Genomic DNA, 144,179 nt, shown 5'->3' with positions numbered 1-144,179 from the left:
ATTTACTTTTTATTGATAAAAAAACCAATTAGCAATAAATCTCAACTCCTAATTTATCTTCTAAAATGATTAATTAAAAAAAATATTTGTCAACAATTTTTTTTTAGTTATGAGTCTATAGTATATGGTGTCAACTTTAGTAATTGACACTTTAACCATTATTAAAATTAAATTTTATCAATCAATATTGATTATATATATCATTTAGATATTTAAAGATATATGATATAATAATTACTTACTTATATTTTAATAATACATTATAGGTTAAAATAGAATAAAGTGGTAATTAGGGGCCACAATATATCGGATTTAGTGGATCAAACTAGGTAGTTTTAATTTCCTAGTGGGACCTGATTTATTTAGCTAACCTCAACAATTCAGAAGCTAGGAATGAGTTGGTACGTTGACTTATGTTATTAAAGTTAAAAAGTTTATTAGGTTTTTATACCAAGTTCGTACTATAATTTTTTTAAAAGTTTGTATGTTTTAAAAAAATTGAAATATATATTTTGTGATTACTATATGTTTATTTTATAACTCAAATAATGCTAGATTCTTCATCTTGACCAAGAGATTTGTTAACTAGGTTTCAAGAAGTAACTTCAGCTCAAATATTACAAATTTTTCATTTCCTAAAAAGGTTATCTCTAAGTCTCAAAGAACTTATTTATATAAATAAAAGATCTAAAATAGAAATAACTAAGAAAATTATTAAAAAAAAACAATTTTAGAGACAAAATATTTTTAGTTTCTATATATTGACTAAATTAAATACTATTTTAGAGACTAAAAAATTATTGGTGTCTAAATTAGTTTTTATTATTGATAAATAGTTTTTAAATTGCTATCTAATTAACTACCAAAGTTTTAACTTTCAATTATTTAGATTCTAAAGTTGGTAGTTAATTAGATATTAATTTTTAGAAACTATTTATCAATAATAGAAACTAATTTAAATACCAATAATATTTTTAGTCCCTAAAATAATATTTAATCTAGTAAATATAGCAACTAATTATTTTTTATCTCCAAAAATTTGTTTTATTTAATGATTTTCTTGTAATATAATCTAGTATAATCAATTATTTAAAAACCATTTTAACTTATTAAACCAAAACATGTCTTATCTTGAAAAGTCGTTACAATGGGTTTATTAACGTTTCAAATGGTTAAAATCACTTGAAGTACTTATGGATGCAAAAGACATCGAAAGTGAGATTTGATGAGCAAGGGAGGGAGGAACGGAGGTTTCTGCTAGCCGAACAAAATAGAAATTTTCTCAAGCAAGAAACTGTATTACAACAGAAAGCTCATCCAGCAGTAAAATGGAGGAGGGCTAAGAACGGGTTAAATTGGGGTTTTGAGAATGATCAGTGGCGCGATGACAAGGAGATGATTAAGGATAAGGACAAAGACTTTTTTAAGTAAAGATTTGAAAATGTTGATGAGATTCTTGTTAGATTGGGTAATTTTAGCTTCAATTCAATATCTGGTGAAGATAATTGTATGTTGGTAGGAGCCTTTTCTGAAGAGAAAGTTAAATTAGTTGTTTGGAGTTGTGATAGTTTGAAGAGTCTTGACCCTTACGGGTTTTTAAATGAGGATATTCTCTCAGTAGTGAACGAGTTTGCGAACAGTAGCAGATGGCCCAGGGGTTAAAACACGTCATTCATTTGTTTGGTTCCTAAGGTCGATAATCTCCATCAGTTAGGTGACTTTAGACTTATATCGTTGGTTGGTTGTCTATATAAAATTGTGTCGAATATTCTGTCTTTAAGGCTGAAAAAGGTGATAAGTAAAGTCATAATAAACCTTAGACAAACAGCTTTCTTGAAGGAAGAGGGTTGTTGGACAGTGTTCTTGTGGCTAACAAGGTCTTAGAGGAGATAAAAAGGAAGAAGAAAAGTTGTGTTTTCTTCAAAGTTGACTATGAGAAGACCTATGATTCTGTTAGTTGGAAGTTTATCTTCTATATGCTTGAAATGTTAGGTTTTTGTGATAAATGGATTAATTGGATAAAATCATGGTTGGATTCTTCTTCTGTTTTGGTGTTAGTTAATGGGAGCCCAACTAAGGAGTTCCACCGGAAGAGGGGTCTTCGTCAAGGTGACCTTTTAGCAGCCTTCTTGTTCCTCATTGCGACAGAAGGTCTAACAGGTGTGTTAAGGAAAGTTGTCGAGTGGAATTTGGTTGACAATTAGGAGATTGGGGTTAAGAAGGTAAACGTTAATATGCTTCAATTTGCAAATGACACTTTGTTCTTTTGTGAAGCTAATACTAAAAGTGTATTTACAATAAAGGTAATTTTGAATTGCTTTGAGCTAGTCTCTTACCTTAAGGTCAACTTTTTGAAGAGCAGGATTGGTGGGTGAGAGTTGATCAGTTAGTGATCATGCGTTCTACTGCAATTCTCAACTATGAAGTGATGAAAAATCCTTTTAAGTATTTGGGGAAGCTTGTGTGTGTGTTGGGGGGGGGGGGGCGTCATAAGAGAGGTGCATTTTGGGTTGGAGTGGTTGATAGAATTAAAAACAAACTGGGTAGGTGAAAAGGTAGATTTTTGTCGGTGGCAGGGAGGATTTGTTTAATTAAGTATGTTCTCTCGTCTATACCGTTGCTCTAAGTTTCTCTATATAAAATGTTTCTCGTCTATACCATTGGCCCCTGATTGAAAGTCTAAAACGACTATTTTTTAGGCTATATAATCAGTGTTTAAATCTAAAAAATGAGAGAGATAAAATTTACAAAAGAGATTAAAAGTTTTTCAAGATTGCTTAAGGCTTTGCATTGGTTAAGAGTGGAATAGGATGTGCTATATTCATTTTGTATCAGGTGAGATCCTTCATGTTCATACTTGTGTTTCAATTCATATTTGTAAAATTGTAAGATACTGGTTTTTTACCGTCAGAGGGTGTTCTGACTTGTAGTTTTTGTGTTTCAAAGAGGGTGAGTGTTCTTGAAGAGTTTAAGATCACCTCTTTGATATTTGTGTTGTGTAATCTGTGGTTGATTACTTAGTGAAATACCCAGGAGTTTCTGGAGACTAGATGTAGCTCAGGTTGAAAGTGAACCAGTATAAACATTACGTGTGAATCTCTCTATCCCTCATTGCTTTAAAACTGTTTTATATGTGTTTTTGCAAAGTGCTGATAAAAATTATTATGAATATTAAGAAAATTATTAAATATTATTACTATTATTAAATATTAGTAATATTATTAAATATTATTAGAATTATTAAATATTATTAATATTATTAAATATTATTAGTATTATTAAATATTATAAATAGTGTTAATATTGTAAATAATATTAATATTATAAATATATTAATGATATTAATATTTTTATTAATATTGTTTATTTATTATTACTAATATTATTAATTTTATTCATATTATTAATATCATTAATTTTATTAATGTTACAAATACTATTAATATTATTATTCATATTATTAATATAATATTAATTATATTATTATATTATTATTATTAATTTTATAATATTAATAATATGTATACCTATTAGTTAGGATTATTATTATTATTTATGAATATTAGTTATGATTTTATAATTGTTCAAATTATAATAATATTTTTAATATTATGTATATAATTATTATGATAATAGTTGGTAGGTAATAGATATTTGTCGGTAATAATTGGTAAGTAATAGAGATTCGTAGGTAAATGTTGGTAGTGAATAGGTAATAGAGATCTATGGATAATAGTTGATAAGTAATAAATATTCGTGAGTAATAGTTGGTAGGTAATAGAGATCCGTGGATAATAGTTGTAAAATAATGTTGAATTTACTTACGAATTTTGATATGTGGATAATATTCATAAATAATGTTGTCCGTAGGTAATGCTGAGTTTATTTACGAAATCAGTTACGTGGATAAAAATTCATAGACAATACTAATTTTTTTTTTAATGTCATTTTCACTTTTCTAAAAGAATGATGTTAAATAGGCTTAAATATTTTATTCCAAGTCCTCACTTTAGAAGTAATTAATATGAGTCCAGAAAATTCTCTAAAGAAAACATGTAAACAGTAATTATTTCTTGAATAAATCAATTCAGACAGCATCTGCTTGCTGATTTTGTTAGCTTAGGAATATTAATATAGAATTATAACCAAACTTGATCTGATCTGATCTTGTGTCCAGGGAGAATTCCAAACGAACAAAACAGATTTTGTTTTAGTCATTCATGTACACTCTCCTAGAAGAAACTTAGTACTAAACTATGAGTTAGTTGATGAATTAAGCCCCCACCACAACCTTATTGAGACCTCACTTTCTTGATCCCAAAGCATGTTTCCTTTTTACTATCCTCAATTATCTCCCACCACTATGCTTCATATCACAACAAATACTAGGTACCCCACCTAATCTTTTTAGGCATTCCATTTCCCAGACATTTTGGGATGTTAGTTTTTCTAGAAAAAACAACCCACCTCAACAACTTTCCCAATTAACCTTTTTCAAACTATTTTTTATTTTATAAAATTTATATATATTAAACAAATGTTTGGCCAAGTTGTTTACTTGATAGGTCACTTCTATTCTTTTGGACAGGTTGTCAACCTAGACAAATCTAAAGGAGAGAGAGCCCTTATGTTGTTTTTGGGGAAACTTGTCGAAATAAAGGAATTTAAATGTTGATTTTCCTTTTTCTATTTTTGATCAAAATTTATGTTAATTCTGTTTTAGAGGGTGTTCGGTACCATTTTTTTTTTCGTGTTCGAATCATGATTCTAAGAATAATAAACCTTAAAAATTATCAATATTTTTCTATTAAAAAAAATTAAATAAATAAAAGTATTTGAGACATTCTTTAACCTTTCATTCTTAAACGTTAATAAATTTTGACTGGTTAAATAAAATTTCACGGTCACGAAATTATTTTTTCAGGAAACGTGATTGTGCACAATTCTAAAGAAACATGATTTCTGAAAATACTATTATTTTTTCAAAAAATCAAATAGAAGAAACATTTTTTCAAACCTTAAATCTTCTCGACATCAACACTATGTAGCACAGATACGGATACGGACACTGACACGACACGAATACAGACATTGACATGACACGAATACGGATACGGAGATACGTATAATCTCTAAAATGTAGGACACGGGGACACAGATCTATATATTATATAATTTTGAATTATATAAATTGAAAATAAATATTTATGTGCAAAAGTATGTTTCAGATTATTTTGGGAGCAGAAAGATATTTTTCATGACTGGTTCAAAAGAATTTGTTCCTTATTTTTATAATCATAATAAAAAATTACATAATAAATTTGAGTTTTTAGAAAATTATTGTATTTATACATTTTAAAATTGTGTTAGAACCGTGTTAGAATTTTCAAAAATCCAACAAATATTTTTTGAATTGAACACTTCACTGATAAGTGTCCTACGAGTATCGACATCGACAAGTATGTCCGACACGGATACGCCCATTTAAGATAAGTGTCCGAACCTCATAGCATCAACAACTTTCCTTCAATCAAATATTCACAATGAAGGTAGCGTTGTTTTTCCCTTTTCCAAGAAAATATAATCTCTCTTCGAAACTAGGTTAAATATATATTTTTTTATACTATAACACGAGATTTGTTTTCATTCTCGATTCAAACTTCAAACGATTTAAACATTTATAATATAAAAAGGTTTGAAATAAATTTCTTTTATATAAAATTAATTTAATTTAAGGGTTCTATTTCATTAACTTATTAGAAGTGATTATAGTAGATATTAACCATCAAAACAATAACAACAAATTTACATAAAAAAATTAATAATAATTTTACATATAAAATGATTTGTTTTAATTATTTTTATATTACAAGTTGAATAATCTAAAGTTTGAATATAGACAAAAATCAATTTTATTTTATAGTTAATAATTAAAAAATATATTAAATTATTAAAATAATAATATTAGTTGAGTTGATATTTAAAATCGAAACCACCAGTTCAAAACTGCTTCAAACCAAATCATCTATAATAAAGGAAAAGTTGATAAAGAATAAATTAATAAAAAAACACAAAAATAGAATACAATTCCAATGTAAGCAGTAGAAAAAGGTTTCCCATTCCACATAACCTGCTTTGAATCTGGAAGTTGATGTTGATGTAGTATACGTTGTGTTTATCTCCATTAAAAATCCTAATTTGGATAACTAGGGCAACATGTGAGGTGTAATTAATGCCTCTATTGCATCTTTTTGACTTCATTTTCCATTGGATCACTCGCACAAATGCTGGCTTTTATTTTCGGCAATGATTTCATTCTCATCTCAACTGTTTAATTTTGAAGCTAATTACAACTTTACATGTTTGACAATGGTGGAATAATCATATTTTAAGCCACACTTTTCTCAAATGATGAATGATTCACAAACCGTTGCCAAACAGCTTCTGACAGAGTTTATGATTCAACTTTTGTCCATTAGTCTTCACCTTATTTTATGCATTTGCCCTTTCTGTTTCATCATAGTAGCAGTGTCCTCACTCAACATTTTTATATCTACAGACAAATCATATCTTACTTCGCATGAGAATAATAGTATGAAAAATTCAGTAATCATGACTCCATAAATATTATTTGCAGTAAACATTTTTTTTTATCAGCAAATAAAGATGGAATAACATTAACCACTTAAAGGTGGTTCAACCCTTATACATACCTATATAAGACCTAATTTCTGTGGTCTCTCAAACCATCAAAAAGAGAGTCAAAAATAATCTACCACTATAAATCTCCTACCATCTCAAAACAAACCCATTACAATACATAACATTACAAAATTGCAAGAAGTGAACGAAAGGATCAATGGAAGTGGCCGACGATACTCTTAACCACGCAGAACATTGACCCCAAACAAGCTAGACAATTCTACAATTAAAGAGTAAATGACTAGTAGATTCCTCCTTCAACCTGAAAAAATAGCAAACTAAACCGTCAGTCGTCATCCGTCGCCCTGCAGTAAACATTTTTAACCATTTTTAAAATTCATTTTATTACTCATTTGAACTGGTAAAAATGTTTCTTTGACCTTCTTCATCTCTCTTATTATATCTGTGTGGTTTTTGTTATTAGAAGCTTCTTGATTGCATCCTTTTCTTGTTGACTTGTGAGTACAAATGTTCGGGCGGCTACAAAAATCATAACCTCAATTTTCATAGTTTTCCACGAATTGACAATTAAATAATTTCATAATTCTGAACTTTTAATTTAAAAATTAATTTTCTCTTTTATTACATTTTTTTTTATCAGCAATAAATCTCTTTTATTACATTATTCGTCATGTTTACTTTTCTTTTCTTTCATCTTCTTCTTCTTCTTTTATGATATATTTTTCTTCTTTTTCTTACTCCCAATCACGCTTTCCGTGTATTCAAAGTGTATAGTATTTTAGGAGATTAAAAAAAAATATTTAATTAGCTAATATGTATATGAAGAATGTAATTAATATTTTTAATTTCACAAAAAATAATGTGTTGCTTTTAGTGTATTTTTTTAATCAGTTAGTCATTCACTCGTAATAACAGTCCTATAGAATTTTTAACGCAGAATAATTTTTTTGAAACGATATCTAATTTGGAACAAATTAGTTTTTCTAAAATATCATATGACGGGAGCGATGGTAGACACTAAAAAATATCGACTCCTTTTTATTTTATCCAAAGTAATTAATAGTAAATGAGTTATTAATTAGTAGGTTATGATTATATTTTTTTCTCTAAAACATTTTTACCCTTTTTTTTGTCTCTCAATATACAAAATAAACATCATTATTTAACCAAAAATTTCTGTAAGAACAAATGATTTAGTAGTAATTAGACATCATTAACTAGTTTGTTTGAACTCATAAAAAACTATTTTTGTAGTCATATATCGACGTAAGGGTTACGAGTATGAATGATATCTATATAGCTGGCTCAACTTGCTTAATTCCTGAACTACTTCTGATTCATAATTCATAATTCATAAAATTTCCTTAACTATTTTTCAACTATATAATTGAGTTTCGAACCTAACAAGGAATTTAGGGCACAAATTATTCGCTTATTTAAGCTTAAAATCTATTCGGATACAAACAGAAAAAACATGCACCTCAATATCTGTCATGAACAGACGTTTCGATCTGAATTATGTTATACAATAGGATACTGCTATAATTCTTTTATTGCTTAATTAAGTTTTATACTGCTTACTTTAAAAATTATTGTTATCCTATTATTATTTTAGTTAGTTAATATTATATTTTATATTAAAAAAAACACAAAAAATAAACTGTTCTTAGTGATGAGTATAGTTAAAAATAAAAGAAAATTAGGGTAGCAAAAGAAATTAAAGTTTATTAAATATGCAACATATAAAAAGTTGATTCAAGAGTTGCATTCGGCATAAAATTGTATCTAAAAAATACTATAATGTCAAGTCTGTTTGTGAGTGTGATCTGCAGATTTTTGAAAGAGAGTGATCCTATCATCAGAGAGCCTTGTCTTGTATGCAGCATTCTTGTATTCCCGCCATGTCAACTCTCTGTACAAATTCTCTTCTTCCCTTGACACCAGTGAAGGTAAAGGACCAATCTTTTCGTCCAAACATGGCCCTCCAAAATATATCATTGACAACCTTGACAAGCTTGAGTCAGCCAACACCCTGTGCTTAACACTCCTAAACCTCCCATTTGTCATAACCTGAAATTTGCATATTCAAACATTTACTACAACATTTCCTTACAAAATTTACATATATAGTAAAACTAACTACATATACTACCAACTAAACGCATATTTACTGATTTACTGTATAATTTTTTTTTTTCAATTTCTATCACAAATTATAATCTATACATTTATATATAATATTCTTCATACATACATTTTTTATAGAATAATAATAATAATATATAAAAATGATAAGAATGGGATAATTTAGTGATGTTATTTGTTCCACGTTTGGTTTTGTTTTGTTGTCTTGAATCCTATAGCCTTTTTGTGTTTTGATCTTGAGTTAAAAAAGAAGAAAAGGAAAAAGGGTTTTGGTTTGAAGATGTACCTGCAAGAGGTCACCAACATTGACAAAAAAGGAGGAAGGGTCAGGGGGGATTGAAACCCAAGTCCCATCTGGGAGACAGATTTGCAGTCCTGATGTGTTGTTGGATCTGAGGACAGATAATATCTGTGGGTCTGTGTGCTCTCCAAACCCAATCAAATTTCGTCCACTCAGTGCACCTTCCTCTTTCAGCTCTGGACATGCTGGGTACCTATTCACCCTCAAGCATGAATCGCTTCTCTCCTCTCTTATCATTCTGCTAAACACATTCCTTTCTCCCATCCCCAACCCCTCACCCATTTCTTCCAACACTTCACAGCACATCTTCTTCACTGCCCCTATGTATTCCTCCACACACAACCTGTTCAATAACCGTCAAAACCTACTTATCTTCATCTCCATCACATCATAATAAACATTTTTATCAGAAAATACAATAAATGCAGATGCGATTAAGGTGGTCAACTTGTACAGAGAGTGCAGCCAAAATTGCTGTGGTGAACGCGTTTTGAAACGTTGACATATAATTAAAGAGAGAACAAAAAAACAGAAACCAGGGGACTCTGTTCTAAAAAGTTGATTGAGTTACCTGAAAACTTGCGGGTTTTGGTGAAAAAGCTGAAGAGTTTTGGGGGAGACGATGTCAGGGTTGGTGCTGAGGAGGAGATACTCGACCCAACCCAGGTCACCGTTTGTGCCAATTCTCTTGCTGCCATAGCCGAAAGGGTCGGGAGGACCGGCCTTGTCTTTGTGTGACTGGCTTTGCATGAAGAACTTGAGCGCTTCATTCTCCAAACGCGTTATCACCTCCAAGGGAATGCCATGGTTGACCACCTTGAAGAGACCAATCTCTTGGCAGGCCTTCACCATGATTGTTTTGGCATCAGGGCGTGAGAGATCAACCACGGGAACCTCCGTGAACATGGTGGGGGGATTGCATGTCTTGGCCAGAAACAACTCGTTCAGTGCAGATTGGTTAGAAAGAACAACCATGGTGGTCTTAGTAGTTGCCAATGCTAGCTATCAGCAAAAGGAACACACTAAGAAAAAAGTGAGAGAGAGAGTGAGAGAGGAATGATGTGAAGAGTGAGAATTGTGATGAGAATGGGAATGAGAATTGTAATGCATGAAGGGTGAAGAAAGGAGAGGCGTTACGAACTATAGAGACAGCCATCTGGCTCTCATTGTCTTCCTGGCATTTATACTATCGACCCACACATGTAAAATAATTGTCTTTTTTTTTTCTTTTCCTTTTCAAAATTAAAAACTCACGTCTCTTTTTAAAATTTGTATATTATATAAACAAGGAGACAATATTACTTACACTATTGAAGTTTAATGAAATTGTTTTAATCTTCTCCTTTTTAACGTTATTATCTTCTTTAATTTTTCTACAAAAAAAAAGACCCTTTTAATATATGTAATGAATTTTAAAAAAATACATATAAAATCAATTTAAATAAAATTACTAAAAGTGTGATTTTTTTTTGGTTTTTTCATCCATTAGGGGCAATTTCACATTCTAATTAAAAAATTAAAATTATCAAAATAGATAAATTTAACACGGTTAAAATCTGATTATACTTAAATTGTAGAAACTTGACACGATACTCACAACAAAAAACAATAACTAAAAAAAACTTAAGTGAGAGTATGGTATATTATACCGATTGGGCTATCTAACTGGTATAATATACACTTTCTAGAACAAAAACTAAAATTACTTTTAATATTTAACTGTTGGCAAAATATATTACATCGATTGGATAGACTAACTGGTGTAATACACATCTAACAAAAAAAGTTTTAAAAAAATATAAGTCTTAGACCAGTCTATTACACCGGTTGGGTCATCCAACCGGTGTAATATGTATCAAATATTTACAAAAATGTCACCGTGTTTTTTGTTTACATCGATTCTCGTTTGATCGATCTAGAAAGTGATTGTAGTATGCGTTTTCTGCACTAGTGTAAACATTCTAGTTGTAGTATTATAATTAGTTAATTAGTTATAAAAATGTATGCAAAACAACATTTATTTTCGTATCACTTCATCTTGAAAGTTATCTTTACTGTGATAACATCAACTTCCTGTTAATCGACAACCCATAATTGTATTAAAGTTTACTCAGTCTACTTGTCGAGTAAAATAAGTGAGACTTAAACAATTTCACCACCAATGACCTTTTCTCTAGACCATCATTAATACACTATAAAAAAACACATTTTCCAACATACTTTAATTATTAAAACTTTTTACTATTTATCCCTCCTTAAACTAGAGATTTAATGTACACGTTATACTAAAAATACGAGAATATTTGATATGGTAGAAGTCTTCCAAGAAAAGACACTACAAAAAAATCATTACATAAAAACTTATTTTAGAGATCAAAATAATTAGTTACTATATTAATTAAATTAGAGACTATTTTATAAACTAAAAAAATTATTGGTATTTAAAGTAATTTCTATTATTAATAAAAATGTATAAAATAGTTTCTAAATTGTTATCTAACTATTAGCAACCAAGGATTTAGTTACTAACTACTTTATATTTTAAATTAGTCTCTATTAGTCTTTTAGAGACTAATTTAAAATTTAAAATATTAGTAGCTAAAATCTTAATAGCTTTATCTTATCAACAATAAAGATTATATACATATGAACAACTTCAGAGGTGATTCAACCTTTATACATCGAAATAGGAAAAACCTCTAACACCTTCCAAACAGCTATTACAAATACTAAAAATACTAAACCTGACAAAAACAAATTCCATCACCAATCTAAATCAAGTTAAGACATACCAGAGGGTCGAGACACCAATCAGAGAAAGAAAAGCAAGTATTCTTTTCTTCTTTTTGCACTAGTTATTAGATATTTTCATTAATAGGAGAGTGTATATATGAATCATGCAATGACCTACAATGTAATATCGTTTTCACTTGCTTTTTTAATTGAAACTTTGGAAGGCCACTCCGTTTAACGTCTTCTCCTACTCCCTCTTTGATTTACGAATGCGGTTTTACCTTTAGCCGCATTCATAAATCCTTTTTTACCCTAAATTTTGAAGCGCGCCACACACAATTTCATACTTTCTTTCTCATCTTTGCCTTCGTCTCGCGTTCGCACCCTGAGTTCCTCTCCTTCTGCTGCATCTACATTCCATTTGTGTCAATGTAAGTTTCTTGAGCTCTCTTTCTTCCTCTTCATCTTCACAAATATATGCATAGATGTTTTCGTTTTTCTTATATATGTTTTTTTCCTTGCATTGGTGGTCTCGAAGTATTGTTTCGTTTTTTTCATTGTCTCCGTGCGTTCTTGTGGGCTTTTTGGTTTGCTCCATCGCTGTTTCCCTGTCTGTCGCCGCTTTTGCTGCTGCCACCGTTGTTGACGCTCCCGTGACTCTTCATCAATGTTACCTTCACACAAGATTGATTGACGATGTTTTAAAATTTTAAATTTTTTTTAATGATTTGGCATATACAAGTGCGACTAAAACAAATAGTCGCACTTGTAAATGGTATTTATAAATGCGGCTATATAGCCACATTTGTATTTCTTGATTTACAAGTGCGTGTTGATCAAATGCGGCTATAAAGCTGCATTTATAAATTCAAAATAACCACACTTGTTTTATGTTTTTGCCCCACTAAAAAATTAGATCTTTCTTATTTCTATAGAATTAAGGTCTCATATCATGAATAATAAGAAACGTTTTCTTAATAACTTCAAACATTGCAACTATTCAGAGTATAAAAAAAACACAATTTAAAAAAAGTTTACTCTCAGACTGGATTATAGTTGTCGAAGTGGCTATTTTTAATAAGTGTGTAAGTAAATACTTGTCTTTCTTTAAGGAAGCAATTGTGGTTTAAATAAATAAAAAATTGAATAATCCCATCTCGAAATACTTAGGTTATCGGTTTACTTTTGTGAACACTAAAGAAAACATTAAATAAAAAAAATTTAAAGATAAAAAATAATTAATCACTATATATATTAATTAATTAGATACTATTTTATAGACTAAAATAATAATTGGTATTTAAAGTAGTTTTTATTATCAATAAAATTTATAAATTAGTTTCAAAATCTGTATCTAAGCTACCAAAGTTTTAGCTACCAACTAATTTAGATTATAAAATTAGTTGTTAAAATCTTGGTAGCAATTAGATATCAATGTTGGTTTGAGCAGCCAATTACCTTACATGATTTTGCAGCTAAGTATATCTGAAATAAAACTTCTTAATAGTTGGTTCTTCATGTATTTATTAGTGGATGAAGGTTTTGGAGGAACTTTTTCATGATATTGGTTTTTGGAAAGAGTATGTAGTTTTCTTGAGTTTTGTAGGTTTGGTTGGAGGTCATCTTTGTTAGACCTTCTATTTGTTATGGGATTGGAGCACCCCTCAAGTTTTTCACATTAATTTATTTATTATTTTTTGATAAAAAAAATCAATTAGCTAATTAGATACTAATAGAAATTAGTTTATAAATTTTAAAACTACTTTAGATACCAAAATTTTTTTAATCTATAAATTAGTATCTAATTTAATCAATATAGTAACTAGGTATTTTTTGTCTCTAAAAATGGTTTCTATTTAATGATTTTTTAGTGATGTGTTTTTATAATTCGATTCTCTTGTAAAATAACACTTATTTTACTTTATTTTTAAAATACATATATCTTTTTGCCTCTTTGATAGGCAATCATGAAAAGGGGAAGTAGTGTTTTTATAATGTCTATTATATAATCGACGTAGCAGAATAATATATAAACCACTAACGTAAAAACAAGGTCCTCTTCTTGACAACTGCGTACATGTTCTACATCCATCAAGAAAGATAGTAGAATAGAGTGTTAAAGAAAGTAAAACATTAGATCGTAATTCATCTAATTGAATCTCCAGAAGGACAATTTATCATAAAGAAAAAAAATAGAATGATTCATTTTATATCGTTACAAAACTCTAAAAAGTAATGTCTCATAAAAAAAAGGTACACATATTGATGGAAAATGTGCATGACCAAATTCTTTTCTTGGATTTTGGAGAGGATTGGTGAAAGCTTCAATGGATGAGATGAATAAGGATGGTTCATATAAAACTATGGATTTCTTGAAGATGCATGATAGGTAGGGAGAGTGATTGGTTGGGTCATATCACTTGAGCTAGGTAAAGAAGAAGATTAAAATGTTTATCCTGAAGAGACAAGACAAGGGAGTGAGAAAAGCTAGCAACTTTGGCAGCAATTTCACTCATTCATTAATTTTAGAAAAATTAGAGTCAAGCACCTCAATTTATAGGAGAGAGGGTTGAACATTTTGGAGCCAAAATTTGAAAATTCAAAATAAAACTCTCCAATGAGAAGGTGTCATGTGGAGTGATGCTTTCCATGCTGAACTCACATCTTCCATGCTAAATCCTCTTCACTCCTACATTACAATAAAATCATGAAATAGAAACCAATTCTTAGAGACCAAAATAATTAGTTACAATAGGAACTAAAATATAGACCATTTTAGAAACTAACAAAAAAATTGGTTTCTAGATTAGTTTCTATTATTTTCTATTATTGTTAAATAGTTTCTAAATCGGTATCTAATTAGCAACTAAGGTTTTAATTACCAATTATTTAGTTTCTAAATTTGGTAGCAAAAACTTTGGTTGCTAATTAGATACCAATTTAGAAACTATTTAATAATAATAGAAAATAATATAAATTAATTTAGAAACCAAATTTCTTTTTAGTTTCTAAAACGGTCTCTAATTTAGTTTCTATTGTAACTAATTATTTTGGTTTCTACAAATTGGTTTCTATTTCGTGATTTTCTTGTAGTGCTAGGTTGCCATGTGGATGTCCATGTACTCCATGCCAAGGTAATTTTCGTCCTCCAATATACCCTAGATGTTTTAAGGTTATATTGGGCTCAAAGAAATCCAATTGTTACCCTAACTAGTCACTTTTAACCCTAACTAGACATATTTTACTATTGGCCCAAATACAAGCCCAAAAACCCATGCTACTTGGCCCAAATATTTGGTCCAATTTTTGTATGCTACTAGGTACAATACATGGCCCATGAAATCCTAAACAACTTTATACAATTTATTTAAGCTAAAGCTTGACCCAAAAATATTGTTGACTAGTTAGCAGAAACTCAGTCTTCTTGTGTTTTTTTGACCAAAACTCTAGTTTATGTTTTGATGAGTTGGAAGTATTCTTGGATATGTTTGTACATTCCTTTACCCTAGATTTTTCCTCTTGATTGGACCAACAAAAATAAACAAAAGTCCAATTAGACCCATATTTATAACTAAATCAATAAACAACATCTAGGTCTTCATCCTCCTTGTTATATGGTTATGTGTGGTTGGGAGCTCTCTCATCACATGTCCTTTTATTTATATATATATATATATATAGATTTTGTTTTAATTTTTAATATAATGTAGTTCTTCGAAAACTATTAAATTTTTATATTATGCTTTTAAACGAGGAATGGTAAGAAGAAGAAAGGAGCATACATAACCTTGTTGGATTTCCATCTGTGTCTTAATTCTTATTCCATTCTTGCTAAATTCATAATTAGTAACCAATTTTATATAACCTTGTATATTTTGTGCCTATAGGTTAATAAACCTTTATGTAGTATTTTTTAGGTTGTAGCAAGTGTAGTTTTGGTTAGTTGTTTTACGTAGGTACACATTTTTATGTAACTATTGTATTTGAGTTATTATTTGGTTTATAAATTAGGGATTTTGACATGTTAGTAAAACTGTTAGGAATAATATATATATATATATATATATATATATATATATATACTTGATGCAGTTTTTAAAGATAAAATTGTAAATAAATATTTGAAACTAATATTATCTCATATGCAAAAATATTATGTTAGCAAATTTGAGATGAAATATCCATGAAACATTACTTATGACTTGTCTTTTAACATGATTTTCGTTTAGATTATTGATAGAGCAAACCAACAATGTGAGAAGAAAAAAAACTAAAAAGAAAGTGATGCATATAGATAATGGTATGAGAAATAAAATATCAAATAATATTTTTATCATAAACCATTTAAATTTTACTAGACATCGTAGGCTGAATTATTTTTCAATAAATTAGTTAGGATTTAAAATTAATAATAATAATAATAATAATGATAATGGTAATGGTAATGATGGAAAAATATGTGTATATAATTATTAAATATGAAATAATATAATAAGCATAATAATATAAAAATTGTATCTAGAAAATATGCATAAATTAGTGGTACGCAATGTGTTTACTATTTTACATAACACAATCGATTCTAAATTTGTGTTGTCATAAAACAAATATTATACTGGAAGGGTTAAAAAAAGTAATATCCTGAGTATAAGTACAATAGATGAAATACTGATACCAGGAGGGTACAATAGAAGAAGAAAGTTATAAGTACAGAGAAAAATATCATGAGAACAAGCAAAGAAAGGACAATACCAAAATTAGCCAAACAGCAGCAAAACATACCAATTCAACCTTTTTGTACTCGTCAAAATGTTTTTTCTCTTCTTGTTCCAACCCATTTCTCACTTTATTAAAGAGTTAGATCTTTCATTTCTCTATATGATATTAACTAATATAATGTTTTATGTTATTGTAATGATATATAATAGCAAAAATACATGTTATGGCGAATATGTATGCTTTTTTTATGATTATATTTTATTTTAATAAATGAAAATTTAATATGTTGTATAATACTTCATAGTATTTAGTGTGTTATATTAATAATCAAAAATCAATATTAATGACAAATAAATAGTATTATTGTATAGAAATAAACTATAAGATCAAGTAGGTTAATTATCTTGTATTGACTTTTGAAGGTTAATAAGGTTGATGATAGTCTCTCACTAAGATCATGTATATATGTTAATTCTCTAGTATTTTGAAATTTATTTTTCACTTGATGTGAACTTCGTCAGTATTAAATAAAATCTACTTTTAATATTAATTTAATTTATATCAGTGTATTCTATTAACGGTTCTTTTTTAAAAAGATTAGTTTGTAGTAAGCACTTTAATTATTACCTTTTTCAACAAACAAACAAAAATAGTAAGCACTTTTATTATTATCTTCTTCAACAAACAAATAGACAGAGACTAAAACTCTATATTAACTTTTCACTTAATTTTTAATATTTTTTTTTACTTGTTCTTGTTCCTACATAGGTTTTCATGTGTTGTGAATTTCACTCACCATGAACTCATGTTTCCGCAAGCTTTAGAGTTTTTATTTTTATTTTTTATGAAGTTTTGAGTTTCCAAATATTTTTATGAATTTATCAAGATTCTTTCAATCTTTTAAAGTTCACATAAGTGTGAAGTTCATATAATTTTTTTTGTGGTACGACTTTTAGAGACAACGTGTATTTTTCTTGAAGAAACCATGTATTTGTGCAGATAACCAAAAGTAAAGATTATTAGATAACCAAAAAGTGATTATATGTACTTGTTTTGAGTAAAAAATATAATAAAAGTACTTGTAATCAAATTTTGACTATAAAACTTTTTGTTATTGACTTTGAAGAATAGACGTAATCCAAATTAAGACTAAACCAATATAAAACAACATGTGAACTACTCCTTTCAATTACATTGATTCTACCAATGTTAATCATTACAAAACATTATTTGTGAAAAAAATTGTAAATTATTTTTGTGAAAAACAGGAAATAGTATAAGAAACACTACAAGAAAATCATGAAATAGAAACCAATTTTTAGAGACCAAAATAATTAGTTACAATAGGAACTAAAATAGAGACCATTTTAGAAACTAACAAAAAAATTGATTTCTAAATTAGTTTCTATTATTTTCTATTATTGTTAAATAATTTTTAAATTTTTTATCTAATTAGCAACTAAGGTTTTAACTACTAATTATTTAGTTTCTAAATTTGGTAGCAAAAACATTGGTTTCTAATTAGAAACCAATTTAGAAACTATTTAACAATAATAGAAAATAATATAAACTAATTTAGAAACCAAATTTCTTTTTAGTTTCTAAAATGGTCTCTAATTTAGTTACTATTGCAACTAATTATTTTGGTTTCTACAAATTGATTTCTATTTCATGATTTTCTTGTAGTGAAATAAGAGTCAACTTGTGTTTTTAAAAAATTGTAGTTTTTCGTTGGTATCATATGTGAAATTACTATCAAACCATACAATGATGAATACATCAACAATAATAAAAATAAATCTTGGCAATGTTAGTTTTTACTTTTCATTTCTTATTTAGTTAATTAAGCAAATAAATAACATGTAAAAAAAATTAGAAAAAAAGAAAAGATACTCAATATTTTTATATTGGTTAATTTGATCACATAAACTATATTTTGATCAACTAGTCAAGTTCTAGACATACTAACACTGGAAGTACACACAACTATTATTTTTCAGGCACTTTTAACTTAATTTACTTAATTTATTCAAGTATTATTTTTCAAGTCACTTTTGGTTCAAACAAGTATTCTTTCAACATGTCACTTTTAGCTTAACTCCATTCAAGTAATTTATTTATTTTTCAAATCACTTATAGCTCAAACAAGTATTCTTTCTCAAATCCACTTCTGATTCAATTAAGTATAATTTTGACAAGACACTACTAACTTTTACAAACACAAGGTTTGAATGATGAAAAGATCATGAGTTTAGCTCACTAAAGATTATAACCTCTTTTTGACTTATACAAGATTAGGCTTGCACTAATTCTCGTTTAAATGAACATAAACAATATTCTCTATAAAGTTTGATGCATAATATTTTATCATAATATACTCTCTCTTTTTTATCTCTCAAAACACTCTCTTTCTACTATTAAAATTATAGATTTTATTAACTTTTTTTCTTAAAAATAAAAATATATTTATAAACTTATATTTTAAATCTCTCAAAAAAAAATTAAAAATTATCTCAGAATCATCACATCAATCAAAACATATATCTATTCAAACACACTTAATTTCTTTATACTTTCATCTCAAATTCTTACACATTTTTTCCTCAAAGCATTTTTTCCTCAAATCTTTATAAGAGTAAAAATGGAGAGAGGGTTATAATATCTGAAAAAGAAAAAAAGGTAAAAAAACTATGCCGACAAAGTAATGAATAGGTTACATAAAGTTGCATGACCCCTTCTTCATGCTTGCTCCAAATTTTGAATTATTGGATTCACATTACTCTCAGTTTGTGATTGACGCACAACACCAAATAAATCACTCAGACATGATTTGATTATGTTTACAGACTGATAAGATGGTAAAAATTGTCTGCATTCAATAAAAGTTGTATAAAACCAAAAAGTAAAAAAAAAAAGATAGTAATAGAACCGGTTTTTTTATCATGGTTTTTTTTTTTATCAAAATGGGGTCGGTTAAAAAAAATTATAAATTTAGGCAAGTCATGCCAATTCGGCACGACTTCATATGTAGAAATTGTTCCAATTAGGCACGACTTCTGCCCTGTCATACTGAAGTCGTACCAACTTGACACGACTTCTGCTCCGTCATATTGAAGTGGTGCCAACTTGGCACGACTTCCGCCCTGTCATACAGAAGTCGTGCCAACTTGACACGACTTCTGCCCCGTCATATATATATATATATATATATATATATATATTAAATTTTATTATTTATATATTGGGTAGTAAGTTATGTAATGTTCAAAATTAATTTCTTTTCATCATTACGTGTTTTGTAAAATCATTACTTCCTAATATATAAACAATAAAAAATTATGATGTGGCAGAAGTCGTGCCAAGTTGGCACGACTTCAGTAGGACATGACAGAAGTCGTGCCTAATTGGGACGACTTCTACATATGAAGTCGTCCCAATTAGGCATGACTTGCCTAAATTTGTAATTTTTTTTATAGGAACCCCATTTCGATAAAAACCAAAAATAATAACCCATCATGATAAAAAAACCTAATAGAACCTCTATAATCAGTTTAATTTTGAAGTTTGAATTAAAAATTAAAAGCATCATTGAAGTGTTTATTACATTGTTTTAGAATTTTAATTTTTAACCATAAACTATATAATTTATTTATAGATATAATGTAAACTAAAACTATAAATATATCAATAATTATAAAAACTTACAATATATCTCTTCGTTTGATAATTTAACCGATTTTGCATATCCTTGTATTAATCCTTTACATTATTGAAGATTTTTCTATATAATTACAGTTGACAAAAGCATACGATAAAAAGTAGATAAAAAGTAAATGTATATTTATTGAAGGGTAATAATTATTATCTTTTGCAGAATAATTCATATTAGGTGGAAAACGTGTGATTGATTCCTTTGATCATGGTAGAGGAGAACCACCATGTGTTTCAAAGAAAATGTTCATCTTCAAAAAGCATGTGCAGTCGGTATGACAAGGATCTATCTAAAACCACTTGAAATCTTCTTTAGAAGTGCACATATTCCCTAAAGAGGACAATTACTAAAACCTTTTTTTTATTCCTTCGAACTCACTTTTTATTAGTTATTAATAAAATAAGTCTATTTAGCATTAAGTCCAATTTATCAGATTTCAGACTTGTTTCCGCCCTATTTGCTTGCTTTTGTGATGTGAATTCATATGCTAGCATGTGATATCTGTATGAACTAATTGAAGGAGATAAGAGAAGACAAAAGGTTATAACAACTGATTGAACGTAATTGCACAAAATTACAAAACTGATTTTATTCATTTTGATTCACTCAATCATATATATATATATAATAATTACAATTATTGAAAGCTATAAACTAGGAATACTAACCTGCCTATAAATTGACCATTAATGCAATATAACAATAAAATAATTTAAGAGTAATAAAATCTGAATTAATAACCAACAATATCTTAGACGTTAATACTCACTGCAACAACTTTCAATACTGTTTTCTGTGTTAAGAAGATTCCTTAACTTAGACTTTCTCTTTTCTCCTTTACCTTTTAACATAAAAAAGTTCATAAACTAAGTTCTATTTTACCAATCTTAACTTTAACGGAAAGAAATTTAGCTGAATTCAGGTTGGTCTTAGAGAGCATTCATTTGATAGTATTAATATTCATTCAAAAATATAATTTTTCCCTAAACACTCTTCCATACACATAAAACTTAAAATTAAATTTCAAATCACATAATTAAAAGACATAATGATTACACGCTATATTACAGCAAAACAGTAGTGCTGCATTTGTTTTTCCATTAAGTCCTTCGGTGTCAATCTAGGAAAGTGTGCAAACTTTAAAACAATGAAGCTAAGATAAGAAGTTGAAGTGACCGCATCTTCTTGTGTGGCTAGCTAATTGATCTGTGGTCCATTCCGAATTCTCGGTTTAATCATACCTTCGATAACAAATATAAAGTAATTAATTAATCATCATTCATCACTGAAATTAAAGGGAATCAATCTCAAAAGAAGGAGTTTTTGCAAGCCAGTGTGGGTAAGTTCAAAGAGAAAAGAACAATTGTAGAGTTAAATGACAAAGATATCTGACATTTTTTTTCTTCTCCTTTATTAATAATATTCAGATAATAGAACATAAGGTGGTACTCTTCGCACGTTTATCATCATTGGTCTATACCATGAATATAAAAGGATAATTAAGATTGAGAAGAGAAAAATGGTTTGTCATTTTTAGATAAAAAAAAGTGGAATCATTATTGGACAACAAAAGCTAGTACGAAGATGTTGTGTCTTTAGGGACGCAGAATGAAAGAAAGATGCAGTTGGCGTAGAAACAAAGTAAAGAGACATTTTAGCCAATAGTGTTTAATATTGTACATCAGACATACACAACATGGCAGGTACGTAATGTGTGTATATATATATATGTATATGTGTGTGGGACAGTGTTATATACGGCTTCTGATTAGGAACACAAGGTGTTGCTTGCTGCAGTTGGCATGCATATACACATAATCGTGGAAAAACGATGGACACAAATGGAAAGAAAAAGGAGATAAACTTGTATAAAGGAACTTCAAATCACAAGGAAATGAAGAAAAATAAAAAGATAAATGCAATTATATATCCTGTTATGGTTCTAAACAGCTGTTGTAATTGCAATCTCGGTGAGAACTATTGAGCTTTTTGCTGTGATGGTTTTACTATTTTGCAGAGATGGAATATAGTAATTTGTGTAATTGAAATTCAAACGTTGGTTATGGTTCAATTGTTGACCACAGTGTAAAATCATACATCTAATATATATAATAAAGAAAGTAAGAGAAAAGAGTAGTTCTTTGAGAGTGATGAATATAATATTAATGATCATGTAATAAATGGAAAGGCTAGTGCAGAAAGCTTTGGATTTGTAGGGTATGGGAAATTGGATTCCTTTCTTATTTTGGGGTGTGGTTTCATCTGACAGCTATTGTTCCTATTTTCAACCTTTAACACATTAATGGCAAACACTCCCGTATGCACCTTTATGTTACATCTTTCCCTTTTTCTGTGCCAAAAACAGAAAAAATATTAAAACTACAAAGAAACCCATTGTGGTCCCATTACAGTACTGCGTTACACGTTGACATGAAGAGGATGTTAATGTGATGATCATATATCAACCTGCATTATTGCGTTTCAACTGCACTTTCTAGGGCATTCACTATCAACTTTTGGAGAGGACCCAGAAACTATTGAAATTTATAGAAACTTATAAGATGAAAAAAAAACTATATTATAGAGAAAAGTATAAATTTAAACACAAATATATATTAAAAGCTTAAATATAATGTATAAATTTAATTTAACATTAATATAAAATAAAAAATTCAATAACAAAAAAATAAATGTTGTAGTTATCTTGATCAAGGTGATTAAGATTGACCTATGGAACAGTTTTACAAGTGCGTAAAGATCTTGTACGGTTCAAGATCTAGTAGTTGTATTTTGCCTTATAGAGTGCATGTAAAAACTTTAATTTAGTAGATTGAATTTATTAGTGTGATTAGACATCAACATGTAACCATCTTTGGAAGGTGACTCACTAAAAAAAATCATATTTATTGAGGGATTTTTATCTATAAATCTTGTAGTAAATTTAGTATTATCTACAAATACGGTTCTAAATTTGTAGATAAATTCAGTATTATCTAAAATATATTATCTATAAATATACATTCATAGGTAAATTTAGCATTACTTACAGATTAGTACTCACGGATCTGTATCCATAGATAAATTTTATATTATCCACAAATTTTACTCAGAAATCTATATTTGTAAGTAAATTTAATATTATTATTAACATAAATATTTTTATTAATAATATTAATATGTATATCTATATTATTATTATAATATTAATAATATTTACAATATTAAGAATATAAATACTTTAACAGTTATAATAATATGAATAATATTAATCATAATAATTATATGGGTAGAATTAATAATAATATTATAATATGATCAATTATAATTAATAATCATAACTAATATTCATAAATAATAATTGTAAATAATAATTATAAATAATAAGAAAATATAAAAAGAATAGTGAAAAAAAATAAAGAAAGATATGCAATATTAAATATTACTTTTGGATTTACCCACAGACGGGATTATAGATATTAGCAACAAACTTAAGTTGGTGGATATTACTTGCAGACTAAAGTTAGTAAATATTACATACGGACTAGAGTTAGTAAGTATTACCTACAAACTCAAGGTGGTGAATATTATCTACAAATTAGAGTTGGTAGATAAGCATATTAATATTAATATTATAAAATTAATAATATTAATAGTATGAATAATAATATTATTAATAATATTAATGGTATTAATAATATTAATGACATTAATTAATATTAATAATAATGTTAAAGCTTCTTTAGTCACTCCTAGATGTAGTTTTTTATAACATTAATAATAATTATGATAATATATATAATAATTGTAAATAATAATCAAAAATAAAAAATAATTAAAAAATTAAAAATAAAATATGTAGGTTTACTTATAAATTTATTCACGGTCAGAGGTTGCTGAGTAACTTACTATTTTTTTACCTACAAATTTTGGATGTTACTTACAAATTTATTCCGTAAATAAATCGAATTTTTCTTGTAATTTTTATATATCTTACCTATTTCAATACTTATTTATGTTAAATATAAAGAAATTGGTAATACATTTCAAAACCTTTATCCAAACTTTTACAATAAAATTTTAAATTTAGTTTCTATTTTTGTAAGAGTGATTAAAAGTTTTAAAAGTTCAATTTATTTCTTTAACTCAACCTATATAAAGCTTTGTACATTCATGTTAGTTAGAACATTTAATTGGTCAATAAAATTATTTGTAATTTGCATTGAAAAACTAGAGTCAGCTTAGGAGTGAACTAGTATTATACAAATAGTGTTTATTTTTATAATTTTTTTAGATAACTTCGCTTAATAAAGATCTATCGAAGGTTGAGGAAACGAGATGGGACACAGAGGAGGGACTCCTTTCTTCTTCTTCTCTAACTTTCCTTTTGATATCAAAGAAACAAATTTATGGAAAATTTTTCGAAGATGGGGAAGGGTGAGTGATGTTTTCATTTCAAGAAGATTGAATATAAAGAAACAAATGTTTGGTTTTGTTAGATTTCAGGGTGTGCAGAATGTCAGGACCTTGGAGAACCAACTGAACACAATATGGATTGGGAGTTGGAAAATGAAAGCTAACAGACCGAAATATATTAAGGCAGCTGAAACAAAGAAAGAATGGAATGCTAAGTTGAAAGAAAAGGCAACAGAAACAATGAAAGAAATCAAGCAAGAGTGGAAGGCAAAAGGTAGTCATTCGTATGCTAACACTGTCAAGTATGGAAACAAAAGCAGAGCACAATCCAATGACAGGGCAAGCTTGCACGCTATTCACTTTAGAGCAGAAGAATCTACCAGGGAATGGCTAAAGATGTGTTATATTGGGAGAGTATCGGACCTAAGTAAAGTCCTACGTTTGAACGAAAGATTCATCATGGGTGGTTTCAGTCACATAAAGGTTAAATACCTGGGTGGTTTTCATGTATTGTTGAAGGGGGAAAACGACACAAAAATCAAAGAAACCATAGAGGAGAATAAAGAGTGGCTCGAAGATTTATTTGACACAATCATACCATGGGATGAGCAATTTGTAGCGGTAGACAAATTGGTATGGGTGAGATGTAGGGGCCTACCATTGAAGTTATGGAATGCCGATTGCTTCAAACACGTAGCAGCGTTATTGGGAACTCTGGTTGAGGTGGATGAAGCAACAATAGCACTGGAAGAACTCGAATACGCAAGGTTCAAAATTAGAGTATCAGTGGGTTGTGAGGCAAAGTTAACAAGCTATATGAGAATCAATGAAGTTCTGTATCAGGTATCGGTGGAGGAAGAATGCAATGTCCCAGATTATAAGCTATGCCATTGTCAGTGGGACGACGAAACTGGAAGTGCCGATACAGAGGCAGAATCAATTGGGTCCCAAGCATCTGACCATTTGGGAAGGAGGGAGTTTGAGGAAAGCAAAGCTGAAGAGGAAGACTCGTCGGTAGAACCGCCTCCCATGGAACAAAGCCGCCGCAGATCGGAACCTATTTTTCCGTCAAGGTGTTGCGAGCCGCTTTTGGCAAGACCTACTGGACCTAACTCTGCACCTAGTCGACCTACAGCCAAGGGAAAGGAAGTGTTAGTGTCAGAACCCCCAACGGTTAAAACCAGGGTTGACGTGACAAACTGGTTTGGGCCTGCTGAATTGGGCCAAAGCGTGGTGCGTCAAAAAATTGATTCGAAGGAAGTAGGGAGGTGTGGAGATCAAAACCCTAAATTCATTGAAGGCCCATTGGCAGGTAGGGAGGAGTTTCTACGGAGCGGTGTGCTTGGAAGCCTGCCTATCACCGAAAGGAGCCACGTTCTGGGTGAAATAGAACAAGCAGGCCAGATTCAGACCACCATGGCACCATCTTTGAAGAACAGAAACGAAGAAAAAATCGAGACTCTCGTCAGATCACACAGAGAGGCAGCGGAGAGGAAAGGGGCGACATTATGTGCGTCGTTTTCGTCTGAACAAAGGGCTGGAACCTCCAATGCGATATCCACATCGTCGAAAGAGGTTGAAATCGCGGGGAAGCACGAAACAAAGACATCAATTTCGAGAGTGGAGGACTCTTTACTTCAGACAAGCGAAATGGAAGTTAAACTACATAGGCAACAAGTAGTTAACGCCGACGAGCACAAATACAAGCGGTGCAATATCAATTTGGGGTCGAATCCGGGCAGAATAAGAAATTCATTTCTACCGTTTGGCGAACAAAGGGAAAGAGGGGCTCAAACGCGTGCGGATGGTTTGCCCGTTCTAACAAAGGTAATCAACGAATCCTTATCAATTTGTTCCCTAGGTACATCTGAAAGAAGAGTCTTCTGGGTGGGTGAAACAAGCAAAAACAACACGCGGGAAGACCGAAAATATGTAAGGTCAGCCTTATCTCAAATTAGCAATTCTGTTTCTGATTTGGCCATTAATAACTGTAATAATTTATTCTGGTTAAAAAACGGTAGCCTAGAAACGATTAGATTATGGGAATTGGGTAAAAAGATAGGGGTGTCTTGTGGGGAAGAAGGTAATGTAATGTTAAATTTAGAGGAACTGGAAGTAAGGGATAGGTGTCTCAAATCTCGTAGGGAAGAAGGGGAACATCGGGGGTTCTAATGAGAATTTTAACTCTAAATGTGAGAGGGTTCGGGAACTCTGTGAAGTGGAGGTATGTTAAGGACTACATTAGAAAGGAAGATGTCAAAATGGTGTGTTTGCAAGAAGTAAGAATGGAAAGTTTTAGTTTAAATAAGTGTTGCCAACTATGGGGGGACAATGATATTGATTTTCTTTATAGCGAACCATCAAACGGGGCAGGGGGTATTCTAACGATATGGCACAAAAAGTTTTTAAAGTGTACTAGTCACATCATTGATAGATGGTTCATTGTGTTTATTGGTCTGTCTAAGGAGAAAAATATCCCTGTTATCATTGCAAATGTGTATTCTTCGTGTCTTATGCAAGTGAAAAGGAAAATGTGGGCAGATTTATTAGAGATCAGGCAAAGGGAACAATGTAATTCTTGGTGTGTTCTCGGAGACTTCAATTCGATAAGAAATGAAAGGGAACGAAGGGGGATAAATCGTCCTAGCGGTATTAACAGAGAAATGCAAGGTTTTAACAACTTCATTGATAGTATGGAGATGGTGGATTTACCATGTATTGGAAGAAAATTTACTTGGTACAGGCCCAACGGCAAAGCTAAGAGCAGGCTGGACAGATTTTTAACCACTTTCGATTGGTTACAACATTGGCCGGGAAGCAAGCAATATGTTTTAGATAGACAAATTTATGACCACTGTGCACTGGTGCTTAAATCAAACGTGGTAGATTGGGGGCCAAAACCTTTCAGGTTTCTAGACATCTGGCAGGAAGAGAAGGAGTTTGAAATTTTTGTCAAAAGTAAGTGGGAGAATTACTTGGTCTAGGGAAACGAAATCCTAGTGTTAAAGGAGAAATTGAAAATGCTAAAGAGCGACTTGAAAGGGTGGAACAAAGACGTCTTTGGGCATACTGATAAGATTAAACTAGACATCGTGAAGAAAATACAAGAGTTGGATATGAGAGATGATGAAGATGGTTTGGATGAGAACAAGATTATGGAAAGAAGAGATCTCTTAAGCCAGCTACAGGTTATAAATACGAGGAATGAGTCGTTATTACAACAAAAGTCAAGAGCATTGTGGATTAAGCAAGGGGATTCCAATTCCAAATTTTTTCATGCTTCGATCAAGTGGAGGAGAATGAGAAATGAGATAAAAGGAGTACTCTGTCAGAATTCAGGTAGCTGGGTGGAAGAACCTAATATGGTAAAGGAGATGGTCAAAGAGTTTTACAAGAATAAAATGACTGTCGTCGATGACATTGGAGTAAGGTTGGATAATGTGGAGTTCAAGAAGTTATCTGATCATGACAATAATTTCTTGACTGTACCTTTTGATGGCAAAGAAATAAAGGAAGCCATTTGGAATTGTGATAGCGATAAAAGTTCGGGCCCAGATGGTGTAACCTTCAGCTTTATTAAAAACAACTGGAATCTTCTTGAAAAGGACGTGGAGGGAGCAGTGAACTGCTTTTACAGAGAAGGGAAGATACCGAAGGGTTGTAATGCTTCTTTCTTAACGCTGATTCCAAAGACTGAGAACCCCCAATCTCTAGAGGAGTACAGACCCATTTCATTAGTCGGTTGTGTGTACAAGATCCTGACCAAATTGTTAGCTAACCAGTTTAAAAAAGTTATTGGGAAGGTGGTAGATGGGACACAATAAGCTTTTTTATCTAATAGAGGTTTATTAGACAGTGTCCTAGTGGTGAATGAGGTTATAGACGAGTTGAAAAGAAGAAAGAAGAGTGGGGTGGTAGTGAAACTTGATTTTGAGAAAGCATACGACTCGGTGAGTTGGGAGTTCTTATTCTACATGATGAGAAGACTAGGGTTCTGTGAAATATGGATTCAGTGGATTAGAGCTTGCCTAGAATCCGCTACTGTTTCGGTTTTAGTAAATGGTAGTCCGACTAAGGAATTCAAGCCTTCTAGAGGTTTTAGACAAGGGGATCTGATGGCACCGTTTCTGTTTTTGATCGTCGCACAAGGATTAGCGGGTCTAGTAAATGAAGCGACAAGGAAAAATCTGCTTTCGGGAATTAAAGTTGGGGGAAAGAAGGTGGATGTGAATTTACTCCAATTCGCTGACGACACCCTTTTCGTCTGCGAATCTAAGGTTCAGAATATCATATGCATTAAGGCAATCTTGAGATGTTTTGAATTAAGCTCTGGTCTTAGAGTCAATTACCATAAGAGCAAAATTGGTGCAATTGGGGTAGGTAGGTATGAGATGAATGTGTACTCGGAAATACTTCATTGCAATCTAATGAATATACCATTTACATATTTAGGCCTACCTATAGGAGGTAATCCATCTAGATATTCGTTTTGGGAGCCTGTGCTTTTAAAGGTTAGAAAGAAACTTTCAATGTGGAAGGGGAGGAACTTGTCTTTCGCAGGAAGAGTATGTCTTATAAAATCTGTCATCAGTGCCATACCACTATTCTTCCTGTCCTTTTTCAAAGCACCGATTGGAGTGTGTAAGGAGATAACGAAACTACAAAGAACTTTCTTGTGGGGTTGGGGAGCGGAAGGGAGGAAAATCGCTTGGACAAGTTGGGAAAACATTTGTAAGGCAAAAGAAGAGGGAGGTCTAGGTATTAGAAGCATTGAGTTGTTCAATAAGGCACTCCTGGCAAAATGGCTATGGAGATTGGGATCTCAAGAGTCTGGACTCTGGAGGGATGTTCTAGAATCAAAATATGGCCAGTGGGGAACGACGATATCATATGCACCAATAAGAAAGGGGTATACATCTAGATGGTGGAGTGATCTAGCCAAGGCTAGCCTTTCTGACCAAGGGGCCAATTAGTTCAATCAGAATTTGGGTTGGAAGGTAGGTTCAGGGGAGAAGATTAAATTTTGGGAGGACGAGTGGTTAACCAATGGTCAACTCAAAACAAGATATGAGAGGTTATATAATAACTCGAACCTCAAAGACAAGTATATTGGTAGCTGTGGAAGCTGGACTACGGAAGGGTGGGAATGGAACTCCAGTTGGAGAAGAGATTGGTTTGAATGGGAGAAAAGCATGGTTGAGGACTTCATGACAATTATATCTCAAGTGATACCACAACAAGAGGTTGAGGATACACGAATTTGGATCGATCCTCCGTCATATACATTGACGGTGAAATCAGCCTACAACAGGTTAGTAAAGCATAATACAGGGGGGGTTTTGAAGGTGTTCGAACTACTTTGGAATTTAAAGGTCATGCCATCAGCTAAGTTTTTTGTGTGGAGGGCACTATCAGATAGATTAGCAACAAAACAGAATTTGCAAAAAAAGGGTGTGTTATTGGGGGATATACAATGTGTGTTTTGTGGAAAAGAGGAAGAAACATGTTCACATATCCTTGTTTCTTGTGAAGAATCAATTAAAGTATGAAACATGTGCTATAGTTGGATGGGAGTAAGTTCGGTGAACTATAATGTATTGAATCATCACTTTGAACAATTTCCTGACATACATTCTAATCAAGAGGGCAATAGGTTATGGAAAAGTCTTTGGGTATTAGTTGTTTGGAGCATATGGAAGCACAGAAATAGTATTATCTTTAAACAAGCCAAGTTAGATGTGGAGGAAATTTTCACTTTGGCACAAGTACAATCATGGGTCTGGATGAAACACAAAGAAAGGAAAGCCACTTTTTCATTTTCCGATTGGATTTTATCCCCTATAACATGTATCAATATGATCAATAGATAATATCTTATTCTGTTATTATATCATGAATGTTGGTTGGCTGTTGCAACAATTTTAATTAAACTGCTTTAGACCTATGGGCTGGACCTGGTTTTGTATATCTATGTTTTGATGAGGTGGGGAAGGTGTCTTCTCTCTTTATTGCAGGAAAATAGGGAGGATATCAGATAAAAATCAGCAGATACCTATCAAGCAGTGGTAAATCAAGTGTGAATGCTTCCTATCATTGACAACTTTGTAAGTAGGGTCGGATGTTGCAGTAATTATAAGCAATTTGATTAATACCAATTGGGATGATTCTGTTTTTACCTATGTTACTGGGAAGGTATGGAAGGTGTTTGTCTTGGTGCAGGTAAATGGGAGGGCTGCAACTAACATTTTAAGATGGGGTGAGGTTCTGTAATGCTAGAATGTATATGTGACTTGGGGGTTAGCTTTATGCAGATGTATTGTTTTTAGGTTGTGTGGTTGCACATGATTTGTTAGTTTGTTGTTAGGTTTTTATAAGTAGTTGTAAGAAGGTAAGTTTTATTCTTTCTTATGCTATCTTTTTGTTTGTTTTTTTCCTTTTCCCATTTATAGTGAGTTTGTATAAGGGTTGGGACACCCCTAAAGTGTTCCCTTATTTTATTAGATTCTTTGCTGGAAAAAAAAAAGATAACTTCGCTTAATTGTCTAACTGGATTATTCATCTTCAAATCTTTAATATATTTTTAGCTCTCTTTAAATCTCCTCTATAAAGCTAACATTTTTTTCATCTGTATATGTGTATGCACATTAGAATTTCATAATATAAAAATATTAATAATCTACATGTGTTAGAATTTTATGTAATAAAAAACTATTAACAATTTATAACCTACTTGATTTGCATGAATTTTTTATTTTTTTATTTTTTTGCGTTATTCTAGTTTTGTTTTCTTCCATTAATATCTTAATTCAAATTAATTTCAATTATTAATAATTATTAAAAATATAATTAATTTCTTCAAGACCATCCTATGATAACTACTTTCATAGTTTCGTTAATAACATAATTAAAAAAAAATGTGGGTAGTTCTAGTCCAATTCATCCTCATTATGACATGGGCTTCATTCGTGACAGAAAATAGGCACATTCTCCCTGCACTTGATCAATTCAAACTGGCACTCGATCATATTTTTGAAAAGATAAAAGTGCCTTTAATGAATTTTAGATTAGGTCAAGTGATGAATGTGCATCCAATGCAATTACAGACCTGCACCCAACCCTCACTTCTTCACTCAACCCACAATCACAACTCATCTGCACCATCTTCCTCTAGGTTTTCGCAGGGAAGCATAGCGCAGCCCTTTCGTTCCGTTTGATTTCGGCGGCAGAGCATCAGCTGCAACGGCGAAGGAGTCCTTGAACGGAGAGGAAGCCCGGGGCAAACGTCGGAGAAGACAAGGTAAGTGACTTGAATATATTTTTGTTCGGAATTATACTTTGATTTACGGATAAATTTATGCATAATCATAGTTTGTGCCTTTCGGATATTTTTGTGCAGAAGTCAAATTTGACTTGCGGATATTTTTATCCGGTATATGTAATTTTTGTGCGGAAGTGATATTTGACTTGTGGATAAAAAACAACTACGGATATGGATATCCATAATTATAAAAAAAAACTACGGATATGGATATCCATAACTCAAAAAACAACTACGGATATTTAAATCCATAATACAAAACGAAATACTGGATAATTATATCCGTAATGCAGTGATATGGTGCATAAAATGTTACTAACTTACGGAAGCTTGCATCCATAAGGTTAAAATGAGACTTCCGGATTTTGGTATCCATCTCTACCTGAGCTCGAACAAAATGCCATAAAAAAGCGTAAATCTAATATTACCTCACAACAATGTCAAAGTGCAAACAACCCCCTCCACCACTATCGTAAATCCACCTCCAACGCAACTCAAAGAACCACCAAAGATGAAAATGAACTTTCTCCGCACCCTTCACAGCTTTTCAAAATAAACCTTCATAGCTTTTCAAACTAAAGAAAACAAGGACATAGTTGGATTTTGAAAATTTCGTCGGGTGCTGGAAGTAATTGCCTAGAAAATATCTGCATTTAATTTGGGCCTAAAATTTGGATTACATTTTATTAGGTTTGGCGATTTTTTCTTGCATTTTCATGTTTTCTTCCTGCACCTTCATAAAATACGTGAAATGATAACTTTGCTTTTTCTTCATTGATACCCGTCTTTTCTTTTTTTAGGATTCTAAAATTTAAATTTTAGAATTTGGAATATAAATTTTTTTTAAAATTTAGAGTTTGAAATGTATTTTCTAATTCAAAAATATCTTCTGAACTTTAAATTCCCAAATTTGAAAGGTTGAACTCAAAAAAACACATTCCAAACTATATTATGAATTTTAGAGTTTAAAAGGTGTACGATAATTATACAATTTAAAAATGAAAAGAAAACAATCCAGCAACTTTTTAGAATTAAAAGATTTATGGAGGTGTACGCATAAACTATGGAGTAAAGGAAGAAATTACTTAACTTTTACATCTTATGTCCAAAAAAAATTTACATTTTATTATAATGGTTTAACTTTGCTACTATGTGTAGTTAATGTATTTGCATATTAAAATAAATTACATTTTCATAATTTATTTTTTCGATCATGCTGAACTTTCTAGAAAAAAATATCAATATCTAAAATTACTGTTTTGCTACATGGTTATCACATTATATTAGTGGGTGCCCAGAAAAAGTCTAATTCAATTAAAAAAAATGTAAAAGGATTAAGTTGGGGTGAAAATTTTCCAAATGTTTAATGTTTGAAATTAATTATAATGACTACAAATAAAAGTGTCAAATTGATGAGATTATTATGATCTATCAAAAAGAAATCTGAAAGAATAAAAACAAAAATCAATTAACAAATGGCAATAAAAAACATTAAATAATGTTAGAATTAACTCTAAATGTTCCACAAATCATAGGATTTGTGTGAAACTTGATATGTTATTAAACTAATATGAACTATTACAGAAAATGAAATAGATTAAAGTATTAAATTGGAGGTAAAAAAAATTGTTTCTCACAGTGAACAAGTTCTGAGAAATTGTTGTTGCAGTGAAACAAAGATGAAATAAAGAAATGAATGATTGATTAAAATGTTTTGATGAATGCTTTTCTCCATTCCATTGCTTCCTTATTACCTCTTCTCCATTCCCCTTCTTCCTTGTCTTCCAACATTGTGTGTACAATGGCCTGCACATAATCCACATCACACTTAATCTTCACCAAATTCATGTCAAACAAAACTTGTTCTAACTCTTAACAAGTTAATTCATCTTCCAAACTTTTTTTGTGATTCAAATTGAAAAATTGAATTGAGATTGGAAGTGATTCATGACTAACCTTGTAAAGTATCAGTTGAGATATCCAGGGTTTAACCACTTTAATCTCAAAGGCATCAGATTCGTGAAGTTTCAATATTTCATCATACTTCTGAGATAGATAAAAAGAAATCTTTAACTAGAAGTTTGTATAAAATGTAACAGAGTGAAGATATATGTTAATTAGGGAAGAAATTAACTAACCTCTTTAGTGTTTAACTTCTTAGGCTTCTTACACTCTTTACCTTTCTTACACTCATTACAGTTCTTACAGTCAAATATGTCAGAATAAGTACGAAGCAGTTCGTCCATTTGCTCGCCAAGCACTGTTCGGGCTTCCTCCAACTTTTCCTACGCAATCAACTCAGATTCAAACTATTTTATCTTTGGACAATTTTTTTTTAAATATATACAATTTTACTGAGAATTGTAACATGTATAAAAATTTTGGATTGTATATGTTATTAACTTTAAGCCTAACTCAACCCCATAAAACCGGTCCGATAGCGGGTGGCACGATAGGTCCAACACAAACACTCGTTAAGATAGACTCGAAATGGCTCTGATACCATATTACAAAGTGGACTTTAAGCCTAACTCAACCCCATAAACCCATTTATATACAATGAATTATCATCATCTCTAGTCGAGGTGGGATCTCCAACACATGTGTCATTATTCTTTCTTTTTCAATATTTCGTTTTCTGTGCAAATATTTTATTTTGTATCATATAATATTAAAGTACTGTAAAATTGTACACTAAAATATAACATATATAACACAAATTAAAAATTATGGAACAGACAAATTATATATGAACTTTTTTAAAATTTATGCATAAATTAACTTTAATTAATAAAAATATTTTATTTTTAGTTTTTATTCTTTCTCTCTTAAAAAATTTTATGATAAAAATCGTTAGAAGTTATAACTACTATCTTTATTTATATTAAAAATATTTTTTACTTTTCTTAGCATACTTTTTACTTTTATTTCTCTCTATGTAAAATATTTAAAAAATAAGTAAATATAAAACTAACACTAAATATTTATAAATTGATAAATAAAAAAACTGTTGAGTGTAATTTTACTACAAAAAAAATAGTAAATATAAAACTAACACTAAATATTTATAAATTGATAAATAAAAAAATTGTTGAGTGTAATTTTACCACACAAAAAAATCACTATATCAATCATATTTTGAGACAAAAAATAATTAATAATAAATTAGATATTATTTTAGAAACTAAAAAATTATTAGTATTTATATGATTTTTATTATTAATAAAAAATTATAGAATAATTTATAAAGTGGTATTTAGAATAACTACCAAAATTTTATCTGTATTTTTATTTTAACTTAATCTTTACCGGACTAATAGATGACTAATTTAGAACATAGAGTATCTATGATATTGATAGTTGGTTAGATATCAATTTAGAAATTATTTTATAAATTTATATTAATAATAGAAACTATTTTAAATACTAATAATTTTTTTACTTTATAAAATAGTCTTTAATTTAATCAATATAATAACTAATAATTTTGATTTTTAAAATTAGTTTTTATTAGTTTTTATTATTAATTTTATTTTAGTGTTTATGAATGAAAAGGTGATTTTTCCTTATAGTATACTGTTTATTTAAATATAAAAAAAATAATTAATCTTTATAATAATAATTAAAAAATATAAGGTGTAAATTAGTTTTTCTTTAGTTCATACCTGAATTATGAAAACTTCTACCAAAGCCACTCCAAGGTTCTGTACTTCCTCTGGGTAATTATTCTTCTTGCACTTCTCGTATTGTTCTTTCAGTGTTTTCAGTGCTTTACCTCCGTTATCAGATTTGCTTTGACCAATAGCAATCGACTGAAAATGACAAAGAGGCAAGGCATGTTGAATAAAAAATGATTAGCTAATAATTATCTTCATTCTTTTAAATGCAGCATCAACCTTTTGGTGTTTCACTTCATTGTTCACAACAAAATCTAGAACTAGTATTATATTATAGCAGAAGAAGAAAACCTTAAGGGTGTTAACTTGTTCTTTGCTAGGTCTATCATCACTAAACTTGGAAGGGATAATCTCATTCTGATGAGTTGCATCATCTTCTGCATCTTCCTTTATTTTCAACAATGACTCAAGAGCCGTCTTTCCACGGCCATCAAGCATAGATGAATCAAATTTTCCAGATTGTTGACAAGCATGAGCAGTGATGAGTTTTGGATTCATCTTAAAGTTAAACAATCCAAGAACACATGCCAGCACAAGAGAAGCTCCTGTCACCCCTCTCAAAATTTTGCTGCCTCTTCCCTCGTTCTGGGAGGAGGGCTGAGAGAATCTTCCAAGTATGCAATTTGCATGCCCTGATGAACGTGTAACTGGGTGTCTGGTGGTGGAAAATTGAGGGGCACAAAGAGGTGTGGCATGGTTAAACCTGAGATGAAATCTGGTGGAGCCTGCACCTTGAAATCCTTTGGAGCTGTAGGGAAAGGGACAGTAACGTAGGGAAATAGCAGATTCCATCTGATGGAAATTATTGCAGGACAAATTCTGTATAATTAGAAGCATATGTGTCAACAAGTGTACTACAACAAGTATTTATAAAATGCGTGAGAATGAAATAAGTGCATCCATGGTAAAGAAAAGTTTGAAGGGAGGTATCTATTTTGTGTTTTGAAAGAAAGCTGAGAAAAATGGGTGGGTACGTATAATTTCTTTGCTTCTTTTTACACATTAGCCAAGAACCACGTTTTTTCACTTTACTAGCCCCACCTTGCTAATCAGAATATATCTTTGCTTAAAACAAGGGAATTACTGTGGACACAAAATTTGAATTTCTTTGCCTAACTACCAGGCCTAGAATAGCATCAGAATGTTTGCATCACACTTCACAAACTTTTTATATTTCGTCTTTAACTTGCTGCTTATTGACTTGTGAGGAATACTCATTTAACTAAAACTTGTTCTTTGTCGCATTGGAAAAAGGAAAAGGTTCGACTGGAAGAAAAGCTAGCTTCTGTATATGGAGATTTTGGTGAAAGAATTGTAGGAATATGGATCTGAGTGAAGCTTCAAGCTTAAATAGGTTGGAGGTTTTCCTAGGTTTATGTGGAGGTTTCCCTGGGTTTACTACATAGATAAACGAAATCCAACAACACATGGATGTTCAGATTCTTCTAGAGGCTTTTACTTGATTAGGATAATCTTGATTTCAAGAATTTTAGGTTGTGAGCCAAATTCTGAGGTATTGAAGTGTTCATTGATAACCAGAGACAACTTTGAATTAAAAGCACCACCATCTTTGGAAAAAAAAAGCTGCCAAAGAAAAATTGGCAATACTAGCTAAAGCATCAGATTCAACAAGAAAATCATGCCAGAATCAAAACTTGGTAGAGGAAAAGCTAGTGTACTATAAGTTTTTTATTTTTAGCCTTTGATTCTTTGGTAACGTTAGTTATTTTATATTATATATGACAAGCAAATTTTAATAGTAGCACTACAATAAAAACATGAAATAGAAACCAACTTTAGAGACTATTTTAGAAACTAAAAAAAATGTTTCTAAATTAGTTTTTATTATTGTTAAATAGTTTTTAAATTGGTATCTAATTACCTACTAAGGTTTTAACTACCAATTATTTAGTTTCTAAATTTGGTAGCAAAATTTTTGGTTACTCTCTTGAAACGTCTAACATGTGTCTATTGGTGACTCTTGGATTCCAAAATTCGAAGAGAATCAGATAAATTTTATGATCTAAAACTTTTACAGAATAGAGTTATTTATTTCTTCTTCTATTCTTTTAGTCTTTCTCTTGTGAATCTTTCTTGAGATTTTTTATAGATTTCTTCTTCTTTATTTTTCTTTGTCGTGCTTCTTGTTTTTATTCCTATTTGTTCTTCTTCTCCATCCTTAACAAGCTCTTCCTTGTCCTTATTTACATCAGGTCCTTATTCCTCTTTTTGCTACTATTGTCAGATAGAAGTTTAAACTCCAATGTAGATTTTTACTTTCAACCACTGAAGCCAAGTAAGTGGCAATCTCATAAGCAACTAAAGAGTTTATTGTTGCAAGCGACATAAATCGTCACGTGAAAGAAGCGAGGTAGGTCAAGTAACAATGAAATCGTAACATTTGGGTTACGCTCTTAAGTAGAAAGAGTTGTCTCTTAACTATCAATTATAACTTTTGTCCTAGTGGTAAACGCTTAATCCAACAATTGGTGTCATAGTCAAGTTATAATTTTGGGGCAATTATTGAAGAAAATTGTTGTAAGGGGCATCAATTGTCCCATGGAGGAGGTCAAAAGTTAAGTCACAAATGAATTAAGATGTTTAGGCGGCTATACTCTTAAGTAGAAAGAGTTATACCCTAACTATCATCTATAATTTTTTATCAAGTGGTAAGTACTTGATCCAACAAATATGGATGAAGAACCTTCTCAAATAATTAGGAAAGGGGCAAGATTATTCTCTATTATTTAATGACAATATGTCTTGCTAAAAATTCAATCCTTCATTCTAGATGCAAGCACATTAAATTGAAGTATCATTTTATGAAAAACTTGATAATTGATGGAGATTTGTTGTTGTTGAAGATTTCATGATCAAAGAATCCAATTGATATGTTGACCAAGACTATCACAACAAATAAGTTAAGGTTTTGTATTTGTCTTAACTATCCTTCAAGGATAATTGATTATAAAGGCACTACACTAGGTGATGATAATCAAACTCCAAAAGGGAGAATTACTAGTAATTTAAAGTTTGGTTGTAGACCCACATAGTATAATATTGAGGGATATTTTTTTCTATGTTGGTATATAAGCAACACATGATAAAAAAAAAAAATAAGCATACCAAAATCAAATATTTTCTAATATAGTTTCGTGTTGAACCATGTTATGTTCTTCTATGATTTCAACACGTAATGTCTATACTTATATCTTCAACATTATGTGTTGAACCACGTTATGTTCTTCTATGATTTCTTTTCTCTCTCATCTCTTTTTGTTGCTCTACTCCTAATACCTTTAAATTATAATAAAATCTAGAGTAAATAGTCGGTTCAATACAATAAATATTTACATATTTCACTTTTAGTATGATAAAAAAGAAGTTACCGTTTTAACAACAACTTTAATTCTATTAGTTTTGTTTTACTATATTACATGTTTTTTTCTTTAGTAATTGACATATGTGTTTATTAAAAGGAAAATTAATCTTAATATGTAATTAACTTTGACTAAACATTTTAAATTTTACAAAAAGTAAGAAACTCTCTTCAAGGTTAATTGCAAATTAATTTTAATATTTTTTTAATAAACACAAATAACAAGTAATAAATACTAAATACACTTCAATGATAAAATGTAGAATGTTTGATTAGATAATAAGACTATATGAAGTTGTTGTGAATGGAATCCTCTTGATATTGACATATATGGAGTGATTGAAAGCACCAAGAACACTCACCCGACCATAATCCGCATAACTGATTTAGCTACATATCGTTTCTACAATCATGGAATTGAATGAATAAACTTCATTCTCAGTAAAAACTACTTTCATTCAGGAATCAAATACCAGTTCTAAAACCCTGTTCTAAGCAATACCACTTTGAGTAAACTAATTTGAGATGGAGGAAATTTTAATTCTACTTTTAAAACTTGTTTTAAGAAATACCACTTTTTTTAAGTAGTTAAAAGGTTTGATCCATTCGATTACTATAGTTTGGTGAATGTATAATTTTAGTTTCTGTAAACAAAATTAATTGCATATGTGATTATTTACTTTTTAAATTAAGTAATTTGTTCTAATATGATACATTTTTTTGCTTAAATCCACTTTTTTGTTTTTATAGATTTTCAAATATGTGATTTGTGTCAATGTCAAAAATTTAATTGTATATTTAATTATTAGATTTTATTAAATTAAGCAATTTTAATTCATTATTAATATTTTTCAATTTGATGACAATTTTGTTTACGTAAAATATTAATAATAATGTTCGATTATAAGTTTTAATATTGTTATCACGAAACGTGTGTTAGTATTTTTTTAGTAATTAGATGATATATTATCTTGGACTAAAATTGCTTAATTTTGAAAACTCGTACTATTGAAATTTTATGGGCACCAAAATTACACATTGACAAGAGTATGGGATAAAAATTAAAGAAAAAAGTACAAAATTTCTATATATTTTTTTTCTTCTTTTAGCTGTGTTATTCTCTGAAGGTATAGTTTTTATAAACTACAAAAAGAAAACAAAATTAAGTACTCTTAAGTCAAGCACAAACATTTCAATTAAATTAATAAATAAATGCATGTACACTTTTATTTATTTATATCATTGTCAACAATATTACAATAAAATTACTAAATAAAAATAAAAAATATTTAGTTTCTATTATAACTAAATTAAAAATCATTTTAAAGATTAAAAAAAGTTATTAGTTTCTATTATTGATAAATAATTTTTAAATTAGTATCTAATTAGCTACCAAGGTTTTAACTACCAATTATTTAGATTCTAAATTTGGTAGAAAAATCTTAGTAGCTAATTAGAAACTAATTTAGAAACTATTTATCAATAATAGAAACTAATTTAGAAATCAGAAAAAAAAAATATTTAAAATGATCTCTAATTTAGTTAATATAACAACTATTTTTTTTCTTCTAAAATTGATTTTTATTTAATGATTTTCTTGTAGTAAAAATTCTCATATTTTTGCATTTTGAAAATATACCTACCTAACAACTTGCTGATAAAAAAAAAAAAAAAAAAAAAAAAAAAAAAAACCTACCTAACAACTCAATCAATTATATCTATTTTATTTTTTAATTTAAAATATTAATATATCATTATATTATTATAAAGGACTATCAGATGAATGTTTTTACTACTGAGAATGTAAAAGTTTTTTTTTTCTTATTACAACGGAGAACATCCTTGGGTGATAAAGTACAAGTACCTTACAAGAAGGTCCCATAGCCCATGAATGAATGTGTGTGGGCCTTAACTTAATGGAACAATGAATATCTTATCATCACATCACTCCTTTATCTAGTTTTATAACCAAACCAAAAACTCAAAGCAAGGGAAATGCATGGAAACCACTTGATGGGAAACCTAATAACATTAACAACCTCCAAACATCTCTTCCTTTGTTTCTCTTTGTTCTATCTCTTTTTCACCTATCTCTTCCTTGCTCTTTACGTCATTTCCTCTCAATCCAAATGCCTTTTAAGATCACACCCTTTTGATCCAATTCAATCTTCTTCTCTCTTCTCCTACCCTTCTTCCTATGGACAGCACAAGTATGCCATCTCAACCTCACGTTCTACCTGCTCTTTTCCTCTCAATTTTTCAGGTACTATTCACTAATGCTAAGGCTTGTTATGACCCCACAAAATGTTTGGCCACTTTTTCTGTTTTTGGTATGAAGATAGCCTCTTTTGGCTAAAGGGAGTTGGGTTCTGTGTTCAGATTACTGGTATGTTTTGAAGGAGATTCAGAATTTGCGTAAGAGCCATGAATGTTCTACAAGAAATGTGAGGTACATGCAGATGCAGGGTGCTGGTCATAGTTTCGGTGGGAATCTGAGTAATCATTTAAGGTTTTCTTATTTTGATCACCAAAACGATAGCAGGGAAGTGCCATGTGGCTTCTTCAAGAAATTTCCAATTAGTGATTCTGGTTAGTTCCTCTCCCTCCCTTTTCTATGTATTCATGAGTTAGTGAAAAAATGATGGAGACTCTTAACTTCAGTGAGTATTAAGAAAAATAATGAGATAGATTTGAAGCGGGAAAAAGGTATTTGTGCAACTTATGTTCGAGTTATATTATATGTAATATGTATGACAAAATACTAAATGAGAATTTCTCGAAACAAAAGTAATATATATATATATATATATATATATATATATATATATATATTTTAAGGCTAGGTGTAAATAGTCTTCAGTCTTATTAATAAAATATTGAATTAGCTTACTACAATGTAAGAAATATTATTTTTATTAAATACTTTTTTTTAAAATGATATCGTTTTGATTAAAAAAAAAATAAGAAACTAGTATTAAATAAAGATTAATTTCTTACCAATAAACTGAAAAAGAAAAACATGAGCTTTGGATATAAACCTTTTAAAATATGATGGATAAAAGAAAATTGAAATAAAGGATTTGGGTCTATTCAAATTTTAAGAATACATGCATATATGTGTGTGTGAATAAAAGAATGACTTGAAAGTATAAAGTAGAGAAGATGGCAAAACATATGTTTCTATAATACAAGTATCTATAATCAAAATTATAAATAATGAGAAAATTAATTTTAAAACGAATGAAGTTACCGAGAGTAATTTGTTGTCGTGAAGTATTTAAAGTTTTATTATACTATTACAAATCCAACTAAATATATTTTATGGTGGTGAATATTGAAGTTTAAAACAAATAATTAAACTGGAAAAAAAAGTAAGAATAACACAAATAAGTATGATAAGATAGATTCATTATAGTAACAAACATGACATGATTATAACCAGAAAATACTTATGTGACATTTACTGAGAAAAGGAGAAAAAATGATTAAGATATCTTAGAGACACGAATTAGAAGTATTAAAAAGAGATTGCCTAGTAAATAATTTGATTAGAATTATGTTTTTAACTAAATTCAAACAAGATTATCAATGATTCATATGGTAATATCAAAATTAAAAATGTTTTCATCATAATTCATGTTCATCCTTTTTTTCTCTCTGGATATGCAGATCGAATTGCCATGGAAAAGTGTGAAAGTGTAGTTGTAGTTTCAGCAATATTCAATGACCACGACAAGATCCGGCAACCTAGGGGTCTGGGGTCCCAAACACTAGAAAATGTTTGCTTCTCCATGTTCATAGATGATGTTACCCTCAAAGGGCTTCAATATCATGGCTTAATTTCAACAAAATCAAGTGGATACAAGATAGGTGTGTGGAGGATTGTGAAGGTTACAAAAGAGGATTTGTATCACAACCCAGCAATGAATGGTGTTATACCAAAATATTTAGTTCATAGACTTTTCCCAAATTCCCAATTCAGTGTTTGGATTGATGCAAAGCTGCAACTAATGGTTGATCCATTGTTGCTCATTCATTCACTTGTTATATCTCAGAATGCAGACATGGCTATATCAAAACACCCATATTTTGTTCATACCATGGAAGAAGCAATGGCCACAGCAAGATGGAAGAAATGGTGGGATGTGAATGCCTTGAAGATGCAGATGGAGACCTACTGTGCAAATGGATTGCAGCCGTGGAGTTCCAGCAAAATGCCATACTCATCAGGTAATTGCATCTTATGTTCTTAATATCTTTATTGTTTTGTGTATTTACATGTTCAACCTATCAAAAATCATCATAAGTAAAACTTTTTAAGGTAATAGTTATATGAGAGGTTTGATTGAAAAACTTCTCAACAAAATGAGTATTTTCTTATCTCTTAAAAAAGTCATTAAACTTATCAAATATGATCATTTATAGGATTATAGATGATAATGCAAAAAAGTTGCACACTATTTACTCATTAAACTATTTGTTAAGGGAATTAACTCTAATCCACCCTAAACTTGCATGGCCTGTAGTATCATGAACTTTAGAAAAGGTTTCTTCGCACATTATCATTTATGTTTGGAAGCTTCATCTAAATTATTACTATGGAATCAATATAATTGGTAGATGTGCCAGACAGTGCATTGATCCTGAGGAAGCATGGACTAAGAAGTAATCTATTCTCCTGTCTTATATTCAATGAGTTGGAGGCTTTTAACCCAAGAGACCAATTAGCTTTTGCATTTGTTAGAGATCACATGAACCCCAAGTTGAAGCTGAACATGTTTCAGGTTGAAGTTTTTGAACAAGTGACTGTGGAGTATAGGCACAATCTCAAGCCAAGTGATGTTTCCATTGCCAAAAAATTATCTATGACAAGAAAAACTGTGAGGGCAGAACCAGATTTGTTGCATGAAAATGGAAGCTGTAGCAGCAAGTGCCAGCAGTATCTTGCTACCATGTGGGGTCTTATCAATAATGCCCCAAGACCAAAGAATGAATAATTGTTTGATAAAGAGGTTCAAGAAACAAATCAAAGAAAAAATATAACTTCATAATTGGATTTGTCTTCTAACAAAAAAGGAAAAGAAAGATTCTTCCATTAAGAAAGAGAATCTGGAAACATGCTCCAGTTTAACCGGACTATTGTGTTCTTTCTGCATCCATGACTTTTTAAATAAATTCCTTTTGTTTAACTCTTTTTACTTTTGTTTGAAAATGTTGAAACTTAAGAATAGTGGTGATATTTTTCCAAAATCCAGAAGTAGCTAAGAATGAAGGGAAAAAGAAGATTCGTGGCACTTAGCAGCAAAATAATTAATCAGGAACTTTTTTCTGGAAGAGGGATTTATCGAGAAAAATTAATATAAGCTGGGATAATTTGATCCTATGTGAAACCTGAAATTGTCAATGGCATAAAATAACAAAATAATAACTAAGATCCACATTTTGGTCCCATATGATATTTTCAGTTATTATTGAAACTTTCAAGCTAAGTTCTACTTATGATTTATTGTTTTTAATAGTTTTATTCAATTTAAGGGTAAACATAATCAGGACCATGGTATTTTATAACAGATTCAAGTTATAACATCATCTTAATTCCAAGTGATGTCCAATATTTTTAACATATATATGTATATACTTTTTGTTAATATTATAACAATATATAATATCTTACACTGATATTATATTTACATGGATGTTACCTGTGATAAAATATACCTTTTAAATACTGTGTTGCATTTCTTCAACTATATAGTTTAATTTCTCGTAATATTAAAATTAATATATGATTAGGTAGTGAATAAATTTCAATAAATAATCTCATAAGAATTTAGGATCAAATAGAAATTAAAACAAACTCATCACCCCAATTTGGTCCTATAAATATTCCTAACCCCAGTCACCAGACAATCATGAATTAAATTTAAGAGTAAATTAAAATTAAATTCTTTACAATTTAGAAAAAAAAAAATCGAATTCCATATAATAATTCTAGTTTCTGAATACTTACAGCTATATATTTATAAGGATATATAAGCCATGGTAAAAAAAATCAAAGATTAGTACAATATATTAAAAAAAAGCCAAAAATAATTAGGAAAGTTTTCTGTAAATCTCCAAAAAAGATCGAGCAAAATCTGAAATAAAAATAAAAACGCAATTTCCTCTAAATTTTAAGCTATCACACACACCTAACACTGAAATTGTCACGTCATATAAGAGTAAGCACAAAAAGGACATATCTTTTAACAACAATCAATAACCTCTATAATGCAAACCTCTGTTTATGAAGCATCTACAAACTTGGCGTCTTTTAAAGCCTACCCATCCTTCACCATTGGGTAGAGGTTGCTTCACAACCCCACTAACATAGAAGTCGAGAACAGTACCTACGCAATTTCTTTCAAAACTTTAGCTGGTACCTGACTGAGTTTTACTGTGCCAGCAGCATTTTATATATTTTACTGGCTACCAACAATTGCATGAAAATGGTACAGAAAAAGTTATCTTTCTTGGCGTAATTTCCCAAAATTACTTGTGGGAGTTGAATATTAATTCTCGAACCAAAAATCAACGACTTGGTACTTTCAACAATAGAGTAATACAACATAATATAGTTGGAGAATTTAAGGTGGGAAAACCCAAAGTCATGTAAACTATATACGATAGAAGAGTACAGAAAGGGGTATTTAAACTGTTGCAGGGTCGTTGATCACGCCCAAGAAATCATCTTTTATGGTACCTATGCAGAACTGCCAAAAGAAAACGCATTATATCAGGTGAGTTCTGAAAAAACATTGAAATTTAAAACCAGATAAAATATTCAATATGCAAAGGAAAAGCTTATCTGTGTCTCTACACTTGTCATTTTAAAAACTGAACAGTTGCAAAGTTCATATCTATAGCACTACAATTGATGGGAAGGAAAACATAGATCAAGCACGTGCAGGAGTATTAAAACTTTAATAGCATACAATCTAGTATCATATGCTTGCTAAAATGATATTAGTTTTACAAGGCCATCAGCATCATTAGTTCTTTCACACAAGGCGTACAAGATAATCATGTCATGGTAGGAACAATACAAGCAACATGTGACATCAACAAGTTGGTAAAAATATTATCATTCTCATTGCATGCAGTAACTGGAGAATATCTAATCATAATTTTCTCCCGACAATCAAGGGTTTACTAATAAAGTAAAGCTGCAGCATGGAGTAGCAATGCTTCGTCGCATACCACAAATATGGGCGTAAATTTATAACTCAATCATGATAGCTAGAAACTTTTCTTGGTAAAATTCCATGTTGATTTTGGACCAGGGTTAAGTTTAAATATGGACAAGAGTTACAAACACAGTAAATTACCAGCAAACAAGCATAAATTAGCATTCCAGAGATGTAAAAATATCACCACTTTCATGATATTCACATACTACTGCAACGATAGTGGTCATGAGCTAAGCATTAAAATTAGCAAAAAAACTGAAAGGTTCTTTTCAGAGGCATTTGTAATTGTGAAAAAAATGTGGGAAAAACAAAAAAGCTATATCCTTTACAGAGCTAAAAATCTTTCAATTAGTTTAAATTTCTCAAAACAGAATTTAGCATAAAACTGATGGAGCTTAAATTAAGAGCATTCAACAAAATAAAGTATAAGGCATGATATAAAGGCATACAATCTCAGTAGCATCCACTCGAGTCCCAATTATCTTAAGTCTCACTTCACTATCTTTTTGAATCTTAACCTGCAAAAGACCAATTAATTAAAATAAAAACATAACCCATAATCATCAAATAAGACATGACAACAAACAAAAAATATAAAATAATTTGCTCTCTTCTTTTCCATTGGTGAAGTAATAAATGATACATACAGATCCATCTGAAGTAGTGTAATTTGGCATGTCTCCAGACTGGAACTCCATATCATCCGGAATCAACTAAAAGAGAGAGAAAAAAAGAGTCTCAACAAACAAATCTATGTATAAAAAACTATAATTACAAGTTGAATTGAAACTTTTTCAGTTTCAAAGTATTGCCATAATCTATTTCAATTTAATGAAAAAAAGGGAAAGTTTTAATGGTTTGAGATGTATGGTAAGACTAAAGCAAACCCATTATGATTGAGAATTTTAGATGGTTTGCATGCCATGCCGCCAGTCATCCCAGTATAAACTGATGTAATTAGTATCAGCAAACAGAATATAAAAGGAGGAAGGCAAAAAAAATCTAGGAGAATCTAAGCTCTGAATGATTACAACTTAAAGTTGGCAAAATCGCCTGAATTGTAATCACTCCTGACCCTCCTTAAATGCATTGCACCCTCTTTAGGTGGCCTCCTCCAGCCTCCAGCACTTTCAACCAATTTTGTGAGGGTGTGTTATCTCCTAAAGCCCAAATTCAAAGAGATAACATTCATAGATAAAAGAAAACAACAGATGGTTATATCATTTTTATTTCACTCCTGCCTTTGTCCACCTTTAGATAAAGAGAAATTAGGAAATAGTTAGAGAATATAGATTAGAAATGAAGTTATCTATATGTAGTTATCCTATTCTAGCCCAAAATAATTCAGGCAGTCTCCCTACCCCAAGTTCCAATTGGACAATCTTGGGGTTGCGAAGTACTTTTGAGGGTGGTGGATATCCCAAAAAAATATCATTTGCAATATTTTGAAATAGCCAATATTGCATTCCAATAGCAACAACCATAAATGAAAAACATAATTTTAGGATTCAAATTCTAAAACTTCCATGGAATTCCAATGACAGGAATAATACAGGACACATAAGTTTAGTGTTTAACATGAAGAATAATAGTAAGAATCTTTTAGATATAACACATTATAAAAGACAAATAATAAAGGACACATAAGTTTAGTGTTTGACATGAAGATCAATACTAACAACCTTTTATATATACTATGACATTATAAAGTCACAAAAACTTACGTGGTTGGAAACAAATATTTGTACAGGTCCAGCTTCAGCAAAAAATCCCATCTGCACAAACAGAACTCAACCGCCATAAACCACAATCTCCACAAATTAGAGTTACACAGCTTCCTTACTCTACAGAGAAGGAACTATACAAACCTTGTTCACCATGGTAACAACAGCTTCCAAGATCTCCCCCTTAAATGGTCTGAAGACAACACATTGGTACTTAACTGGAAATGTCACAAACCCTGTTCCATCACGAATTAACCCTTTCCCTATGTTTTCTATCCCTGTAACTGCCACCACAAATCCATGTCGACCACTGCAGAATAGTTAAAAATCCAAAAGTTAAATCCATAGGTCCAAACCAGTCAGTTAGAGAGAAAAGCTTTGTTGTCCATGATCTAAATTATATGCTTGGCATGCAATCAAATCACAAGATACTGTTACTAACTAGCATTCCCTAATTATCATCCAATAATTAAAAAAAGTACATATTTTCCTACTCTCTTTTTTCATTTAAGCACCATGAAGAAAAAATATCAATGAAGCACAAAACACCTGCAAGTGCCTTCCACATCTTTCATTAGCTTGGACACAAGATTATCACGAAGGTTACGACCAAAGTAGCGTGGATGGAGCTGCATATTTCGCTCCAGCACTATGTGGAAGAACATTTTCGCGTTTCCCCTTTTCCCCCTTACCCAACCTTGACTGTTACTCCTGGCCACAAAACTCAAAATAAGAATAGACTCAAAAAATACAATTATAAGAAGAAAAAAACCCAAATTTTTTTGTTGAAAAATAGAATTACGCAAATAAGAAGTGACATAAGGAAAACCTAATGAATATTATGTTTCAATCTTCCTCAACAACGTTCAAAACATTAATTGTTACACTAAATGCGAGAAGCAGGAGCGTACCCAGTGAGTATGCGAAGTTGAAAGGTGAAAGTGAGGTAGAGTATGGTGAAATGTAGAGAGAAAGAAGGTGATGTAGTAGTCTCAGTGATGGCACCTAAACCAGGTCGCACAATAAGCTTAGTGAATGAGGTAATCAGTGTGATTGTGATTCCTAAGAATAGGGTTTTCAATTGAAGAATTTGATGAAGTAACAAACAAATATTAAAATTAAAAACTCACAACGATTTCTGGGAGCGGTGAATGGTGTGAGAAGATGCGGCACCAAAGGACGAATTAACACTGTCCTTCTATCTGTCTCCGGCAGCAATAAAACCTTTTCTTCTTACTAATTTTTAATTAACACATAATATGACTATAATAAATATAATTTAATTCAAACAAGTCAGGATGGCCGAGTGGTCTAAGGCGCCAGACTCAAGTTCTGGTCTTCGAAAGAGGGCGTGGGTTCAAATCCCACTTCTGACACAAAATTTTAGATTTTATAAAAATTTAATTTTTAGTTTTTATTAAAATAAAATAAAATCAAGATAACAATAAATATAAAATCAAATATCATAAAAGAATATTATACGCTTTTTTATTTTCTGCATATTTAATTTATTTAACTTGCCTTTTCCTCTTATTAGATTTTATTTATTTATTATAATCCAAAAAAAAAAAATATTCAAAACATTCTTTGTGATATTTAATTTTATTTCTTTATATTATTGTTATCTTATCTTAATTTGTCTTTATTTTATTTCTATATATCCTTTATTTTTATTTGCATTTATTTTATTTCCTTGTATTTTATATTATAAAATTTAATTTTTAGATTTTTTAAATATAAATTATAAAATTTAATTTCAAACTCAATATTTTAATTTCCTTGAAATTTTAAAGTCTTTATCCAAACATATGGTTAATGTGTTTTCAAACTCATTTTTATATATAATTTAAAATAGTTTATAATAAAACATATTGTTTCAATAAAATAAATTAAAATATCTTAACACATAAAAAAAAAAGCAAGGTTAGTGAAAATATAATTTTATAATATGCACAATTAAATCAACAGAGAAAACTAAATTATATGAATCAATTTCAGAATTATTCAATCTTTTTCGAATCCCAACATAAAACAATCTCATAGATCCCACATGGATCTACACATCTAGGATATTTAACAAACATAATAACAACTAACGTCTTCCGGAAGATCCGTATTAAATAAGTCCTACCAAAGACTAACACTTGATCCAAAGATTACCAGTGAATCTAACAAAAAGAATCAGGTAAGTTCAATACAATCCAAGTCGTGCATCTCATATGTCACGGTGTGCATGAACTCCCCCATCAACTTTTCACCACCTAATATCTTACTGTGACTTAAATCATCAGTGAAGTTCGGAGATCTTTGTTACCACATAGACATCAATACTTAATACACAAACAAACATATATCAGTTCATACGTTATCTCAAATGTATGAATTCAATTTCATACAATTTTCATCATACAGTATCATTCAAAATGCCATCCACAACATTCAAAACTTTATTTAACATAAAAACAACAACACTTAAATACTAAACCATCAAAATCTAACATTTTTACAAGTTTAAATAATATATAAACAAACAACACAATAGATAAACACACAACATCTCTACAAGAGAAAATTGAATATTAGGATCACGTCTCCTCCACATTAAGATATTCTAGCATAGGGTGCTATTAAAATTAAAGTTAGCTTCCTTTGCCTGTAATTTCTTATCCCGAGAAAATTTTTGTTAAGGTAAGAGAACCACTCTAAAATCTAGGGACCTAAAACAAGTTACCCAAACATTACCAAATTTTAGTATGTGGTAAAACAAGTTGAGAACAACATTTTTCTCAACTATTTGAAAATCTGATCGGGTAGAATTATTATTTTTTTTTAATGTTAGTTAAGATTTCTTAATCAACAATAGTAAAAATACTTATTCACATAAATAAGAATTACTTTAGATGTTATTTTTTTTATTAATAATATTTTTCCACATAAATAGGCTAAAATTGTGTCATAATATTCTTACTAAAATTGTGTCATAATATTCTTAGAGTTTTCTCAACTAATATCAATAAATCTTTTAGGTGACATTAGCTAGAAAATTGATTTGTAGTGTTGTACACCAGATGTCAAATTGAGTCCAAGATAAATAAAATAATTATGCAAATTATTTTCTTATTATTATTATTATTATTCAAGATAAACATTTAAAATGGTGTAAAATATATCCTTATAAGAGAGTTAGAACCAAAAATATAATGTTAGAATAACAAAAAACTCTTAACAAAATATAAATAAAATAAATAAAAAATTAGATGGACTGACAAAATTACTTTTACGCGTCGAGAATATAAGTTGGAAAAAAATAAGCGCATCATATTTGGTTTGTAGAAAATTAGTTTTTTAAATGTTTTAATTATGTTTAGTAAAAAAAATTGTATAAGAATCTAACTTTTCTAAGTAATTTTTTTTATTAAAATATATTATATAATTCTTATCAGGGAAAACATATATGGTTCTTCATGTTTTCTAGAGATAAAAAATAACAATTTTGAAAAATAAAATATAAATAATTTTATTAGGTAAAAATCAAGGAGTTATGTGACTGAGTTTTATTTAATGATTTATATAGTTACAAAGAGTATATAGTTATGTATTTCATTAAATAATGAAATTATTTTAATTTATAAAGATTAAAATTGTTTAATTAAAAACATTAAAAAAGTCATCTCATTTATATAATAATATATATCAAACTACTTAATGAGATAACAAATTAAATGAAATTAATAAATAGTAAAACAAATTGCGGTGAGCGTGGATCGAACACACGACCTTCAGATCTTCAGTCTGACGCTCTCCCAACTGAGCTATCCCCGCTTGATGTTTATATAATCTATAGTATATATAATATAATCATTTATTTATAAATTAATATTTGTTTATTTATTTATTTGAAGAATGTTTATAAGAAACTTGACCAATAAATTAATAAAAGAAGATAGCCCTTATGATTTATGTCATCAATTTACGAACAGGTATAATACCATAGAGTGCTTGAGTTTAAAGTATTCATGATTTCTAACTCGTGGATGAACAGCAACAACATAAGCTTTCATTTGAAGTATTGTGAATCTGTGACCCTTAAGATATGCCACTCAGTATCTATGTTGCAAAATCTAAACAAAAGAAAAGTATATTATAAAGATTTGCTTCTAATCATGTATTCGAAAATCATATTCAAATGAAAAATTACAAGTTCACATACTGCTTCCACAATTGTCTGTACATTCTGTGGTCAGTGTCCACACGCACACTTATAATATTCGTAATACATGTGAAAGAAAGAATGTGCATAGAAAAATACGAAAAGAGATGTGACATGCACCAATCAAACTTCACCTTTTGATGAATGCACTCTATCTTCATAAAATCACCTCCCACTTGCATAAAGTGCAGGCACCAAAAACTAAAGTGAAAACAAACCAATACCCTCTAAAAAATGTAAGCTAAAGAGAGAGAGAGAGTCTCATATTAGTCAAACAAATTCTCAAGTGCATTTCTCTTTCTTCCACATGCAACTGGTAACAACTCCTTTTGAGTTTGGCTTTGAGGAATGTCTTGGTTAGATGACAGAATTGACGACTCACTTCCTATAATCACTCCTTGCTTTTTCATATATTCCAATTTGTCTTGGAAGAGGTAAATCAATCCAATGAAAGAGACTTCCACAGTGAAAAGGATAGTCCAAAGTGTGGTGCTTTTTAAGGTTCTCTCATGGTAGGCTTTCAAACCAGTGTAAATGTTGATGATCCCCACAAGAGAAACTACTGTCCCTAGTATCCAATGTATTAAGTACCAATAACTCCTCTCTTTATTCCCCCTGCAAAACTCAATTACAAATTGTATAGCATTAAGATTACAATATAAAGCATGCTTTGAAAATTCAAGGGCTTTCACAAACACAGAAAATGTTAGACCAAAGAGGTGAAAATTTTGATGAATGGACCTGTGTGGTCTGAAAAATCCAATCAATCCTTGCGCCAATATTGCACCATAAAGTGCCAGGCCTAACTTTTGATGGTTGTTATCAAATGAATTTTCAAACTTTTTCAGGGACATAGCAGCTCCAACTGTGGCAAGAAGTACTGAAAGCATCTGTTAGATGAAATGTTAGACTCTGAACAATGAAGATTTAAAGGCAAAAAATTGCATATATATATACTGCATCCAAATTAGAACAGAAATTCACAGCTTATTTTAATGTATATTAATTCCTAACTAGTTTAGTTTGTTGATGATCAAACTATTGTTGTTAACTCAAAGGAAGCAAAGTAATGTAAAATCTGTGGTCTGAAAGGAAAAGAGATAATAAGAAAAAGCACTTTGTGCACTAAGGTAGAAAGGCAACATGTCATAGGTATATACAGCCTTCAAAGAACAGAAAATTTACTGCTGATTTTAAATGTATAAAACTCCTAATTAGTTCTATTCAAATGATAATCATGACATAGTGGTTAACGAAAACAAATCAAAAGCACTATAAAACTGTGGTCGAAAAGAAAATACATCATCTAAAAAGCTCTGTACTCTCCACTACTAAAGTTAAAGTAAGCTATGATTATGTTGTAAAACAAAGATCAAAACTTAATGATGACAAGATGTAACTTTCAAGAAACATCTTGTACCCTAGAGTCTACTTACTATATTACCTCTACATGAGTAAACCCAATCTTGACTATTATACATGGTAGAAGGGTCAAGATTAGGTAGCTCCACTCATGCCACTATACTTTCCCTACATGTATATGAAGTGCATGCTAAAGTATGAATAACTTTTACTCGAACAAAAAGAAGAGATATGACCTGAAAAGCAACATGGAGATAGAAGAGCACTTTACTCCTTCTAGATCCGGGTTCTGCCTTAATGGACCCTCTGATGATAAGTATTCCTAGTGGCATTAAAAACCCGGTTGAAGACCAGAGGAGTAGTCCATGTACTGCAATATCAGATGTCTTCTGCTGATTTACCTGATATAACAAAAGACAAATAATGTTTAACCAGAAGGGTTGGTGAAGAAGAAGCAGATGAACATGAAGAACATTATAAATGAAACTACAAAGAAATAGGTACTACCTTGTAAACTTTGTTATTTGTGTTCTTGTGACTACTAGAGTGATTCCCCTCCTCATAGGCCATGCAGTGACTGAATAGAAGAACAGAAACATAAAATGAAGCCACAGCAATGTGCACTGGTTTCCAGAGGGTATGCATTCTCCCAACCCAACAAGAGGTGAAACTGAGCCTACAAATGGCTACCCTTAAGCTCTCTCTCTCTCTATATGAGTTTTGAAGCTAATGATGGTTTAGGATATGATTGTTTTTTGGGATGGCTAAGGGAGGTTTTAAAGTGTGGTGAGGACTTCATTCCTCTACTTTTTGTATAAGAAGCTTTACAAAAGGATGAGATGCAATATGAATATACTAATTAAAGTGCAATGGTGCTTAGTTAGCATAAGTCCAACATGGTTAGTTGAATGTAAATGTTGGAAGTATTAAGAAGTGAGTAAAATGGCAAAAAAAGTAAGAGTTTCTCAATTTGAAGGTGGGGTTGGTTGAGATTTGCGTACCATGTCATGGACGAGTTGAATTGAGAAACAAAGAGGTCAAAAACATACATACTAATGCACTTGACTTGAGGAAGTGGACAACATTAAGAGACATCATCACTCCATACCCATTGTATTCTTTACTTCAATTATTGCTTTCTTCCATTTGATACTTTGAAAATCCCTATTGTATGTATAATTATTTGATCATTTTATTATAATAATATAAATTCTTAAATTTCATTATGAATTATTAAAAGATGGCTATATGAAGGTTTTGTTAATAAAGATGAGGTGCAATTAGTGTTTTTTTTTTTACTGTAATTTTTAAAAAAATACAAAAATAAGTAAATCGACCTTGGGTGACCATTTTTGCAGACAAAAATCGTTATTTGATGCAGGACTTTTGTTTAGATATTTTCTTTTCTTTTTTAAGAGTAGAAGTTGTGTTTTGAATATCAACTTTCATTTTTTTTTTAAGCTCGTCACTAAAATTGTCCTTAAGAAATAAGTAACACAACTTCTCTATTTTTAAAAAAGAAATTGATGTCATGCTTGGAAGTTATGCTTTCAAGCATGACTTGTGTAAAAAAATTGACACTCGTTTTCTTAAGTACGATTTCAGTGACAAACATAATAAAAGAGTTAGAAATTAGTAGTTGCAAATCTTCTACTTTCAAAAAAGGCAAAAAGAAATATTCAAACGTCTTGCATCAAATAACGATTTTTTTCTGAAAAAATTGTTACCCCAAAACTGATTTACCTATTTTGGTTTTTTTTTTTTAAATTACCCTTTTCTGTAAAAAAAAACACAAATTATAATAACAAAACCATATATAGGGAAACCAGATTTTAAAAATATCATCCTTCATATATAACAATCAGAAGAATCCAACTTTTTCTGCATATAATATAATGCTCTTAGTTCATCTCAAACATTTTATAAATACAGTGAACATCATAGTGTTACTATGTATTTATTATTTTATCCTTAGTTTCGTAACATTGTTGATGACATTAGAGTTAAAGTGATTTTACATGTATTCAATCTCTCATTACCCAAATTTGGCTAAGATAAAAACAAGAGTTAATTTATAGTTAAAAGTAAATTTTTTTAAAACTACAATCTGCAATATATAATTATTCTAGAGGAGAAGGCATAATATAACATCTCTATATTTTTCCCATATCCAATAACTATAATTTATATAAATATCAAAATAAATGTGTGGATTTAATTATGAATATGTACCATCACTACTTAATTAAGATCTTTTTTATTCTTAATACTAAAATTTTCGAACATACATTTATTGTAAACACAAACAAAATTTCAGAAACCTTTAAAGAAAACAATTTGAAAACCTTTTACTATATCTTCAAACAATTATTTATAAGCAGAAACACAATAAACTCACTATATCTTTAAATAAGACTCACTATAAACCGATTTTATGTGATAAATTAAATTTAAATTATTTTTTATATTTTTCTTTCCACGTAAAATTAGTCACTTTCAATCTATAAAAATTATCCAAATAAACTTTATCGTTTCGAATTAAAGACATTATATTTCACAGGAACATAGTCAGTGTGCTATAACCTTTTTCTAATTATCTTTTTAACCAAAATAACAAAATATTTTGACTACTTTTTGCTAACCTCACATGTAGTGTTGCATTCATCAGTGATGTCCTCATTAAAAGTGTGACCCAATGCTTTCAAATTAATTTCAATGGCCAAATTTTTAGTGGCCAGGTTGTACCAATTATATATATAAAAAAGAAACATATATTATATACTTCAAAACTTAAAAAAAAAACTCTGTATTTAAGCTTTTTTATTAAAGTAAAAAAGCAAACCTCAATTAAAACATGTAAAATCTTGATTAATCACAAATGTTTCATACAAAATCAAAGCATTAGTCAACTTACTAAAGTTGACCTTATGAATAAAGGGTTTAAGTCATTTTATATGTACTTAGTATTTATTACATTCTTGTTTAGCTTTCCTTATATACTAAAACAAATAAAAATTAATGTTAAAATATTTTTTTAAATTGTTTCCTAAAAATTTCACTAGAATAGGTTTTTTTAGAGGAGCTTAAGGATAGTTTTAATAAAATATTCATATCCTTTAACCAACACAAACGAGTCTTAAACCTTAATCATGTATTTAAGGTGAGAAGCATAAACCTTAAATTTGTACCAACTTCTCCAAAAAAAATTCTAAAAAATTAAATAAACTTCTTCATAATTAAATTGTAATTTATTTTTCTTTCATCTTCTGATTTTTTTTTTTTCATTTACCCAATTTGTAGCTTTCGAATGTATGCTTCTTGCATACCACTTAGCCCTAAGAAGTCAAAAAAATCACTCATTATTTAATCTCCATAAATAAACATTAATGAAGTGATTAAAAACTATTATTTTTTAATTCACACAAATAATTGAGCCATGGTTCAACTATAATAATAACTAAATAGTATTTCAAGATATTTTATATTAATTAATTAAATCATATACTAATATTAATTAAAAATATGAAATAAATAAACACCACGATTTGAACTTGAACTTAGTATAATCAATATTGTGATATGAAGGAGTCCATAGTGTAGCAACAACACTAACCTGAACCGTAAGAGAATCAACCAGTTTATATTTATCAAAATGTTCTTCTTGTTTAAGAAAAAAGAGTCTTGATCTCATCCATAAGGTACGGATATGTAGAAGACCATGACAAAGGTGATAAAAGAATCACAATCTTCAGAAAGGTCATCAAGAATGACCTCAATGTGTTGTTTGACAAAAATCAGTGTGCCAATAGCAGCAAGAGAATCCACCATTTTCTTGATGTCCAAGAGATAGGTGTTAATGGTTCGATCTTTCTTTGGATTCTCGAGAAGAAATTTCAACTTCTTGATTTGAACACATGTGTGAGAGGCAAAGCACGTGGTTAATTTGTTCCAGATCTCAACATTAATGTCAAGACCCACCATTCTTGTCAAGAGTGGTGTAGTCATGTAGGCAAACATCCAGGCGACAATGAGATGATCATGTTGCTTACAAAAAAATGTATTATATATTAAGGTTACCACTGATGCATCAACATATGAGAGAGAGAGAGAGAAAGAAGGAATCTATGAGCGATTAAGAAACTTGGACAATATGAGACTATTGATGATGAGGAAAACTTATTCTCATAAAACAATTTTTTATCATTGAGATTCAACGTGATCAAAATTGTAAAATAATGTGAAGATTGACTGTTATCATCATTCTTAGACCTGAAATTCATGAAAGAGGAGAAAATTTCAAAAAGAATAAGACTTATGCATTATGATGTATTATGAAAGAAAAAATAAATAAATAAAATAAAATAAAATAAAATAAATATATATATATATATATATATATAAAGAGGATGACAAATGACCCATCATACCCAAATAAAGCTATACATTATTATTCTTGTTATTTTTCGCACTCAAAATTTAAAAATTACATTACTTTCTAATATTAGTATTTTGATATGATAAATTCTGATTCAAATTTAAATTGTTATGATAGTATATATGATATTTAAGACAATCAAACCTAAATAGGTGAAATCAACTCTAAACTATAGTATAAACGTGATGGAAATGGAAAGATAACTCCTTATATGCTTAAATGTTGTCGATTAAATCGGATGATCATAGTCATACCAAAAAGGTACCAAAATTTATTGTTATATATATATATATAATTATAATTATGCATCAATTAATTATATTTTTATAATTTTAATATATTTTAGAAAGACCCTATGATATGCATAAACTTAACTTTTTTTGGTCTATTTTAAAACCTTGTGGCAGACCATTGAACATATATTATCAATCAATAATTCAACCGAGCTGGACAAAGGTTGAATAATAATGGCAATCATTACACTGCCATTGTTTTCAAAGATTTGGCATAAAGTCAATATCACCACCATAAACATTAACTATAATTCATAAAAATTCCCTTTACTTTCTTTTTCTACCATAACGTATAAGGTGTGGAAGATTGGAACTAAAACAAGGCAGAAACAATACATTTTTCTCGCAAAATATATTATATTTAGACATTTTTCGTTCTATGAATTATTTAAAAAATAAGAGAAAAAGAAGTATTTCCATAAATTAATTTGTAAAAATATTATATAAGTTTTCTAAATTTTTATTTTTAACTTATATTTAAACTAACTTTAACTTTTATAAAAAAAAATTATATTTTTTCTCTTAAAATTCATAACTTTGTCAACAAAAATTCATACTCAACTTCAATCATTCTGAAGTTGCATTTTGATATAAGTCAGAAAAAAAAATCATTGCGCAAAAGTATTTCGATTTAAAAAATCGTTCTGTTGTTTACTGATTATAAACAATCCAGTAAATCTACAAACGACGCTTGATACTCTACTCCATAATTTGTTTAAGAATAATTATTAAATATTTTTTATAAACAATTGATATCCTATTAATTGCTGAACATTTTATCGTTTGAAATAGAATTTTTTTCGATGATGGTTTTTTATTATGTTTTCTTATTTTAATAATTTCAAATAAAAAAATAGATTTTAGTTTTATTTGTAAAATAGTAAGTATTTCTGTGAAAGACATTATTTATTATAAGTTAGATATTTCAGTAATTATAAACGGAGGAGAAAAATTAACCACCTTTTTAATAGATTTCTTAATATTGAAATCGTCATTAGTATTTTTTTTGTGTTTCAATATCTTTAAGTTGTATATTTTTAACTGCCCTTGATTTTTAATTTTATAATTATTTTTTCTTTCATTATTAAATTTATATATAAATTTTTAATAAAATATAAAAAAAATTAAAATTTTCGGACAAAAACCAAAAAGGATTATATAATTCATATTTTCAATTAGATAGATAAAAATGTAATCATAATGGGATATATTGAGGATTTGCAAAATATATTTTACTCTCATATTACTGTGTTTGTTGATTATTTCACAACCACCATTGATAATTCTAAATGTTATTCTAATAAATTTATTTAGGAAAATACTCCAAAATAAAGTAAGGCTCTTCCAAATTTTTAGACTTCAAATAAACACAAGTTAGGTGTTTCTTCCTTCATCTCATTTGTTCCTATATCCATCAATTAGATGAAATTATTAAAATGTCCCATATCAAAAAGTTCTTTCTAGAATATATTATAAAATATTTATTCTAGAAAACGCATTTTGGAATATATATAATATAATACATCATGGAAAATTTATTTTAGAAATTATATTTTGAAAAATGTTTTTCAAGAATATATTTCATGAATTCCAAAAGAAAAACAGATTTTAAAAATTTATGGAGTGGAGGGAAAAATTTGTTGGGGTGCAAGAAGAAACACCTCACAAGTTAATGAAAAAAATCCCAACTTAAGTTCTAGTCCATCAAATTATCTAAAACTGGTTTTATTAGAAATTACACCAACAAAATATTTACTTTAACTTTAAAATCACTAAAGATATATTAAAATAAAGAAGTGCTTTAAACAACCTAAGACCAAGAAGGATTTTTTCGCGTTACCAAAAAAAAACTCTACCAAGAAGGATGTTACTAAAAATACTTAAGAAGAAACTCGTCCAACCATCACCAAATATTGAAATTCTACCACTTGAGCTAGAGATTTTTGAAAATCTTGATGCCACTTCTGAGTTCAATAGTATCACTACTATTTTATTGGACTAACTAGCAAGCTTGGAATAATTTCCATAGTTAACATTTTCCTTCCTAAACTAGTGCACCATAAGCAAGTTTACCACAAAAATAGAGAAAAAGATAGGTGGCACATGCAGATTAGGTCCAAGCATTAACATGTTGATGAAGTTGTTATCATAACATGCAGGAACATGAATGTTTTGGGAGTTGTTTCTCAACATGCGACATAAAGGAAACCATTTTACCAAGAAACGTTAATGACGTTTATTCCCTGTCGTTGCTTCCCACCCCTGTAAGACATGATTCACAATTTCTTCTATTCCAACCTTATGCTTCACCTGCATATTAGATTTGTAAATCAAGTTAAGAAGGAAATGAGTGAAAAAGTTAAAGGATTGTAGCTCAAGACCATAATAAAGATACAGTTTGATTAGGATGCTAAAAATTCCAAAGCTGAAAAAATGTCCAATACTGTATATAGGTAAGGTGCAGTTCACAACAACCTATGTTATTACTTCAATGTTAAAAGGAAGTGAATCATACACAATACAATAATTCTAAACTGTTACCATAATTGGGCTTTGTATCTAAATTAATCTTAACCAGATTTTGCATTAGAACAGAACATATGCCTGAGGTGGAGAACTAATTCCTGGTGTAAACCAATAGGCCTCAATTTGTTTAAACAAGGGAAATATGCAATTAAAAACCTCAGTCACAAAGGTAATGTCTGCAAGTTACTTTAAGGTTAGGCCATTTATTTCATATTAACGGTTCCTTATAGTGTGATAAACATCCAGACATTAGAAGCAAGCATTCTAACTTAAAAAATAACATAGAAAAGGAAGCACAGTATTGTAAACTGCTGTATATTTAGTGCCACAAAGCATGCAAATACAGCAAAAAGTGAACACAGAAAGCCTAGGTGAAAAGCTGAAACTTGGATATACCATGGGGTTTAAGTGTATTAAGCCACAATTAAAATATATAACACCATTATTCCAACAAATAATCTACTTTACTAACCTGTGCAAAGACAAATGGTCCTCCATCTCTCATCCGCAAAGCATCTCGCTGCATGACTCCTAAATCAGCCCCAATTGCTTGAGCAAGGTCAGTCTTGTTTATCACCTGGAATGAAGTCCAACCAGTTCCATAATCATATTCTAAAACCTTGCAACAAGGATTGTATATAAGCATTGATGGATCTGTGACAAGAACAGTGCAAGATGATCTATGCAAATGGCACCTACAAGGAGATCGGCTTGTGTGATTCCAGGACCACCTTTCCGAGGAATTTTATCACCACCAGACACATCTATTATGTAAATGATGTAGTCAGCCAATTCCCTGCTGAAATTGGCAGCCAGGTTATCTGCAGAAGAAGGAAACTCAAGTGAATATCAAAATCTCTTGGGATCTAACTTAATTTCAAAAACAATGACACATGTGAGAACATAACTAATTTATAGAAACACTCCTTTAGCTTGTTCAAAATCAGGGTCAAAGGGAAAAATTCATTTTACTATTTTCCTCTCTTACAATGTGTTTATAGTAAAAATCATCCAAAACATGTTAACTAGATTCTAAACATAGTAACCAAGAGTTTAACTTTCACCCTATCAAGGAATCAAAAATCATCCAGGCATGTATTATAAAAGTGAATAAACTTAATAACATGAGAATCCATGATTAAGGAAAGCAATGTAATTAAACTGAAGTGAGTAATTAAAAATTAGATAAATAAAAATACCTCCCCCAGATTCACAAAGAAGTATGTCTGCTTTGAAGAGGTTAGAAAGCTCCTCCAGTGGTCCAAGATTAATACTAATGTCCTCCCGAATTGCAGCATGTGGGCAGCCCCCAGTTTCCACAGCGCGTATCCTTTCTTCTGGAAGAGCTTTGTGCTTCACCAAGAACTCACCATCTTCTTTAGTGAATATATCATTTGTCACCTGAAACAACACAGAAAGCAAGCACATTTTTTTTCTGCTTTTGTCAAATCAAGAATAAAATTGGAAGAAGAGAAGGTGGAAAAACTCACAGCAGCGAGACTGTAGTTATCCCGAAGGAACTCACAAAGGGCCAACATGAGAGCTGTTTTCCTGCATTACCATGAAAATGAAAAGGGCTTAACTTTTGAAGGGTGGCTTAAACAGAGAAAGAGGGAGAAGTGGGACCCACCCGGTGCCGACAGGTCCCCCAATTCCGACAGTGAAGGCTCTTTCGTTGAAATTCCTGTTAAGAGGAGGGGCTCTTCTGCTGAAGAAGCCAGGAGAGTAGATGGGTTCGTGAGAATGCGGCGCCAGACCATCGTGGCTATGGTACACCTTCCCATCCTTGCCTACCCATGACTTACTCTCTCCCTCTCCACCATCATGATCATGATCGTGATCGTGATCGTGATCGTGATCGTGATCGTGATCGTGATCGTGATCATGGTGGTGGTGGTGGTGGTGTTCGCCGTGGGAAGCCATGGAGTGTGTGTGAGTGAGGAGTGACTGTCTCGAACTCTGGAAGTGGAAGGAAACCACAGCACAAACCACTTTCAATCCACAAAATAAGGTTCAGTCAAATATACAGATTTTTCTTTTCTTACTTTTATTTTTAATGGCTGCTATTTTCCTTAATTTTGTCTTTTAAATTAGAATATATATATATATATATATATATATATATATATATATAAATATGATTTTAGTTTCTGATATTAAATTCTAGATCAAAATTATTTTTTTTAAAAACGGTTTTTAAAATTTAAAATTTAATATTTTTTTACCATGTCACTGGACCTTTGTTGTTATTCCAATAAAAAAAATTAATAAGAGGTAAAAATACTTTGTGACATTTATCTTGCCAGTAACAATATTAATCTCTGTCCTCTAAAATGAATACACCGGTTACACTTAAAATTTCCGACTAAATTTAAAGAGCTAAAATAGTTTTTAAAAACTTATTTTTTTTATCTTTCAAATTAGTGTTAGAAATTAAAATTGTATTTTTCTAAATTTGAAAACTTAAAATATGAAAATATCACATTCATTTTTCTTGGATTATATTAAATGATATTTACATTCTTCTAATAAACACTATTAAACAATTAATGTTTTAGGACATAAAATGATGCATTTCAAATTGGGAAAGTAGAAAATAGGTAAAAAAAAATACTAAAATAAAAAATGTTTTATCCTATAAAAATGTATTAAGATGTTTTAACAATTATGTCAGGTTAATTCGCATAACTAAAATAATTTAAAACATTTCTTCCTACAGTAAAAGAATAAAATACACATTTTGATATTTAATTGTTTTTTTATATATTGAGATTTTTTATTATTTAATATATTTTTATTTTCTAGAAAAGTGGAAGTTATGAGACAGATATTTGGATGTCATGTGATAAAATATCCATTGAAAACACAAACAAGCTTTAAAATATATATTGTGAAACTTTATATTCTTGAAATTTTATATTTAATTATACTTAAGTAATGTTAATATAACATGTCAATAAGAAGGTAGACTGACTCAGCCTTATCTTATTATAATTGTATAATTTAACTACACACAAATAATATTAACTATACAATCTAGAATAAATACAATCTTATCTTATATATTATTATATTGGTTTTGGAAATTGACAATCACAAAATCAGATGAAATCAAATTGTAAATTATTATAAAGTGAAAATTTAATTGTTATTTTTTGTAGTAGTGATGGGAGGTGAATGGTGATTGTTAATGGTTGGTTTGAAAGCTCAAAGTCCAATGGTGAAACGTGAACTCTAACATTCATGTACGAAGAAGAAGACAAAACCTAAACTCTGTCATTTATTTGCTTCTTTAATTCACACTAACACACGCAATGTCATGTTACTACTGATTCCTCATGTTCAGTTGCTTTCGTAGTTTTGTCTCTCATGGAAATCATAAATAAATATCACAAAAATATGTCTATTGTACTTGTATTTAGTAAAATATCTTCAAGTAATGAGAATCTTTGTTATAACAAACTTGTGTTCTTTATTGTTATTATTGCTTTTGAAGATAAAAAATAAATTGAAAAAGGAATGTACATAAGTAATTAAAATTAGTCATGGTTGAAATTATAAATAACAAATGAAAATTAGGAGTATTTTTTTTCCAAATTTTCTTTCTCTTTTTTACTTTTTTTATTCTCAATCTTTATCTCTTCTAAAATCCGATTATATCTAGCAGCAGTTAGGAATATTTTAAATTGATCAAATTTTCAAACAAATAAGTTGTTTATTTTAGAGATTTTTTATTCTATCCCCTCTCTTATGAATTTGTCATCAATTTAGAGAAATTAGTTAAGAAAAATGAAAATCTCAATTTGGTTAAGTTTATATTAAAATTTGGTTATGTTTACATATTTTGCTTTAGATAATCTCAATCTTGAGTAGTTCTCTTGCTTGAGCAGGAACTTTCTTTGGAATAAGAAATTACAAATAAGGAAATTTATTCATATTTTTTTATAAAACTTAAGAATTTTTTTTATTAGCAAGAAAGAAAAAATAAATAAGAATCACTTCAGAGTGGTCCAATCCTTATACAGAATAATAACTCATCATCTAAGAACAACACAAAAACTCAAACACACCTAACAACTACGGAAAGCACAACCGCCAACATCCAACCAAACAACCAACACTTAAAAACAACACTAAATTAGAAACATTCACACCAGGGGATTAAGACACCAGTCAGAATAAGAAAAAACAAGCTGAAGGGACCTTAGAGACAATCTAAGACCAAATCTTTAATTGAATAAGAGCAAACACTTCTGAAACATCCACCACCCCTCATTTAAAAATTATCTTATTCCTGAGTCTCCAAATCTCACTTACTATAGCAATCCAGTTATAAAACTTTAGGATAGAAAATTTGGATATGAAGATGACTTGATCACGAGATTTTGGTTTTTAGGCAGGGATGATATTTTGTTTGAAAACTATTTGAATGTTTGAAACTAAATGTTATTTGAGTTTTGGTTAAAATGATTTTTTAGAATGTTTTGAATTGAACATTCTCGATGAGAAGTTAATTTAGTGATCATATTATGCATGTTAAGGTATATACTTTATTAAACTAAGTTTTGAATATGGTTTTGATGACTTTAGTTAGTTCTTATAAGTGTTCCATGTATTAGACTGAGTTTGATGGGAATGAAATATATATTGAGTTAGAATGATTAAGATTGAATGGAAATGAGTAAAGGGTGATATTTAAGAAAATTTTGGATTGTACTCATTATTTTGAATGTGTTTGAGAGTTGTATTTGTCAAATCGGTTTTGGGTAAAACTTTGAAAATAAATTTGTTATCTTCCATGAGGTTGATTTTCTTATATTTTCGCTCAAACGAAAGATTTTTGCTCGAGAAAAAAATAGAACAGAGATCCAAACTTTACTTTGAGACCTATTTTCGTTTAAGTAAAAATAGAAATGCAACTCAACTTTAGCCCTGACCAGATTTTTGTTCAAACAAAAGAATTTTCATTCAAGCGAGACAATTTTAGCTCTAGAGAAAATATTTTCGCTCAAGCTATTTTTTTTATCTTCTATTGTCTTTAATGTGAATGTTCATTATAAATGTAAAATGAATATTAATTTGTATATTTAATTATTTTTTAATTTTGTTTAAATGAGTTATCTTGTATGGAAATAGTTATTGAGAATGATAATACTTGTTGAATTGGAGGCCACAAATTTGGGATGATATGTGAACCATTGTTTGATTTGTGTATTAAGTATTGATACTTGTTTTGTAACAGAGATATAATTGTTTCACTGATGGTCTAAGTTACATAGACTAAAATATTAAGTGATGAGAAAGTGATGGCATATGTAGATTTATGGACTTAGGTTGTAATGAACTTATCAGGATTCGTTATTCTTAAGTTCGTTTGTAAATATAAGTACTAGTTTGAACTAGATTTTAGTCTCTAGTGGGACATCCTTAATATGACTCTTTTGGAAGGCGTGAGCCGATACATTTGTTGAATATCTTTATATATATATATATATATATATATATATATATACCCATTTATGGTTTATAGTTGTTGAAATGTTTGTATTGAATGATTTTTTGTTTTCATTAAATTGATTTATAAATTTATCAATCATAATATTTTTCTTTTATACACATTTGTGTTATGGTAAACATTTATTTCAATAGCTTGTCATGGTACTTCATTTTCTGTGTTGAATTGTTATTATTGTACTATATACACGAATATATATATATATATATATATATATAGGTGTAGGAGTGATGCAAATCACCTTGACAAGCAGATGACTAAGGACACAACAGACACTTCACAATTAGGTCAATCATATCAGCATATAAGATCAGGTCCCACCAAACCTCTGGAGAGTCTCAGCAGAAGAAGAACCAAACATAAACCATAATATCATATGTTCTTCCTTCTAGTCTTTTCACAAGACAAGTTTATGTAAATAAATTGGGCTTACTTTGGGTGTACTTAGCATAAATTCGGATGTACTTAGCATAAACTGGGCTTGTGCCAAGCCCAACTTTCATGACAAGTGCACCTAGGCTTAGGATTTTTTTGACCTACCTTCTAAAAGGTTTCTCACAAATGATGTCCCTACCTCTCTCACTCTTGATCCCCAAGTCACTCTCTCCTATATAAAGGGTGTCTCACCTCATGTAATTTACACATTGAATTTTAAATAGAAAAGAAACTATGTCAGAGTATTTAGTGAGCCAAGTCTCCTAGAATTTGGGTCTTATCTTGAGTGTAGTGAACCTCAAGTGGCGGCTCTTCACCACTCATCTTGGAGTCTCCTCCCCCTTTAAGTGGCGTGACCACACATTCATCATTTTAAGCTTCTCTTTCCTTTCGTCTTTTTATTTTCCTTCCTTTGCGCCATTTCCATTACTTTATGTTATTGTGTTTAACTTTTTCTATTCGGTTTCCATCTTCTTTCTTTCCCTCATATGCTCTTTAATTCTGCATCTCTTCATCATCAACACCATATAATTGTGTTTTCTCTTTGCCCTCTAGAAGTGAACCTTCATACTTACTTAACCACTTGGTTAAGTTCGTGTCCAGTGAGAATCTTCTTTAGGTTTCTCACTATATTCTGCTAATTCAAAAAGCTTAAACAAAAGTGCAACCTCTGAAATGTGTCAATCTAAAATGAATTCACATCAAGGAGCAACATCAGGAAGATATTATAGTTTTACTTGTGACTCTATCTTTGTGGAAATTTGTATTTACAAACATATATTTTGTATATGTTTAATTTGTATTTTGAAATATTATATGTTTTGTATGTGCCCTCTGTTGGGTCTATAGTAAAGTATATAATTTTATGAGGGTGTTACATTATGATATCAAATTTGTTCGTCCTTAGGATAATCTGAGGGTAGTAGATTTTTTATGTCTCTTTTGCGTGTAAATATTTATTTAATCTAGTTTAAGGACATAGCTAAAAGTTTTTAGTTGAATGATGGTTTTTGAAATCATGTTTGTATTTGAGTTAAATGATTGTTATGGATGAAAATAAAAGTATTAAGGGAAAAAGAATCTTCAAAAAGTGGTGAGGGTTTATACTTATAATTAAATGTTACAGGAGGTTGATGTAAGGGTTTTTTAGAATAGTAATGTTGTTAACAGAATTGAATTGTGATGACCAGACTTTTTACTTGGACGAATAATAAGAATAAATTTTTCTAGAGTTGTAGTATAGATTGATTAGTTTACTACTATTTGTAATTCTTGACATACAGAAAAAAAAAAATTAGTATAAGGTATCACATCATAGGTTGAGTTGTGTATGGATGCAAGAAAATAGGGCAATAAATTATGCTTGAAGGAAACTTAAAGCTCATTACCATACTCATGTTATAAAGATGGTGGTAATGGTGTTATCTTGAAGATTTGGAGACATTATCTTTATAGTTCTCAGTCTCACAAGTTCAATATTGTAAAAGTGTCAATTACTTGTTTGATCAAAAGAGACTAGACATAAGACAAAAGATATTTATCAAGTTATTAAAGAATTAAGATTTCAAGTTTATGTATCATCTTAGAAGGCTAATCTAGTTGAGAATACCTTAAGTGGAAAGACAATCCAAGTGACAAATGGGGTGACCAATAACTTAAGTAAATTGAGTGTTCAATAATAAACAACTTAAGGATTTCGTATTGGTAGTAAATGGAGTTTCGAGATTTAAGACAAAGTTTATGTATCCGCAGACAATAAGTTAGAGAAAGTTATCTAGAATAAAAATTATAAGAATGACTTAGTTTGCATAAGGCATGACTAAGATATACCAGTACCTAAAGGAATTCTTTTGATTACTCAATATAAAGAGGGAGATGACTTAATATATCTTTATTTGTCTAACTTGTTACAAGATCAAAGTGGAGCATCAAAGACTTGGAAGAATGTTACAACAGTTAGATGTGGAGTAGAAATGGAGTAGTATTCTTATGCAATTAGGAATATCTAAAGAATCATAGATAGAAATGTTATGTAAATTGTAAAGCTCAAACAATTTATACAAGGATGAAGGACAAGGACCAAAAGCTACCATTCCAAGCATGTTGAAACTTAGTAGTAAGATAATCAAAGAGATACACCTAAACAAACACCACAAGTCATCCCAAAAAGTATTTTCTAAGATAGTGTCATAATAATCCTTAATACCTGACCATATAGAAGAAGAATAAAAGGTAGAATTTTTCTGATACTTAGATTTAAGAAACCTGACCTTCATCAAAGCAGTCCAAGGCATACCACTATATGCAAAATCCTAGGAAATCCTAAGGATATATGCTTTGTTTTCAACCTAAAAATTAGGAATTTTTAGCCCACCATTTGATTTAGAACAACAAATCTTAGACCAATTAGCCATGGTGATACTTTGCTTATTAATATCACATGTTCACATAAGATTCCTTTACCATCATCATAAGTGCATGTAGAGATTTTTTACTTCAAGCATTTACCACAAGGGGGTTTTCCTTTCCAAGATGATATTGCAACTCAAAGTCATAATTCTTAAGAAATTCCATCCATCTATATTGTCTTAGGTTTAGTTCTTTCTGGTAAAAAAAAAGGTACTTCAAGCTTTGATAATCACTAGAAACTTCAAACCTTTCTCATACAAGTAATATTTCCATATTTTTAACGTAAACACTATTGCAACTAATTATATATACCATGGGTAGGGTATTAACTTTATTTTATATGAGTTCAGTGGTAGAACTTGGTTATACCCTAACTTTTTTTTATACATATATATAAATTAATATATAAATAAAAATACTTTATAAATTTTAACATATATATAAATTTTAATATATTTTATAAATTTGGTACCCCTAATTTTTTTGTGCACTTACAAAAAAAATTGGCATCCCAAAATTTTTGTACACCTATAAAAGTTTTTGGTACCCTCAAAATATTTTTTAAAGATCTTTAAATGTCTGAATTATTATGAAACATAAGTTGTCACTCTTCTTTCTTGCATCACTACACATCACAATCTTTGTCCGGAGGCATCACAATATACCTCAAACTTTTTGGTAGTGTCATGAAGAATTAAAATAGGTACAAATGTTAATTTTTGTTTTCAACTCTTGAAAACCAATTTCACATGCTTTCTCCTATTCAAAAGGTTGAGCTTGTGTGTAAGACTAGTAAAAGGTAATGCTAATTTAAAAAAATCTTTAATGAACTTTCTATAATACCCTATTAATCCAAAGAAACTATATATTTATAGGATATTTTTTAGTATACAACTTCAACTTTTGAGGGATCAACAACAATGTCATGTTGAAAAAATTGAACTTGTTTCAATTAGAACTCACACTTTGACTATTTCTCATACAATTTCGTTTCTTTGAGCATTATAGGACAATCCTAACATGTCTCTCATGTTCCTCATAATTTTTGGAATATGTTAAAATACCATCGATAAAAATCATTACAAATTTATGAAAATATTATTAATATAATCCATAAAAATGAGAGGAACATTGATTACAAGAGAAAATAAAATAAGAATTAATGTAAAATAACACATATTGCACCAGTTGCATTAGACAACCATGTCATGTGTCTCTTTTACATCAATTCACCTAATATTTTTTTATAGAATAAAGTTTATTGCACAATAATCGATGTGGTATGTCATTTTCTAATACAACGTTATTAAATATTCATAATTGTAATATTTTCACTTTTTACATTATTTTTAAACTTACATCAGTACTCTAATTGATATAAATATTTAGTGAGATAAAATATTTCTTTCTAAATAGTATAACATAATACTATAATCCATTTAAATTAAAATCTAAGTTCCATAAAAAATCTTATAAAACATTTGCAACAAAGATTCTCTTAAAAAAACATATTATCATGATCATATAATTTTTGTTTAAATATGTTATTATTCTTTAATTTGTTTTCAAATTATACTTTTATTTCTCTAAAAAATTATGGGTCTCAAACATTAAATTTTGCATCCTTAATCCCTACCATTTAATATAATTGTTAAATGAATTGTAATGTCAAATATTTGTCTAATGTGGCATGCATGTGTATTTTTTAATAAATTATATTTTTAGTTTCTTATCTTTTAAAACATTTAGTTCTTAAAATATCCTCTCTTAAAAAGCAAATCATTTGTAGTCCCTTAATGCTTTTGTAGCTCCCAATGTAGATTACATGTTACAATACAGTCAAGAAACCAAATATTTTTTATTATTGAAATATTTTTTTAGTGCTTCTAAGATATTATATTTATGTTTGTGGATTGTTAATTTTAAATACTATATATAGTATATATACTTTATTTATTTTAAAACATGTTTACTTTAACTTGGAAATATTTCGAATTAACAACATTTATATATTGTTTTTGTCATTAAAAAAATAAAAATATTATTTGTCAGAAGTGGGATTTGAACCCACACCCTCTTTCGAAGACCAGAACTTGAGTCTGGCGCCTTAGACCACTCGGCCATCCTGACTTATATTATATAATCTAATTTAAAATTATTTAAACTATATAAATTGTAAAATATGAAAAAAATTTGTAAAACGACTCTGCTGGGGATCGAACCCAGAATCTCTGGTTCCGTAGACCAGCGCCTTATCCATTGGGCCACAGAGTCATTTTTGTTTAATTTACATATATTTCTGTACTTAAATACATTGTATAATTTTTGAATAAAAGAAAATGCCCTGAAATAATTTGGATTCCACAAGTACTACGACAACTAATCTGACCATAAAACATATTGAAGTTTGAACAATGGACTTCAATTTTTAAGGGGTTCTCCGCTTAAAGTTTGACCAACTCTTTTAAGACTTTCTAATCGGGTCCTTGAACTCAATTATTTCAATTTATGTACTTAATATTCAATAATTTTTACTTGGATTAATAATGCTGTGAAAATAGCTTACACAAAGAACCCAATTATAAAAAATGTAAAAGATCAAGACTTAGATACAATTTCTATTTTAATATATGAATCAAAATAAATAAAATGAGAAACAAAAAGTATTTATCCGTATCTATTGATTGAGAGCAAAAACAAGTTCTGCCACTTTTTTATCAGTTACAATTTTAGAAAAATGATACTTTCACCACTCTTAAATTTATATAAATTTTTTGATGTGATAAATTTAGAAATAAATATATATAATAAAGAATAAATTTATAATTAAATAATATAAAAAAATATTAAAGTGAGTTGTGAACGTATAATTATCCAAAATTTTAACATGTTATGCACCTAAAGTGGCCCTCACAACACGGACACTGTCACCACAAGCTATGTGTTGTAGCTTTTCTGTCATACTTTTTTATCTTTCTTTTTGTTTAGCTACTGATAATCCTCTGGTTTAATTATAATTCTTTGCATGCTTAGTGTTTACGCTTCTAAAGCTGATTACATACTTCCAGCACCGTTATATAGTGCAGGCACACTAATTGTTTAAGGGGAGAGAGACAAAACATTATCATTAACTCCCCACTCTCTCAGATCATTGTGTTTACGGTTTCAGCTACATATTACAACTCAAAATTCCTCACTCGTCTCAAATCGTAACTATATAATGACTTGTGGTGTTCCACTATTTTCATCATTCACAAATATTTACAGACACTGCCCAACTAGTAGTTATTCATCAAGTGATGGATGGTACAAAAATGGAGAGCTGCAAAACTGTTTTAGTTCTCACTTTCTACATTATGGCTATGTTGGTTTTTGCTCAGTGTTGTGTGGCTGAGAATGTGGTAGAAGATGTTGCTGCAATTCCACCCGCACCAATGGAAAGCGCAGGAGTGCAACTTTGTGCCCAAGCTGTTTTTGTAGTCTTTGCTTTTGTGGTTGCTAGGTTCACCTGAGAAGAGTAATACGATGTCCAGTTTCTCAGAGAATATACAATTACATGATTTAATTCTTTATTTTCTGTGGGTTGATGTTTGTTGAAACAGAGTTGGGATCTGTAATGCTCAGAGAATTGGTGTTTTCACAACATTTATCAACCATCTATGTAATGTTTCCTTTGCTTGTAATACAGCAAATATTTTAAACACCAGCTAACTTGCATACTCTTCTGTTTCATTTCTTTATTTCTTTCTCAATATAGTTTATATTTATATTTTATGGTATCATTGCTAGTAATTAATCTCCTTTGAAATTTATTAAACACGCATTATGTAGCGAAATTTAAATGAATGTATTATGATTCAAGTTATGAGGAGGTTAAAATATAAAATATTCATGTGCTGATATAGAGTCATAGAATACACATAAGAATATTGTATTTGCATGATACAAGTTGTTCGCCAAATTTAAAATATCCGTGCATCTGAGATAGCAAGTGCTCAAGTTAAGAAAAACTGTTGCCCAATGAAATGCTATCCAGTGAAAATGAAACATTAATATTTAAAACAGTGACTGCTTATTACTACCATTGATATCAAAGTAGCTAAATGGGCCCAGGAGTCCTTGTTCATTTTGGCATTTTTTGCTATCACTATTCCTACTGGGTAGAACAGATCAAGTTTGTGCGAAAGAAAGCAAAAGCAATTGCATCTGTCAATTACTATTTATATATGTAAATTGTTGGTTTGGAACAAATAGAGATGGATTTCAGAAGGAAATCTAAAAGAAAAAGGCTAAGTGTAGAAGCAAAGAACCTAATCTTCTGTAAATATATCAGATCACTCTTTCTATAGAATTCCTTCAATGAACTTCAAAACAAATTAAGAGAAAAGAGCTGAGATCCTGCTGTATCCATGTAGTAGCCTCCCCAGTTGGCAGCTCCAACGAGAAGGAAAACCTCCAGTAAAGCTTCTCCATGTCTTTTTCAGGTTCAGTTTAATCCTAATGCCTTGACTAGCTAACCACAATCCTGAAGGGTATTTTCTGCAAACTTGAATGTTTCTAATAGAGGCTTCAACTGAAAAATTAAGGAGACAATTGAAGGGGCATATTTCAACTCATGAATATTTGACTTATAAAATAAACTTAATGAAAAACCTTATCAAAATAGCTCTTTTGAACTTATTTCAGTAAGCTTTCAGTTAAGCTTATATGAGTAACTGTAACTCTCGTTGTATAAGAGCTTATTAAGCGTATGCTCCAAACATGTCTTAATTAAATTTGCTAAACAAAAGTAGCCTTATCTTCAATAGTGCACAAGGTGAATTATCTACTCACCTTTAATGGGGGAAAGTAGGAGATAATAAAATAAAAGATATACTGAAATATTTACAATATTACTCTAGCACACCAATTGAATGAAGCAACAGAAATGAAACACAGTAAAGATACACATTGACCACCACAAATAAAAATAACAGAGAAACAAATTCGTTAATCTGCAATGAAGTCATAAACTCAGGAATCATCGCTGCCTTATGGAACCAAAAAGGTCATGGTATGAACGCTTAGCAGCATCAGGGCGAGACACGATTTCCACAACTTTATAAGATGCCTCAGGATAAGCCAATGCCTCCACAGCTACTTCCGCAACGTGATCTCTGGATATGGAACCTTCATAAAGGGTGTCCTGGTACACAAGGATTTTAAATAATTTAACAATTGTTCCAAAAAATATAAACTTAAGATTCTACTGAGGAAATGTAACAGAAAGTCAGAAATGTAGGTACAACCTCTGGCTCCATAACAACATTTCCAGTTGGAGGATCATTTCTCAACCCGCCCGGTCTTATAATTGTGTAGTTTATGCCAGATTTCCTGATATAATTCTCTGCCTGTAGTTTTGCTACTAAGGTGAGTCCAAAAACATTAAGAAATATGTAAGCCGGATTGAGTAGCTGTCCCATAGATGCTCCATTAACTAAAATGGAACTGATAAGAATGAATCTGTTGACATTACGTTTCCTGCATGCTTCAACAAGGTTTACAGTACCAAAATTGTCAACCTGCACAGCAATTTATTATAAGCACTGAATGATACCAAAAGACTGAATAATCCACTCACCCTGCAATAATTTTTTGCATTATTGGTGATTTTCTTCGTAATGTAATTAGTTTCTAATGTCTTCTTTGGAGGACGAATAACATTTCAAATTAGGGATGTAACCATGCTATCCCTTCCCAGGTGAAAGTCTTAAAAATTCCACAAATGAAAGCACATAGCAACATACAAGTTTGAAATATTAAGCTGATGAAAAAGATTCTAATAATCTCCATCAACATCCTCCATTCCTACTAATATCCTTGATGATGTCAGTTACTAAACAAGAAGTACAACATGAACCAAAGTGCAGAATAAGGACATGGAAGAAACAAAGATCCAGGGGAATCAACTGCTTAAAGATTAAATAAACAATGGCACTCTCTACAAAAACATACACAACCTGTACTACTTTCAAAAGCAATTAAATAACTTCTACCATGGTAGATTCTGGATCACTCAATACGTTGAGCACAACAGTCAACCTGAACTACTGCAACCTATATTTCTTCTAAACCAAACCAAGGACTGATATGAAAAGTGAGTCATACTAGCAAAACAAAACGATTATAATTGTACTTTTAAACATTCTAGTATACTACAAGACATTAACAAAAAATTGACAAACCTTCCATGGAGCAAGCAAATCCCACCCTGGCCGAAAGCCTGTGGCACATATCACTGCCTCTGAATCATCACCAATGGCTTCAGCTAGCTTATCAGGACCCTCTGTGACATCAGCTTTTACCTGCATCACAAACACACCAACACACTCATATACACTTAAAAGGAATGTTACTAAAATACTCTCTAGTAAACTCTTTCTGATTGGTCAAAATTCATTGAAAATTACAAAATCAAGAAAGGGAGTAGTTAAAGAAGTTGTGAGGTCCATCAAATTTTGTGATTTTCAATAAATCTCAACCAATCAGAAAGAGTGCATAGAGTGTTCCTAGCATTTCTCTACACTAACAAAGTGGGACTGGATTAGCTTAATGTAGCAATAAGATGGAGGAAAAACTTACAATTTGAAGAGATGGGTTGGCAGAAGAAAGGGTGGACCTGGCCTTGTCCAAATCTCTAACCCCAGCCTTAACAGAAAATCCCTTGGCCAATAACTGCTCAACGATTCTTTTCCCAGTGCTACCAGTGGCTCCAGCAACAAAAATTTTCCTCTCCGCTCTCAAATCCTCCCCCACTTCTTCACTGATCTCACTTCCTTCCATCTAACATGCAATCCAATCATAAGTAAATAAAAGGGTGTTCTGATACAACAACACACGGTATGCTTTCGACATGCAAATGATGCTGAAAAAATACAATAGAAGATGTTGTGAAATGTGATGTGTTGTTTGTTACCTTAGCGAAAGTGAGGAGACGAAAGGAAGAGGGTGTGGTGAAGTGCTTGTTGAATTGGTAATGGCTAGTGAGGAAAATGGGATTTCTTACAATTGTGAGAGTCGAAGCCATTGACATGATTGAGACACTGTAAAAAACACAGATTTCTTGTAATTTCCACACTGCCAAACGAGACGCTATAACCCTGCCACGTGCTCCAACCGTGGGATACCTTAGCTTTTGTTCTATGTTATTACTAAAGTTTTAAAATAATAATAATAATAATAATAATATTTACTCTAAAAAAATCGGAATTAAAATTTAATTTTATTGACATACTTTTTCACGAGTGTGAAATTTAAAAATTTGAAAAATCATTTCAGGTTAAAGTTCATAATTGCTCAACAGAGATTATGAACATTAAACACTCTAAATCTAAATGGAATCGAGAACAAAAACTAAAAACTCTTCCCATAGATAAACAAAGCGCTTTAAACAGAGTAAACTACAGCTTATGGCAGATTCAAAGATCACTAACATCATAATTAAAACGTAAATAAAAATAATAATGGAAGTTAACATAACATCTAAGTTAACTTACAATAGAAGTTAGCAAGTTAACTTGACTTGTAATAATGTATGTTTATTAAACTTGTATTTAGTTTATAAAGTGTATTTTAGTCAAATTTATATTCTAAAATAGATATCACCTAAAAATATCTAAGAATTTATCTTAAACGGTAGACCTCCATGAAATTGTTTTAACCTCAAACTTTCATAATAGAATTGTTCTCAAGCTTCCTCAAACTATTGAAATAAAAAAACGTGGTCCTGGGAATCATTCTGGAATCGTTAGGGCTAGACCTTCAAAAATAAAATTCGTATTGAGAATCAAAGATAACACAACACAAACAAACCTCAATCAATACAACACATAAAGAGAAATCTAGGGTTGAGTCTTCAACTCGCAGAGATTGAAAAAAAGAAGGAAATTCATTATGGGAATGGAGATTGAGACTCAACCTTCAACTCGCAAAGATTGAAAAAAAAATGGAAATGCAAAACTCAGACTCAAAGTCTCACGGTCTCACTCTCACGGCCTCAAAGCTCGCACAAATTTGAAAAGAGAAGTGGTGGGGGACCACTATTTATAGGCAAATGAGGGGGAGGAATAGTGAAACGTCTATTTGATCTCAATCGTTAAATCTTGTTTAATCAAACGATCCTCATTGTGTCGTATGGTTTGGCGCCTAAAACCCTAAGTAATAATGGTGCATGTCTTGTCAAGATTTCGGTCACATCCAACATTGATAAGCTAGTGGTCACATCCAACATCGATAAGTTAGTGGTCACATTTAGACTCTTCAGGTTGAATCTCTCGAACATGGGGAACAAGTATACCGGTCAGAACTGGACGAATGCAGAGGCTTCAATACTCGATTTGTATCGACCGACATGTTGAAATGAATTAAAGATCAGAAGAAGATTAACAAGAATTATTACCTCATTCCTTCAGCCGATCACCTATCTTCCTTCTCTACTCAACTCAACAGTTCCACTTCACCTTGGATAACGCTCGCTCCTTCTCCTTTACTATCCAACCTCCTTTCTCCTTCGTATGCTCTTGGTTGAGATGGTACCGGCAAAAAGTGCTCCAACAATCAAGTAAGTATTCGATGCTCGGTACAATTAATCGTGATAATAACATATATCTCTCTCAAAACTTATAACTATTTATATGATTATTATGGACTCATTATTATTGGATCGAATTAGCGTTTGGATCGTAACTAAGAACACAATACTTTATGTTTGATCAATGTTTAAGCTTGTTAATCTTCTTTTAATCTTTAATTCATTTCAACATGTCGGTCGACACAAACTGAAACCTCTTATATTCGGTTGATTTTTATCGGTACAAAAATCAATTACCAAAATATAAACTTAAGTGGATAGGATTGATGTAAAAAATTAAAACTAATATGTTAAAACTAATTATATTACCAACACATAATACAGGGTCAAATAAATAAATCATGTAAATCAAATTGTCAAATTCAAGAAATTAATTAAATAAAAAAAATACCTATAAATAATATATTAATTCGATGTTATATTAAAAGATACGTAATATGTTAGGCTATAAATAATTTTTTTTCATATTTTTCTTAATATAATAATGATATTATTGTTACTATTATTATTATTAGTTTATTATTATTATTGCTATTAGAAAAAAAGTGTGTCCATTTATGATAATAAAAACTAAGAAAATAATTATTATAATAAAATTAATTAAAAAACACTAATATTACGAAGTGGTCTTTAAGCCTAACTCAACCCCATAAAACCGGCTCATAGGGTTGAGGTTTGCACCCACTTATATACAACGAAAGGCTCTAATCTCTAGTCGATGTGGGATCTCCAACAACTAAAATTTATATTAAAGTTATAAAAGATTGTGTACATAAAAAATCATAAAGGTAATATTTTTAATTAATTTTTATAATGTTAAATCATATAATAGGATTTTTTGTAATTTTCATTAAAAGTAGAAAGTAAAACTATAATAAAATATGTGCATAAAAACTAGTTATAAATCTTTAAGTTTGATTGATTATTATAATTATTTAATAAAAATACAAGGGTAACTTTTTTTAGACGTGGAAACCAAAAAAAGTTCGTTTACCAATACAGGGACACTGAGTTATGAGGTTGGGATAATTTTTTTAAATTATTATTTGTTTCGGGTATACTTATGAATATCGACACTCGTATGATTCTTGTAGAATACGTATCGGTGAAGTATCAAATTCAAAAAATATTTGTTGGATTTCTGACAATTTTATCACAGTTCTAACATAATTTTAAAAATGAGAAATACATTAATTTTGTAAAAACTCATATTTATTGTATAAATGTTTAGTATGATTATAAAAAGAATGAACAAATCATTTTGAACCAGTCATGAAAAACATCTTTCTAAAACAAAATGAAATGTACTTATGCACATAAATCTTTATTGTCAATTTATATAATTCATAATTATATAATATATATAGATTTTTTGTTCTCGTGTCCTACATTTTAGAGATTATATGTACTTTTGTGTCCGTATCATATCAGTATCTGTGTCAGTGTATGTGTTACATAGATACTAAGCGTAAAAATTGTGTAAACCAAACAAAAGTTACAAAATTCAATCCCTAAATATTATTTGTTAGAAAATATAAATTGTAGATTATTATTATTAATATAGGATCATATTATTTATTATTATTATATATTTTCTAATATTATTAAACTTTTATCATTATTCTTTAGTATATTGTATTTATTTATTATATTTTATAAAAAAAATGTTTTTTCTTCCACCCCATAATTTCTAGCTACACTCTCACACTTTTTTTTAAAACGAACCTTATACTTTTCACAAAGGTAATTCTGAAAAATTTTCAAAGCAAACTTTTTGGAATTTCTATAATATAATTTCTAAAACATATAAGATGTGTTTCGAAATAAGCTTTCCAGAATAAACTTATTGTGACATATATGTTTTTCAGAACATAATTTTTTAAATAAAATTTTGAAAAGAACGAGTTTTAATACCTTATGAAATTTCAGCACAATTATTTCTCTCTTTTCTTCTTCCTCTTAAAAAGTGCAATGACAATGAAGTAATTGTAGGTGTATTGCTATGTAACACAGACACTGACACGGACACTGATACGACACAGACACAAACACGAATACGAAGATACGTAAAATCTCTAAAATATAGGACACGGGGATACAAATGTATATATTATATAATTATAAATTATATAAATTGACAATAAAGATTTATGTGCACAAGTATGTTTCAGATTATTTAGCATAAAGATGTTTTTCATGACTGATTCACAAGGATTTGTTTCTTATTTTTATACTCATAATAACAATTTATACAATAAAATTTGAATTTTTAAAAAATTAACGTATTTTTTTTCAAATTGTGTTAGAACCGTATTACAATTATCATACATCTAACAAATACTTTTTGAATTGGACACTTCATGGATGCGTGTCATACATGTGTCATACATCGGACACTGACACGCCATTTAAGAGGAGTGTCTGAGTTTCATATTACAGCAACGACATGTGGTGTAGTGAAGAAGGATAGTTTAGTATTTTTCACTTGTTAGTATGAGAGTGCACTTAGTAATTGTGCGGGTGCAGGAAACAAAAGTTGAAAAAGGTGTTAGAGTTAAAGTAAGAGGGAATCATCCAAAATAGGAAGAGGAAAAAAACAGCAGAAACCCTAATACGACCGAAGACTGTTGTGATTAACGTAGAGGATAAGATCAACACCCAAAACGGACAAAAGCTTGCAAGAGAGAACCACGAATTTTTTACCCAGGTGCGTTTGATTACCATGAATCTAAATTCTGAGAAAGGAAATGGATAAAATACCAAGCCTATTTTCCAAGACTCCAAAAATTTACATGTTCAGTTTTCATTTTGGCTAAATTTATGATTTTCAGTATTCTTTGATTTTTGCTATTTCACTCGACCTCCTATGATTTTCTACTTGTAATTATTTCTTCATCATGTATTCTGTTTAAAAAACCAGTGGATTTTGTTTTGTTTTTGCTTGCGTTTATTATCTTGTTAATTCTGAGGCTTTTTGGTTCACGACCAGCATAATTTGTGGAATTAAAGGTTTGGAATTGAGGCGTTATGGAAAGTAAAGATGCAAAAGACCCATTCAAAGGGGTGGATTGGAAAGCTGTTGGTAGTGAAATGCAGAAAAATCCTAGTGCTCCACCAACCTTGAAGAAACGATTACCAAACAGAGTTAGGCAAATTCCTGAGTTCTATTTCCTTCCTCGATGGCCACTTCCCAAAGCCATTTTATTTTGCAGTGCATGCATTGGTGCTGGTGTAGCAACCGGAATGGTTGTTGAGACCTGGATTGAAAAAAAAGTTAAAGGTATTTTCACCTCCTTCTCTTTCCTTTCTGATTATACACTTTTTTCCTTTCACCAACCAATGTGTTATGTTAGTCTTCTGAATTACCAAATGGAAAGCCTATCTTTCTTGGAAACCATTTCTGATTCTCCTAGAGGACAATGTTGAGTGAGCACTACTATCATGAGAGCTAGTTTCTTCTTAAACCTTTTGCCCCAATCGTCCATTTTTTGTTTAAGAAACAAAATTGCCTAACTGAATGGATGGCATCTAGCATCTAGAAACATCACTGCTGTTAGACAGGCTGTTCGCATACTTTTTAGACTGACCATATTTAGATAAAAGAATCGTTAAACGAGAAGATAGAATGAATTGAGCTTATCCCGCAAGTTTTTGAGAAGCTAGATTAAAGTACTTCTAAAAAATTTGAAGTCAATGTACATAATTATGTATTTTGTGATGTTGAATGGATCTTCGGCAAGCTTGCCTTGAGTTTCTCATTGTCATTTTTATCAACTCTCAGAGGATAATAATCGTTGCCAATGACAAAGTTTTAGTTTAAACAACAACGGCATTACTGTTAAATTTTGAATTAGACATTGTTGTAATGGTCTTTTGTTTTGGCATTGCAGAAGATGGAGGGATTATATGGGAATTTGACAAATAAACTATTGGTCTTGGGACAACTAATGTCACATATTGCTGCCTCTATCGTTTCCTCCTTACATGTTAGTCTCTTCAGCAATCCTTACTTCCCAGAATTATTAGTTTCAGGGATTAGGATGATATAAAGATCCTTGGATAGCTGCAGGATTGAGGGGGAGGTGTCTTGGTAAATACTTGGAGAGATTTCTCTGCCATTTCTAATAAATATGGCAGCTAGATTTATTGTTTTATTTAAGATTAGCATTTCGACGGTTCTAAGCACGCACTCCAGAATGATTCAATCAATCAGCTTATTAAGTGCCAACCCTGACACGACGAAATTATTGCAATTGTTGCAATGGAATTGCCATTTTTTAAATAACACAAAGGAACAAGGAGCCATGTTAATAATCGTATAATGATAACATACTCGTGCCGTTCATATTTCTTCAATTCTGCTTTTTGGTTAGAACCGTAAAAGGCAAATGCCGAAGAAACAAAAGAAAAATCTAACCAAGTGAATCCACGCTATTATATCATTCTTGGGGCTGCTTACTGCCTGTACTTAAAGAGGAAAGCAGCATGAAAATGTGCCGAATATGACATGAAATAAGGATTCATGCACCCCCGACTTATTATGAGTTATGGACCTCTTGAAAAGTGCTTGCCAAACAGCATTCCTACAGTCCTAGCAGAAAATGACTCCTTCTGCATGTTACAGGGGCAAATTTTGTTATTTCGTAACCATACAAATATTTTGTTTACAAATTACGTGTTTCATTACTAGTTTATGGATGTGTTCATTTGCGTATAGCCAGGTAAGTAACCAATGTAATTTGCCCTGAGGCCAATATAACCAATGTAAACCTTCCAATCATGAATCAGGAATAGGTGTTCTCCAAAGTATTTTGGATTCTGGTAACATTCAGCATGTTATGCAACATTTATACATTAATATTATTAAGTACGTTAAATTGATTGTTACTTCTATATGACCTCGTATATGTAATGATATTCTGCTGCTTTAATTTTAATCACGCCAGAAGTCTTCTTATTCAACTAGGTGCAACATAAAATAATATTTTGATCCTCCCCCAGTTTATAGAGGACAAAGGTTTAAAAGGGTCTACTTGTTAATGTTCAAAAATCACAAGTTTATAATTGAATTCAGCTCGCGTCACATGCTTCAAGCTGTTCTTTTTCATTTCTCCTTTAATTTTACTAAATATTAAACTTTACCAACCACATCCTATTAGGTACCAATAAAAAAAAGTATCGCAAGTGACGGAACATAAAAGTATGGTGAGACCAGTCAGTTCTAAAGTATTGTTAACAGAATACTTTGCAGTTGGCAGAGCAGCAATAAGCCAGCATCAAATTATGAACAGTAAAAAAACTCAATTGGGGAGGACAAAGTTCATAATTTAAATGTTTTGTGAAGAATATGCAGTTGCAATCGCATAAGCTATTTTTCTTGTTGAAGTGTTAGCAAAGAACTCCCTTAAATATATGAACTCTGGAAATTCCAAATCCTTCTCTTGTCTCCCTTAGTTGTGAACTCCATCCTACCCGGGCGGCAAAATCCGCTGCCTGAAATTCATCCATAGTTATGATGAAAAATTAGTTTTACAATTGCAAATTGTGTAAACATCCACGTCCAATTAAACCAATGCGCTCATATTTAGCAATGACAATTAATGATAATAATCAGTTTGTAAAATCGCATACCCTTTTGAATCTTCGTTGAGAAATTGTGCAACAATCTTAGATTTTATGATATCATATGCACCATTCCATCAACTATCATCACTCTATTGTCATCTTGCAACCTCTGAAATTTCAGAAAAGACAAAACGCACTAGTAACGAAGTTCGTGTTGGGAAGGTGGAAGCAGAAATTCATCAGAAGATCATACCTCTAATAGGAGTAGTATATCTGCAGCGGTGTACGGTGAATGTGCCCCTCTGTTGATAACATTCTCTAAGTCTGCAATAGCTATGAGATCCAGGCGGTTGGCACGCATATGCTGACCAAATAGAGAATTAAATGCTTCAATTCTGCATGTCAACATAAGATATTTTACGTCAGAAACAGTTGAAGCACAGAAAGAAATTTAAGAAAACAATTGCAAGGCAGGAATCGGCAGTTGACTGACCTTGCAGGGGTGAGTCCAACATCAGCTTCAGCTGCTGAGGTATCATCTACTTCAATGGCATCTGCTGTTAATGTTGATCTAGTAAAAAAAAATGACTCCAGTTAATAGATCATTAATGGACAAATATGTTTTAAGAAATCTAGACATCAACCCCCTCAATATTTACATGGCAACGAAGAAGTCTTAATGCTTACAAGTGTGCAAGGATACTAAATTACGAGGGTAATAAAGAGTTACAAAGAAAAACGCTTCTGCTGTAGAATGGCAATAAATGAATTTTCGTGTAATCTAAATTATAGTAATAATTAGAATGAAAAAGATGCTTGCAACTTGTTTAAATTATTGCTCACCCTCTTCTATCTTTAGGACCACGATCAGGACCATCATTTTCATGGTGATCAGCCTTGCGCTTCCTTTCTAGCTCTTTCTCCCTCTCTTGCTCACGATCCTCCATTTCTGTAAGTTCTTTGTGATATATTGCAAAATTTAGAACCTTTAAAGCAGCTTCAACATCAGACTTTGAAACCTGAAAAGAAAAGTGCTGGTTCAATCACAAAGTGTACTGAACAAAACAGTGGAATAATTCCTATAAGTAAAATAGCAATAGGAGAAAGAGAAAAATGCAGCTAAGGAGAATGCCAAGTGCGGATTTGATTAATTGGAGTAATATTCCGTTACGGGAAATGTACTTCTAGAAGAATTAATTTTGATAGAATTGCATTTGGAAGGATGAATCTTATTTTTTTCAAACCCTTACTAAAGTAATATTGGACACTGAATGGAGATATCAACATTATTTTTGGTTGAAAGTAACACGTTAGTCCACCAGCAAAAAAACTAGTGGATAACCACAGATTAGCTTGGAATAGTTTTCCAAGCATGATTAGATAGACGAAAGGTTAGTTAACATTGTCCCTGGACTTGTTACCAAAATAGATATTTATGTCACTATATTATAAATAACGGAGAAGGGAGCACTGAAAAAGTGACGCCAATCAAGTACCTTTCTGCTCAATTTCAGTTTGGCATGAGCTGTTGAGAGACGTATGATGGTTTCTAAAGTTCTGGCAGTTATGGGAAGTGTTCCTCCAGTCTGCATAAAGTCAGCTTTATATCAATAAGAAACCTATGTTGTACAATGGCTCGAATGCAGAGCGCCAATTTCAATTCTGAATGCTAACCTTTGCATTTGAGCTAGCATTTCTGAGCTCAGCATAGGCAGTGGCAATGTCCTCAGACGCCTGTGGACAATGTCAATTAATGTTAAATTAAATCTAGTCATATGTCTACACAATAATGGACGGGAATAGAAGCGTAACGAACATTAAAAATAATCAGAACCACTCAACTATGGCAATTGTAACATAAATATAGCAGACGGAACGTACATTAACTTGGATAAATTACAAAGTTCTAAAGAGAAATAATCATAAATCATGAAAGATGGAATTGCTTATAGTAATAAGAAAAGGCACGTAACCTCATCAGTCAGTTCAGGTTGAATCCTATGCTTAGCGTAGTGGATATATTTCTTAAGAAACTTAATTGTAAGCGTATCTCGTTTGCGACCTCTTTCAGTTTTCTTCCCGTGTAACATTCTGTTATATTTGACAAAGATAGACGACTCCGTATCAGCTTCATCTTCTCTTCCATATCTTGAGCTCCCATCAATCGTTGCCTCACCTATATTGTTAAGCTACTTTGAATAAAATAATTAACTAGTATAAGAACGTCTCAAAGCATTGGAAAACTGCTTATTTACCTCCATCAACAGCAGAACGAAATCTATGCATACGAAGTACATGCTCTGAGATTCGACGATCAATGTCAGGATCCATTTGATCTAACACAATAAACAGCAGATCAAATCGAGAAAGCAAGGAGTCTGGAAGTCCAATATTTTTAGTTGGAGTCAATGAACGATCATACTGTAGAATTGCAAATAAAAGGTCACAAGTTAGAAAAGAAATTGAAGGTTCAGTACAATATCAGGAAATTGGATAGTTTAAAACTGCACAGCCAATTGCAGCATAACGCCACCTACAGTTCCATATATGGGATTTGCAGCAGCAACCACACTGCATCGAGCATTCAGTGATGCATGGATACCAGCTTTAGCAATAGTCACAGTCTGCTGCTCCATAACTTCATGTATAGCAACACGATCCTGATCATTCATCTTGTCAAATTCATCAATGCAGACAACGCCTCTGTCGGCAAGAACCATTGCCCCAGCTTCTAGCCTTCTTTCCCCTGAGAAAGAAGTTAGAATCGTTTCCTTAGATGACAAAATGTTATAAAGAACTATGCATGGAGCCCATGACAATGATCTTTTTACCTGTTTCTTGATCTGAAGTAACAGCGGCTGTCAAACCAACCCCAGAAGAACCCCTGCCTGTAGTTGATATGGCCAAGGGAGAAATGTTCATAATTGCTCTCAAGAGTTGGGATTTGGCAACAGAGGGGTCACCAACCATCATCATGTTAATGTCACTAAAGAAGCAAGACGGACGAGCATTATAATTTTATACCAAGTTAAAAGAGAGAAGGGAAATCAAGCCAAAAACACTAACCCTCGCAAGTGAGTGCCATTCTGTAAGTTCTTCTCCACTCCACTAAGCATCAACAAAATCACTGCTTTCTTTATCCAAGAATGCCCGTATATAGAAGGTGCAAGCGAATTACTTAGCAGGTCAAATGCATCATCTCTTTCAGCTATCTTTTTAATGTTTTTGAGATCTTCGGGGCTGTAGATTGGTGCATTAGCCTCTTTGTTGAGAAGAGAAACATTGTTGGCTATGAGCACAGTCCTGCATGAACATCAATCAATCAATCAAGTTTCGGTTCAATAAAGCAAAGGAGTGCAAAGGAATTGTCAGTATATATCCTGGAGCTACCTGAACACTCCATTCACACTGCCTTTACTGTTCCCTGCAAGAGCCTTATATACTCCCACAATTGCCACTCGATCTCCAGGCTTGCAAGAATCAACAAGGTCATCTTCTACAATGACATCCACTGTCCTAGGGAGTTGACCAGGAGCAGAATTCTCAGGAACTTCTTGAATGGACAAGGTTTGATGATCTTTGTATTTGCACAATCCATACTCGGTCACAAGTAAGTTGCCATTTTCATCCTACAAAGATCTAGTCAGTAAATTTCATCATCAGGAGAAGACAAAAAAAAATTAGAGAACAACGAGCTTGACATTACCCTTGTAGGGTAAACAGATCCTGTGGGCAAACCCAAATTAGAGGTAATATCACGATATTCGCGAGAAGTGAAGTTTCCCGTGGTGGGGCAGAAATGAACACTTTTAACAACCTTCGGCCTTACAAGAGAACCTATAAATTAAAATAAAGGGTAAGATCCCTGCACTCTTAAACCAGAGTATTTGTTCACAATTTTAGAACTTAGTTCATAAATTTATCCCCTGTTGAACAGTAAAAAATAATTAATGCGGGACACTGAACAACCTAAAGATAAAACCAAACTGCTGCTTTTAAGAGAAATAAATTACACACTTTTACCAGCAAAGGACATTCACATTTCCATCATTATCACATAGCATAGTGAATAACATGCCACTCAAGACATACTAAACAACTTGTTACATATTAACTTGCAAATAAAATAACAGCTTTGTAGGTCAGATAAAAATATGAAGTGGAAGACTTGTCAACCTAAAAGGGGCAAAAATACACTCAGACCATACTACCAATGACGATGACAAAAGATAATCCTTTGAATACTCAAAATAACCAAAAATAGAACATGATTCCCAAAGCCACTAATTAAGCCCAGTAAAACTTATCAGAGAGAAATTGGACTAAAAAAGCCACACAGCGGTGAGTTTGATTTTATTTAATAAGGTTTCAGATAATGCCCTCAATCAACTTGGGAATTGGAATTTAGTCATTTTACACCCTAATTTAATGAGAAACCAGCTGCACTCAACACTCAACCTATGACAAACAATGAAAAGGGGCAAAAAAATATAAAAGAAGGTAGTCTTACATTTAGTGACAATGCCCTCAACACAGACCATAGAACCTATGAATTCAGAGAGAAGCTCTCTTGGCGTGACTCGGCGAGAAACAAAGGGACCTTCAAATCCCACGAGCACTTGTTCCCCTTCCTTCAAATACTTAGGATCAATAGCACGAGTAGCGTCCGTCACCGCATCGCAGAACGATTGAATGTACTCACTTGGACTCCTGATAATCCTGCAAAAAATCCAATATCTATTTAAAAAAAATAGAAACACCAACTGCAAACAATAACTTCACACACAATCAAACTCCAAAGAATTGAAAGTATAAAAGTAAAAACTAATTACTAGTGTTGGGAAGTGTTAACCTGTTACCCAAGTCGCGGAAGTTGTGGAGATCGGAGATGTTGACAATGAGGCGGTGGCGCTTGTGGTTGATTAGGGCTTTGATTTCGTCCATGTAAATGCCTTTTCCCACCTGATGATTCGACACAAAACGTTAGAACGAGGAAAAAGTACCACACAGAAAATGAGAAGAAAGAATGCATAATAAGACATACATCTTGATCCAAGAAATCGGCAAATTCTCGCTTATGCGCTGCCCTAACTTCTTCGCTCAAGTCCATTTTGGAAGGCCTCTGGTACTAGCGAGAGAGCGTCAGAGAATGGTGGAATCAGAAGAATGAAAGAGAACGATGTGGTGCTTCTTTTTCATTTGGCGCTAGGGCTCTGTTTTTGGCGGGAACATCGAGCTTCGTGCTCGCGTTGTGGCGGGAACAATAACTTGGCGCTGTGCCTGGGCTTTCTTACTTCCAAGGCCCAATTGCTCTCTGCACTCACTGATATAATTTATGTACCCACACAGAACATTACTGAAATCTTTAATTGTGGTTAGAAAATAAGTGTTTGGTTGGAAGAGGAAAAGGAAAAACTAACACATTTCACTTCCAATTCTAGCTTATGTTTGAAATTTTAGTGATGGAATTCCATTTTTCAGAAATCAATTTTCAGTAGGAATTTTAATTTATTTTAAATCAGAAAATAAAATTTGAATGAAACTATTTTAATTATTAAAATATTTATTTTTATATTTAAAAAAATGAAAATGTAAAAAAAGTTAAGAATGAAGTTTCTATAATTTTTAGTTTAATAATTTTTCTAATATTTTACGCTTGCAATCTTTTTTTTTTCACACCACAACTTAATTTTTATTACAATCATTATTATCACTTTTGAATATCATATTTGTTGTTGTCATTCATTTTCTTTATTATTATCATAATTTATTTTGTTTTTATTATCACTTTTTCGATATGCATCATCTCCATTAGTATTGTACTATCTCTATAACTATCACATTAGCATCACTACCACAACATGGTTGCTAACAATCAACACTATTTTCGTTATTATTATCAAAAAATTTGTTATCATTATATAATTTTCATTGTCTCAATTATAGCTTGTTGTCATCACAACTATTATCATCTCATTATTACATTGTTATTATGTATTATTATTATCATTATGTCAGTGTTATTGTCACCATTACGAAATATGTCTGTTCATTATTGTTACCATGAATTTTTTTAATTGTCATATTAATAAATAAATTTGTATTTGTTAGATTCCTCTTGACAGTTTTTTTTGGTAAGAAATGTGCATTTAATTTTTTTAAACATATCTCTACTTCAGCATTTTTTAATTTACTTTTCAGTGTTTGCCGCAACTTCTGAGCACCTAAAATTAATTCTATCATTTAAAATTCAGGATCAATCATCTAAGGAGCTTAGTTTAAAATTTTAATCCAATCTGATATAGAGCGATTTGGCTTGGACAAGTTTTCCATCTTAAAAACAAGTAATTTTATAAGGTGGTATAACTTTTAAAATATATACCAATAAAAAAATATAAAGAATTTGATAGTTTATATTTATGTGCTTTTTCTTAAATTATTACAAAAAACTTCAATTAAATATATTTTCATGAATGAATAAAGTTATGCGATTCCTTTAATAAATAAACAAGAAATGAAAGTATAAATAATTATCATAAATTAATAAAATCCGGTTTTATAGAAAAACTTATTTTTTATTTTTTATTTTCAATTTTCAATATATTTAGCATTTAACTTTCTGTTATGTTTTGTTTTGACCGGATTGAATCAATTATAACCATTGCCTTAATCAACCAAAACTATATTTAAAATAAAATATTCAATATCTAATTTAGAAGTTTAAGTAGAATATATTAACAAGTCTAAATATGCATTGCCTATGTATGGGAAGACTGTACTTTTGTAATAATTGTTTTGAAAACAATATTATTATCATAATCTTTAACTGTTACCTTAACAATGCATAAAAAGTATAGTATTTAGAGATCACAAATTTATCTAGAAACTCATGAAACCTAACTCTAATTGAGTATCACCATGTTTTCATGAATGATTCAAATAAAACCACCTGATGCTACAATGATTTATAGCAATCAGCAAGTATCTTAGATACAAGTTTGATGATAAATATCTTTACTCAAACAATATGGAAGAATGCTCATTCTATCCTCTGTATACCTCCAAACTAATGACTTCGAGCTACATTCAAAAAGTTCTACACAACAAAGTCTTATAGCTAACTGTCAAGTCACAATTACCACAAACTGAACTAAAGGCCTACGGCTTTTATATAATGATGGGCTCAAATAGAACAAACAGCCTCAAAGTTGTAGAGAGAACAAAATTTCAATTGACTTAAACCCGTGTTCTACATAAACTGCAAATACTAAGCAGGGCAATCAGGGCTTGAAAGCAGAGAATGCCACCACAGAGTTGTGTCCACCAAATCCAAATGAATTTGAAATAGCTGAAATAGAAAAAGAATCAATCATTGCTGTTCAAATTATTATGGAATGTGGAGGAATTGCCTATTGCATTATTTAGAAATTAGAATCTTACCAACATTGACTTCATGCTGCTGCTTGACATTTGCCACTGTATCAAAATCAACTGCCGGTTCTGGGTTCTGCACTCAAGACCAAGTACATATTTTAACTCTAAAATTGAAACAATGCAGAAAGAATATAAAAATGAATGATACTGCTTGGTTCTCAAAAACAGAATGGGACAATAAAAGGACATAATATTTTCCTAACTGCTTGCTTGTGCGAGTAATAATCACGATTAAAAACACAAGTCCACAGCTATTTCTGCCCCACCAGTCACGCAGCAACATAAAACAATACTTCCCAACTTTAACACTAAGATGAATGATGATAACTAATACTAAGATGATCTTCACTGGAATCTGGCTCAGACAACCCGAGGACCTCAAACTAACCATCCCTATATACCAGTCTAATATGTGAAATAATTCGCACATCTTTATTACGAGTGTTTATATAAGTTGATGATATATGCAAATTCCTTAGTACGATTTCCAATCATTTCCAGAAAAAACTTTGCCATACCAATAAATAGAGCCCACATGGCTAAGGAAATGTGAAAAAAGACACTGATAAATAACAGCTTACAATATCAAAAGTTCATGCAGTCAGTCAAATTAATCTTAACCCTAAAAATATTAAGTAAACGTACAAATTGATTGATTGTTGGATGCAGCCATCCTGTTGTTATGGCTTTAACGGTGGCAATGGCTTCCAACCCCCCAGCTGCACCAAGGCAGTGCCCTATCATAGACTGATACAAAATGAAGAACATGTATGTCAGTTCCTGGAGAAGGAAACAATCCAATATAACCAAGAAAACAGAAAGCTGTCACCAGCGTGATAATACCTTGGTGGCATTAATTTTGATGCCAGAAGTGTCCTTGAAAACCTTCTTAATAGCATTAATCTCTGCCAAGTCGCCAGCAAGAGTGGAAGTTGCATGTGCATTTATGTAGTTGACCTGAAAAGAAGCAATTTTCCCAGTTTCACTTTGCAAATTTATGGTATGACTGAATCAGAAACAACATAAAAATAACAAAACATTGATACTAACTTCTAGAACTGACAGAAAAATGTAGGGATGGCATTACAAAATTCATTTTAGCTCCATTAGTAGCTTAAGCCCCTCTCTCTTGGAAAGTTGAGGGAGTAACTCTGTATTAAAGGATTATTTGCATAAGCTGCAACAGCCCAGGGCCTTACTTTCAGATACATACTTTGATTTATGCTCTACTAGTTGCGTTTCTCACACATTCTAAGAAAAAAAAAAGGGTTCTATGGTGCAACACAATTACACATACTGAATATTATCATTTTTCTACTAAAATCAGTGTAATTCTGTAATGTCAGAATCATACCCATGATTACAAGAAAAAAAGATGACTGAAAAGTGTAAAATGCAACACTGATAGCAGTACAAAAAAGATGTCTTGCAAATTCAAAAGTTAACCCGTTTGAACTCTTAGAGAAGCAAGTTGAATAGTATGTAAACTCATCTTTTATTACATTTGTGCATTACTTGTTAGACTTGGATGGATAAACTCACAAGTTTGAGGCTGAGCTATAAACTTCAGCAAAGTCTGAAATTCTCCACTTAAAAAAAAGAAAAAAAAAAACAGACTTTTAACGCTGGGTTTCTCTACTGTGTTATATAGCAAGTGTTTCTCTACAGGGTAGGTACAAGAGCATCAAAAGACAACCCTGCTGTGTGTTCCTGCTGCATTTGCATTATTGGTGCAAGTACAAGCTCAAACAACCAAACAGGGACCTCTAAAACATGACCACCCCACAATCTGCAACAACAGACCTATGGCGATCACAACCCCCTGCAAAGGACCCCCCAACATTGCAACCAGGAACCATTGTTCCTTATTGTGCATTGGTGCTTCCCTTATTGTAGTTGAACTGAACCTAATTGAAAGTTAAAAACCAGCTCATATGGATATTGTGGTCTTGTACGTTCTCTCATTCCCTATTGTGCTGAGTTGTCTTGTGCCTCCCCTCAATAGCTTGGTGGAACTGTGCAAAGTTTTAATAACACTGAATGTTTGACTACCCCACTTGATTATCCCCTGTTGTGTCTAAGCTGAAATTGTTTACAATTGTGTTCTTTCTGAATTTCAAACTAGCTTTACCTTGCGATATTTTAACATGGTTGTTTATGAACAATTTTAATTTTTACTATCACACTTAAATACTTTGTTATTTTGGTTTTCTTTATTTAGTAGAATGTTGGAAATTCAATATCTGAAAAAAGAGAGTCTATGCACGGTCAATGTAAAAATGTTTTATACGTAATCTAATCACAAACCACAAAGTATAATAATTTTGTTAATTTTACAATAATTACCTCAAAAGGCATACCAAAGGTCATTTTTATTTGAATGACATATTTTACACTGTCAATAAATTAACATTATTCTTATTATTTTATAACATAATATTATTATTTTGTTTGGATGCTAAAGTTAAGTTTTTTTTATACAATTTTTGTATTTAGAAGACTGTTCGTAGTTTATGAATTGAATCTACAAGTTGTGTTTATGGAGCCTCCACAAGCTTGCAAACTCTGGAGTTTAACAACCTTCCTCACGTGTGTTACAAATTCTCTGCCTCCTCTACCTTTTATTCTTATGGGTATCCACGCAGTTTCACCTTGTTTGTTCTCAAGGAATGTAAAGAAGATTCTGCCACTTCCTAAGAACATCAATATTGCATCTAGGCTAATCCTAATATTCAAGACCTTATTTGGTTGAACTTAAGTGTTCTCATTCATCCTATTGATGCCTAGGTAGTGGCCGACTACTTGCAGAAGCAGAAAATGATTTCTTTGAAGTATGTAATACAGGTTAAATGTGGTTGTCCACTGGAACTTTCAGCTTACAAGCTACGAGTACAGTTGGGAAAACGGACAGCCAGACCCATACTTTAATAGAAAAGAAACCATCATTTAGGTCATTGATGGCTGAGATTGGTTCCCATTGGTCCCCCTTAGCTTCTTTCACCTTCCAACCCTTATCCCAAGATCCTAACCCACAAGATCCCTCTTGAAGGAGTCACAACATTTCATTATTGACTTCTTCATATCCAGAGCTTCTACTGCTCATATGCACGTTACTCTTCACAACTACCAAAATAGGAAGCTCAAATAGCAATTGATAGAAACTGGGCATGACTACGTAAAAAACACCCAAAAAAATACTGTATGCTATAGATCTCAGTGCAACATCAGCTACAATACCCCAAATGCAAGAGAAAAAACTGAACAGAAACTATAAAATGGAAAACATTTGGCCCCCGAGACTCATGGGAGGCTTTGGTCTCTCCTTCCAATTCTCTCACTACTTGAATCTTTCTTGCCTTTTCTATCTCCTCCCCTTTTATCATCCCACTCTCTTCTAACAGATTTCTCCCACCTTCCTATATCCTTTTGCCATGTGAAGGAAATTATACCACTCTCTCACTCCAGGTATTAGTCACTTGAGGTGCTCATTCTCATCCATCCCTCTTTCTTTTTCTTCCCCGAGGTAAACCTGTTTTTCGGGTTATTTCCTGACACTGCTAACCATGCAGCAGTTTAATGGTTGAATAGGAAGATAAGTATTTTATAAGCATAATGAGCATCCTGTTTTATTTAATTGGGTATTAGCAACTGTTTAAACTCTTAGCCGTCATTTATCCAAACCTCAATGCTAGAAGAGAAAATCTTGGGAGGCCCACTGTAAATAATATTGCATAGCAGCATAAGAAATGTTTACCATTTCTATATATATGCTATGTCATCCCCCACCATACCACAAAGATATTGATGACACATGGAATATGCAAGCAAGATAACAGAAAGGTAGAGTCAACTAGGGAGACATCCTTGAAGAGAAATACAATTAATAAAAACTGGAGAAGAGAAACCACCAATCTTTTTGAAGGAAAAAATTAGCTAGAAAAAGAAAAGTAGTACAAGGAGAAAAACATTACCTCCTCAGGTGACACACCAGCATCTTCGAGGCTGCTCTGAATGCATGAAGACACACCAAGTCCATCAGACCTTGGATCAGTCATATGATAAGCATCACAGTTAACAGCACCTCCCAAGTATTCAGCAATTATAGGAGCGCCTCGCTTCATGGCATGTTCCAAGCTCTCCATCACCTATCATTTTAAAGTACCCCTTATAAGATTTAAAAATTAGCTTGCATATAACAAAAACCCATACAAAATAGCAATTTCCTAAAACACTCACAGGAAAAGGGGATTGCATGGGAGAACAGGGAATGAGCATACTGAAAAAGCTAGTGTTACTTTCTAAGCAGTTTACCACTTTAATAAATTCAAAAAGATCCTACAGTTTATACTTACAAAGTCCTTATGCAGAAAAACTTCTTCGTACGTATTTAAATGATTATACGATGAAAAAATAAGAAAGTAAAATGAATTGAGCTAGTATAAAGGTCAAATGCTGAATTCATTTCCCCTTTTTTTTTCTTCTCTTACAAAACGGAAAAGTTCATTGAAAAGGGACCTAAGAAACACAAAAGGTGAACGTAACCTTACCAAAACTCCAGCACCTTCACCCATAACAAAGCCATCACGCTCCTTATCCCACGGCCTTGAAGCAGTTTTGGGGTCATCATTCCTCTGGGAAAGCGCCCTGCAAGCGACGAAACCCCCTAACCCAATGGGAATGATGGCAGCCTCAGTTCCACCCGCTATCATCAAATCAGCCTCCCCTCTTCGTATATGGTTCGCCGCAGCATAAAAGCAATAATTGGAGGTAGCACAAGCAGTGGAAATGGAATAGTTAGGACCCATGAAGCCAAGGTCAATCCCAAGCAAAGCTGAACCCATGTTAGTAATAGCATACGGAATGAAAAACGGCGTTATCTTCCGGTGCCCTTTCTCAATCAGAGCCTGAACACCGTCGGAAAACACCGTTAAGCCTCCCATTCCGGATCCCACAAGAACACCGGCACGCTCCTTATCAAGCTGCACAGAATCAGAAATTCAAGTTAAATAGGGTTTCCACAAGAAAAATGAAGAACCAGAAAATCAGAGATTCCAGTTAAACAAAGTTTTAACAAGATTCTAGTGGAAGCTGGTTCCTGTAATGTGGCAAATTACGATTTGGACAAGTGTTTACATTTAGTATCCTGAAAAAATGTTGTCGAACAAAATTGTCTTCGGAAGAAGATACATGAGAGGAAAGAAAAGGTAGAGAATTGCGAAAAGATAATAGATCTGAGAAAAGGAGAAACCTTCGTGAGGTTATCCGCGGCGAGGTCGGCGCTTTCGAGGGCCTTCTTGCCTGCAACAATGCAGTAGCGGAGACAGTCGTCGAGGCGGCGGTCGTTCTTCCCGTCAATGTAGCCCTCGGCGGAGAAGCCGCGGATCTGGCCGCCGAAGCGGGTGGGGAACTTGGAGGCGTCGAAGCGATCGATGGCGGTGATGCCGCTCTGTCCGGAGAGGAGCTTCTCGTAATAGCCCTCGACGTCGTTGCCGAACACGGATGCGAGGCCCATTCCGGTGATCACCACGCGCTTCTTGGGGTCCTTCTGGCGCTGAGGGGCGGAGACCTTGGGCGCCGCCGTGGCGGAGACGAAGAAAACGCGCTTGGCGGCGGTTCTTCTGTTGGCAGCATTGTTGGGGGCGCGAAGCGGTTCCAACGGAGAAGCCCGGAGAGTGGGGGAGTGTAGCGCTTGCATGATGGCGGAGAATGCGATGCAGTGAACTCAAACTACTTCGTTCTGTGCTATTGCAACTACACAATCAAACTATTTATTTGCACCTCATTTTTTATGTTTTCATTTTCATTCAAATTATTAATTAGGTTATAAATATATAAAAAAAAAGTATTAAATAAATGTACTAAATTAAAATATTAAATTTTAACCATAAAAAGAATACGAACACACAAGTATTAAACATCTATGTTTCCACGTCTAATTACTTATACTCAAACAAATATATGTTACTTTTAATTTTATTTTATTTAGATAATATCAAGTATAAAATAAAATAAAATGTATAAAAGTTAAAATAAAGGAATTTTAATTCCACCCATTTTTAATTTACTTGTCTCGTAACACATTTTATAGTTTTAGATTTTATATTACATTTTTTATAATCGCATATGACAGATAAATGGTATTTACATATCCAAATTTTTTACGAACGCAATAAGAGATAACAAATAATATTGTGTATTGGAATCGTTCAAATTAAAGAAGAGATAATAAAAAGGTGTTTTGAATTGGTTAATATCATAATAATAGAAAATAAAATTAAATGGACCAGCATGGGCAAGCGATAATAACAAAGGTGACAAAGCTGATGTTTGTTGTGCTGCTCTCATTAATTGGAAATTCTAAGCCAAAACATTAACAATGTCCAAACTTCTCATTATTGTGTTTAACCATGTTGTAATAGGATCCTTCATCATGTTGGATACCAATTAATCCTCTAAACTAACATTACCTAACACTAATCTCTCTTAATTCATATTAATCAAAATCAAAATATTAAAATAGTGTTTATTTATCATGCGTTTATTACTTTTAATACATTTTGTTGACTTAAAATGTGGGAGTGTATTTATAGAAACCGTTGTGATGGTTACATCTCAGATTCTAAGCAAGGAGGAAGAGAAATTAGTCTTTTCCAAACCTTCTCATCTTTATAAGAACAAAGCAATTTTAAGTAAAACTAGTGTTTAACACGTGTAACATTTCATAACTTTTTTTGTTAAAAATATATTTAATAAATTTCTTATCAAATTAATAAACGAATATTTATATTTAGAATTACTAATTGACAAATATTATAACTCTGAATCTGTTGTTTATAACTAAGATTATGAATGAAAAAATGTTAACACACATACATGGCTAGGATTATCTCTAGAAAAAGGTTGAATAATAGAACTAATAAAAATACTTTAAAAAACATTTCACAATATAAATTATTAGACGCTGAAAGAGATCATGTAATAGTTTTTACATGATGTTCACAAATAATTTTGCAATTGTTTTATAAGTCAACCTAAAACTTATACACATGTAAACAAAAATATATTGGCACACTTTAATTTTATATTAGTTTATCCTCACATAAATTACGTCAAAATATCATTTATCACTATAAAGAATTTTATTAATTAAACAATGATTACAAGTACATTTTTACTGTTACTTCTAAATTATAGATGAGTACACAAAATTATTCATTACTATTAGTTTATATTTCTCTAAGATATAACCTAAATATCATTGGCCAAATACACATTTGTTTTATGTTCAAGAAACACTCTCAATAAGAAGATATGAAAATTAATCACTATTTACTCTAGACTTTAATTTCACAAAAGTCAACAATTTACAAAATGTTAGTATAGTAATATCAGTATTTTTAATCATTAAACTATATTTTGATTCCTGTAATATTGTATGATAATGTAATAGATAAATCAAATTTAAGTAAAACTAAAATTTTATAAAATACTTATAATCTTTTTAAGCACTGTAACTTTAATATTCATTTAAATCTATAAAATCATTTTAAATTTTATGATTTCATATTTTATAAATTGTTTAAAAAATTTACAACAACCTAAAACTTTTAAAATTTACATGAATTTTTTTTTATGTATTTTCTTTTAAATTTCTATTGAATCTAGATAGAGGGAATACATTATCTTTGCTTCTTTTTATGTTTGTATTTTTTTAAAATAAATTGTTTATTACTTTTCAAAGTTGAAATTAATTATTTTTATTTGTTATTTACACTCTCATTCCTTAACCAATATTTAATTGCTTTAAATATATGTATATATTTATTTATTTCTTGTAATGTAAAATAAAAATTATTGTATTTCTCAATTTATCCAAAACACCTTCAACCACAAAGCCCTAGAGTTAGGCAAGCGATAATAACAATGACGGTACGGGAAAGTGAAAGCACCGTCCTTGGATTCTTTTCATTACTAGTTTAATTTTCATTTGTTGCATTCACTATAATTTTTATTTTCTATCTTAATTTTAAATTATTATTCTTGAAATTAGAAATGAGAAAGAAAGGAAAATAAAAAATATTTTTTTCAAAAAAAACCTTTAAAGGAAATTTTATATTATTTTATACTTGTTATTTATTTTTAACTGAGTTTTCCATTTTAAAAAATTATGAATCACATGCGTCATCTCTACATTAAATAATCTACCTAAGATCTGCACACAAGATTTCCTTTCAAAGAAGGAAATATGTTAATTCATTGAACCAATTTTATTCAATTCAATAAAAAAACTGTTGGTACCAATTAAGAGGTAGTTAATGAGATATTTATCTCATCATATTGTGATTTTTTAGACCCAATCATTATTATGACCTTTGATTAATGTTTGCAAAGTTTTTCTGCCATGAAAAAAAATTTATTCTTGTGTAGGTGGAGAGGTAATTCACAAATGTTACGGATCAAAACACCGTTGTTAAAATTAAAATTGATTCGGTGGGAACAAATCTGTCACAAATAAAAAATAGAAAATAGTAGGGAAAAGGAAGAAAATTACCTAATATAAAAAATGTGAGATTTAAATTTTAATGCTCCATTTTCTAATGTTTTGTGGTTGTAATTTTTAAAACATATATTATTTTTTTCTCTCAAATGTATCTTTACTATTCACTTTATCTTTGATTTATACTCTATAATGGATGAAAAAATTGAATATAAAGCTGAAACACAATTAAAAGAATATTTAATGGTAACATGTGATCACTAAAAAAAATCATTATTATTTACGGATTTTTACTCACGAATTTGAGTCCGTAAGTAAATTCAGCATTACCTACGAACAATATTACCTACAGACATTACCCACAAATTCTGAATCCGTAGGTAGATTCAACATTACCTACCAACTCTTACCTACGAATTTTATTACCTACCAACTTTTACCTATGGATCTCAATTACCTACCAACTATTATCACAAATCTTTATTACCTATAAACTATCACGCACGAATCTCTATTACCTATAAACTATTATCATAATAATTATATACATTATATTAAAAATATTAATATAATATGAAAAATTATAAAATCATAATTAATATTCATAAATAATAATAATAATCATAACTAACTTTTACATATTATTAATATTATAAAATTAATAATATTAATATAATAATGTACATAATATAATTAGTATTATATTAATAATATGAATAATATTAATAATAATAATAATATTAATGATATTAGTAATATAACAAAATTAATAATATTAGTAATAATAACATTAATAATAAAAATATATATAAAATTAACATTATTTATAATATTAATAATATTAACACTATTTATAATATTTAATAATATTAATAAATATTAATAATATTAATGTAAGGACCGAGAAAAATAGTCTTAGAATAGAAATGGTACAATTAAAATGGCACCTGAATATTTTATTATTAAAGTGAAAATAGAAATTTAGTTATTCAAGTTTCATTTTAAAAAGAACTATCATCTCTCTAAAAACTCATTTTTCCTTTCCTCTGCCTTCTCTCTAAAATCCCGACCTCCTCGCTCATCTGTTTGATGATCGGAGTCCATCATTGGACTCCTGGCAACGAGATCTCCAATATTGACCGATCAGAATCTTTCATAGAGTATGTTCATTTTTGTTCCTTTTTTCCTTTCCTCTCCCTTCTCTCTTAGATTATGACCTCCTCTTTCGTCAGTTTGATGATCAGAGTCTGTCATTGAACTCCTGACAGTGAATTCTACAAGATTGACCGATCAAAATCTTAGATAGAGTAAGTTCATTATTGACTATTTTTCCTTTGAGTTAGTTTTGATCTGGTTGGGTTGCCTTTTAATTTAAGTTTGCATGTGAGGTTTTTATCTTCAGAATTAGTCTCTGTTAGCTCAGGGTCCTAGTGATGTAGTTAGATTTATGATCATGACTCTATGGTGCAGGTTAGGGTATCCTTAAGCTTTTGGTGGGTTTGGAACTCTTAGTGAGCATCTGCTAAAGTCCAGGTAAGGAAGCTAGTTTAAAATCTTCAATAGAACCCTAGGTTAGAAGATTTGAATGTGAGTGTGACGTGGTCACCAATTCCAAATTTTGTTGCAAAAATTCTTGTTTTGAGTAGATTGTAGTTTGATTGAAATTGAAAGTGTTGTGATTGAGAATTGGTTGTTTGATTTAAATGGTTGTAGAATTAGAAATCATATATATGTATAGATGGAGATAATAACTCAATGATTCAATGAGAGTGATTGTATCATGCTGAACAGGATACCAATGTAATGTGTAAATTTATAATTTATGAAATCGAATGAGATGTTGATTTATAATCTAATAGGTATATTAAGTTATGCAGAATTTTTCTGCATATTTCGCCCAAGCTAGCAAGTTTTAGCTCAAGCTATAAAATTATGGGTGCTCTCTGGAGGATTTTAGCTCAAGCTAGCGAATTCTAGCTCAAGCTAAAATTCTGGGTGCTCTCTGGAGGATTTTAGCCCAAGCTAGTGAATTTTAGCTCAAGCTAAAATTCTGGGTGTTCTCTGGTGGATTTTAGCTCAAGCTATCGAATTTTAGTTCAAGCTAAAGTCTAAAAAAAATAAAAATAATAATAAATAAATAAAAATAAAATATATATTAAACTAATTTTTATTTGCTTTTGATCCTGCCTGTTGACCGGAACGCTGGAAACTGCCTCGTCAAAGGATCGACGTGCGCGCCGCTTCACACCTCCGTTCCTCTTCGAGATCCACCTCAAGAACCTGCAAAGAAACAGAGCGGCGCCGCTGCGGCCGATCGCACTCCAACGCCCAAGTCAGTGACCGAATCACCAAATACTAAGAGAACAAGAACCGTGCAAATCCTCTCTCACAGTAAGCTCTATAACTCGCAAGCGTAAAGAGTATAATTTGAACGTGCGTACCTCAGAAAGTTTGTTGAGAACTCTTATATACCTGGTTGTTTTCTCTCTCCTGGCAGTTACAGACCTGGACACGTGGCTCGCATCCAGTCGTACACGTGCCATCATCTGGAGCCTCCTTGACTTGGCGCTGCTTCTACTCTCCTTTTGGCTAAGTTACTTATGCATGGTACTGCCCAGTGCATAGCTAACTTGGGAGTGCGATCTCTACTGGAATTGGCGAGTTAGGGTGTCCTCATACACCTTCCCTGTGGTCTCGCCGGCCGCCTTCATAATTTGCTTCTCCTTCATCTTCGGCGATGTGCTTTCTCTGGCGATCTCCAACCGCTTGGTCGCCTGAGTTCACATCTGGCGACTTCATCTTTAACCCGGTGATCGCCTATTCTGATATGCTGGAGATCGGAACACGCCAACTTAATAACTGGCGGCTTCACGAGCCCCCCGACTTCCTTCCCTTCTGCCAGCCTGGCGCCTTGCCAACACGCCTATACTGTAGCAGGATGCCACGTCATCACTCCCGACTACCAGGGCGGTACAACTTTTAAAAGATTGATTTATTTATTTCTATATAGTTTTTCTTATAAAGTATGTAAACTTTTATTTCATGTATAGTTAATTGAAAATCTCTTTAATTAGACATTTATATGATTAGTCAAAGAATTGTTGTGTATTTGGGAAATTTTAAACATTGGTATGATTTGATTGTTTGATGGTGGATATTTTGAGGTTCAAAATATGAATTCTAATCAAGACATAGTATTTTCAAGAAAGAAAATACCGTGTTAAGATTGTTTAGGATGCGCATTGACTAGGGATTCGTCTAGAAGGAGATATCCTGACTCTCCTGAGATAATGGAATCATATAGATGAAGTTATTCAGGTGGTGAGAGTCGAAGGAGGTTCATATGAATGGGTAAGTTGTTTGAAAGATAATTAACTTGACCTGTTATATGAATTAACCCTGTCATACTAGGAGAGAGATGATATTGAGATTAATTATGCGCATAGCTGTGTGGATTTCACATTGATGTAGTATGACAGGTGCAAATCTCTGAGTCTAAGTCAACGCACGGGTCTTTCGGAAGTAGAGTCAAGTGTCTATGTGTTATGAGTCAATAGAAGTCTGACATGAGAAAGATGAATATTGAAATTGTTGATAGACACTTGATGGTTATGTGAAATGCATGAGAAATGATGAATTTATGTGGATGTTTAAACTCATATTTGTGTTATGAGTTTTAAAAATACCTAGCTTACCCTTTGTTTGGTTTTGTGGTTGTTTTTCTTTGATATGTGATGATCGTGTATTTTATACGGGAGCAAATGATGTTACAGGTGATAAAGTTTCTCGATGAGAAGATGGATAATGGAAAATGTTTATTTTTCTTTTGAAATTTTGTTTTAAATTTTATGTAAATGTTTCAAGTCTTATGAAGAGAGAGATAATTTGAAACATTATAATAATGAAATTTTATATATATTTGTATTATGTTTATATATTTATTTTAATATTTCATACAGATTATGGTTATAGATATGGGAAAGTATAGGGATGTTACAATTAATAAATATTAATAATATTTAATAATATTAATAATATTAATAATATTTAATAATATTAATAATATTTAATAATATTTAATAATATTTAATAATATTTAATAATATTTAATAATATTAATAATATTAATAATATTTAATAATATTTAATAATATTAATAATATTTAATAATATTTAATAATATTAATAATATTTAATAATATTAATAATATTTAATAATATTAATAATATTTAATAATATTAATAATATTAATAATATTTAATAATATTAATAATATTAATAATATTTAATAATATTAATAATATTATTAATATATAATAATAATAATAATATGAATAATATCTAATAATATGAATAATATTTAACAATATTAATAATAATAATAATGATATTAATTTTTATTTTATTAATTATATTAATATTGATAATCATACTCATAAGTATAATAATAATCATAACATGACAACAAAACTTGACTAATGTAATGGTTAAAGTTTCTATGGACAACAAAACTTGACTGATGTAATGGTCAGTGGGTATTACCTACGAACACAATATTCGTAGGTAAATTACCGACGTCTACATTACATATGGATTTTTGTTTGTGGGTAATCCGTATGTAATGTTTATTTACCTACAGATTTTGGTTGTTACCTATGAATTTCTTTCGTAGATAAACTAGATTTTTCTTGTAGTGGATGATACCATATCAAAATATAATACATTAAGTATGCACAAATTTAAATTATGAAAAATTTCTAAATTTCATATTGAATCTTTGTTCTTCCTCATTTGTTACTAGTATCATCAAATCAACCCACCAAGTAACTTGTGAAATAGTAATAAATGAAAAGATAAGAGAAATCTTATTAAGATTGTTACAACTTGTTTTTAATTGGATCCTTAAATCTTATTTGAAACAATTAAATTTTAAAAATTGTGAAACAAGTAATATTTTTAAGAATATTTTTTTAAAAAAAATATAAGAATAAGAGGAAGGCTGAATCTCAATTTGTAGTTTCAATGTTTTTTTATTAAATTTGTGCATTCTTGTATAAAAAATATAACATTTAAAGTAAACTCATCGAATTTGAGAAATAAGAAAATACCAAACTTCATTTTTTTATCATATTGGTTTTAAATTTAAAAGAAAAAAATATAGATATAAAACTAATTAGTATACAGAATATATAAAGAGAAAAAAAAAGTAGTTTCAACATTGTTGGCAGAAATGATATTTCGTTACAAGTAATATTTTTCCTTAAACATAATTAAGTTAAAAAAAATTAACTTCAACCTAGGGAGAAATGCTTAGTTCCAATGATTTTTCAAAGAAAATATTAGAATAATTTCCTACAAGAAAGTTTCCATGACCTCCCTAACAGGGATTTATTTTTAAAAATAATAACTATTATTTAAATTTTGATATGAGTTTAATTTGAAATTTTTCTTTAAATGTTAGTTATAATTTTTTATGGTTTTAAGATTTAGGGCTTCATGCTCCATAGCACACAAGAATGTCCTTCTTAATATACCATCATTTACGTGACAATATATTGAACAACCAAACACCTTTAATATTGAGTAGTTTATTGACTTATCAAATACACATTATTATAAGTCTTGAGTACATTAGTTGAAGATTGAGACTAGTTCACTAAGAAACATCTTGTGTTGACATACTTAGCCTAATGTTTTCTATCTAATCCAAAATGAGACAACATACCCCTTGCTCTCTCCGATAAGGTTTTGTTAATTCCTTTCACCTATTCTATTTTGTTGCAAAGTATGTTGAACATTGCAATGTCTCAGAAAACCTTCATCTTTACAAAAGTTATCAAACTCCTTAAAGGAGACTTCTAACACGATGTTTGTCCTCAAACACTTAACCTTCTTGTCAGTCTGATTAAGCAAATATATATATATATATATATACGTGTGTTTAAAATGACGGAAGACTTCAAATTTTTGTTTCATTATGAATATTCAAATCATCTTTGAATAGTCATTAATGATAGATAGGAAATATCTATTGTCTCCCAAAGAAGGAACTTTCAAAGGACCTCATCAATCACAATGAACATAGTTCAACATGTGCTTTGTGTTGTTCAGTGCCTTGGAAAATGGTTATTTATGAGGCTTACCATAGACACAATGCTCACAAAACTCTAAAACCTCTATCTAATGGTTACCCAATAACCCAACCCATGTCTGGAAGAAATGTCCATACCTCTTTCATTCTATGTGGCCTAAACACAAATGCCACAAAGCAGTATTAGACACAAGTAGAGATATACAATGTGGAGTGTCATAGTGAAACCTTTTAGGATATACAAGTTACCTACTAACTAGTTTTTTGCGTTATAACAATGTCCTTCTTCCCTAAAACTCACTTTACTCCACCTTCAAAATTATATATAAAATTTTTAACTTCCAATAGACACATTGAAATAAAGTTCTTCTTTAATGAAATGTGTGAACTTTTGAAAATATTCTTAGTGTTGCATCTTGCATACTAGTCTTAATAGACTCAATAACTAATATCTAATATTTGTAATAATTATCCTTGTTTATTAGAATATTAAAATCAATCCTCTCATTTCATTTTACATTGTCTTCAAGTTTAATGAAAAAAAAAAATTCCACAAAAAGTTAAAACAACATGTTAGATCAAAGACTATAAAACGACACATATTGAGTATAAAAATATGCATATATTATCTTTTTAGTGTTTTATTAAGTGATTTGAACTTAATCTTTTACATTTGTGTGTCTATCTCATACATCCTAATGTTTAATTAAATTATTAAAACCTTAAAATACAAATAATTTGTGGAATATTTGTATGTACTTGGAAATATTTCAAAACGTTGAGCAATTATTGAACGTTTGTGAATAACGAACCATTTAGGAATCATCCAATAAATGTTTGACCCAACTAAATAAATTTAGTTTGCCCAATCAAAATATTTCAAGCACCACTGAACCAAACCTCCAACCGTAATTTGTCATTCGCTACAACAAATTTCAAAAGAAAATTAGGGTTGCAGATTATGAATTGAATTTTTTCAACATAGGAGAGTCGGGGGATTTCGAACAACAGAAAACAAATATATTTTTTTTTCGTTAAAATAAATTAATTTTCATATACTCAAGAAACTACACACGACAACAATTGACATCGTGCATCATTTTAAGTCATGTGATTTTGGTACAAGAATTGAATATATATATATATATATATATATATATATATATATATATTTAATTTTAAGAACTAAACCAGCTCATTTTAATTTTAGAACTAAAACTGGGATTACATTTTAGGAATTAAAAACATATTTAAGCTTAAGAAATAAAAAAAATATTTATTAAATTAATATAAATAACAAAGTAAAAAATAGATAACAAAACTTACATATGAGACCCACTAATTTAAAAGTCAATTCTCTTATAAAACTTCAAAATAAAATAACACCAACTTAATTTTATGAATTCAAAATTATTTCCTTCTTACTTGAGTCTCTCCAACATACTGCCACGGTTTCGTTACTTTATCATACATTAAACATCTCATATTTTACTTTTCTTCAAATATTACAACTTAGATTTTGTCAATTTGTGTAGTTTCCAATATAAACGGTCAAAATATATGTGTATTTATAAACTTGTACTTTACAATTTTGAAGTTTAACCTACTATATGAAACTAATAAAGCTGATAAAAAATGAAATTAATAATGGACTCAATTTATTTTTAAAATCTATTATTTATTTTCTTCTAAATATTTTTTATTGAGCATTTTCTAATTATTATGTAATCTCACAGTACTTTTAGTAATTATATTTTAATTTAGGTGTATAATTCGAACATACTATGTATGACTTTAGAGTTTAAAGTTTAGGGTTTATGTTTCACTTATATCCGTCCTCGTTTCCATAATAGTTTCACTTCTCGACATCATATTTTCGGTATGACAAGTGTCACGTGTGGTGGCTGCAAAAATCCTCCAAAACTTAAGTGAGTTTTTGTTCATTAATTGTTCCTTAAAATCTAACTACCGAATTAAATGTGTTACTATTTATACTACTCTGTGTAATGGAGCTATTATTTTCTCTTCACTTTAGATTAAGTCCATTTATTTAATTTTTCATAATTAAACCTTTTTTTTTCTAACTTTGCCCTTAATAATTAACTAACTAATTTATTATATCCACATATCATTTTCTTAGTAAAACGTATGTATTTGATTTTTGCTTAAGACTTTTCTTGATTTTTGCATACCAGTTCACTGATATTAGGAAAACTTTGCTTCTCCACCTCTCACGTGAGTAGAATTAATTAAGTATAAAAAGGTTTTAAATTAATGTATATTTAAATTCTTAGTAATTTATAAATTTGGATAGTTTTAATTATTGTTGTTATATTATGTGTTTAAAAAATATTTTTTATTTTATTTTTTTAACTACTTTGTTGTTTGATTTTATAATTAATGGAATGACATTAGTGATATTTTTGTCATTATTCTTAACTTACTATTTGATTCTTTACTTTTTTTTTTTAATTCTTTAATTTGTTGTTTGTTTTTTAATTCGACGAGCACCTCTGACCGTTTCTAAGGTACTCCCTCAACTCAAAACAAATAACTCACCTCCACTCCTCTTCCATATTTATCATTCCTCTCATTTATTTATCACTCACACACTTGAAGTAACCCAACAAACAATGTACGAATCTTTGTTTGTGTTGTGTTTATGCAGATGAAATCTCATGCGTGAGAATCTCGTGGAGGGAATATTGCAGCTGCATGGCACGGGCTGTTGGCACATGCTACTATGACACATAGGTAGTAGGTGAGGTGATGGATAATATGGTCAAATCAAAGAGTTTCTCACCAAATATTCTCAACCCAACAGGGAAGTCTCTTTCACTTTCTTCGTTTTTCTTCTCCCTCTAATACCCAAAAATCTTAAAAATAAAATAAATAACGAAATTTGACTTTCATTATTTAAATATTTTTAATTTAAAGATTAAATCAATTAAAAAATTAAGTATCTTATAAATTTAAATCTTTTTAATTAAATTTATATTAAAAAATTGTTTTATTATGCTTTATTTTTATTTTTGTTGAAATTTCACTTGATTTTATTGTCAACTGAATAAAGTAAGGTCATGTAAACAATTTATTCATAAAATACACACTAAGATATTATTTTTATTAATAAAGTAAGGTCATGTAAACAATTTGAATGTTCATAGTAACCTAAGTATTTTAAAATAATAGTAACTGTAATAATTACTTAATAATATCTATAAAAGGAAGTACTTCATTAATTAACTAATTAACAAAGAGTGAATTTCTTTATTAATTATGAAGTAGTAAGTATAATTAATTTTAGTTAGTTAATTAATTAATTAATTAATCCCACAAACAGACACTGCTCCACATGGAAACTAGTGACTGGAGTGAGTCCATTATGTATGCATTGTCAAACCTCATGGGCCCCACTTTCTCTTCACGCGCGCTCTCATCCAACGGTTCATATCACACCCGCAATAAACGGAAGTGCATTTCCAAGAACCATGCTCATTCCATCCAACGGCTCACATTTCTTTCTCTCTTTCTCTCTCCTTCAATTCCTTAGACAAAAGAAAAATGCTACAAAGGCAAAACGCATTCTGACTAAAATTCTCTGTTTCTTCTTCATCACCGCCCTTCACTGATTCCTCTTTCATTTTGTTTATTTTCTTCCAAAATCTTAGGTCTTGCTCTGTCACTGTGATCTTTGACTCCAATTTGTTCCGTTCAAACGCTGCTGTCAATTTTGGTAAAAATAATTGTTTTGTGCTGCTGAGGTTCCAGTTTTAAGATCTATATCTCAAAGTTTGTTTCTTTTTTAAAAAAGAAGGATATATACATGTGATGAGTTTTGCACTACTGCTACATAGTGTTTTCTTTCCGAAATTGATATGCTGGTTTGGTGGGGGGCTTAGTTTGATGCAAAGTTTGTAACTTTACTGTGTGGTGGGCTGCAAAAATTCGTTTATGGTAATGGGTATGCAAGTTGAACGATGGATTATGTGATTGAGATTAGATTTAAGATTTTTCTGAGGATAATCATGATACTTTACTTTTATTTCTAAAAAAATCTTGCCTTTTCGTTTTAGTATTTTGGAGCTAGATTGGAGTGTTTTGTTCTTGAGTCCTTTGGTGTCTCTTTTATGGATGGCTGCTTTTGATTTTAAGATTAAGCCTTACTTTGACACTCTGTTCAGGTCAGGTTTTTGGGTTTGTCTTATCTGATAATCTGGAGTGGAGCTAAGTCAAGATGCCGTGGGTTTCCTTGTTTGTGGATCACAAAAGAAACTGTGTTCGCTTGGTGGTGTTTTTTCGTGTGATTCTGTAAATTAGTTCGCTCAGGTGAGGAATTTTGTCCTGTCAATTTGCTTCTACAGTTTGTAGAACTATTCTTGTTTTGTTTTTGATGAAATTTTATTGGAACGTGTCTTCTAACATGTTTTATGTCTATTGCTTGCCATGGAATGAAAACAATTGTGATGTTGGTATAATTGTTTTGTTTCATGGAGAACATGTTAGTTCCTATGACAACTTCTTAATATGTGAAACGATACATTGAATTTAGCTGCCATAGTTTTGTATGTTATGAACATTTTGTGGAATCTCATATTTTACATGTCATATTACCTCGGATGGTCTTATATTGTTTCTTGGCGTTGCGGGTGTAGTCCCATTAGGTTGCGAAGGAACTCTTTTATTTGGTTCTTCTCCATTTCATTTGCAAAGCTGTTGGGGGATTTGAGGATGTTCTTTGCGATAACAATAAAGAGATACCGAGCTGTGAAGGAAGTTGGACAAATTAAAATGAGTGTTGGAGTCATTGCGTACAACCAATTGATGCTTGTTTGCCAGGTAAATTTTTCATCTTCCTCACTTTTGGGTTGCCATGGAAGTTCTCTCTAATTGTATAACACGATTAGATTCAGTAACTGTTGTTGCTAGCAACAAACTCATATTTGGTTTTCCTCCTTACTATTACTGCTGTTTTACCACACCATTTTCTTTTGCAGGCTGAGTATTTTCGTCAGTTGCTCAAACCTGTTACGTAGTCTAGCTTTGAGGGACATTGGTTTGGGGGGGGATTGCCTTATATTGTACTTCATCATTAAAAGCTGCAGAGAGATGAAGTTTTAGTTTGGAAAAGTTGCCATTGCCACTTCATGTTAGATGGAAATTGGAATCACCTTAGCACCTGCTGTTTAGTTTTAACATTCCTTTAGGAACTTCCTTCAAGCTTTAGTACAGAATAATTGCCAGTTGCATAGGATAAATCAGCATTGCTCGTTGAACGTCACTCAGATTGAACAGATAATATAATGCAGACTCAGGAATATTTTCTCCCGAAGAAGATGGTACTTCCTTTGGCAGATGAGTCCATTGATGCTGATGCTCACATGCATCCTCCACTTGCTTCTGCCTTTGATGCGTTTTTACCTCCAGGTGTGGGGCAGATAACACCCTTTGAAAGATTTAAGTTGCAACCCTCTGAGGCTTGCCCCAAGAATTTTGTTATCTTTGATCAAACAGATCAGCGAAGTAGGATTATGTTCCATCCTGCAATGACCTACAAATTTAATAGTCCTGGCTTAGATGTTGATGCTACTTTTTCTCAAGATTTTGAGAAGAATAAAGTGAATGAAATGGAAAGAGAATTGTCATCTCCTTTTGAAGAAGATCCTAATGACATTGATGCACTGATGAGCATAGGAGGTGATGAACTAGAAGACTTTGATGAGGAAGAAGTAAGCACGGCGAGGACTCATGAACATTATGAAAGTTTATCTGATACTTGCTCCAGTTATTGCTCAAAATCAAGGAAGAAGAGGGTGCCATCATCTTGTGTACACAAGTGTTCTGAGGGTAGAGGTTGCTGCCACAATGATGGGAATAACCGGGAGATAAAGAGGATGGTGAGGATATTGAGAAATATCGTGCCTGGTGGAGGTAATCAAATGGATTCTGTCACTGTTTTAGATGAAGCGGTTAAATACCTCAAGTCTCTCAAGGTTGAGGTGGAACAGTTTGGAGTTGGACCATGAAGATGTAAGATGTTGCGCCAACAATTCAGTATTTCCCCAACATCGTTTGTTACTAGCCTCACTCACCATCCAAGTTATGAGAACAGGTCCTTGCTATCTGAGTAATAAATTATGACTGACATTTTACTGGTTCAGGTTATGTAAGAAAATACCATAAATAATGTTGTACTTTTAGGTTGAGCTTTACCTACAACTCAATTATTATTATGCATGCTGTTATGTTATGAATGTCCCATTAATATACATGGCCCAAGATAAATGCTTCTGGTACCTTGTCACAATGAAGTTTTATATGCTGCTGCCAAACTCCACTTTCATTTTTGAGTTGGATTTCATTTGATAGTACGCTCAGTTTGAGGTATGTTTCTCGCAAGTGTTGTATAACATGGCTGCTAAAGTTCTTGTTGACCTTTTTTTTCTTCTATATTTGATGTCATTTTCTTGTAAAAGTGTAAATTTGAAGCAACACAGAGATGAACGTCATGCATGCATTGTGTGTTTAAGTGGTGTTGCCCTCAATTAGTTTTGCAGTGTTAGTGGCGCACCATTGAAAAGCCTTTTTCAGTGGCCTTCCACCTTTATGCCGTTTTTGGCCCATGGCCATTCAAAATCCATTTAGCTGCATAACCGTTGGCACTCAAATTCTGAATTTTGCGCTTTCCCCCGGCATTGCTCTCAAGATAATGATTAAAGAATTAATAGATACAAATATTTTATTAGAAATTACCAAAAATACATTTTTTTGGTTCAGTTTGGTACAAGTTTTCTATAAATGTCATCAAGAAATAATAAAAATAAAATGAAAATTTGCATTAATTTATAAGAACTCTCGTTTGATTAAATAAGTTTAGAAAGGTATAAAAAGTATTTAACTTGTCAGAGAAAACCATTTTAATTTCTTTTGAGTATTCATGAATACTGAAGTTGTTCCAACCTAATTAGGTTCCATTAATACGAACCATATTTGGTTATTTATTTGGTGATCTCAAGCATAAAATTCAAATAACGGATCTGATTACATCCTACATCCTGGTGGAGGCTTAAATTGAAGCATATTTTATTCCAAAATTGTAAATATCGTGATGAATTTCAGGGGTACAGGATTTTCCCTAGCAGTTAAAAAGGAAATGTTAGGACTATTTGGATAAAAAAAAATCTTTCTCAACTGATTAATTCAGTTTGCAAGCAGGCTAAGACGGTCAACCTGCGACAGCCATATTGATGTCGGAGGGAGTTATTCAAGCTCTGAAAAATACCCAACCAGCATTGAAACAGTAGCGTCCCAAAATTTGTATAAAGAAAAGAATTTTTCATATATCAAATTGCTGCTATATACATTTAGATTTAGATTGTAAATACAGTGGGAAGGGAAACCTCACGGCCCTTGAGCACTTGCATCCATCATATCATTTTCTCTGATGCGCTCTAGGGTTAAACATATTCTGAGGAAATAAGCTGTCGAAACTCCAGCAGAACAAGACATTTGCATAGGTTAATGCATAATTATATAGGACTCGCTCTTGATATCTGCAATACTAGCAGCATTTATATCACTAACAGTTCTTATGCATGTTCAATAAACAAGGTTATACTGCTCAATTTTTAAAGATTATTATATTCCGCATAGATGTACTATTGTGCTATGCTGGATCATCATTTACGTTCCCCTTATGAACTCAGTCTCTTAGGGAAACAAAATGATTGTGAACAAGTTTCATGTCAAGCTTTAAGCAATCCATGTTAATATAAAAATAGTTTTATACAGATGAAGTATAGGAGAAATTAGAATTTAGACAATGACGTAAAACAGTTTGTGTATTCTAAAATCAAAAGTTGAATACTGCATGGATAATTTAACCAAAGGAATATATAGGCACCTGATTCTGCATGCTTGTTGCTGTAGTCCAGCGTTGAGGATGATGAATTGCAATTGAACTATCGGCAACAAAAGTTATTGTACTAGATTCTTCTGGTATGCCAGCAGCTTCCGCAGGTGGTAATTCTCTCATTACCCACAGTATCACTGCTGAAGGTATTGATGAACCTGGAAGAAGGATCATATTCAGATATAAAGGAGATGAAGCCACTTAAGAGAGTAATTAGCAGTGGTACGCTATGTGAAAGTTGAATGGAGAGCATAATCCAAGTATTAGATAGCAGGCTGTGTAACAGTTTCAAACACTTTTACGGAATGAATAGAAGATTCCTGCAACTGAACTAGTAACTGGTAACTAAATTAACAGCACATACCTACGAAATAATACAAAATGAGCATAAGAGAGGTGTAAGCATCATTCAGACGCTGCTGATTCCAGTTATACTGCATCTGCAATAATAAAACAATTTACATAACAAGAAAGTTCAGGAAATCTTAAACCTTTTATCAAGAAAAAAAAGTAGAATTCTTGCACTCATTTAACTCATACATACAGGGATGTCAGTTAAAAGTTCTACACATGAACTTGATGTGAAGCATAGTACGGAGACAATAGTTAAACCTGCAACCTGAGAAAACTGAATCCATCAACAATGTATTTAAATTTAATAAACACACAAACATGACAGCAGAAGACTGTATATTTCTATCTCAATATATGTCAATATATTTAAAATTAAAATAAGCATATAAAGTATGCATCAGATGAGAAGTTAGATTAAGTGATGGCAGCCATGGGTGTCACAGACCACCATGCCCCTGAAAAAAAAGATTCAAAATCACAGAGGCTAAACATTGTCCAGTACTCCAGTGGAAACGAGAAATGTAGTACCTTCCACATTTCAGATGAAGGTTTCTCGGCTCTCACTTTGCTCATTTTCAAGCATAATAGAATTCCTGTTAAAAGGAAATACAAAAATCATAATAACAACAGTTGACAAAAAGAGGCACACCACAACTCACTAGGCATCATACTATGACTAACACCTTTTATAGTATAAATTCATCTAACGTTATCACAAAATGAATTTTTATTTGCAAACGGAAATTTCCACTCCATGATAAGAAGAGATTGAAACCTTAATCTATACAAAATATAAACCCTAAACCCTAAATCCATACATTATAGATTGGTGTTTCATATGTTCTATTCTGTATTATTATCCCTAACCAAGCTATATCTATATGGATGGTTTGTGGTGAGTAATAATGCTTAAAAAACATCCTTTTCAACCTGCCAACTAATCAGGGTCAAATGTTATCACAAGTGTCCTGTAACCAAGCAAGAAATGTCACTTAAATAACATTTTTGTAAGTTGTCTGAAAAGGCTATGTTGGAGGAGTGATTTCAATTCAACATTATGGTTGGGAAATCATGCAAATGATCAATATTATTAAATTTGGAAACATGGAGAACGTGCATTGGTGCAGGTTATGAGAGTTGTGCAGGTACTCATACAAGTACCTCAGGCTTACAACAAAATTAGGTTACGTATCTCACAGATAGGTGAAAGTTTCATTAATCTTTCAGTCAATCTTTCCTAAAGTACATTTTTATATTAAAATGAAGGAAGGGAAGTTGGAAGGCACAAAAAGCATGAGATTAAGATATACCTCTACCTACTTGGACAGTAGTTAGTTGTAAATAAAAACATATCTACGTTGGTGCATAATAATCCATCTTTACCCATTCCCATATTGTCCTAGCATTATATGCTTTGACTTTTGTCAAACTATTCATCATATAAAAGCCAGTTATGGAACATTACTCTCAAAATGTTGGTATAAGCTAGATACATTTTGTTGCACAATCGTAGTGAGAAACACTTAGAAGACTTCACAAATGGGTCACAGCCAACATGTAAGAAAATATGATACCACTTTCAACTCAAAACCTAAGAAGACAATAGGTTTGTGGGTATTACTCACTTATATGTTTCTCAATTTGCCCATTTCTACACAATGTGGGACTCACTCCAACTCATGTTCAAACATCAAAACACCAACAAACTCCCCTTCAGGTATGAGTCTCCACATAGTAAACATATGAATTCACTACTAGGAAGACTTTTGATACAAAGAATCATATGCACACGGGATTCACCACCAACTCCATTGTACTCATCATCTAAACCAATCACCAGGGCAAATCACCAACTTTGACCCATTGGTCAAGATTTTCTTGATATTTCTCTCCCTTAGATTTTCAACAATGGTATCAAAGTCTATGGTTCAAGGTGGTCAACTTAGACAAGTATAATGAAGTTGGTGGTGGATCCTAGTGTGCAAATGATCCCTTGTATTGAAAGTCTTTCTGACAGGGCATCCATGCAATGTGTCAACTAGGTGATTGGCAATGCAAGTAAAGATCACCATTGAGTACTTGTGGACAAAATGTGGAAGGGACTCCCTTAAGATAGAGTTTGTTAGAGATCAAATATTAGTTGAAGTTCTGCATTGTGTAGAAATGAGCAAGCTGAGCCACATAGAAGTGAGATAGACCCATAAACTTGTTACCTTAAACTTTTGGTTTGATGGCAGTGTCTTGTTCTCTTATTTGTTTGGTTGGCTCGTGAACTTGGATTTCCCAACAAGTGGTCATAGCGGTTTTGATAGATTGTTACCACGTTGGATTTATTCTCAAAACCAGTTGGTATCAAGTGAAGTTGCCTAATGAGTAATGTACCCTAATAATTAAGACAGGCAATATTGGATTGCCCCACGTCTTCCTCTGCATATGCCTACCGAATTTGGAAATGCACAATAGAAACCATATGAATGCTAGAGATCCCCTTCACACACCATGGAAGCAACAACAATGCCTATCAACTTTAATAACATATTGTGAACAAAGGTAGGTCTAACTTCCTTCCAAAGGTGACATCAGGGGAGAAGAATTGCCCAAGATCTGTAAGGAGTATTCTAATCATATTCCTACCCAATTTCGGATATCTTAACACACTCCTAACAACTACGACTGAACATTTGTGCCATGATGTGTGGAGGATTAGACATTTTCAAAGATTAGGTAGCTTCTAAAAGCATATTAGATTTCATCTTAAAACTAATTGGCATTAAACTGCACCTCAGTAACTGACTTGGGCCAAGTGATCTCGAATTTTCCAACATGTACACAGTATAAACATAGTAGACATGTGTATGCCACTCTGTTTTTTTAGCAAGAATAAAGTCCTAGGTACATGTTATGTTACTATAACAGCTTTTTTGGCTATTCATGTTATTATTTGTATTTGTAAATAACTAGGAATAATAATAATCAAATACTACCTCCTTTCAGTTATAAGCAAAAAAAATCACACTTTTCTTATTCTCAAATATAAACAAATTTTAACTACTTTTACTTCATTTAATGATAATTTTCCTAAAATACCCTAACTTTAATTAATGTCTGACTTTTGGTTACACCAACATTATATGTATTTTTTTTATGAAGACATTTTAGGAAGAATACTAATAGATTAGTAAAATTTATTGCACTTACTTTCCCTAATCTGTGTGAAGTTAGTTTTTTTTTACATGAGAGTGGAGATAATAATAAATAGAGACTTTAGAATTACACAACGTAGTATCACATGCATTTTGAGGACATAAAATCCATTTAATTGGACAAGAACAGGCCTTCTAGATAATCTCAGCTTAATACATACATATGTATCTAGGTTTTAGTACTGCTCAACATTGATGCACTTCGACAGACAAACCAAGCAAGTATATATCCACTCAAGCAAAAGAAACAAATTACATTCAAATCTACTGAAACTTAAAATGGAGAAACAGAATAGCGGTTGCTCACCATAGCAGGCTAATGCTCCTCCCAACAAAAGCATTCCAATAGCAGAAAGATCTAAATATACCTGCAAGATAATTTTGGTCACAAACCATACTTCAAAGGGTTTTTTGGAATCAACACAGCGCTGCTATAGTGCCAATACAGGTCCCAATTCAATCTTCTAGTTGGAAAACTACACTAAGCCGCTCCACTACAGCAGCCCCTGTAGGCAGGGTCCGTTTAGCTGTTATAGCAGAGCTATAGTGTGCTACTTAAAACATTGATTATAAATAACAACAGTAACCAAAGCCTTGTTCCACTAGGTATTGGCTATATGAATCAAATGATAACATTGTATTTTGTCATTAACTAAATCCTCAGCAAATCCTTTTGGATCTAAGTCCTTTTTCATGGATAGATTATAATCAAAAGCTAAAATGACAATGGCCATACCTGAGCTGCCACTTCAGAATCAATGGGATTCTTTCCTAGTCCAATCCAGATTATCACAGCAAATGCCATCATGGTAATGAAAACTAGCAATGTAACCTGGAAAATCATGAATCATCATTATATACGAAGGAAATACATTGTAAAGTAAGTTATTAGACAACAGTCATAGTAAAGAGGAAAAACGATACCACAAAATCAAAACTACATAAGAAACATTCATTGTTTCGCATACCAAAATCACAATCTTTTGCCGATTTCCAACCCGAGAAAGCCGAAGAGGAAAGCACTTTCGATGGCTATCTATGCTTGCAATGTTTGATTCATTGGATGTCTTTTCCAGCAAAGGGCTGTCACAAAAACTTCCTTCGTAGTCATCATCATCATCTGCCTGATGGCAAAGGTCAACCCTGTGAAAGAAAGCCCCAATTCAAAGAAACTAGTTCATATTTAGCTATGCAACAATAACAACAAATCATCATCCTGTAGAGATATTGAGAAATACAGGGGCCTAAAATTTGATGAAATAGACAAACATCTTCAAAGATACATTCCAAAACTCATTCAATAAAGAAATTCTTTTCATGTCAATGGTAGCAAATGTCAATGTTGTGGATATGTACTAATACTCAAGCAGCTTGAATAGCAAATTTTAGCAATCATGCTACATAAATTAATCAAAGATTCACAACTACAGTTGTAAGATGAAAAAAAGAAATAAAAGTGACGAGCACGCACAAAAGGGATGGCATCACTCCTCAAGAGTAGGGATGGTGGTTTGGACCTGACGAGCATTTGCTAAATTTACTTACAATGTAGAGATTTTACCTATTAAATGGGTTCGGGCTAGGTAATTGATTACCCATGAAAATTGTGAGGGTCCATGTGGGTCTGGGTATCACAAGAACTATATAGAGAAATAACAATACAATTTTATCTTAATTGGAACTTCTTGCCCCAAGAGTTGGAGCACATAAGGCGTGTTCATCCATCTCATTACATATATATGACATCAAGTATTTAAGCCACACTTAAACCCTACAAAACCAACTTATAAGATGAGGTTTGTATCCACTTATATAGTATAATTTGATCATATCACTAGTTGATGTGAGATCTCCAACACATGATGTTAGAACTAACAAATGATGTGGTGATTTATGTAGAGAATCTTTTCATGAATTAAATGATAATCAATCTCAGCATGCTTCATTTGTTCATGCAAAATTGGATTAGGAGGCGATGTACAATGTTGCAAAAGCCATAAGTCAATATTATTCCTTTGTATTGGACCTTGCAAAAGAAGTATGCTTATCATTCTTCCATGACCTGGATTGGACCTTGCAAAAGCATTGTGCTTTTCACTTTTCCATGAAATGAAAATACCTTTGCTAAGAGCACTATAGCCATTAGATTAGATCACCTATTAGTTGGACAACTTGTTAAAGTTCAAGTGTGAATTGGAGTCTCACATTCTATAGAAGGGAAGGGAGAAGAGAGAAATGGGCCCACAATGGTTTGCATTCTCACACATTCTTGTACAATACATTGCATTATTTTGTACCTTATTCTTGACTTCTTGCTTTCCATTCTTCACCACCAAACAATTACAAGTTTGCAACCATCATGAGTCAAAGTTGAAATCATTTGTTTTGTGCATGACTTTGTACATGTTGGTTCAAAGAGGGTGGTGGTTGCCAAAGAAAAAAATGCTCAACGGGTGTGGTGGTTGCCCAAGAGCAAAGATGCTCAACGGGTGTGGTGGTTGCCCAAGAGCAAAGATGCTCTAAGAGTGCGACAACTGCCATGGTGCAAAATGCTAAGAAGGCACTCACAATTGGTAATGAGACAAATTGATTAGAGAGCGCCCACAACTACCAAAGAATGTTGCAACAAGTATTGTTTAATCAAGAGAGAGAGAGTCAAAGTGAAATAGTTAAGCGTATTGTTCACTCCAAGAGAAAAAGTCAAGTTGACAAAGTCAGGGCCAGTGTCTCTTGGGAAAGTCATTGTCTAACAACAAATGAATGACAAAACATGTCACGGAGGATAGTACTCCTCTTATCCCATATGGTAATAATAGCTTGTAATTATGTATCTTGTACACACGAGTACTTTGATTTATAATGAAGAGATGAAATAATAAGGAACAAAATCAATAACTAATAATATAAAATATTTGCTGACATATTTCCAAATTTGATGTAATCAAATCATACCATATTTTCCTATTTAATGTAATCCAATCATATCTTTAATAGGGGTAATGTGATTAAATTAATGACCAACATAAGCATGTGGGTATGGGAACATATAATTTTACCTAGCACCTATCCATTGCCATCCCTACTAAAGAGGGTTTGCAAGTACTTGCTATAAGTAAATTTTTCTAGGAAGCTAGTTCATCAAACAAATTTAAATGTCATAACAATAAGCAAGATTACATACCAGAAGGATAAAAGAAGAAGAAATGCTGCAAAAAAAAGTACTTTGGGGAAAGCTGCAAAACAATTTTCAACAATTCAAACATTTTAATTAAGGATGAAAATATATCACAGGTGTCTAGTCAATAAAGAATGGAGGCTTACCCATAAACATGAAACCACAAGAGTGTGACCAAAAGGTCCATCCATTGCAAGCAGCAATAAGTGTCAATGCCAAATAAATGACATAACCTGAATTTTTAAATTTAGTAGTTTAGAAGGAATAAAGAGAAAACGTACGGAGGGTTATGAATTATTGACAGCTCATATTTTATTCATCGACACATGTATTTTGTTACAAGTCTAAAACAAAACCATTCTCATATTGGACAGATGACAAAGAAGTTATCAAAAGAATATCTCTTCTGCACAGAAGAATTGTTATGCATGAAACTAAGGTGGTTTTACATTAAATTCATTGCCTAAACCCTATACTTATGATAAAGCTGTCTCAGATTATTTAGATGGCCATTGCAAGCCACCCACGATATCAGCCTTTGCAATCTTGGAAGGCCAAAAGGATGACAGACTTGCCAAGTTTTCAATTATGATCAAGGAGCATGAGCAACGAATTCACCTTGATAAAGTTATAAGGGAAAATTGGGACCCCATTTCATTGCACAATCAAATTTATCATGATCTACGAAAAGATACTCGAAGTATGTTTTCCATTAAATGCAAGATTCCAGATTTAAGTCTGCCATTCACTGCACAACAGATAAGATTGGACTAACTGTAAAAAGTCTAAGACTTTAGTACTTGACCTATACCATTTAAAGAATTTCTAATTAACATGAAATAGCATGACTTCTATTATGACTTTCTAACCCACAAGTGGATTTGGTGAAATATTTATCCTAGAAATTTAGTCTATACATACATACATACATACATGACTCTCCCTGAACAACAAAACCAGGAGGTTGCTCCATATAAATTTCTTCCTACAATTTCCCATTAAGAAAAGCATTTTTGACATCCAGGTGATAAAGAAGCCATCATTGAAGAGCTGCCATGGCCATGAATAAGCGAACATAAACCATCTTTGCTATTGGTTAAAATGTATCACCATAGTCTAAACAAAAAATTTGTGTATAATCTTTAACCACAAGACAAGCTTTTAGACAATCAATAGTGTACCATCAGGACCAACTTTGATAGCGAAAACCCACCTCCAACCAATAATAGAATTCCTAGAAGGTAAAAGAACAAGTTCCCAAGTTCCACTGGTCTGAAGAGCACTTATTATCAAGCATTGTCTGACACCAACCAGGATGAGCTAAAGCATCACCTACAGACTTTACAGACACGTAAGAAATAGACGAAAGGCAGGTATAAAAAGGTTGAGATAGTTGATGGTAGCTTAAAGCAGTATAATGTGGAGAAGGATTACGGGTAAAACGTATTCCATTACGAAAAGCAATGGGAAAATCAAGTTCAACCATTGAAGCTAGAAGATGCGGAGGATTTGGCACTAGAAGAGAGTCATTCGGTGGATGATGAGAAGCCTGACGATGACTATAAACTTGAAAAGGTGGTGGAGGCAGGAAATCTTTAGGTACACTAGACATAACAAGAGGATCAAAGACAAAAGGAATATTGTACTTAATCAGATGTAGACATAGGTGAAGATAAAAACTTAAAATAAAGACTCAATGAAAGTGACATATGCCGAAATGAAATAACGGTTAAGAGAGGGTGCGAAATATTGATATCATTTTTGAGATCTAGTGAACCATAAAAAACACATTTGTTGTGTGACCTAGCAGATAATTTATCAAGATCAGGACAAAAATTGTAAACAGAAAATGTAGACCCAAAAACTTTAAGTGGTAAGTGATGAAAAGGTTCATGAGGAAATAAAATAGAATGAGGAATTTTATTCTCTAAAACCGAAGATGACATGCGATTAATTAGATAACATGCACTAAGAACAACATCACCCAAAAATCTTTGAAGAACATCACCATAAATTAAAATAGTGTGAGTAGTTTCAACAGGATGTCTATTCTTGCACTCAGCCTCCCCATTCTGATGAGAGGTACATGAGGTTTGATGAAGAATGCCATGAGATTTTATAAAAGTGGTTAAAGAACGAGAAAAATACTCACAAGCATTATCACTGATGAGAGGTACATGAGGTTTGATGAAGAATGCCATGAGATTTTATAAAAGTGGTTAAAGAACGAGAAAAATACTCACAAGCATTATCATTGCGTAAAGTTCAAATCAAACCTCCAAATTGATTTTTAATTTTGTTATAAAAAGATTGAAATATAGAAAACACCTCAAAACAAGTTTTCATAAAAAATAACCAAGTATATCTTGAATAATCATCAATAAAAGTAAAAAAATACTGAAATCCTAAATTAGACTTAACACAACTTGATCCCCAAATGTTAGAGTGAACTAAGGCAAAATGGGATGAAGCACGTTGTGAGACATTACTAGGAAAAGAACTGAGTGTTTACCTAAATGACATGACTCACAATACAAACTACAGACTTTTGACAAACTTGGAACAAGGTGTTGCGTCTTGACAAGACTAGGATGACCTAGTTGAGCATGAAGGAGAGATGGAGAATCCATGACCCTACCAACATGTTCAATTGTTCATAGGTGATAAAGACTATGAGACTCACATCTAGTGCCAATTATTTGTCCCGAACTCCAGTGTTGTAAACAAACAAAATCTTTGGTAAAAGAAATAACACAATCAAGGGAACATATCAGACGACAAATGGATGATAAGTTGAAGGGAGACCTAGGAACATAAGCTTAACTCAACCTTACAAAACCAATTTATAAGGTCAAGTTTACACCTATTTATATATTATGAAAAATCTTTATCTCTAGTCAATGTGGGATCTCCATCCCCCGCCCTTCTCTCATGGCAAGACCCCCCAACTCGTGCGTGAGACTATATATTTATGGGTATTCCAATAGTGGCTCGATAGTGGGTGGTTTGATAAGTCTAAAAAAAACTTTTGTTAGGATAAACTCTAAATGACGCTGATACCATATTAAGAATAAAGAAATAAAAAAAATATAGGATTAATATCCCTTGTGTAAATTACACACATAGGATTGTTTATTTATAGATGAAAATAATAACAAAATAACAGAAACTATGGACTAAACATTCAACACTTTCTAAAAGTTGTAACAAGGTAATTGTCTCTGTGACAGACTTACTATCAAGTTTACCAATATGCTAAAGAATTCTGACCAAGGCCCAAGCATCATTAGTCCTTTAGCCTTTAGGGATCTAGCTGGGATTCATCCCCATCTTAAGCACCCATTCTTATGAAAAATGGAAAAGAAAATGACCAGGAGTAAGGAATACAAAGCCTTTTTTCCTTGGTAATCAAATTCTCAGTATATATAGCACTGTTAATAGCCTGACATTTCAGAACTGGTAAGTGCTTCATAGGTGTATATATTTATTTCTTTTTCACTTGAATCATACTTCTGGGATTTTGGTGACATTTCAAGAGGCATAAGGGAAAATGAATGTAAAGTATCAAACATAACTGTTATCACTCAAAATTTACACTAGTGAAAGATGTGACAAAACTACAATGGATGTTTGATAGAGAAACACTAGAAATATAGCCATCTCAGCCAAGGTATTAACCTAGAATAGAGAAAGAAAACTAAGAAGCGAAATAGGTAAAGCAGGTCAAACTGCCAAAGTATAGAGGAACTCTCATGTAAAACAAACTTGAAAATTGGCAGTACTAATGAATGGCAAGACAATTAAAAAGTCGAATTTTCTTATGAAATGATGTAGCCATGAACCAAATCTACCTAAACCCAATCACTTATGAATTTATAACAATTACTGGATAAAATATCAGAATTGGCTCCTATAGTGTAGCAAACCATGAAATGCTAAATGGCTTAAATTAATTAACCATAAATACAAGAGAGGTACAAGAGAGGAAATGATGACATAAATAACACATACAATATACTTGAACATCAAAAGTAAAATACAACTAACCCAAATTAGAAGATCCAATCAATAGATGGAACACCTGCATCACACCATATTTACATTTCATTAGAAGCTTAATATGTATAAACAAATCCTGGGGTAATAGCAAGTAAAAAAAGCCTAGAATTGAGTAGAGCATGAAAACTAAAAAACCATAAAAGTTTATATATTTATAAAAATTCAGAGACAAAAATTCCTATGAGCAACGTTATACAAATGCATAACTGCATTGCAATATTTCTATCCTTTCTTATTATAAAGGACAGCACTAACTTGAACTATTTCATAGACACTTGGACATTACATTGAAATTGTTGCATACATTCAGAATTCAACATTCTTACACAAATATCTAACACCCCAAAGCATCAACAAAATATATAAACGATGCAAGGCAGAAAGGATAAAGAAGAGCAGTTGAATTCTGCAGTGAAAGCAGCAAATATTTCCATCTAGGAATTACTAAGCACAGTAACTTCAAGTAGTCACGAAAGCACATTCTTCTAGCCTTCAATATGCACACATTAGACCAGTGACTCATATCCTAAAGCTCTAGCGAATGCTACAATGGAAATCCTCTCATATCTCGATAATTGGTATAGACATAATTCCAACAGCACTGCTATACACAGGCTATAGTACTAACCAGTAAATGGCGAATGACAACCAATCACTTAATACATTTACAACACAAACAGATTCATCTATTGAGAAAAGATCCGGTTATAGCAGAAAATTCGACAAGTAGCCTTTAAAATGCACTTACTTTTTGCCGAGTCAAACCAAGCTGCGCGTTTCTCAAGTGAATCCTCATCAACTGCAGCACCCAATTAAAAAAGAAAAAGAAAACGACAATAAGTAAACACATATAACTTAGTCTTCAGCACTTCCACTTTAGCACAGAGCTTAATATCTCAAATCAGTGTTATGGAATATCAACGAATCCCAAAAACTAAACAGAGACAAAGTGCAACCACAAAAAAGTCAACTTAAAGAGTAGCTAAAATTAAACCAATTAGCCAGACAAGCATACCACTAAAACTAACAATTGAATATTAAAAAAAAAAAACGGTTCAACAAAAAGCCCTGAAAATTAAAACATCTAATAACATCAAATGATTGAATTCAGAAAACCGTCACCGCACACGATAACGGAGAAGAAACAGAAAAAAAAAGGCTCAAAATGCACGTTTATTTTATCCTCTCGAATCCAACACATTCTCTCGGTTCGGCATGTTCCAAATCGAAATTAAAGAAGAAAACCTAAATTGTGGAGCGAGAGGCAAATGCAGGAAGCAGCGTAAGGGAAAACCTGGAAGAAGGCAAGGGAAGCAACGAGGGCGTGAAGAAGAGCGAGAGCGAGATTGACAGCGAGGACTAGACGCGGAAAACAGTGAGCGTCTCTGAATCCCGACATGGCCTCGTGCGTGTGAAACAAACAAACAGCGCCTGTGTTGTTCTTTCTCCTTCTCCTCTGTTCTGCTCACTCCTCCAGATCTACGCGTATATACGCATACGCATATGCATGTGATGCGTGGGTGTATCGTATCGCATCGCAGATTCATTCACAGCATCCGCAGCACCAACAAAACGTGACACACTTAGCTCATCCATTAGAAACAAAATTAAATAAAATATAAAAGTTAAAAATAAATATACTAATTAATTAATTAATAATATAAGGTGAACCCACCCTACGAATTATGGTCGTGGTGAGAAAGCAAAGACCACTTCTTTCTCTGCTTCTTTTCTGTCACACACTGCACATAAACATTCTCGCTTTTTTAGGGTTTTTTTAAAATAAAATAAAACCCTTTCCTTCAGTTGACTTTCTGCTTTGACTCTTGACTCATGATCTCACGTGTGTATTGGCTTTTAAATAATTTTGTTTTGCAATTAATAGCTATTTATTTGCTTGATTAATTCATTAATTGTGTTCATCTCCCCACCCTCCCTTTTGGTCCTACAATTGGAGGGCTAAGTGGCCCTTGCTCACTCATAATAGGTTTAAGATTAAGGAAATTCTATTGTATAAAAAGGGTTCAATATATTTTTACTCCATCATAATTTTTTTATGATATTTCATATTTTTTAATTTTTTTTATCTTTAAGATTTTGTGTGTGTTATATTATGGGTGCCGATAAGAGTCGGATAGCGGGTGACTTGATAAATCCAATAAATACTTGTTAGGATAGTCTCGAAAATGGCTCTGATACCATATTACGAAGTGGATTTAAGTCTAACTCAACCCTATAAAACCAGCTCATGGTGAGGCTGACACTCACTTATATACAATGAAATGTCTTAATCTTTAGTTGACGTGAGATCTCTAACATTCATAAGAATAAACTTAAAATTGATAAAAAATACTTAAAAAAAAAATGCATGTTAATAAATAAATATTTTTATAAATACTTTTTTTGAAAGAATTTCTTCGTAACAAAATATAGCAGCAGGCTAATTTAGTCACTTGCGCCTATAAAATAAAATAAAATTCAAGTACATCACATCCAAGTGTTAATAATTCCACCTTTTCTACACTTACCAAATTTTTGCTGTGAATGTAGTAATGGGAGAAAGAAGATTATATATATACACACAAGTGGAGCACATGCGTTATCATGAACTAAAAATTACTATTTATATTATTATTTTTATATTTAATATATGTAATTTATAATCTGAATACCAGAAGTTTTAGAAAAACTGTATAAATTTGTATGAAAAAATAAGTGTAAATTTTATAAAGTAATTGAAGTGTGTGCCTTTACTTTTAGTATGTAAGTTGTTTATTTATTTTTTTAAATTTTAAAATATGTTAAGATAAAATAGGAATAAGAGATATATCATAAAACGAAAATAGATATATTGTTATATATGTAATAGATAGATTTTAGATATATTTTAAAATGTTAAGAACTATTTATATTTAATTGTTTTTGCTAAAACAAATCTCATGAAATAGTAAAATGTAAGAAGAATCATTATTAATTTAAATTAATTTAGGTTTAATATGATAGTTGATAAATTTACATGTTAAATTTTTTTCATATAAATCAATATAAACAATTTAAAATGTATACATTAAATCAATTTAATTAAGGTTAAAAGATTAATAATTCACATGCTAATAAACTTATTCACTTTCAAATAACTTTAATTTTAGATTGATTCCATAATATGTTGGAGGTCCCACATCGACTAGAGATTTGTATAATTCATTCTTTATAAGTGTGTGCAAACCTCACTTCATAAGTTGGTTTTATGAGGTTGAATTAGACTTAAAGTCCATTTTTAATCTAGTATCAGAGCCAAGTCCGAACTAGTTGAATACTTGTATTAGGAATTCTCGAATTGATTTTTTAGTCATGAGGAGTGTCTGTAAGTGAATGTAAACCTCACCTCATAAATAAATAGAGAAAACAATTGAAACAATAAATATCATACAAGAGTCATTGCATGTAAATATACATATGTAAAAGTATTATATAAATGACAAATATTTTTTCAAAAAAAAACAATACATGTTGTAAAACATAAAATACCAACACATGGAGTATCGTGAATTTCCCTTCCTAAAACATATAATATAGAAAAGAAAATGTTATATACATAGAACAATATATCTCTAACAATAAGGAACATAAACATCCTACACAAGTTAGTTTTCATATAAAAGGTAGAAATATTTCTCCCTTTTTGGTTGCGAAAAATTATTATTACTGAAATTACCTTTATCTGCAATGACATCAACAAATATAATTAATATCTACAAAATATTACTAAGACTACATTGTATATAGGTTAGTACTGATTTAACTAACCCTATAATAGAATGTCATAAAAATCTTAAATAACTATAATAGAATAATCATTTAATAATAATCAACAATAAACACTTTTAACTACAAAAGATTCTATTAAACACTTCAATATTGTATATTAGATGATCTACCAATGGAAAACAACACTTAATGCACCCTTTAAGATGAATCAAACATCAACATACCCTTTACCCTTTAAGTACCTTAAAATACGCTTCACCATTTGCTAGTGTTCATTACCTAAATTCATCATGTACTTACTCACCAAACTTATTGCTTGAGCAAGTTCTAGTTTAATGCACAACATCACACATATTATAAAAAAAGTACGCTAGCATAAGGAACATAGAACATGTATTCCTTATGATAGAGTAGTATTAGCTACAGGTAGATGAACGGACGATGTCGATAGAGTAACAACTGATTGGCACCACTCATGTCAAAATGGTTAAAGACCTTTTGATGTATTGCTATTGACATAGAAAAAACTTATTCTGAGCATGATATCATTTGACCTCTATGCCTAGAATTTGAACAACATTCCCTAAATCCTTCATCTTAAACTCATTGTGCAATAGTGTGAAAAATAGGTCAAATGCACAAGAAGGGAGGTTAAATTGTGTATTAAATTTTTTTTGTTCACAAGAACAACATATGATATAATGATCGAAAATTTTTTTAGTTGATGGACTTATTATCAAGATATTTTTGCAAATTTTGTTTAAAAAGAAACTCCTTCTTTGTCTAGTTAGATAACAATTTGATAATATGTAATTTGAAAGAGTCAAAGGGAAGAAAGACTTTTATATTAGTTTGTCTATAACTGAAACTATCTAGTTCTTGATCAACACTATCAAATTCCACTAAATAGGATATCTTCTATTTATAGAGGTTATGAAAGATAGTCATTGCAAATCTTTTATAGTTGTAGTGAATCTTGATAAGTGTTTTGTTCATCAAGTTGCATATGATATTGTAGGCAATAAGGGTTGCAATAAATTCTCTTCTTGCAACATTTGATGTAAACTTTATCTTGAAGAAACATTTTAATACTTAACATAACTTATGGGACCTAGGTCAAATAACTTTTGTCTCATATTGAGTAAAAGTCATTGTACAAGGTGAATGATCTATGCATAGCAATTGTGACATATTCTTTGAGAGACCATTTCTTGCGAGATTTTCTTGGTGGTTAGATGAAATAACATTTTGAGAAATACTTCTTAAAGACTTATGAATGTTTTACTATGTTTTGAAAAAGTTTCGGTTAAACAAAAAAGACTCTCTGTGGTAGAGAGATTTGAAGGTGATATGGAAGTTGGAAGATTGGGGTATGAATTTCGAAAATCGTTTTAAGTGAGAAGTTGGTAATGGAAAGTCTATTAATTTCTGGGAAGACAGGAGGGTGGATAATGATGCCTTAAAGAGCGAATTTCCAAGGCTCTTTTCTCTTAGTGTTTTTAAAGAAGCTTTGTTGGATTGTTGTGGGACTTGGGTTAACAATGTTTGGGTGTGGAATTTGGGTTGAAGAAGGAGCCTATTGATTGAGAGAAGAACTAGGCCAGTCAGCTTCTGGAGGTGGTCCATGACTTAGTTCTTAATTTGGAAAAAGCTGATAAGTGGGTCCGGAAAGATGAAGCATGTTTAGAGTTTTCGGTTAAGTCAACTTACGTTATTCTAAAAGGAGATTCTAAAGGGGATCATCTGTCGTTGTTTAAGGCCTTTTGAAGGATTAAATCTTTACCTTCAACTCTTTTTGTTTCTTGGAGGGTGTTGGCAAATAATATTGCTACTAAGGTTAATTTAGTCCAGCGTGAGGTTGTGATTAAAAGTATCCTGTGTTGCTTTTGTGGGAAAAAAGAGGAGAATTTATTTCATCCATTTTTTGGTTGTCGATTCACCTGGTTAGTATGGAGTCTCTGCTATGCGTGGTTAGGGTTGAAGTCGAATGATTCTATTAATCCTCAATCTCATTTCTTGCAGTAATGCACCAAATTCTATTAATTTGTCCTTGAGGAATGTTTGGATTGCGGTGGTTAGTGAGATTTAGTATCTTAATAATAAGGTTATTTTTAAAGGTGGAGTGACGAACCATTCAAAGAATTTTTCTTTGACTCAATTGAAGGTTTGATCTTGGATTTCTTCTAAAATTCTTTCCGCTTGTTTTTCTTATTCAGATTGATGTCTTGAACCTTTGGTTTGTTTATACTCGATTTAGCTCTGATTTTAGCTTATTTGTTTTTGGATTTGGGGCTACTTTTTTTAGAGTAGTTTTGGATGGCTTTAGAGTAGTTTGGATGGTTTTATGTTAGCGGATTGTTTTGGTTTGTTGTATAAGAATTGAATCATCCTTAAAGTGACTCATATTTATTTATTCATTATTGCTTATAAAAAAAATAGTATTGTGAAGTGTTGAAGATTACATGTCTTAACATTTGTCTAAACTCGAGTTTACTAGGAAAAGATATATATGCAAGATGTTTTTGTGTCCATGGTTATCAGAAAAAAGAACTGATCTACCAAGATCTGATACTTAGAAACAAATATACTTTTATGTTTTATAAACACGTAATCAAAATCACTTAAGGAAATGTTAGTTCTGTTGATATTTTCCCTAGTAGAAGGTCACATGTTTAGTCATTCATCTTTGTTCATTGGCGTGAAGTATGGCTATTGGAAGTAAAAGATGATTAATTTCTTTGAGTCATGTCATGTGGACATGTTTGGAATGACAACCACGTTCCACTAGATGGCAAATAAAATCCTATTATTACCAGATCAATACAAGAGCACATAACTTTCTTATGTTTGTCAGCTTTAAAGGTGAATACATGAAGATTGATGCGTTCGAGTTTATAAGTAGATGTGGGACAAGTTAGGTATCACATACGAGGGTTCTAAAGAAGTCAAAAGAAATAAACTTAGTTCTTTGACTCATCTGTAGAGGTGTTTAACATAATGAAATCACTAACTCATGTTCTATAGGTTCCAAGTTAGTCTCAATGAACTACGTTCCTTAGGAAGAGTCTTGAGAATTATGACCTTATCATAAATTATGAGAACTTTGTCGACTTCATGGAGATATTTAATCAAGAAACAACCTTAAAAATATATAAGGAATTCAAGACATTACTTTAATTAATATCCTTAAGTTCATGAGGAGTTGTTCAATGCAATGCTCATAAAAGAAAATTCAAATCCTTAACCTCAAAAGCAGAAGAAGATCTAACTTACTAAAGCGTTGGAAACAGTAGATGATTCATTGATCAAACTCTAAAAAGTCAATATGAAGAAGAGTTCTCTTTCCTAACTCACAAGTTCAAGAAGATACTAAAAAACACAGAATTTAGTAAATGAAAGAAGTTCACTATAAAGTAGTTAAAGAACGTAAAATGAAAGTTGTTTGCTATGAATGTAACAAACCAAGACATTACAAGTCAGAGTGTCCTAAAAAAGAGTTTGATAAGAAAAGAATTTTTTTGAAGAAGAAAAATCTCATGTATGCTTGAGAAGACCTTAATCTCTTCGATTCAGAAGATAAGAAAGAAGAGGGATCCTTCATCTGTCTCATGACAAACATACCAATTGATTTCTCATCACTCTGATGATGTGGTATGCTCAATGGCAACAAAAAGGCCTTGTCATTGTTTGTGCTCTTGAACACTTCAGAGAATGTTCAAGGGGACATGCATTTGGGGCTATTCTACAACTCGTTTAGAGTGATTAAGAGAGTTCATAATAACCGTTCACCAACATCTACTGTTGGCCTTTTACTCCACGTAGAAGAATGATATAGACGAATGAGTCTATAGATAAAAGATTAGCTTGTTTCCTCTCCTGATATGTCCTTCTTCTTCCATGGTCAACTTGCACAACTTCTCATGGTGGCTATGATACTAAACAACTTAAAATATTTTGAGTTGAGGTGTAGAGGTGTCATGTTGTTGAGTTAGCGGTTGTTTGTGAATGGGTTAGGGATGAGTTCAAAAATACTGAGATGGTTCATGAGTTATTTGTGGGGTGATTGGGTTGGTGGAGCTTCTTAAGAGTTAGAGTTGGTTTTTTGGGCCATAGAGGTTATCTAAAACTAGTGTGGCTGGCGCAACTGAAATAACTTCAACAAATTATGGAAGAGATGGAACAATTAATGTAAATGTCTGAAAATTTTGGCATATCTTACACAACATTTGATCAGCTGAGAATGAAGCCATCTGGTCTAACTACTTGATTTAGCATTCTTCATGGTCTCTCAACAGGGTTTGAACCATCTTGAAAGTAGCAAAAATGGGATAGTGGGAGCAAGAATGACCATGGGCATCAGAGAGAGTTTTAGGTTTAGGGTTTAATTAGTTTTATGCTTTGATGTTATGTCTTGCTCATATACAAGTTTGTTAAGACGTTAACTCTTATAATATCATTTTCTCTTGTTTATTAGTTCAACCATTTTGTTATGCATATTGAACAGCTTAAATTAAAATCTTATAAAAATCTCTTTATTTCATATATGAAATAAAACACTAACAATAATCGTGTCGTCTAATCAAACTCTAATATTTATATTTTTTTATAAAATAAAAAAAACGTAGCCACTAGATAGATAACATTAAACTTTAAAGTGACTTTACTCATTAAAAAAGTTTGGAAAGTTATTATAATTTACACGTCTATAAAAATCTAGTAATTAGATTTATCTTCATACATTAAATATTGTATTAGATTTATTTCCACACTAATCTTGTATATACAATAGATATTGTTATTTCATCGATAGAAGATTGAATTTTGACTTAATTATAAAGTCTGTTTTAGATGAAAAAAACTACTTTTTTTGAACGATTATCACATTTAAATAATTTTCACCTTTTAATCAAGCAATAACCTCTATAAAATATGGACAATGGCAGATTTATATAAAATCTCTTACAAATTACATAGTTAATAATTTATGCTACAAAATCAATATGAACTTCAATTACTCTCTTTTGTTTATTATCTACCCCCAACAAAAGATTCCTTCAGTTCACTTTGTTAGCAAACTATTGATTAGTTATATTTATTTATCTTTTATAGAGATTAGAAAATTGATTGAAAACAAAACACGAATCCATGAATCTTCAAGCAAATTTATTACATGATATATAGGTTCAAATATATCACAGGTAAAACAAAATAAGCACGTCTTTCACCATGATTTAGCATAAAAGATACTACTGCAAGAATTCAAGTATTAAACATAACTGTAATGATGCTAACAACAAATCTCAGAACTAGCCTTGCTCATCAAGACCATTGAAATGTAGGAAAAGAAAAATCATCTTTCATGTCAGTTTCAATGTCCATAAACGGATTAGTCTCTTGCTGTTGATTCAAAGGGGAGGAAGAAAAAAGAGAACCACTCTCATTTCCACCAACATTCTCATTACCTGCATCACAGAAAAAAGAGTCATTATCTCAACATTGATTTCAATCAGAAAGGCCAAAGTCACCATAACTACCTCTTATTCCGATATTCTCGTTATTTGCATTGTGTAGAAATGAGTTATCTCCTTGGGATTGATTTGAAAATGATGAGAAGACACGAGTACTACTGGTACTTCCATTTGCATCAATAGGGTTAAGTCCTTGCACTTGTTTTTCAGGAAAAGAAGCAAAAGCAGATTTGCCACTATCATTTGGATCATCAACAAAAAAACTGTATCCACGATAAAGATTTTTGCGAGGATAAACAATATCAAATAAATCTTCCCTACGTTCACCATATGGAAAATATTTGAATTCTTTCCCTTCCTCTATGGGACTAAAAGAAATATCAGGAAGAATACTTTCAGTTGCAGCAGTTCCACAAGCTTCATTATTATTAGCACCAAAGACAACTTCAGATATGCTACTTCCTCTTGTGTAATTAGGGCAAAAATTGAATCCAGTCACTTGATTTGGGGGAGCTAAAACAACACCACCACCAAAATGTTATCACTTTCCATGATGAAATCATTAATCAATGCAAACAACAAATAAGAATAATGATAAAAGACCTTACCATGATGAGAAGACCTATCTTTCTCCCCACGCTTGATAGAAAGTTCATTTTCCAGTTTCTGTTTGAGTTCCATCAAAGAAGCCCTCATTTCTTTGGCTTGTTCACGATTAAGATCTTTGGCCTCCCACCAACCATGGGCATTTCTTGTCTTGAGAATCTCTGTAAGTTCTTTCTCTCGTTCTTCCTCATAGTGCATTTGATCTGTAAGTGTCTTATTTTTTGCACAGAGTTCATCTATCTCTACTTTTGTTTGATTCTCCACAAGCTGATTAATGACATCTTCTGAAGGGTTTTGTTTATCCTTGGAAACTGTCATCGCTTGGCGAGAAGGTTCCCCATAACTAAACCAATTTCCAGATGAAGTATGCATGAGTATATCAACTTTTGCTCCACAAAGAGTTGATAACTCACTGGCTTTCTTGTGAATGTCACGTTTTCTTTTGGTGAAAGTGATGAGGAGATCCCTATTATTCTCAATCTTCTTAATCTCTCGTTTTTTTTTCTGTTTGATCATTTTCCCTTCCATTCTCACTGATAGAACAAAGGAAGGAAGCTATGCAGTGATGAACCTCTTTGTATCTGGTTTGGAGCTGTGATGCTAATAGAGAGAAACAAAATGTAGGTAATTAGTGCAATATTCATAATATAATTAAATATTATGTGTTTCATACATTTGATTTATTTTCTTAATTTTGGTATACTTGTACATTTTCTAATAATTGTTCAATTTTCCAATAATAGAGATTCATAATTCATTTTTACTCATGTATATAAAATGTCAAATTAATAAAGAAAATTAATGTCTCAAGAAAATTTAAGTGTATATGCATGCATGGCTAGGATTATTTTTATATGAATTTTAAATATTTAATGGTTTGATTGGCCAAAAATCAATGATAATACAATAGTACAACGTAAGGAAACATATAATTTAAGTATTTTTGAGGATATTAAACCGTATAAATGAATAAAAAATATTAATTTATTACCTTTACTGTTTACCTTTATTATTTAAAAAGCCATATTCCTATATCGTTTTGTATTTTGATAGTAGAATATATTTGTTTCAGATAAATAAGGTAAAACAATAAATATATAATGTAAGTATTGAAAGGATATAAACTAGACTATGAGAAGGAAAAAAAAATGAACACATTCATTTGTTAACTAATTTGTATGAATTTAATTTCTTCATTTTCTATAAATTTTATGCTTCTCTTTATTTTTTATTAAATCAAGTTTTTGTATTGATAATTTTACACTAAATTTTCTTTTATTAAATATCAACTAATTTAGAGACAAAAAAAACATGTAAAATTAAGTTAAATACTATTTTATTAACTAAAAAATTATTAGTATTTAAAGTAATTTTTATTTTTAATAAAAAATTATAAAATAATTTCTAAAATGACATATAACATTAGTTACCAAAGTTTTAGCTACTAATTACTTTAAATTCTAAATCAATCTTTAATTAAATTAATGATTAATTTAGAATCTAAAATAGTTAGTAGCTAAAATCTTAGTAACTAATGTTAGATATCAATTTAGAGATTACTTTATCAATTTTTATTAATAATAAAATTTATTTTATATATCAATAATTTTTAGTTTATAAAATATTATATAATATACAATGATTAATATTTTTGTCTTTAAAATTAACATCTAGTTCTTGACCAATAAGTAAATGTCAACTAGATAGACTAATGCTACAAAGTACATTAAAGTACTCTTTGGGCTCGTAGCCACTCTTAACCCCTTGAGTATTCTTATTCAGTCTACTATTGACTTAACAAGTATTATTTGGGCTCGTAGTCACTCCTGACTAACCTCTTGAGTATTATTTGCTTAACAACCACTTTCGACTAAAGTCTTAAGGTTTGGTGTTTCAATGATCAATAAGATCATTAGGTCTAACTACTAGGGATGATTGTGTCTAATGGTTTCTCTCATAGTTCAGATAAAGTGTTTGCTCTCAATGGAGGGATTACATCTTTCAAGGAATACAAAGGTACGCTCACTCTCCTAGATAGCTAGACTAACACTCTTAGTATTTTCCATAATGTTATTCAAGACATGCATTTTGGCAACATTCATGCTTTAAGCTTTGAGATCCTTTTCTAAAGCTTTTGAGAATTGCTTTAGATTTGAACAATCACTACAACAATTATTACTTCAGGCAACAGCATAAAAACTGTGACCTGAAGTTTAGACAACGGTTTTTGAGTCGTGGTCCAAGTGAGCGTGGCCGTTTGTAATAGGCCACGGTTTTTATAAAGACAACAATTATAAAACCGTTGCCTAAAATCTTTACAACAACCACAATTCCAAAAGCGTTGCTTAAAGTATTGATAAAAACAACAATACATTTTTTTAGTTTTAGAGGAATTACTCATACAAAAAGTTCAGGTTGGAAAGAATAAATATTGAAAGATAATGTATATTGAAATAGAAGTGACCCAAAATCTCACATATTTCAATAGATGTGTTCAAACTACATAATAAAATTTTGTCTTAAAGTATAATAATAACAATCAAGTCTTCAAAATTAAAATTACAAACTTAATTAAAAAAACATAATGTATTATTTCTTTACTACATATCAATAAATTTATTCTTCTTCAAGATTGTCTTCGTAGTCTTCATTGCCTTCAAACTGCAAAATATACATAAATATATACTAATTAAATCTAATTCAAACAAAATAAATATAACAATTACCAAAATATAATTATATAAATAATCAAATAACATGTCTTAATCAAATCCATTATAATAAATACTATATAAAAGTAAAATAAATTTATTTTTTCTTTTATGAGAATTAGGAAATCTGACTATCATACATTAACAAATTAGGTGAAAAACAATGAAGTAAAAATGATAAAGTTACGGATCTTAATAATTTTAAATATATTTTTTTAAACTATAAATTTAACGTTATTAACTAAATGAAATATTTTTAATATGCTTAAATTAGTTAAATAACTCTTAAATATTTATATAAGGAAGTAGAATATATTTCTTTTAAAATAATAAATTTAACGTTATTAACTAAATAAAATATTTTTAATACGCTTAAATTAGTTAAATGACTTTTAAACATTTATATAAAGAAGTAGAATATGGCACTGCAATAAAATATTGAATCATAAATAGACCTTAAACACTTCAATATTTAATTTTGTTTCCTTTTTTTAATAATATTTGTTACATGACAGGTATGCTAATATCTGTTTCTGACTCCATATATATATATATAGCCTTGCATTGTGAAGCACACATAAACAAGTCTCTACATCCCAATACTTCTACTATTGCTACTATTGCTATTTTTACCTTAAGGAGCTTTTTATCTTCAGGGCCACAAATTGCCTTATAACCCTTTTCCTCGTCACTGGTTCTAGATCTCTTTCTACTGTTTGAATAACTAAAATAATCACTGGTGTCAGCACCTACCTATATTTGAGCATTGTCAAAAAAATAAAGATTTTTACCTGCCAAAGCAAAGGCAATCAATGAATACAGATCCTGAAGGCAATGAATACAGATCCTGAAGGGAAACATATATGTAGGATTAAAATTGGCCATTTAATAGGAAACTAATGGTATGTGATGTTAGAAGGCTACCTTTCTAAAATTGGCTTGCCACAAGTCTGTATCTCCATGATACCAAAAAATAAATTATTGCTCCCACAATTATAACCTTAAAATTCAAACCATTAAATGAAGTCACATTTCAATTTTTTTAATGCAACCAAGTATTATCAGTTCATGCTAACCTAGTAAGGCAATAAAGGCATCTGAATGCTTGGCCATCTCTGCCTTCCTTTGATGCATATAAGCTACAACCTCTACTTTTCCCACTATTTCACCAGTTAGCTGCAAAAGGAACCATTGGACAGGGTGGAGCAGATAATAAAATCAACAAAGTAAGGAGAAAACCTTACTGAAAACAAAAGAAACTACAGAACAAAGAAAATATAAACTCTGGAGAACAGGATACACAATTTAAAAATGTATTAAGAATATATTTGAGATTATACAACCCAAAATATATAAAACATAACATGAATTTTGTAAATATATAAACAAGTTTATCATCATGCATGTACTGCTTCATCCTACGTTTGTCTTAAAAGATATACTGAGAATTCATTGTATCTCTCTTCCTTTTTTTTCTTGAAAGAGAAATCTACACACACCCACCAACGACATTCAGTGTTGCCGCAGACTAAATGGCACCCTACTCAGTGCCTTTTTCTGAGATTGCATAGATTTTGATTGGTCTTCTATGCACACCATAAATCACACATCATACACAAATCAGTTAGAACATGAAAGATACTTAAATGATACTACACCACCAGCAGAACCACAGATCCACTTGCACAATGAACAAGTCCAATGACTACAAAATTATTAGCTGTGAAGTCATCTCCCAAAAGTGCATCTTCGCTGGTTATGTTTGGATAGGATAGTCCCTCCCCTGCATCACAAGGTCTGCACCTACAAAATGCAAACAAGCTGTCATTCCCCTGCATACTTAGTTTAATTTGGTTTGCTTCTGGCTACCATTCCATATTCTTGTGTTTTGGCTTGATTTGGATACAAATGGGTGACAACATTACATAGAATACTACCACTGCTAGAAGAATTAGCACCATGCATCACTTTAACACACTTCTCTTACACTCCCGAAACAAGCACAACACGTTTTTCTTTCTTCATATGGTATGGAAAAGTCTTGTGCCTCATACTTAATTGTGTGTTAGCATGTTCCTGGCTTAGATTCCATCATTCCATCATGAGCTCCTTACTTCCTCCTTCCTCCAAATCTTTAATGCTTCCCCCATTTCTCCTCACTACCTTTTATGAACTGTTGTTCTTCTACTATTGTTACTGCATTGTCCATCTATTTAACCAGCCGATAAGAGTAAAAAAGGACTATTAATACTTCTACTTGCCTACTTAAGCAGTTTTCACACCTAGAATACCTCTCACTAGATACCTGTTGCATAGCAGATTATTGAACACATGTCTTTACCTTCAGACACCTTTTCTGCCTCTACCCACATAAAACCTCTACCTTTCCACCCTTCATAAAACGCGTATGAGCATCAATCTATGCTAACCTTTAGGGTTTCACCGCAAACGACGAACTCTCTACCTCCTCACCACGAAAAACTTTGTTGGGCTCCAATGGTCACCAGTTTCACCGGAACTCTCTACCTCCTCACCCAGGAAGAACTTTGTTTGCCTCCAGTGAACACCGATTTCACCGTCCAACTCGCACCAAATTGCAATGCTCACTTGTGTATTAGCGTATTAATCAATAGTTCACCGATTCAAACATACATAGAGGGCATGTGATACTTACAAGTTAGGGTTTCCAACTCACACCCCAAGTTCAGAATTTTGGGATCATTATGACTTTTTGGAAGAAGAAAGTGCGCGAGAGGATTTGGGCAAAAGAAGGCGCGATGTGATTTGGAAAGAAGAAGGCGCTCCAAAGTGTGAAGAACATGCTCCAAAATGGGAGGAACGTGCGGGAGAGGAGAGACAGTATTTTGTGTACATTAATTTTCAAGAGAGAGGGAAGAAGGAAAAATTTTCCCACAAATTATATTTTGCTAAAGTTTTCTATTAAACCTGAAAGCCCACAGTATTACAAGTTTTATAACCGTGGCTTAAGTCTTTAATGGGTTAAAAACTGTGGCTTAAAATGGCAACGGGTTAAAAACCGTGGTTTATTTTAATTTTTAAGCCACATTTATAAAAGTGTGGTTTTTTCTACCTTTAGGCAACACTTTTATACCCGTGGTATATTTTGGCGTGGTCTAAACTAAAAAATGTTGTAGTGAATGTTTTGACATAGTGCAGCTAGTACTCTTTCTGCTATTCTTCTTGATGGTAGGCTTTATATAGGCCTTGAAAGAAGATAGGAATTGAAAGGCCATTTATATATGTTGAGTAACTTTAGTTCTTATATGTTCACCTTGCATCTGATGAGTTTCAACATGAATTATTGCATTTAATTCTTCTCTATGCAACATCATTGATAACTAACAATGCTTATCTTCTTAGGTAGTATAGCCTTTTACACCAATTCATGGTAAAAGTGCACATTGTACAAGGCAGATAATTGGGTTAGAATTAAAAGGCTTTTTGTGTTAGAGAGTTGACGAAGAAAGCAACTTTACCTCATTTTCTAAGAGATCTCGATATTAATTCCTATTTCATCTTTAAATGAATCCCTTTGATAGACAAACATTCATTGCAACATAGAATAACCATATAGATATTTATTAAAGTATGAGGCTAACTTAGTTTATATGCTTAATGTTTTGTGTGTATTTCATATATTCTTTTATGCACCTTATCAGACTTAAGAAAAAGATAACATTGAGACTTAAGAAAAAGATAACATAATGTTATATCGTTTATAAGATGAAACATTTGTGTCTTACATAATATGTTAGAATTATTGTCTTATAAACGAAGTATGACCATATTTTATATTTATTTTTTTTCAACACTTAATCAAAATTTTAGGGTTTTAGAATTTTTCCTTAACACAAATCTTTTGTTTTTATCCGAGTGAATAACCATGTTAAAAAGATTCTAAGTAATAATCTTGTCACTTTATCTTTTAAAACTTCAATTAGTCATATGAAAATAATTTTTGGTCAAATCATAGGTTAAGACTTTGAATACTTTAAAAGCTTAATTGAAATAACTTACTTTGCTCACACAATTATTCTTTACATGTGTTTCATACACGTTTCTTTTCTGCAACATAGATCGTTTTTCTTATTATTTCGACTTGTCTCTTTACATTATTTCCTAAGACATGTTAAACAATACTTTTTCATTGTAGAGTTTGTCGAACTAAGAGTCATGAAATGGAATCCTAGAGTTAGTTAATCAATATTTCATGAAATGAAAAATGTGAAGATTTCATGTTTACATGTCCCTGATTACATCAAATGAATGTCCCTGATTTCATCAAATGAATGTTAAATTTAACTAAACTCCTATATTTTTTCAAATGAAAGATTTTAGTCAAAGTTTGTAATCGTTAATTGTTGAGTAAGATGAACCTTTCTTACCTACATTGAAATACTAATTTCATAAACCATATAAGATTTATCATAATCACAGTATTAGAAATAGTATATTACAATTTTAAAATGTTATATTATATTTACGACTTTGTAACACTCCATCCCTAAACATGTAACCATATATTTTGCATATACTTCCTTTAACACAAAATAGCTTCTTCTGGACCTAAACTTTATGGATCTCCATACTCAAAATCATTTTAATTGTCTTCATATCCTTTTTCTCAAATTCATTATCAAGTGTGCTTTTGTGATTTTAATTTTCTGACCTCAATTCCATCTCAAAACCATTCTTTAGATTCCTCACGTGGTGCCTCCCTTGGAAATTCTCTCAAGTATAAAAAAGTGAACACGTGTAGAATGAAAATTGGAAAGGTATAAAACTTATTTATAGTATTCTTAGAAATATGTTGACCATAGATGTATGGATGTTTGATAAAGTGGAGTACTTAGATTATGTTGCTCAGTAACTTGATAAGCAAGAACAACAATGTAATTAGTATTCCACTAACTAATAGAAGTAGTATACCATAATTGTGTCTATGTCCATGAATAGAACAAAAATCTCACAAAACCAACTTATTTATGAATGTTCTAATTCGGTCCAAGAATTTCCTAACATTTACTAATGGATGACATCAATTTGACTTCTTAATATCAAATTTAATTCAGTGCTACCATTTTTTTTTTCTCTTAACGACCAAATTAATTTTATATTTCTAAAATACTTTTATTTTATTATCTAAATATAATTAATAATTTTAATTTGATAAAATAAATAATTATATTATATTATTTGTATGTTTAACTAAGTTTTAGTTTCTCATAAATTTAAATATTTTTAAATGAGTTTCTATTATAAAATTTCGTTATATTGAATGTCTATAATTTTTATATTTTTTAATATATTTTTAATCATTTGATTTTATCGTCAAGTATACTAATCTGATTGTTACTGTGTATCTTCATTTTCTATATATTTTCTATGTGTCTTCACATGAAAAATAGAATAAGGCATAATTAAGTTTTATGTTCTTATAAATTTAGGTATTTTCATATTAAGTTTCTATTAAAAAGGTTTCTTCTATTTAATTTTTTTATATTATTTAATTAAGTTTGTACCATCAATTGTGATAACATGATCATTTGATTTTGCAGCATGAAGAACAATACTATAAACTTGAACAATAAAAAAAATAATTTTGGAACCTTAACTATCTTTATCATACAACATTGTTTCGTATTTATTTGATAAGGATAATTAGGGTTCTAGATATTTGTTTTTATTATTTTCCAAAACATGTGTTCTTGTGTTTGAGAATGTAAACTTTCAAATCAAATCAGACTACAAATATTCAATTAAAAAGTTTAAAAATATTTTTTTTATACTTAATAAAACATTTTTTAAATAAAAAATTAATTAAAAAATAACTAAATTATAAGAAAATTAAAACTTGATTATGTTATTTTTTTATTTCATATATAAATAATGACTATATAAGGAATCACTTACATTATTTTAGTTGATGATAAGATAAAAGAAAAAAAAACAGATACTGAATTAAAAAAAAAAATTAGACACTTAATACAACAAAAGTATTTTAAAAAAATAAATTAAAACACTGAAATTAATACCACTTCAAAAAAAAAAATCATCAGTTTGAATTAAACATTTTTGCGTGTAATTAATTTAAATTCTGCATGGTACAAAGGAAGCTACTAATGTTGGTGTCTTGTAGCTTTGTTTGACCATTTATGATTGATTTTTCAAATGCAGAAAATTATTATTCAAGTTGTTTTTTTCCTTTGTTTCCTCGTCACGCAGGAAGAGTCTTTGTTGTTGGAAGTGTGCCTTTTCTTTGACTATTTTTTCTTGCTATGTTACTCATCTTGTTATAGGACTTGCATTTCATCTCAGGTCATTTTCATTGACCAAGTCTTTTAAGTTAAAAAATTATTAAATAATAACTAAATATAAAAATAAAAAATAATTAGTTATTATATTAATTAAATTAAATATTATTAGATATTTAAAATATTATTCATATTTAAAATGATTTTTATTGATACTAAAAATTTATAAAATAATTTTAAAATTGGTATTTAAATTGGTTATCAAGCTTCTAAGTACTAATATATTAGATTCTAAATTGGTATTTAAGAGTTTAATAGAGATTAATTTAGAATATAAATTAGTAAGTAGTTAAAATTTTGGTAACTAATAATTGAATACCAATTTAAAACTATTTTACAATTTTTTATTAATAATAGAAACTAGTTAAAAAAAATTTATAAAATAATTTTTAATTTAATTAAATAATAATGAATTATTTTGATTTGTAAATTTAGTTTTTATTTAATAGTTTTTATCTAAAAATTAAATATACAAAGATTATTCTTCATATTGGACTTCACTATAAGACAATCATGAAATAGAAACCAATTTATAGAAACCAAAATAATTAGTTGTAACATTAACTAAATTAGAGACCATTTTCGAAACTAAAAAAAAATTGGTTTCTAAATCAGTTTCTACTATTTTCTATTATTGTTAAATAGTTTCTAAATTGGTATCTAATTAGCAACCAAGATTTTTGCTACCAAATTTAGAAACTAAATAATTGGTGGTTAAAACCTTAGTTGTTAGATATCAATTTAAAAACTATTTAACAATAATAGAAAATAATATAAACTAATTTAGAAACTAATTTTTTTTTAGTTTCTAAAATGGTCTCTATTTTAGTTCCTATTGTAACTAATTATTTTAGTATATAAAAATTAGTTTCTATTTCATGATTTTCTTGTAATGCTGGCATAATTTATATATACGCATATAGATACTATTTTTATTTTTTTATTTTAAATAAACTCATTATTGATATTGATATGTATTGATAAGTCTAGATATTCGAGACGAAACTTTTTTTTAAACTATTATCTATTTAAGGAAATTATTTTAATCTTTTTAATATTATTTTTAATATTTTTTTATAAGCAAAGAATATTATAGAATAAAAGAGGTACTTCGCGATAAATATATTCTAAATAATATTCATACTCTTTAAGATAGATATTTATTTTCATTAT

General features: G+C 30.9%; 12 protein-coding genes, 1 long non-coding RNA gene and 4 other non-coding genes across 26 annotated transcripts; 4 read left to right on the top strand and 13 right to left on the bottom strand.

The window, feature by feature from the left end:
• Positions 1-8,369: 8,369 nt before the first annotated feature.
• On the bottom strand, positions 8,370-10,259 carry LOC137809729 (gibberellin 2-beta-dioxygenase). Its single transcript, XM_068610818.1, has 3 exons — positions 9,681-10,259; positions 9,095-9,452; positions 8,370-8,733 (listed from the first exon to the last, which is right to left on the bottom strand). Exons 1-3 carry the CDS (start codon positions 10,082-10,084, stop codon positions 8,467-8,469), a joined length of 1,029 nt encoding a protein of 342 aa, XP_068466919.1. The 5' UTR covers positions 10,085-10,259; the 3' UTR covers positions 8,370-8,466.
• Positions 10,260-33,529: 23,270 nt separating this feature from the next.
• LOC137809730 (uncharacterized) lies at positions 33,530-36,720 on the bottom strand. Its single transcript, XM_068610819.2, has 5 exons — positions 35,973-36,720; positions 35,670-35,816; positions 34,143-34,289; positions 33,961-34,050; positions 33,530-33,810 (listed from the first exon to the last, which is right to left on the bottom strand). The coding sequence occupies exons 1-5, from the start codon at positions 36,516-36,518 to the stop codon at positions 33,709-33,711; spliced, it is 1,032 nt and encodes a 343-aa protein (XP_068466920.2). The 5' UTR covers positions 36,519-36,720; the 3' UTR covers positions 33,530-33,708.
• Positions 36,721-41,056: 4,336 nt separating this feature from the next.
• Positions 41,057-44,111, top strand: LOC137809731 (alkaline ceramidase TOD1). 2 transcript variants are annotated; one of them, XM_068610820.2, is made up of 4 exons: positions 41,057-41,323; positions 41,440-41,649; positions 42,730-43,290; positions 43,681-44,111. In XM_068610820.2, the coding sequence occupies exons 1-4, from the start codon at positions 41,074-41,076 to the stop codon at positions 44,055-44,057; spliced, it is 1,398 nt and encodes a 465-aa protein (XP_068466921.1). In that variant the 5' UTR covers positions 41,057-41,073; the 3' UTR covers positions 44,058-44,111. The 2 variants fall into 2 exon arrangements, with proteins under 2 accessions (XP_068466921.1, XP_090155546.1); XM_090299420.1 differs by having other exon boundaries at positions 41,058-41,323; positions 43,845-43,978.
• A 1,457-nt stretch (positions 44,112-45,568) lies between these two features.
• On the bottom strand, positions 45,569-49,272 carry NRPB7 (DNA-directed RNA polymerase II). 4 transcript variants are annotated; one of them, XM_068613557.2, is made up of 8 exons: positions 49,144-49,272; positions 48,925-49,018; positions 48,563-48,724; positions 48,158-48,323; positions 48,014-48,064; positions 46,937-47,002; positions 46,739-46,807; positions 45,569-45,812 (listed from the first exon to the last, which is right to left on the bottom strand). In XM_068613557.2, the coding sequence occupies exons 3-8, from the start codon at positions 48,676-48,678 to the stop codon at positions 45,750-45,752; spliced, it is 531 nt and encodes a 176-aa protein (XP_068469658.1). In that variant the 5' UTR covers positions 48,679-48,724; positions 48,925-49,018; positions 49,144-49,272; the 3' UTR covers positions 45,569-45,749. The 4 variants fall into 4 exon arrangements, with proteins under 4 accessions (XP_068469658.1, XP_068469659.1, XP_090154817.1 ...); XM_068613558.2 differs by having other exon boundaries at positions 48,563-48,715; XM_090298691.1 differs by lacking the exon at positions 48,563-48,724.
• Positions 49,273-49,305: 33 nt separating this feature from the next.
• On the top strand, positions 49,306-49,389 carry TRNAL-CAA (transfer RNA leucine (anticodon CAA)). Its single transcript has one exon. It is a non-coding gene; the product is annotated as a tRNA-Leu (tRNA).
• A 2,373-nt stretch (positions 49,390-51,762) lies between these two features.
• On the bottom strand, positions 51,763-51,835 carry TRNAF-GAA (transfer RNA phenylalanine (anticodon GAA)). The gene has a single exon. It is a non-coding gene; the product is annotated as a tRNA-Phe (tRNA).
• Positions 51,836-52,152: 317 nt separating this feature from the next.
• LOC137811722 (cytochrome b561 domain-containing protein At4g18260) lies at positions 52,153-54,570 on the bottom strand. The gene is made up of 4 exons (XM_068613560.2): positions 54,093-54,570; positions 53,822-53,986; positions 52,965-53,113; positions 52,153-52,838 (listed from the first exon to the last, which is right to left on the bottom strand). The coding sequence occupies exons 1-4, from the start codon at positions 54,228-54,230 to the stop codon at positions 52,490-52,492; spliced, it is 801 nt and encodes a 266-aa protein (XP_068469661.1). The 5' UTR covers positions 54,231-54,570; the 3' UTR covers positions 52,153-52,489.
• Positions 54,571-60,278: 5,708 nt separating this feature from the next.
• UREG (urease accessory protein G) lies at positions 60,279-62,861 on the bottom strand. Its single transcript, XM_068613561.2, has 6 exons — positions 62,470-62,861; positions 62,330-62,390; positions 62,039-62,240; positions 61,539-61,660; positions 61,312-61,416; positions 60,279-60,623 (listed from the first exon to the last, which is right to left on the bottom strand). The coding sequence occupies exons 1-6, from the start codon at positions 62,760-62,762 to the stop codon at positions 60,540-60,542; spliced, it is 867 nt and encodes a 288-aa protein (XP_068469662.2). The 5' UTR covers positions 62,763-62,861; the 3' UTR covers positions 60,279-60,539.
• An 8,383-nt stretch (positions 62,862-71,244) lies between these two features.
• Positions 71,245-71,328, bottom strand: TRNAL-CAA (transfer RNA leucine (anticodon CAA)). Its single transcript has one exon. It is a non-coding gene; the product is annotated as a tRNA-Leu (tRNA).
• A 71-nt stretch (positions 71,329-71,399) lies between these two features.
• Positions 71,400-71,472, bottom strand: TRNAR-ACG (transfer RNA arginine (anticodon ACG)). Its single transcript has one exon. It is a non-coding gene; the product is annotated as a tRNA-Arg (tRNA).
• A 2,565-nt stretch (positions 71,473-74,037) lies between these two features.
• Positions 74,038-76,352, bottom strand: LOC137811724 (NAD(P)-binding Rossmann-fold superfamily protein). Its single transcript, XM_068613562.2, has 5 exons — positions 76,154-76,352; positions 75,820-76,020; positions 75,423-75,542; positions 74,487-74,759; positions 74,038-74,383 (listed from the first exon to the last, which is right to left on the bottom strand). The coding sequence occupies exons 1-5, from the start codon at positions 76,268-76,270 to the stop codon at positions 74,219-74,221; spliced, it is 876 nt and encodes a 291-aa protein (XP_068469663.1). The 5' UTR covers positions 76,271-76,352; the 3' UTR covers positions 74,038-74,218.
• A 4,042-nt stretch (positions 76,353-80,394) lies between these two features.
• LOC137811726 (krueppel-like factor) lies at positions 80,395-82,055 on the top strand. 2 transcript variants are annotated; one of them, XM_068613564.2, is made up of 3 exons: positions 80,395-80,534; positions 80,817-81,107; positions 81,718-82,055. In XM_068613564.2, exons 2-3 carry the CDS (start codon positions 80,855-80,857, stop codon positions 81,750-81,752), a joined length of 288 nt encoding a protein of 95 aa, XP_068469665.1. In that variant the 5' UTR covers positions 80,395-80,534; positions 80,817-80,854; the 3' UTR covers positions 81,753-82,055. The 2 variants fall into 2 exon arrangements, with proteins under 2 accessions (XP_068469665.1, XP_068469666.1); XM_068613565.2 differs by having other exon boundaries at positions 80,417-80,534; positions 80,837-81,107.
• A 962-nt stretch (positions 82,056-83,017) lies between these two features.
• MCM3 (Minichromosome maintenance (MCM2/3/5) family protein) lies at positions 83,018-88,697 on the bottom strand. The gene is made up of 17 exons (XM_068613563.2): positions 88,437-88,697; positions 88,245-88,354; positions 87,903-88,111; positions 87,099-87,229; positions 86,783-87,021; positions 86,459-86,695; positions 86,224-86,378; positions 85,930-86,138; positions 85,648-85,813; positions 85,366-85,568; positions 85,067-85,126; positions 84,889-84,978; positions 84,236-84,411; positions 83,886-83,963; positions 83,646-83,787; positions 83,459-83,561; positions 83,018-83,320 (listed from the first exon to the last, which is right to left on the bottom strand). Exons 1-16 carry the CDS (start codon positions 88,500-88,502, stop codon positions 83,502-83,504), a joined length of 2,331 nt encoding a protein of 776 aa, XP_068469664.2. The 5' UTR covers positions 88,503-88,697; the 3' UTR covers positions 83,018-83,320; positions 83,459-83,501.
• Positions 88,698-90,266: 1,569 nt separating this feature from the next.
• On the bottom strand, positions 90,267-96,607 carry KASI (3-ketoacyl-acyl carrier protein synthase I). The gene is made up of 7 exons (XM_068613566.2): positions 96,075-96,607; positions 95,374-95,805; positions 94,798-94,971; positions 91,670-91,783; positions 91,472-91,573; positions 90,833-90,899; positions 90,267-90,740 (listed from the first exon to the last, which is right to left on the bottom strand). Exons 1-7 carry the CDS (start codon positions 96,519-96,521, stop codon positions 90,673-90,675), a joined length of 1,404 nt encoding a protein of 467 aa, XP_068469667.1. The 5' UTR covers positions 96,522-96,607; the 3' UTR covers positions 90,267-90,672.
• A 13,824-nt stretch (positions 96,608-110,431) lies between these two features.
• On the top strand, positions 110,432-111,665 carry LOC137811730 (basic helix-loop-helix (bHLH) DNA-binding superfamily protein). The gene has a single exon (XM_068613568.2). It carries the CDS (start codon positions 110,719-110,721, stop codon positions 111,439-111,441), a length of 723 nt encoding a protein of 240 aa, XP_068469669.1. The 5' UTR covers positions 110,432-110,718; the 3' UTR covers positions 111,442-111,665.
• Positions 111,666-112,707: 1,042 nt separating this feature from the next.
• CAND3 (tobamovirus multiplication protein) lies at positions 112,708-125,878 on the bottom strand. 2 transcript variants are annotated; one of them, XM_068613567.2, is made up of 14 exons: positions 125,794-125,878; positions 125,413-125,705; positions 124,867-124,917; positions 124,107-124,140; positions 120,206-120,292; positions 120,066-120,117; positions 117,853-118,027; positions 117,621-117,716; positions 117,192-117,252; positions 114,210-114,274; positions 113,872-113,946; positions 113,692-113,767; positions 113,319-113,485; positions 112,708-112,968 (listed from the first exon to the last, which is right to left on the bottom strand). In XM_068613567.2, the coding sequence occupies exons 2-14, from the start codon at positions 125,515-125,517 to the stop codon at positions 112,945-112,947; spliced, it is 1,068 nt and encodes a 355-aa protein (XP_068469668.1). In that variant the 5' UTR covers positions 125,518-125,705; positions 125,794-125,878; the 3' UTR covers positions 112,708-112,944. The 2 variants fall into 2 exon arrangements, with proteins under 2 accessions (XP_068469668.1, XP_090154816.1); XM_090298690.1 differs by lacking the exon at positions 112,708-112,968 and having other exon boundaries at positions 113,153-113,485.
• Positions 125,879-136,389: 10,511 nt separating this feature from the next.
• Positions 136,390-139,272, bottom strand: LOC150029142 (uncharacterized). 4 transcript variants are annotated; one of them, XR_016519045.1, is made up of 6 exons: positions 139,101-139,272; positions 137,748-138,474; positions 137,596-137,621; positions 137,463-137,518; positions 137,305-137,395; positions 136,390-136,621 (listed from the first exon to the last, which is right to left on the bottom strand). It is a non-coding gene; the product is annotated as an uncharacterized LOC150029142 (long non-coding RNA). The 4 variants fall into 4 exon arrangements; XR_016519046.1 differs by having other exon boundaries at positions 137,748-137,847; XR_016519047.1 differs by lacking the exons at positions 137,596-137,621; positions 139,101-139,272 and having other exon boundaries at positions 137,748-138,558.
• Between the last annotated feature and the right edge of the window lie 4,907 nt (positions 139,273-144,179).

Source organism: Phaseolus vulgaris, chromosome 2 (assembly GCF_051622355.1).
Source record: "Phaseolus vulgaris cultivar YP4 chromosome 2, ASM5162235v1, whole genome shotgun sequence".
Taxonomy (NCBI): Eukaryota; Viridiplantae; Streptophyta; class Magnoliopsida; order Fabales; family Fabaceae; genus Phaseolus; species Phaseolus vulgaris.
Note: the sequence above shows the minus strand (reverse complement) of the source record. Positions and strands in the feature narration are given on the sequence as shown.

Bases quoted from the DNA above. Each gene is read 5' to 3' on its own strand.
- LOC137809731 (XM_068610820.2), top strand. From the start codon at position 41,074: ATGGGAAACCTAATAACATTAACAACCTCCAAACATCTCTTCCTTTGT. The intron at 41,650-42,729 runs GTTAGTTCCTCT...CTGGATATGCAG, and splicing joins ATTTCCAATTAGTGATTCTG to ATCGAATTGCCATGGAAAAG. The intron at 43,291-43,680 runs GTAATTGCATCT...TATAATTGGTAG, and splicing joins CAAAATGCCATACTCATCAG to ATGTGCCAGACAGTGCATTG.
- NRPB7 (XM_068613557.2), bottom strand. From the start codon at position 48,678: ATGTTCTTCCACATAGTGCTGGAGCGAAATATGCAGCTCCATCCACGC. The intron at 48,065-48,157 runs GTTTGTATAGTT...CTGTTTGTGCAG, and splicing joins TTGTTACCATGGTGAACAAG to ATGGGATTTTTTGCTGAAGC. The intron at 46,808-46,936 runs GTATGTATCATT...GGTCTTTTGCAG, and splicing joins ACACTACTTCAGATGGATCT to GTTAAGATTCAAAAAGATAG.
- MCM3 (XM_068613563.2), bottom strand. From the start codon at position 88,502: ATGGACTTGAGCGAAGAAGTTAGGGCAGCGCATAAGCGAGAATTTGCC. The intron at 87,230-87,902 runs GTAAGACTACCT...TTTAATTTATAG, and splicing joins TGAGGGCATTGTCACTAAAT to GTTCTCTTGTAAGGCCGAAG. The intron at 83,562-83,645 runs GTATGATCTTCT...CTGAAATTTCAG, and splicing joins ATATACTACTCCTATTAGAG to AGGTTGCAAGATGACAATAG.
- CAND3 (XM_068613567.2), bottom strand. From the start codon at position 125,517: ATGTCGGGATTCAGAGACGCTCACTGTTTTCCGCGTCTAGTCCTCGCT. The intron at 124,918-125,412 runs GTTTTCCCTTAC...TGGGTGCTGCAG, and splicing joins CTTCCCTTGCCTTCTTCCAG to TTGATGAGGATTCACTTGAG. The intron at 118,028-120,065 runs GTATGTAATCTT...TTTCTTTCACAG, and splicing joins CTTCTTCTTTTATCCTTCTG to GGTTGACCTTTGCCATCAGG.
- KASI (XM_068613566.2), bottom strand. From the start codon at position 96,521: ATGCAAGCGCTACACTCCCCCACTCTCCGGGCTTCTCCGTTGGAACCG. The intron at 94,972-95,373 runs GTAAGGTTACGT...TTAAAATGATAG, and splicing joins GTGAAGGTGCTGGAGTTTTG to GTGATGGAGAGCTTGGAACA. The intron at 90,741-90,832 runs GTAAGATTCTAA...TTTCTATTTCAG, and splicing joins GCAGCATGAAGTCAATGTTG to CTATTTCAAATTCATTTGGA.
- LOC137811730 (XM_068613568.2), top strand. From the start codon at position 110,719: ATGCAGACTCAGGAATATTTTCTCCCGAAGAAGATGGTACTTCCTTTG.
- LOC137811726 (XM_068613564.2), top strand. From the start codon at position 80,855: ATGGAAAGTAAAGATGCAAAAGACCCATTCAAAGGGGTGGATTGGAAA. The intron at 81,108-81,717 runs GTATTTTCACCT...TTGGCATTGCAG, and splicing joins GATTGAAAAAAAAGTTAAAG to AAGATGGAGGGATTATATGG.
- LOC137811724 (XM_068613562.2), bottom strand. From the start codon at position 76,270: ATGTCAATGGCTTCGACTCTCACAATTGTAAGAAATCCCATTTTCCTC. The intron at 76,021-76,153 runs GTAACAAACAAC...ATTGCATGTTAG, and splicing joins GTCTCCTCACTTTCGCTAAG to ATGGAAGGAAGTGAGATCAG. The intron at 74,760-75,422 runs GTTTGTCAATTT...ATTGCTGTGCAG, and splicing joins ATTTGCTTGCTCCATGGAAG to GTTGACAATTTTGGTACTGT.
- LOC137809729 (XM_068610818.1), bottom strand. From the start codon at position 10,084: ATGGTTGTTCTTTCTAACCAATCTGCACTGAACGAGTTGTTTCTGGCC. The intron at 9,453-9,680 runs GTAACTCAATCA...GTTATTGAACAG, and splicing joins CAAAACCCGCAAGTTTTCAG to GTTGTGTGTGGAGGAATACA. The intron at 8,734-9,094 runs GTACATCTTCAA...TGCAAATTTCAG, and splicing joins ATGTTGGTGACCTCTTGCAG to GTTATGACAAATGGGAGGTT.
- LOC137809730 (XM_068610819.2), bottom strand. From the start codon at position 36,518: ATGCTTCTAATTATACAGAATTTGTCCTGCAATAATTTCCATCAGATG. The intron at 34,290-35,669 runs GTATGAACTAAA...TTGATTGCGTAG, and splicing joins TAGAAGTTTTCATAATTCAG to GAAAAGTTGGAGGAAGCCCG. The intron at 33,811-33,960 runs GTTAGTCATGAA...GATTATGTGCAG, and splicing joins CTCAACTGATACTTTACAAG to GCCATTGTACACACAATGTT.
- UREG (XM_068613561.2), bottom strand. From the start codon at position 62,762: ATGGCTTCCCACGGCGAACACCACCACCACCACCACCATGATCACGAT. The intron at 62,241-62,329 runs GTGAGTTTTTCC...GTGTTGTTTCAG, and splicing joins ATAACTACAGTCTCGCTGCT to GTGACAAATGATATATTCAC. The intron at 61,417-61,538 runs GTAGGTGCCATT...ACTTCATTCCAG, and splicing joins TCACACAAGCCGATCTCCTT to GTGATAAACAAGACTGACCT.
- LOC137811722 (XM_068613560.2), bottom strand. From the start codon at position 54,230: ATGCATACCCTCTGGAAACCAGTGCACATTGCTGTGGCTTCATTTTAT. The intron at 53,987-54,092 runs GTAGTACCTATT...TTGTTATATCAG, and splicing joins CAAATAACAAAGTTTACAAG to GTAAATCAGCAGAAGACATC. The intron at 52,839-52,964 runs GTCCATTCATCA...TGAGTTTTGCAG, and splicing joins GGATTTTTCAGACCACACAG to GGGGAATAAAGAGAGGAGTT.